Below are 139,104 nucleotides of genomic sequence, written 5' to 3' on the forward strand. Positions count from 1 at the left end.
AAAAGAAATTTTAAGAAATTTTTAAAGAAATTTTAAGAAATTTTTAAAGAAATTTTAAGAATTTTTTTAAAGATTTTTTTTTTTCCTTGAGGGACAAAAAATAATAAAATTAGCAGCTGCTTTTAGGCTAAAAAATAAAAATCTGTCAGGCCCTTCTGGAATCCATCCCCACGCCCCTGTCACTCCCTTGCAGAGCTCGGGGATGCCCCAAAGCTGCTCCAAGGCCTCGGACATGGCCCAGCTGGTCACTGGCCAGGCCTGGATGGACCAAACCCCCGTGGCCAAGGCCGAGCTGAAGGACAGTGACCCCAGGACTGTCCCCTTGGGGCTGGCCCTGCCCCACCACAGCGTGGAGGACGAGGAGGAGGAGGAGGAGGAGGAGGAGGAAGAGGAAGGAGAGAAGCCCAAGAGGAGAGGCCCCAAGAAGAAGAAGATGACCAAGGCCAGGCTGGAGCGGTTCAGGGCCAGGAGGGTCAAGGCCAACGCCCGGGAGCGGACGAGGATGCACGGCCTGAACGACGCCCTGGACAACCTGCGCAGGGTCATGCCCTGCTACTCCAAAACACAAAAACTCTCCAAGATCGAGACGCTGCGCCTGGCCAGGAACTACATCTGGGCCCTGTCCGAGGTGCTGGAGACCGGGCAGACCCCCGAGGGGAAGAATTTCGTGGAGATGCTCTGCAAGGGGCTGTCCCAACCCACCAGCAATCTGGTGGCCGGGTGTCTCCAGCTGGGCCCGCAGCCTCTTTTCCTGGAGAAACACGAGGAGAAACCCCCTGGATGTGAGTCAGGCCTGGGTGGGCACTCCTTTGGCTACCAGGGCCTTCCCAGCCCTCCCTACGGCTCCATGGAGTCCCACCTGCTGCACCTGAAGCCTCCAGGCTTCAAGAGTTTGGTGGAGGCTCCTTTTGGGAGCCACCCCTCGGACTGCTCCACGCCGCCCTACGAGGGGCCGCTGACGCCTCCCCTGAGCGTCTCCGGGAATTTCTCCCTGAAGCAGGACGGCTCCCCGGAGATGGAGAAATCTTTTCCTTTCGTGGCTCATCACTACCCAGCGGTCAGCCTGGCCGGAGCCCACGGACACGGCTCGGCCTTCCAGGGCTCCGTGGGGCGTTACGAGATCCCGCTGGACGTGGGCTACGAGTCCTTCGCGCCCCACGCGGCCGCGCCGCAGCTCGGGGCCATCTTCAACGAGTAAATGTGGGGTTTGGGGTTGGGGTGGGGGAAAAATGGGGGTTTGGAGATGTTCACGGGATGGACACGGCTGGAGAGAGGGGAGCGAGCGAGGTTGAGTGTCTCTGAGGGATGTGGTGACACCAGGGTGATGTCCTGGATGTCCCCAAGAGGACACTGGGAGGTTTCTGAGCTGAGTGGTCAGTGCTGTGTCCCCCTGAGATGCTCCAGGGTGTCCATCCTGAGTGGTCAGTGCTGTGTCCCCCAGAGATGCTCCAGGGTGTCCATCCTGAGTGGTCAGTGCTGTGTCCCCCAGAGATGCTCCAGGGTGTCCATCCCGACACCAGGTCCAGCCCTTGGATTGTCCGTGGTCAAGGTGGCTCCTGTCTCTGTCCATGCTTTGTCCCTGTCGGCCCCTCCTTGGGGTCACCAAATGTCCCTTCCCCATGTTCTGGTGGAATTCCCAGTCTGGATGTCCAGGGATGGAGGGACAGTGTCCAGGGGTGGAGGGACAATGTCCAGAGTGAAGGGACAGTGTCCAGGATGGAGGGACAATGTCCAGAGTGAAGGGACAGTGTCCAGAATAGAGGGACAGTGTCCAGGGGTGGAGGGACAATGTCCAGGATGGAGGGACAGTGTCCAGAATAGAGGGACAATGTCCAGGATGGAGGGACAGCATCCAGGGATGGTTTTCCATCATCCAGGAATGGTTTTCCATCATCCAGGGACGGTTTTCCATCATCCAGGGACGGTTTTCCATCATCCAGGGATGGTTTTCCATCACCCAGGGCCAGTGGCCCGTTACCCTGGGATGGTTGCCCACCATCCATGGTCACTCCAGCCCCTCATCCCCGTGGTCACCACTGTCCAGCCAGGCCCTTTGGCCGCCCCTCCCAAACCTCAACCTCCCCCGTGCCCCACAACAAACCCAAAAACCTCGGCTGGGATCCCGCTGATCCTTCCCTCGATCCCAACATGATCCACCCATCCCCTTTCCCCTCCTGGGCCTCGTCTTCATCCCCTTCATTCATTTATTTATTAATTACTGGTTGGTTCCTAATTCCTAATTTATTTCCTCTCATTTCCCACGGAAACTTGGGATGTTCCAAAGGTTTTTCCAGGCTCACAGTGGGAATTCCCTTCCTGGAGCCCTTGTGGGGTTTTTTTTCTGCTGTGCTGGTGCTCCAGGGTTATTTATTAGCTGTTATTTATTTAATTTATTTCTCTCCCCTCGCCCCCATCACCTGATTTATTTTTTTTTTAATTATTATTTTTCCTTGGTGATGATAAAATTATTTTTTCTATCAACGTTTCCATATTTAATGCCAAACTCCTGTATTTAATGGATTTATTTGGGATCCCGCCAGCAGCATTTTCGAGACGAGCAATAACTTTTAAATGCTATGCAATGATTTTGTTTGTTTGTTTGTTCGTTCCTTTTGTATTTTTTTTCCCCAAAGAAAATCCAGGCCACTATTTTTGATGTCCTGCTGGCCTTGCGAGCCCCTGTTGGCCAAATCTCCCTGGTTTTGTAGAAAATTTGGGAATTTGGAGATGGTTGGAGGTCCCTGCCCAGCCCCAGGCCTCGGGGCTTCTTCCCTTTTGTACTGAAAATGTTTTATCCTTTTGTAAACAGAGCAGATTTGGGGTTTTTAGCTCGAATAAAGTCGTGGTCTTGTTTGAAGCAGCTTCGCCCTGGGGGCTGTTGTGTCATTTTTATGGGGAGGGGTCTGGGGTGAGGGTTGGGGGGGTCTGAGCCCCCCGTGCTGGGCTCCAGGTGGGACCCCTGACCTTGGGGTGGGGAAATGTGGGGTGATGGGGGGATTTGGGGGTCTGGGAATAGGGCAGAGCAGAGACCTGGGAGCACTGGGAAGATTTGGGGTCCCAGGAATGGGATCAGAGCAGAGCCCTGGGGGTACTGGGGGGATTTGGGGTACCAGAAATGGGGTCCAGGACAGCACTGGGGGGATTTGGGGTAGCAGGAAATGGGGCTCAGCTCAGTCCTGGGGTCACAGGACAGATTTGGGGTCCCAGGAACTGGGGTGCAGCACAGCCCTGGGGGATTTGGGGTAACTGGGGTGTGTCCCCCCTGTCCCCCGAGTGTTCCCTGGCGTGGGAACCCCACTCCATGTGTCCCCCTTGTCCCTGAGTGTCCCCATCCCTCCCCGAGTGTCCCCTGGCTTGGGGACTCTACTCCATGTGTCCCCAAATGTCCTGCTCCATGTGTCCCCCCTGTCCCCGGGTGTCCCCTGATGTGGGGTCCCCTCTCCACGTGTCCCTGTCCCTGTCACTGTCCCCGGCCCCCCCCGGCTGTGTCCCAGCCCCGGGGGGGCGACCCCGCAAGCTGAGCCCGGCTCGGGCCGGGGGCGGGGGGATCTCCGGGGACCCCGCAGCTGCAGCCGGGCCTGGGGAGGGAGTCCTGGGGGGTTTGAGGGGGTCCTGAGGGGCCTGGGGGGTCCTGAGGGGCCTGGGGGGGAGTCCTGGGGGGTTTGAGGGGGTCCTGAGGGGTTTAGGGACAGGGCGGGGATGGGGATGGATTTACCTAAAATGGATTTACCAGGGATAGATTTACCTGGGACTGATTTTTCTGGGCTGGACCTACCTGGGCCGGATTTACCTGGGCTGGACCGACCTGGGCTGGATTTACCTGGGCTGGGTCTCACCCTGCCCCTCTCCGGGGGCTGCCACAGCCTGGAGAGGCGGGGGGGGACCCCAAACTTGTCACCCACCCACCTACGGCGTATGCACAGAGGGACCCCGACCCCGGGGCTGTGACACCCCTAAACCCCCCCACACTCCCCCAAACCCCCCTGTGGCCCCACGCCCCCTCCCCAGCCGTGCCCAGGACCCCTGGCCGGCCGCCCGCGGGTCCGGGGGTCCAGCTGTGCCTCCCCCGGCTCCCCCCGGGCTGGCCGGGGGCCAAAGCCCCGCTCGGTGCCAGCTCGCCCCGGGCTCCTCCAGCAGCCCCAGCCCGGGCCAGGCGCGCAGGAGCCGCGCCAGGGCCACAGCTGGGCCCCGGCTGGAGCGGGGAGGGGGCCCCGGGCACCCGGGGGTGTCCCCGTGTCCCCAAAGGACACCGGCATGGGGATGGCGCTGAGGGGGAGCTGAGAACGGCAGCGCTCAGTGCACCCGGCACGGGGGGGTTTGGGGAGGGGTCTCCTCTTGGATACCCCCCCACAGCCCCTCGTGTCCTCTCGGGGGTCCCAAAGGTGGGGGGGACACGGGGCAGGAGGGGTAGGGGGGTGGGAAAGGGGCTCCCAGAGCAGATTTTCCTTCAATTAAGAAAAATCTCAGAGAAATTTCACACCTGGGGAATTCCTGGGTGGGATTTTGGGGTGTCCAGCCTCGGCCAAAGCCAATGGAGGGATCCCTGTCCCATATAGGGGATCTCTGTCCTAACGAGGGGATCTCTGTCCCAAAAAGGAGATCCCTGTCCCAAAAAGAGAATCCCTGTCCCATGAGGGGGATCCCTGTCCCACAGAGGGGATCCTTGTCCCCAAAAGGGGATCCCTCTCCCCAAAAGGGCATCCCTGTCTCCAAAAAGGGGATCCCTGTCCCAGAAAGGGGATCCCTATCCCTAAAATAGAGTCCCTGTCCCAAAAAAGGGATCGTTGTCCCATAGAGGAGATCCCCGTCCAAAAAAGGAGATCCCTGTCCCACAGAAGGGATCCTTGTCCCCAAAAGGGCATCCCTGTCTCCAAAAAGGGGATCCCTGTCCTACACAGGGGATCCCTGTCCCACAGAGCTGATCCTTGTCCCATGAGGGGATCCTTGTCCCCAAAAAGGGTCTCCCTGTCCCACCTCCCCCCTTTTGGAGCCCTCCCCATGCCCGGGGGTCTCAGCTGGGGCTCGCCCTGGTTTCCCCGGCGGGGTGGGGGCACCCAGGGCTGGATAATTGCTAAGCCCCCCTAAAGCCCGGCTTTGGGAGCTGTAATTCTGATATTTGTCTGTAATCTGATCACACCCTGAGCTCCTAATGTGCCCGGCTCGGGAAGCCACGAGGATTTTCCCACTAAGCCGGGGGAGATCGGGGCTCCGGGGTCTCGATTTAATCGTCTTTTCCCTCCTGGGGATGGAGGATTTCGGCCGGGAACTTTTCCTGCTGGTGGGAGGGAGGACAGAGCCACGGTGGGGCCGGAGGGATGGAGGGGGTGGCACGGCTGGTGACCCCAGGGGTGGGACAGGAGGGGAATGGGGGGTAAATGGGGTCGTGTAAAGCTGCGACCCCCAGGGGGAAAACCCCTGTCAGTGTCACATTGTCACTGTCAGTGTCAGTGTCACCTCGGTGGCCCTCAGGAGTGGTTTGTTCTCCCCATCAGATCAAGGGGTTTGGTCCTGGATGTGGCTGGGAAGGTGGAGGGTTCATGTGGGGTGTCCTGTTCCTGCAGCGTCGTCCGTTTGTCTGTCCATCCCTCCATTTGTCTGTCCATCTGTCCGTCCATCCATCCATCCATCCCTCCATCCCTCCATCCATCCATTCATCCATCCATTCATCCATCCATCCATCCATCCATCCATCCATCCATCCATTCGTCCCTCCATCCCTCCATCCATCCATCCATCCATCCATCCATCCATCCATCCATCCATCCATCCATCCATCCATCCCTCCATCCATCCATCCATCCATCCATCCATCCATCCATCCCTCCATCCATCCATCCATCCATCCATCCATCCATCCCTCCATCCATCCATCCATCCATCCATCCATCCCTCCCTTGCTCCGTCCATCCCAGAGCCCTCCCCTGCAGTCCCCAGCCAGGTCAGGGCCATGATGGGATCGGGGTTTTCTCCCCATCCCGGCACCAACACCACAAACTCTGGGATATTCCAGGAATCCCTGGGAATTGGGAGACACCGGGAATTCCATCCAGCCCCTTCCCTGCCTGGGATGTGGGAGGTGACAGCTGCCAATTCAAGCCTTCACAAACCCCTGAGGTTATTTTATTTTATTTTATTTTATTTTATTTTATTTTATTTTATTTTATTTTTTATTTTATTTTATTTATTTATTTTATTTTATTTTTTATTTTTTATTTTATTTTATTTTTATTGTATTATTTTATTTTATTTTTATTGTATTATTTTATGTTATTATTTTATTGTATTATTTTATTTTGTTATTTATTTTCTTTTATTTATTTTATTTTTTATTTATTTTATTTTATTTTATTTCATTTCATTATTTTATTTTTTCTTTTTATTTTATAATTTTATTTTATTTTATTTCTTTAATTTAATTTCATTAAATTTCATTTCATTATTTTATTTTTCATTTTATTTTATTATTTTATTTTGTTTTTTCATTTTATTTTATTTATTTATTTATTATTTTAAATTTTTTTTTCCCCATCTCTAACACAAGTCCAGGAAGCTCCCAGGCTTTTAATCCTCCCCAGATAAACCAACAGCACAGAGATTTGGAGTTATTGACGAAGTCTCTGCTCGGGTGAGATTAGAGCTCGGCTTAACCGTGTTTGGGAGGGTTTGGGGACGGTTTAATCAGAATTTGTACAGGAATAATCCCGTCTTTAAACTGCTCCGGGGCCAATCCCCGCCGGGCCGTGACCGCGGGATGGAGTGGGAGATCCGCTATGGGGGTTTAGTGGGAAATTTGGATATTGGGGGAAACTGGGGGAAATTGGGGAAATTGGGGGGGGGGAGTTCGGAATGAGGATTTCAATGGGAAATTGGGGAAATTGGAGGAAATTGGGAGATTGGGGAGGGCGAGTTCAGAGTGGGAATTTTAATGGAAAATTGGGGGAATTGGAGGAAATAGGGAGATCGGGGAGGGCGAGTCCAGAGCGGGGATTTCAATGGGAAATTGGGGGGAATTGGGGAGAATTGGGAGTTTGGGGAGGGAGAGTTCGGAATGGGGATTTAATGGGAAATTTGGATATTGGGGGATATTGGGGGAAATTGGGGGAAATTGGGGGAATTGGGAGTTTGGGGAGGGAGAGTTCGGAATGGGGATTTAACGGGAAATTGGGGGAATTGGGGAAATTGGGGAAATTGGGAGATCGGGGAGGGCAAGTCCAGAATGGGGATTTTAATGGGAAATTGGGGAAATTTTGAGTGTGAAGAGGAGCTGTGGGTGCCCCCGGATCCACGGAAATATCCGAGGCCGGGCTGGATTTTGGGGACAAGGGGAGGTGACCCCACAGCCCGGGATGGGATTGAGGGTCCCTCCTGACCCCTCCAGCATTCCCGGATTGGGACATCCCAATGGGATGGATTGGATTGGATTGGATTGGATTGGGTTGGGTTGGATTGGGTTGGATTGGGTTGGGTTGGATTGGATTGGATTGGGTTGGATTGGATTGGATTGGGTTGGATTGGATTGGATTGGATTGGATTGGATTGGATTGGATTGGGTTGGGTTGGGTTGGATTGGGACATCCCCATCCCTCCACGATTCCCCCTAAAAAAAAACCCCAAAACCAACCCCTGAAGGGATCCCCAACACCCCAACCCCAACTCCACCATTCCCCCCTCTCCCGTGCCTCAGTTTCCCCCTCCAGAAAGGAGAAAAAAAAAAAAAAAAAAAAAAAAAAAAAAAAAAAAAAAAACAACAAAAAACACCACCGGAGCCTTTTTTAAATTTATTTTTTATTTTTTTTTTTATTTTGTGACTCGGCGGCGCTTTCAGCGAGCAACAAAAGCGGCCCCGGCGGGCACAGATGGAGCTTTTCAGAGGGGAACTGGGGGCTCCTCTCGCCGTCTGCCGCCCGCCGGGGCCCCCCCGCCCCGGCCTTTAATTGAATCCACACTTTCATAGCTCATTACCCCGCTGATGGATTGGATTAGCGGGGGAACATTTGGCCGGGGCTGCTGTTGATGCTCCGCGCGTCCCCCGCGGGTGGGGACAACGGGGGGGGGCAGAGAGGGGGGGGAGGGTCACCCCCTTCTCCCCCCCAAAATCCTGTCCTGGGACCCCCTGGACACGCGAGGGGAGAAAGGGGTGAGACCTCCGGGTTTGAGACCCCCCCGACCCCCGGGGCAGTTACAGGATCGGTTACAGGAGGGATTAGGGGGAGCTCCAGCTCCTCCCAAAATTCGGATTAGGGTTTAAAACCCTCGGGGTTTGCCCGGCGGGGGCTCAGATGGAGCGGGGACCATCCTCATCCTCATCCTCATCTTCATCCTCATTTTCATCCTCATCCCATCCCCATCCCATCCTCATCCCCATCCTCATCCTCATCTTCATCCTCATCCTCATCTTCATCCTCATCCTCATCCCATCCTCATCCCATCCTCATCCTCATCCTCATCTTCATCCCATCCTCATCCTCCTCTTCCTCTCACAGATTCCTGTGCTCAGCAGAGTGCAGGAAAAAAAAGGGGGGAAATGGGAAAAAAAAAAAAAAAAAAAAAAAAAAAAAAAAAAAAAAAAACAAGAAAACACGGGGGAAATAAAAAAAAAAACACAACAAAAACAAAACACCAAGAAAACGTGGGCAAAACTAGAAAAACCCCCAAGAAAACACGGGGAAAACTGGAAAAAAACCCAAGAAAACAAGGGGGAAACCAGTAAAACAGGGGGGGGACACCCAAGAATATACACGGAAAATTAGGAAAAAAAACCCCAAAAAAACCCCCAAAACCCCAAGAAAACACGGGAAAAACTGTAAAAAACCCCAATAAACCACAACAAACCCAGGAATAAACCACCTGGGCATCCCCAGAGCCCCCCTTAGGCCTCTCCCCCTCAATCGCAGCCTCAGGTGGGTCTGGGGGTCCCGGGGGGGGAACAGATGGCTGGGGGCAGCTCGGGGACCCCGGGCCCTGCTCTCCTCGCCTTTTGTCTCCTTTTCCCCCACAAGAGTCGCCCCCCGAGGCCCCAAAAGGAGCGAGACCCCCAAAGTGGGGAGGGCTGGGGGGTCCTGGGGGGGTTTGGGGGGTGGAAGGAGGAGTTTGATGGTTCTGGTGACATCAGGGAGGGTTTTTTTGAGTGAGTTTTGTTGTTTCACCTGAGTTTGGATGTTTCACACCTGACCCGGTGCAAACAGAGGGGGGGAAATGCCCCATGTGGGGTCTGGGAAAATGTCCCGGGGCTGGGGACAGTGGGACAGTGCCCAGAACTCTCCTTGAGGGGTTTTGTCTCTGTTCTCCTCAGGAACTGGGGTTGGAAAAGTGATTTTTTTACCCCCCAGGACCCTCCCTGAGAGGTTTTTCTTGGTCCTCCTCAGGAATTGGAGTTGGAAAAATTTTTCACCCCTCAGGTCCCTCCCCCAGAGGTTTTCTTTGGTTCCCCTCAGGAATTGGGGCTGGAAAAGCGATTTTCCCAGCCCTCCTCCCCCGAGGCCGCGGGGCTGGAGCTCCCCGTGTGAACCTGGGGATGTTTTGGCACCACCGACGGTGAAATTTGGCATCGAGGAGCTGCCGGGAGGGAGGAGGATCCTGTTCCTGCGCCAGGGAAGGGGCAGGACCCGCAGCCCTGGAGGGCACGGAGCTGAGGGTGGGGATGGGCTCTGGAACCCCCCAAAACTCCAAAATTATCCTTTAGGGACAATCAGGGCGACACAACCCTCACACCCAAAAAAAAAAAAAAAAAAATTTAAAGCTGCCCCGATTTCCCAACGCATTTCTATAAATCAACCTCTGGCATCCCCCCCCGCCTCCCCGAGGCCGCCCCAGGCCGGGGTGGGGTTTGGGGGGTCACAGTGACCCCCTGGCAGATGGTGAGGGGCGATCCCGGCCCTGCCCAGGAACCGCCGCAGCCGCGGCACCATCTGTTATCAAACCGCCCCCCCCCCCCCGAGCCCCGGGACCCCCAACGGGCCGGGAAGGGACACGGGGGAGGGGAGGGGATGGGGGCACAGGGGGGAGAGGGTGGTTGTCACCCCCCACCCATCACAGGACCCCCCCCCAAAAAAAAAAACTCCTGGGAGTGCCTTGGGGTGGGTTGGGGTCCAGGGTTGGGGGTTTCCAGGCTCTGGTTTGTCCCCTCTGAGGGAGGTGCTGGAGCACCTGGAGCTCCCAGAGGATCCAGAGGGGAAGAGGGAGGAGAGAATGGGATGGGGGGCACAGAGGGGAGATGGTGGTTGTCACCCCTCCTCACCCACCCCAGGACCCCCCCCCCAAAAAAAAAAAAAACTCCTGGGTATGTTTCAGGGTGGGTGGGGGGTTTGTCCCCATGGTGGGGGTCCAGGTTTGGGAGTCTCCAGGCTCTGGTTTGGCCCCCTGACGGAGGTGCTGGAGCACCTGGAGCTCCCAGAGGATCCAGAGGGGGACACGGGGGAGGGGATGGGATGGGGGCAGAGAGGGGAGATGGTGGTTGTCACCCCTCCTCACCCACCCCAGGACCCCCCACCCAAAAAAAAAACACAAAAAAAACTCCTGGGTATGTCTCAGGGTGAGTGGGGGGTTTGTTCTCAAGGTGGGGCTGGAGGTTTGGGGGTCTCCAGGCTCTGGTTTGGCCCCCTGAGGGAGGTGCTGGAGCACCTGGAGCTCCCAGAGGATCCAGGGGGGAGGTTTGGGGGGTCTCTGGGGGGTCTCGGCCCTCGGGGAGAGCTCAGCTGGGCTCTCAGGGGGGGACAGGGAGAAATGGGCTGTCAGGGGGGGACACAGAGAAATTCCTGGGGACAAAAACCCCCCGGAACCAGTGGGGACAAACCCTAGAGGGGGGCTCAGACAGGGGGTGGAAGGCACAAATAGAGGGGAATAAAGGGAGAGAACCCCAAAACCAAACACTCCTGCAGCCAGGGCAGTGTTTATTCCTCTCAGGATCTTCCTCTCTGCACCAAATCCTTCCCTTTCCCACCTGGGGACTCCCATGAGCACATCAGGGTTGGAAAATCCCAAAATTTGGGATCATTTTTCCTTTAATTTGGTGGTTCCTCCCAGCTCAGGGACTCCCTTCCCCTGAGCACATCAGGGTTGGAAAATCCCGATTTTGGGGGTATTTTTCCTTTAATTTGATGGTCTCTCCCAGTTCAGGGAACCCCTCGAGCACATCAGGGTTGGAAAATCCCCAAATTTTGGGGTCTTTCTCCTTTAATTTGGTGGTTCCTCCCAGCTGAGCCCGGGCCTGGGACACTCAGCGGGGTCTGGGGGTGTCCCTTGTCCCCTCCCCGCAGGGCCTGGGCCCCTTTGGGCCCCCCTGGGCCCCCGAGCGGGCTGTGCTCGCCCCCCAGCCGTGTCCCCCCCCTCAGGGCGACATCACGTAGGCGGTGGCGATGAACCTCCTGCCGCTGGCCGAGGTGGATTTGGTCCAGGGGTAGGTCTGGATGCTCAGGGGGTGCCCGCCCAGGCTCAGGTGGCACCTGTGGGGACAGCGGTGTCACCATGGTGTCCCCGAGCTCCCAGGGGTGGCTCTGGGGGGTCTCGGTGTCCCCATGGCTGTGGTGCTGCAGCCCTGAGCCCTCAGCCCATAAAATCATCTCCAGGATGTTCTTGGTGTCTCCAGCTGTTTCCATCCCCATTTCCTTCCCCATCCTCATTCCCATCCCCATTTCCATTTCCCATTTCCCATTTCCCGTTTCCCATTCCCATCTCATCCCCATCCCCATTTCCAGTTCCATCTCCATCCCATCCCCATCCCATCAATCCCATCCCATGGATCCCATCCCCATTTCCATCCCCATTTCCAGTTCCAGTTCCATTTCCATTTCTCATTCCCATCCCCATCTCATCCCATGAATCCCATTCCCACCCCCATCCCTCATCCCATCCCATGGATCCCATTGATCCCATTGATCTCATTGATCCCATGGTTCCCATTGATCCCATGGATCCCATTGATCCCATCCCCACCCCTGACACCCCAAACCCTGGGCAAGCTCTGGGGGGTCTCAGGGAGGCCCCAGGGCCGGACCCAGGATGGACACAAGGCTGGACACAAGGGTGGATGGAAGGATGGACACAAGGACGGACACAAGGATGGACAGAAGGGTGGAGAGAAGGACGGACACAAGGCCAGACACAAGGTTGGACAGAAGGATGGACACAAGGATGGGCACAAGGACAGACACCAGGAAAGACACCAGGACAGACACAAGGATGGACACAAGGATGGACAGAAGGATGGACACAAGGACAGACAGAAGAGTGGACACAAGGATGGACACAAGGATGGACACAAGGACAGACACAAGGATGGACACAAGGATGGACACAAGGCCGGACAGAAGGACAGAGGGCCAGGGTCAGCACTCACGCCCGCCCCGGCCGGGCCAGGAAGCAGAGCGAGTAGAGGCCGAACTCAAACTCGGGGCTGGAGCCGATGAAGGCCGAGCCGACCTCCTTGTAGAAACCGTCCCAGCTGAACTGCAGCCCCAGAACGTCGGGGTACGAGTCCCACTGTGGGGGGGAGAGAGAGAGGGGGTTTGGGGTCAGCAGGGCTGGGACCCACAGCCAGACCAGCCAGAAATCCCCACAGCCCACCCGGAAATCCTCACACCAACCCAGGAATCCTTACAGCCCCTGATGTGAGGTGTGATATGGGGCAGGATGTGGGGTGGGATTTGGGGTGTGTTATGGGGTGGGATATGGGATATGGGGTGGGATTTGGGGTGTGTTATGACGTGTGATATGGGATGTGGTGTGGGGTGTGGTGTGGGGTGTGATATGAGGTGTGTTATGGGATGTGTTATGGGATGTGTTATGGGGTGTGTTATGGGATGTGTTATGGGATATGGGGTGTGTTATGGGGTGTGTTATGGGATATGGGGTGTGCTATGGGGTCTGTTATGGGGTGTGATATAGGGTGTGTTATGGGATATGGAGTGTGATATGGGGTGTGTTATGGGATGTGTTATGGGATATGGGGTGTGCTATGGGGTGGGATATGGGATATGGGGTGTGTTACGGGGTCTGTTATGGGGTCTGGGTTATGGGGTGTGCTATGGGGTGCCCCAGACCCCCAGGCCCCCTCACCGGCCCGTTGAAGTTGTGGCTGAAGTAATTGACCACCCCCTGCTTTTCCAGCAGGTAGAAGCGGATCCAGTTGTGAAATCCTGACACTTTTCCCTTTTTCACCTTCCCTAAAACACAAAACCAGAACTCAGGATGAGCTGATGAGCCCCTGGCCCAGGCAGGGCTGGACCTAAGTGTGTACTCAGTATTTTCTGACCCTGAGAACTGCTGAGCTCTTCCCAAGGGAAACTTTCCAACAATTTTTCTTTTCCCCCAAAACAACATTGTGTAAATAATATTCCTTTCCCATAACAAGTATTTTTTGCTGTTTCTCTTACTCAGCCAACGGCAGAGGTGTCAGTCCTGTGGACCAATAATGTGGTTTTTTAGCCCAGAATGTTATAAAAGGGCTGAATGAATTGTAAATAAGGTTTTCTAGAAATTTCTACTGTCTCCTGACTGGAGTCAAACATCTTTATTTCATGTCCAGACGTGGGTTGTCAGGTTTTGGGAATCCTCTAAAATTCCATTTCCAAATCCCAGTGGAGGGGTCTGGAGGGGTCTGAGAACCCTGAGCTGAGGACGAGTCTGAGCTCGATAGTTATAACAAGTAATTAAATAATAATAAGTTATATTATTATTATATATAAAATGCAACAAATTATATTATCAATATAATATAATATAATATAATAACATATATTAATATAACATAATATTATAATATATAAATTATGTATTATATGATATATTATATTATATTTAAATTAATATTTTATAATATATAATATTATATTATATATGAATGTATTATAATATAATATATAAATTAAATTAATTTAAAAATATAAATTTATATAATAATATAATATAATGTAATATAATATAATATAATATAATATAATATAATATAATATATAAAGTAAATAAATAATATTATATTATATTATATTATAATATATAAATTAAATAAATAAAAATAAATTATTTAATAATAATAATAAATAAATAAAATAATAATAATAACAATAATAATAATAATAAATAATAATAAACCTATGTGGGTTTTTCAGCTCAGAATGTTATAAAAGGGCTGAACGAATTCTAAATAAATCTTTTTGATTTCTCACTCAAGTCAAACATCTTTATTTCGTGTCCTATTGGGACAGACGTGGGTTGTCAGGTTTTGGGAATCCTCTACAAATCCATTCCCCATAAATAAACGGGAAATTTCTTTAGGACCATCAATAAAACATTTTAATTTCCCGACCTGAGAAGACGTGCTCGAAGCCGCTGGAGTCGCGCTCTCCGTCCCCTCGGGAGTAGAGACCAAACCAAATCTCCTTCAGATCCTCCAGAAATTCCTGCTGGGAGCTGTAACGGTCTGCGGTGACAGGGAGAGGCTCAGCTGGGGTTTTCCTCTAGTTTTGGTTTTGTGCTTGAGATATTTTGATTTTTTAAAAATTAATTTTTTTTTTTCAAGGAATTTTCCGTGAACAAGAGAAGTAATTTTGTTTTTCATTCATTTTCCAAATAGGGATTTTATCTTGATTTTTATCTTTTATCCCTCTGCTCTGACCAATGTGAGTGAAGAGGTTTTGCCTTTGTGTCACCAATTAAATTGGTCTGTGTAAAACAGTATATAAGTATATATAAAATATAATATATATATAAATATTATATATATTATATAAATATTATATGTATTATATAAAATTATATCTATAAATAAATTATATATAAAATTATATTTAAAAAATTATATATAAATAAATTATATTTTACATATATATGTATATTATATTATACATACATATATATATATATATGTATGTATATTTAAAAAGTATATATTTTACATATTAGTATATAAAATAACTCCCAAAAATAAAGGGAGTTATTTTCAGCCTTTTGAAGCTCAGAATCTGTGTTATTGTGGTGTAAAACAGCATCACCCACACCCCCAGCAGGTGTGGGGAAAAAATTTAAATTTAATTTACCTTTAGACATTTTAGGGAATTATTTCCAAATAGAGAAAAGAGTTTCGGGATTAATTTGGGATTTCCCTTTGGGCCACCCTGGATTATTTTGGGATTTCCCTTTGGGCCACCCTGGACCATTTTGGGATTTCCCTTTGGGATTTCCCCGCCCCGAGCCCAAACTCACTTTTCCCCTGCAGGAACTGGAAGAGTTTCTCCATGAGCTCAGTTTTCATCACCTCCTGGAGGAAGTGCTGCTGCTCCTGCAGCTCCTGGGCCGTCTCCTCCTCCTCCCTGCCCGTGGCCCGCTGGTAATTGTCCAGCAGCTTAATGAAGGCGGCGTAGGTGGGTTTGGAGAAGAGCTGCTCGTTCACGAATTTGTACAGCCTGGAGGGACAGGGGGGGCTGCAGGTCAGGGTGGGGGTCATCAGTGATCCCTGTCCATCTGTCTGTCCTGGGTGGCTGTGGGTCATCACTGACCCTCCCCTGTGTCCTTCTGTCCATCCTGGGCAGCTCTGGGTCATCAGTGATCCCTGTCCATTTGTCTGTCCTGGGCATCTCTGGGTCATTGCTGTCCTTCCCCTGTGTCCATCTGTCCATCCTGGGCAGCTGTGTGTCACTGCTGTCCCTGCTCTGTGTCCTTCTGTCTGTCCTGGGCATCTCTCTGTCCATCCTGGGCAGATCTGGGTCACTGCTGTCCCTCCCCCGTGTCCTTCTGTCCATCCTGGGCAGCTCTGGGTTGTCATTGACACCGTGTCCTTCTGTCTGTCCTGGGCAGCTCAGTCACTGTCCCTCTCCTGTGTCCATCTGTCCATTCTGGGCAGCTCTGAGTCACTGCTGTGCCTCCCCTGGGTCCATCTGTCTGTCCTGGGCATCTCCCTGTCCATCCGGGGCAGCTCTGGGTCACTGCTGTCCCTCCCCCATGTCCTTCTGTCCATCCCGACCACCTCTGTGTCATTGCTGTCCCTCCCTTGTGTCCATCTGTCCATCCCCCCGGCCGTGTGTCCCTGTCCCAGCCCATCCGTGTGTCCCTGTCCCCCCCTTGTGTCCATCTGTCCATCCAGCCCAGCTCTGTGTCCCTGTCCCTCCCCCGTGTTCCTCTGTCCGTCCTGCCCGGCCGTGTGTCCCTGTCCCTCCCCTGTGTCCCTCTGTCCATCCCCCCACCCGTGTGTCCCCTTCCCCCGGTGTCTCACGGCTGCGGGGACAGGTCCCGTTTGTCCCCGTCTCCGGTGTCCCTCTGTCCATCCCCCCACCCGTGTGTCCCGTCCCCCGGTGTCTCACGGCTGCGGGGACAGGTCCCGTTTGTCCCCGTCTCCGGTGTCCCTCTGTCCATCCCCCCACCCGTGTGTCCCGTCCCCCGGTGTCTCACGGCTGCGGGGACAGGTCCCGTCTGTCGCCGGTCTCCCCGGGCCCCGCGCGGTGCTGCGGGTTGAGGGCGATGTCCCCGGGCCGGGCCCTGTTGTGGTCCAGCCCGTGCAGCTGCTCCGAGAGCTCCCGCAGCTCCTGCTCCGTGATCCAGTCCTGGCGCCGGGAGAACCCGCCTGGGGGGACACAGGGGCTGGGGTGGCTCCGGGGGACAGGGGACGGCGGGGAGGGGTCCGGTAGGATCCATAAAAGTGAGAGGGATCCAGCAGGATCCATAAAAGTGAGGGGGATCCAGGAAAAAGTGAGGAGGATTCAGCAGAACCCATGGGAAAAGGGAGAGGAATCCAGTAGGATCCATGGAAAAGTGAGGGGATCCAGCAGGATCCATGGGAAAAGGGAGAAGATCCAGCAGATCCATGGGAAAAGTGAGGGGGATCCAGCAGGATCCATGGGAAAAGAGAGGAGGAATCCAGTAGGATCCATAAAAGTAAGGAGGATCCAGCAGATCCAGGGAAAAGGGGGGGGATTCAGCAGGATCCATGGAAAAGTGAGGGGACAGCGCTGCTGGCAAGGGGGGGACACCCCGAGGGACAGGGGGGGACACCCCGAGAAATGGGAGGGGACACCCCGAGGGACAGGAAGGGACACCCCGAGGTACCCGGGGGAGGTTCTGCCTCTCCCCACTCACCGCGGGTTCGAGTCTCATCCTCGGCTCCTTCCCCATCTGTGGAGGAGAGGAAAAGGAGCTCAGGGGGTGGGGACACCCTGGGGACAGCCCAGGACCAACCCCTGTCACCCTCAGGGAGTTTGGGGACCACCCAGGACCCTGCAGAGGGGCAGGACCTGTCCCTGTCCCCCTCAGGGGGTTGGTGACACTTTGGGGACATCCCAGGACCAATTCTTGTCCCCCTCAGGGGGTTGGGGACACCTTGGGGACACCCCAGGACCAGTCCCTGTCCCTCTCAGGGGGCTGGGGACACTTTGGGGACACCCCAGCACCAACCCCTGCCACCCTCAGGGGGTTTGGGGACCAGCCAGGACCTGTCCCTGTCCCCCTCAGGGGGTTGGGGACACTTTGGGGACACCCCAGGACCTGTCCCTGCCACCTTCAGGGGGTTTGGGGACCACCCAGGACCCTGCAGAGGGGCAGGACCTGTCCCTGTCCCCCTCAGGGGGTTGAGGACACCCCCAGGGGTCGGGGACCCCCAAAGCCGTGTCCCCGGGCTCACCGGGCCCGCAGAGCCGCTCGTGGTCCTCACAGCAGGTCCCCTCTGTCGCACACTCGCGGTGACAGTGACACTCGTCCCCCTCGCTGAAGGGCTCCCCGCAGCGCCCCGCGCAGGAGTCGGGGGCCGTGTACAGATCTTTGGGGGGGACACAAGAACAAAGGGAATTTTTGTCACCCCCCTCTGGATGTCACCGCCCTGGAGGTGACACCAGGGGACACCTCAGGGGTGATTCACCCCCAGGATGAGCCCCGAGCAACCCCCGGCCCTGCTGCATTCCGGGAACCCTCCTTTGCATCCTTGTCCCTCTTTCGTCCTGCTGGGAAAACTGGGGAAACTGGGAAAACAACTGGGAAAACTGGGAAAACTCCTCCCTGAGCTGTTGGTGACGAACAAGGCGATGAGTGCCCGGCTTGGTGACGCGGGGCAAGGGAACAAAGGTAAAAATAGCAGCGGTGAAGCTTTGGAAGGGACAAGGGACATTTGTCATCGAGCTGGAGGTCACCGAGGGGTTGGGATTGTCCTGGGACAAGCACGAGGAAGGAATTCCTCGTTGGGACAGAAAGAGTCAAAAAGTCACCTGGGCAGGAAGGTGGCCCTGTCCCAGCAGGGTGACATTGTCCCAGCAGGGTGACCCTGTCCCCAGCCCTGTCCCAGCAGGGTGGCGTTGTCCCACAAGGGTGTCCTTGTCCTAAAGCGGTGTCCCTGTCCCAGCAGGGTGGCCTTGTCCCAAACTGGTGACGCTGTCCCAGCAGGGTGACCTTGTCCCAAAACGGTGACCCTGTCCCACAGGATGGCCCTGTCCCTGTCCCACAGGGTGTCCCTGTCCCTGTCCCACAGGGTGTCCTTGTCCTAAAACGGTGTCCCTGTCCCAGCAGGGTGGCCCTGTCCCCAGCCATGCCATCAGCCGTGTCCCAGCAGGGTGACATTGTCCCACAGGGTGTCCTTGTCCTAAAACGGTGTCCCTGTCCCAGCAGGGTGGCCCTGTCCCTGTAGGGTGGCCTTATCCCAGCAGGGTGACATTGTCCCAGCAGGGTAACCCTGTCCCAGTGGAGTGGCCGTGCCACAGGGTGACCCTGTCCTTGTCCCAGCAGGGTGACCTTGTCTCCAGCCGTGTCCCCAGCCCTATCACAGCAGGGTGTCCCTGTCCCACAGGATGGCCCTGTCCTTGTCCCACAGAGTGTCCCTGTCCCAGTGGGTTGGCCCTGTCCCTGTAGGATGACCCTGTCCCTGTCCCACAGGATGACCCTGTCCCACAGAGTGTCCCTGTCCCAGCCGGGTGTTCCTGTCCCGCAGGGTGTCCCTGTCCCAGTCCCTGCCGGCACAGGGAACCCCCGGCGGGGAGGGCGTTGTTCTCCCCAGCCTGGCCGCAATCTCTCTCTCAATCTCTCTCTCTCAATCTCTCTCGGCACCTGGGATTGCCCAACCCCGGCTCCGGCGGCCCAAACGTGGCCCTGGGGCAAATCCTGATGCGGCACATCCTGTCCTGGGACGTGCAGGTGGTGACAGCGACACCCCAGAGGTGACAGTGACATCCCGGCGGCGACAGGGACATCCCAGCCATGGACGTGACATCAAACCCACCACCTCCCCTCGGTGCCCGCGTTGTTTGTTCCCTTTGTGGCTTCACCCCAATTATCGGTGCTGGGTGATGTCACCGGGTGCTGAGGGACCCCTGGGTGTCCTTGACTTGGTTTCCCTGTTGGTTTTCCCTGTTGGTTTTCCCTCTTGGTTTTCCCTCTTGGTTTTCCCTCTTGGTTTTCCCCTTTTGATTTTCCTTTCTTGGTTTCCCCTCTTGGTTTCCCCTCTTGCTTTTCCCTCTTGGTTTTCTATTCCCCCCCAAATCCACTTTAAACAGGACGGGTTTAACCCGGGGGGGTCTCGAGGTTCCCCCAAAATCCTTGAGAAGAGCTGGGAGAATTTCTATGGAAGGGAAATCCCACGGATTGGGGTGGTCAGTGGTGCCCAGACCCTCCCAGTGTGACCAGTGCAGCCCCGGTGTGACCAGTCCAGTGTGACCAGTGCACCCCCGGTGCGACCAGTCCAGCCCCAGTGTGACCAGTCCATCCCCGGTGTGACCAGTCCATCCCCAGTGTGACCAGTGCAGCCCCAGTGTGACCAGTCCACACCGGGCCACTCCCGGTGCCGCTCCCGGTGCCGCTCCCGGTGCTGGTCCCGCGTGTCCCGGGGGTGTCCCGGCATGGCCCCGGCGTGTCCCAGCACGGCCCTGACCCTGCTCTGTGCTGACTCAGCAGGGCCAGGAGCGCTGCAGGGCCTCGGCGTCATCCCAAGTGCTGGATCCTGAGTGCCAAACCCTGAATGACAAATCCTGAATCCCAGATCACAAATCCTGAGTGCCAAACCCTGAGTGACAAATCCTGAATGACAAATGGCAAATCCTGAATCCCAAATCCCGAATGCCAAGTCCTGAATCTTAAATCCTGAATGTCAAATCCCAAACCCTGAATGCCAAACCCTGAATGACAAATCCCGAATCCTGAATGGCAAATCCTGAACCCCAAATCCTGAATGGCAAATCCCAAATCCCGAATACCAAACCCTGAATCCCAAATCCTGAATTCCAAATCCTGTATGCCAAATCCCAAACTCTGAATCCCAAATCCTTAATGCCAAATCCTGAATCCCAAACTCTGAATACCAAATCCCAAATCCTTAATGCCAAACTCTGAATCCCAAATCACAAATCCCGAATCCCACAGCGGGGCCGGCAGGGACAGACAGACAGACAGACAGACAGACAGACAGACAGGGGAACGGCTCCTCCTCCTCACTCAGACACGACCCAAAAATCCCTAAATTGACCCTAAATTGCTGCAGGACCCTCAGTCTCCCTAATGGGATGATCAGAGGAGCCTTTTGGGAACTTTTTGGGGCTGGAAACCCCCCAGGGACAGGAGGACACGGCACATCCACACTCAGCCACCCCTGGGGGTGTTTGCCTGGCTCAGATTTTATGGCAGAGACGATTTTACACCCAAAGATTTTCTCTGGCAGCGCAAAACACACAAAAATATTCCTTTTCCCCTCCCAAACCCGCTTTAATTCCTGCCCAAAAGGGGTTTAGCCCTGGGAATTTGGGGTTGTCCCTGCCCAGCCCCATCCTCCCAGCTCTGGGGAGTGACTGGAGCTCTCCCAGTGCTCCCAGTTTGGTTTCGGGCAGGGGATGACTCAGCTCAGCCCCGGCCACATCCCCGAGCCCCCGGCCTGAGTCAGGACCTGCAGGACAAACACGGACCCAAACCCAGCCCAGGCTCCAGAAAGGACAATTGGGAGGACAAAGGGCTGTGGGTGCAGCCTGAGCCTCCCAAACCCCCAATTTCTGCTCCCCAAACCCCCCCAGGGGCCGTGGGGTGATGGGGAATCTCCCCAGAGGAGGGAAGAGGTTCCAGCCCCAGCAGACCGGCCCAGCGGGTCAGTGACCAGGGCCAGAGGGTTCCCAAACACCTCCAGCCTGGATCTGCCTCCTGGAGCAGCTCAGGGCTCCCAGGGAGCCTGGGGAAACTCCTGCTGGTCACCAAATCCTCAATCCCAAATCCTGAATTCCCAATGAACTCCTGCTCCTGGCTGGTTACCAAATCCTGAATCCTGAATCCTGAATCCTGAATCCCAAATGCTGAATCTTGAATTCCAAGTCCCAAATCCTGAATCCCAAATCACAAACTCCCAAATCCCAAATCCTGAATTCCCAAATCCTGAATTCCAAATGCTGAATCTCGAATGCCGAATCCTGAATTCCAAATCCCAAATCCTGAATCCCAAACCCCAAACCCTAAGCCCCAAATCCCAAATCCTAAATGCCAAATCCTGAATTCCAAATTCCAAATCCTGAATCCCAAATCCCAAATCCTGAATCTCTAACCCCAAATCCCAAATGCTGAATCCCGATTCCCAAATCCCAAACCCTGAATGCTAAACCCCAAATCCCAAATACTGAATCTCTAACCCCAAATCCTGAATCTCGATTCCCAAATCCCAAATCCCAAGCCCTGAATGCCAAACCCCAAACCCCCAGAAATCCCCAATCCCACAGCAGGCCCAGCAGGTGCAGACATGCAGGGGAACTCATCCAAACCCCGGGTTTGCAGCTTCTCCCACGTCCCGGCCTTACAAAACTCCTCATCTGTCATCCCCAGGGGACTCATCCTCTGCTGGGACATCAGATCCGGCTCCTGGCAGCGTCAGGGGGTGACGAAATCCCAAAATCCTGAAATCCCGGCCTCGCTCCAGGCTTTGTGCAACAACCCGGCGCCTCCTGGTCCCCGTGGGATCCCGGGAGGCGAATCCTGGTGGCCCCAAACTCCTCCCCAAAGCCTCGGCTCCTCTTCCTCATCCCCCCGAGCCTCTCCTGGGGTGGAGAAGGGCGGGACAGCCCCCGGTTTGTGCTGCCTCCAATGGCAAATCCCAAATCCTGAATCCCAAATGCCAAATCCCAAATCCTGAATCCCAAATCCCAGATCCTGAATCCCAAATGCCAAATCCCAAATCCTGAATCCCAAATCCCAGATCCTGAATCCCAAATCCCAAATCCTGAATCCCAAATGCCAAAACCCAAATCCTGAATCCCAAATGCCAAATCCTGAATCCTGAATCCCAAATCCTGAATCCTGAATCCCAAATCCTGAATCCTGAATCCTGAATGCCAAATCCCAAATCCTGAATGCCAAATCCTGAATCCCAAACCCTAAATCCCAAATCCCGAATCCCAAACCCTGAATCCCAAATCCCAAACCCTGAATCCCAAATCCTGAATCCCACGGCGGGGCCAGACAGGCAGTGAGGAAAGGTGGATTTGGGGTTGGTGTTGGGATTTACAAACACCCAATGGTGTTTTTTCCACAGAAAATCAGAAAGGAGGAGCCACAGGGAGAGTTCCTGGGGCTCTGCAGGACCAGAGCGGGACAGACACTCCAGGAACTCACTGGAAAATCAGGAACCCACTGGTGGGACAGGCTGAAGGGCAGAAAATTTGGATAAATCCATCCCAGGGTGGGTTTGCAGCAGGGAAAATCCCAATCCCCTTCCCCAGCTGGGTCCATCCCAGCTCTCCCAGTTCTCCCAGTAAGATCCAGCTCCCAGTTCCTCCAGTTCTCCCCAGCTCCCAGTTCATTCCCCAGGACGCCGCAGCCTCACTGCATAAATCCTGGATAAATCCACCCCGGGCTGTTTCCAGCAGGGAAAATCCCAGTCCCCTTCCCCAGCCGGGTCCATCCCAGTTCCCCCAGTTCCCCCAGTTCCCCCAGTCAGACAGACCCGCGGGTCGCTCCCGGCCGGAGGCGCAGCCCAGGGCGATCCCCGCCCCCAGCAGGAGGATGGGGAGCTCCATGGTTCCCTCGGGAGGAGATTTGGGAATGCCGGAGCTCCCCGGCGCCCTCTGCTATTTGTGGGAGGGCCGAACCCAAAACTTCCCCCAAAAGTCATCAGGGCGGCGGGTTAATTACAGAGCGGCCCGAGAGGGAGGAGGGCAGGAAAATCCAGAATTCCGGGGTTGATCCACAGCTCCTGAACCCCCCCGGGGGAGGCCGGGGATGAGGGGGGAGCGGGCCTGGGAGGGTTTGGGGTTATCCCGGTGTGGGGTTTGGGGTTGTCCCAGTGTGGGTCTGGGGGTTATCCCAGTGTGGGGGGTTTGGGGTTATCCCATTGTGGGGTTTGGGGTTATCCCGGTGTGGGGTTTGGGGTTATTCCGGTGTGGGATTTTGGGGTTATCCTGGTGGGAATGTTGGGGTTATCCCACTGTGGGGGTTTGGGGTTATCCCAGTGTGGGTCTGGGGGTTATCCCGTTGTGGGGTTTTGGGGTTATCCTGGTGTGAAGTGTTGGGATTATCCCATGAATGTCCCCAGTGTGGGGGCTTGGGGTTATCCCACTGTGGGGTTTGGGGTTATCCTGGTGTGAGATTTTGGGGTTATCCCACTGTGGGGTTTGGGGTTATCCTGGTGTGAGATTCTGGGGTTATCCTGGTGGGAGGTTTTGGGGTTATCTCAGTGTGGGGTTTGGGGTTATCCCGGTGGGAATGTTGGGGTTATCCCAGTGGGAAGTTTTGGGGTTATCCCAGTGTGGGGTTTGGGGTTATCCCTCCTAAACCAGTAACTCCCAGCTCCCCCAGTAACCCCTAGCTCTCCCAGTCAGACCCATCTCCTGTGAACTGCTGGCCCATCCCTCACCTGGGCAGGTGAGCACCGACCCCAAACCCGTCCCGGGGAATTCCCGGATCCTCCCTGAGCCGGGATCGGCCCGGGCCGTGCCCCGGGGCACCGGGAGCGGCCCCTCGGTGTCACCGGGGCCGGTTCGGCTTCTCCCTCCGCCCAGGTCCCTTCCTGAGCTGTCCCCTGGCGGTGACACCGCGGTGACATCGCTGTGTCACCGGGGCTGGGGCGGCCCGGGCTCACCGGGGGTCCTTCCCCACCCCGGGTGGGTTTGGGGAATAAAGGGGAGAGAGCAGGAATTGTACAAAAATACTCTATTGCCGCTCCAGGGGCAGAGCCGGGGGCTGCCCCGCCGCCGGCAGCCGGGACCCCCACCCTGCTGGGAGCCCCCATCCTCATTCTGGGTCCCCGACCCTGCTGTGAGCCCCCATCCGACCCTGCTGGGAGCCCCCAAATCTGCTCCAGGACCCTCATCCTCACTGTGAGCCCCCGGCCCTGCTGTGAGCCCCCATCCGACCCTGCTGGGAGCCCTCATCCTCACTCCAGGTCCCCATCCCTGCTCCAGGACCCCCAACTCTGCTCTGAGTCCCCATCCTCACTGGGAGCCCCCATCTCTGCTCTGGACCCCCATATCCCCACTCTGAGCCCCCATCCTCACTCTCTCTGGGCCCCTGTCCCTGTTCCAGGCCCCCATCCTCACTGTGAGCCCCCATCCTCACTCTGGGCCCTCACCTTCACTCACTGTGAGACCTCATCCTCACTCTGGGCCCCCATCCCCTGCTCTGAGCCCCCATCCTCACTCCAGGACCCCGTCCTCACTCTGAGCCCCCATCCTCATTCACTCTGAGCCCCTCATCCTCACTGTGAGCCCCCATCCCTGTTCCAGGACCCCCAAATCTGCTCCAGGACCCCCAACTCTGCTCTGGGTCCTCACCCTCACTCTGGGCCCCCATCAACACTCACTCCAGGCCCCCCATCCTCACTCTGGGCCCCCATCCCTGCTCGAGACCCCCATGTCTGTCCCAGGCCCCCCATTCCCAGTCCATCCCGTGTCCCTCAGGGCTCCAGGTCCCGGGACAGCCTCAGCAGCTCCTTCTGGCTGTCGATGGCCCTCAGGTGCTGCAGGTAGGCCCAGGTGGAGACGGGGCTGCGCACGCTGAGGGACTGCTCCGAGCCTGGGGACAGGGACGGGGTCAGGGGTGGGGTCATGGGGTCATGGGGTCATGGGGTCAGGGATGGGGTCAGGGATGGTGTTGGGGATGGGGTCATGGAGTCAGGGATGGGGTCAGGGATGGGGTCAGGGGTCAGGGATGGGGTCAAGGGTGGGGTCATGGGGTCATGGGGTCATGGGGTCAGGGATGGGGTCGTGGGGTCAAGGATGGGGTCATGAGGTCAGGGATGGGGTCATGGGGTCATGGTGTCATGGGGTCATGGATGGGGTCAGGGATGGTGTTGGGGATGGGGTCATGGGGTCAGGGGTGGGGTCAGGGGTGGGGTCAAGGATGGGGTCATGGAGACAGGGATGGGGTCAGGGGTGGGGTCAGGGGTCAGGGATGGGGTCATGGAGTCAGGGATGGGGTCAGGGGTGGGGTCAGGGGTCAGGGATGGGGTCATGGAGTCAGGGATGGGGTCAGGGGTGGGGTCCCCTCCACCCCCCAGCACAGCTGAGCCCCTCCACCCCTGCAGGATCACCCCACAGACCCCCCTGTGTCACCCCCAAACCACCCCCCCACCCGGCACTTCCCCACAGATCCCCCCATGGATCCCTCCAATGGATCCCCCCATGGATCCTCCCAAGGATCCCCCCATGGATCATCTCATGGATCCCCCCCTGGATCCCTCCCTGGATCTTCCCCTGGATCCCCCCAAGGATCCCCCCATGGATCACCCCATGGATCCCTCCCTGGATCCCCCCCATGGATCCCCCCCATGGATCCCCCCATGGATCATCCCATGGATCCCCCCATGGATCCCCCATGGATCATCCCCATCCCCTCTCCCCCAGCTCAGGGACCCCCACAGGAGGTTTGGGGCTCCCCCGGGGTCGGGGTTGGGTTGAAGAATTCCAGACTCACAGGTGGAGATCCTGAGGGCCTTGGGCTCCTCGGGCCGGTGAGGGGAGCGGCTCCGCAGGGGGGACAGGGGGGCTGGGGGGGACACAGGGGGCTCAGCGCTGTCCCTGAGGGCTCAGCTCTGTCCCCAGGGTCTCACCCCTGTCCCCAGGGCCCCTCCAGCCCCCTCCCCAGGGGACACTCACCGTGTGCGTGGCCCCGGCAGCGCTGCAGGACTCTCACGGTCTTGGCCATCATGTGCTGTGGGCGAGGCACAGGGGTCACCTGGAGCCCCGAAATCCCTGTCCCTGCCCTGGCTGTGACCACCCTGGGACCCCCCTGGCCGGGGACAGGGGACAGGGGACAGCAGGGCCCTCGGAGGGGTCACCAGCCCCCTGCACTCACCATCTTCTCAAAGTTGATGAGGTTCTCAGCCAGGGTGCGATTGCCCTCGTGGATGAAGGTCATGTCTGGGAGGGGTTCAGGGGGTCAGAGGGGGGTCCCCAGGAGCGCTGGACGCCCCTAGAGGGTCCCCAAACCTGGACAGGCACCTTTGAGCAGCAGGGGCACGAAGGGGATGATGGGGGGGCTCATCTTGGCCACGGCCAGGCGATAGACACGGTGGTTCCACGACGGGTCCTGGGGCGGGAGAGGGACACGGGGGACATGGAGGGGACAGGGGGGATACGGGGGACAGAGAGGACAGGGGGGACAGGGGGGACAGTGGGGGGGACAGGGGGGACAGGGGCACCCCCTCCCCAGGGCTCCAGGGGCAAAGGGGGACACAGGGACAGGAAAAGGGACACAGGGAAGGAAGGGGGACATGGGGTGGGACAGGGGACACGGGGAAGGAAAAGGGGACAGGGGACAGGAAAGGGGACATGGGGCAGGAGGGGCAGCACTCACCAGCATCCGCTCCAGGGCCGAGTGCAGCTTCCGGATCTTGTGGGGCAACCTCTGGGCAGGGACAGCACCAGGGGGCTGGGACCCGCCTGTCCCACCCCAGAGACCCCCACCCTGATTGTCCCACCCCAGAGACCCCCAAATGTCCCTCCTTGACTGTCCCACCCCAGAGACCCCCAAATGTCCCACCCCAGAGACCCCTAAATGTCCCAAGCCCCAGCCCCCTGGCACCTCTTGCTGTCCCCCCTCTGTCCTCCCACTGTCCCCTCACTGTCCCTCCCACTGTCCCCTCACTGTCACCTCCCAGGTCCTGGCCAGGCGAGTCACGGCTGTGTTGCTCACACCAAACATCACCGCAAAGAAAGAATTCAGGTTCTTCTGCTCCTTGAGGCTGCGGGCGGGGACGGGGACGGCTCAGGGGGACAGGGGACAATGACAGGGACAGGGGACAGCACCAGGGACACGGGGACAGGGACAGGGGGACAGGGGCACAGCGACAGGGAGAGCACCAGGGACAGGGGACAGGGTCAGGGACAGCAACAGGGGGACAGAGACAAGGACAGCGACAGGGCCAGGGGACAGGGACAGGGCCAGGCACTCACTGCGCCGCCAGCTTGATGAACTTGCGCAGCAGCTGCGCCCTCCGGGCCAGCTCGGGGCACAGGCACAGCTCGGTGGCCACCCAGAACTGCAGCTCGTTAAATCGCCGCATCACCCGCGCCAGGTTGGCCGTGGCCACCTCGTGGAACTTCTGGGGCCCCACGATGTAGTGGATCATCTCCACCTGGAGGGGTGGGACACACCTGGCAGGTGAGGGGTGTCCTGAACCCACCACCACCATCATTGTCATCATTGTCATCATCATTGTCATCATCATTGTCATGGTCATTGTCACCCCCCGGGTGCTCTCAGGAGGGAACAGACCTGGTGGATGCTCTTGAAGAGGTTCCAGTCGTGGTCGGTGAGGTGGCTGGCCAGGTCCTTGGAGCTGATCAGGTCCAGGGTGTCCGAGGAGCCGACGTGGGGGCCCAGCTGCTCGGGGTGGGGGGTCTGGGAAGGGGAGAAGACCCCTGACCACTCCTGCCCTCAGCGCTTCACCTCAACCAGGATGTGCAGAACCCCGGGAGAAGCACCAAAACCCCAAACTGAGACCCCACAAACCCCTCTGAGGGTGTTCTGCCCACCCCAAACCTCCACCCCTGTTGGGAAAAGATAAAACAGGAAAAGCTCACAAATATCATTGTCTGGTAAGAAATACTAAAGACACAAAACCTGTGAGTGAAATAGAAATGAATTCCAGCTCTGAGATGTGATCATGGCAGGGAGGAAGATGGGGATGAGCTGGAGATGGGGTGAGGGATAGAAAATAAAAGGACTCAAGGTATCAGGGAAAAGGTTGATAAGAAAAGTAGTTTTTAGAGTTTAGGATATAGGATGATATGGTGATAGAGCAGTTCTCGTGGGCTGTGTGCAAAGTTTTAGGTTTTGTATCTCTTTGGGGTTGGTCACTGTCAATTAGAATATTCAACACAGAAGGAGATGGAATGGATTGGAACAAGGTCCTTGGCCTCTTACCTCCCTCACCTCACACCCTCCCTCTCTCTTTGGGGTTCCCTCCAGCCCAGGCTGGTGGCTGAAGGCAAAACCCTTTTTACCCACCACCCTTGCAATAAACCCACATATCCTAAACTATCTCAGCTCAGCAGAGTCCCCTCTCCCTGCCCTCCACAGATGGCACTGAGGGCTGGCAGGGATTGAAGATGTTCCTACAATCCGGCTCCCAACTCACCAGGGTGCCCAGCTGGTCCCGGCTGACCACGAAGAGCCTCTCGTTGAGGCCCAGGGCCGTGAACACCCCCACGGCGTCCTGGGGCAGCACCGCCCTGTCTGCGGGAGGGAACGGGGCCACACATGGAAATTCTCACCCCTAAAGGAGCTGATGGCTTTTCCCCCCGGAAAAAAATTCCTCAAGAGAGTTTCTTCTCAAAACTATCTTGGCAAAACATGATTCTTTCTCAAAATGATCTTTCTCCAAGTGGTGTTTTGTTGTTTCTTTAGTTAATTAATCGGATTAAAATGTCATTCCTATTCACCGATCATGTTAAGTCTCTATAGGAATACCTTATACAAAGTAGAATTAAAGTAAAGAAAGTAAAAATTAAAAAACTAAAGCCTTCTTTTTCTATGCTCTTTGCCTTCTGAAATATTTGGGAGCCTTTCTCTCGTGTCCCATTAGTTAATTAATGGGATTAAAGAGGTGACGTTTCTATTTCCCAATCACATTAAATCTCTATAGGAACACCTTATAAAAAGTAGGATTAAAGTAAAGAGGTAAAATTAAAGTAGAATTATAAAAATTAGAAAAATAAAACTTTCTTTTTCTATGCTCTTTGCCTTCTGAAATATTTGGGAGCCTTCCTTTTGGATGTTTGTATCCCTAATTGTCTGTTCTGTTTGTGCTGGATATTAAATCCACCTTTCATTTGTGCTGGATATTAAGTTTTACACCTTCCATTTGTGCTGGATATTAACTTTTTACACCTTTCAGACCAATTCTGACAGAGAGAAGGGAGGGAAAGAAGAATTGTGGGGTTCATTTGCAGGACCTGCTCTGACTCCTCCTCATTCTGTTCCTGGGCTGTTGTTTCATATCATTCATTTTAAAAATGCTTTTTATTGCTAATTAATGCTAGTTAGTTTTTTTAGCTGGCTGAGGCAGAGAATTTCCCTGAAATTGTTTTTTTTTTTTTTCCTTTTTCTTGGGACTGTTTAAACCTGTCCTGGATTGAAAAACTCAAAGAGACACTGGGATCTCACACTGGGGCCCAGGATGGCATTTTCCAGCACTGATAAGAGATTGAGTGATCTACACCCACAAGGACTTTCTGAATTTCAGAGCGATGAGAGGTTTTATTATTTCATAATTACATTATAAAATTTCAATATTATTTCATTAACTTCAAAATAATCTCAATATTATTTCATTAATTTTTTTTTTTTAATGTTTGTGAGCACTTTATTAAATAAATATTTTTTTCTACTTTTCTCTACGGAGATTTTTTTTTTCCCGATTTGGGAGGGAAGGGGGTGTTAAGGTTTGCTTCCCAAAGGGACCCATCCCCAAAAATCATCCCAAATTTTTCCAGGAGACCCCTCCTCACCTCCGGCCGAGTTGACCCTGACCAGGACGTGCTCCCTGTCCCGGGGCAGGCGCGGGCCCAGCGCCCTCAGCACATCCCGCACCGCGGCGTTCACCGGCAGCACCGACACCAGGCACGAGTGGTCGGCCAGGAAGATCTCGTAGGGCACTTGGGGAGGGGACAGAGCTGGCCTTGAGGGGTGGGGACAGCGGGGGACAGCGGGGGACAGTGGGGGACAGCAGGGGACAACAGGGGACAACAGGGGACAGTGGGGGAATGGGACAGCAGGGGACAGCAGGGGACAACAGGGGAATGGGGATAACAGGGGACAACAGGGGACAGTGGAGGACAACAGGGGAATGGAACAACAAGGGACAGTGGGGGACAGCAGGGGACAACAGGGGACAGGAGGGGACAGTGGGGGATAGCAGGGGAATGGGGAAATGGGACAGCAGGGGACAACAGGAGACAGCAGGGGACAACAGGGAAATGGGACAACAGGGGAATGGGGAAAGGGGACAACAGGGGACAACAGGGGACAGCGCTGTCACCCCTGGCCAGGCCACCAAGGGACAACAGGGGACAACAGGGGAATCAGGACATGGGCGGGGAAGGCACAGAGAGATCCGGGACAGGATGGTTGGATGGGATGGAAAGGGGGGCAGGAGGATTTGGGGACCAGAGCAGGATGCCTGGATGGGAATTGATGGGATCCAGGAGGATTTGGGGATCCAGGATGGTTTGGGGACCAGAGTAGGATGCCTGGATGGGAACTGATGGGATCCAGGAGGATTTGGGGACCCAAGAAGCTTTGACAGGAGCCTCAGCTGTCCCCAGGCCGCAGGGACAGTCCCAGGCGGGGCAGTACCTTTGTCCTGGGCTCGCAGGGCGCAGGTGCTGTCCAGGATCGGCTCCTCGGGGCTCCCCAGCCACATCCCCGAGCTCCGGGCCTGGGGAGGTGGGACAGAGGGGAGGGGGAGGCCCCAGCCAGGGTCACCTCCCGTGGAGTGTCCCCAAAGGGGGCCCAGATCCTGCCCTGTCACCCCTCAGGGGGTCCCTACCTTGGGCTGGGGGGACACGCTGCCGTCACCATTCTCCAGCCTGAGGGAGGGGAAGGGACAGGGTGGGACAGGGCTGGGGCTGTCACCGCGGGATTTCTGACACCCCCAGGAGTCCAGTGACCCCCAGGAGTCTGGTCACCCGCAGGATTCCGGCCACCCCCGGGGTACTGGTCATCCCCGGGATTCCAGCCACCCCCAGAACCGGCCAACCCCAAGATTTTGGTCACCCCCAAAAATTCTGGCCACCCTCAGGACTCTGGCCACCCTCAAAAATTCTGGCCACCCCCAGGACTTTGGCCACCCCCAGGGATTTCGGCCACCCCCAGGAGTCTGGTCACCCCCAAGAATTCTGGCCACCCCCTGGACTGGTCACCCCCGAGATTTCGGCCACCCCCAGGATTTCGGCCACCCCCAGGACTGGCCACTCCCAAGATTTCGGCCACACCCGGGACTCTGGTCACCCCCAGGATTCCAGCCCTCCCCGAGCCCCCCTGTCCCACCCCCCTGCCTGTGACCCCCTCCCCACAGGGGGGACAAACCACCACCAGAACCACCTCAAAAACCCCTCCCCACGGAACCGCAGCCCCTCGGGGTGACATCAGGCGACACTTGGGGACACTTGGGGACACCGGGGGGGACTCACGCTCGGGGTCGCCGCCTGTCCTGGCCCTGCTCCTGCCCCAGCCCGCCCAGCTGGGGGTCCCGGCTGGCCAGGTCCGCCAGGTTCTGTGTGGTCAGAGCGGGCGGGGGTGAGCGGGGGGCTGTCCCCGCCTGTCCCCCGGTGTCCCCGGTGTCCCCGGTGTCCCCAGCCCGCACCTGCAGCAGGGCCGTGGTGCTGCGGTCGCCCTGCAGGAGCCGCCCGTAGAGCAGCACCCACTGACTGACCAGGCGCAGGATTTTCCGCCGTTTCCGCAGGGAATAGGCGGCCTTGTCCTGCTCCGAGCCCTCCAGCGGCTCCGCGCGGAAACTGGGACCGGTCAAGGGGCCAGTGAACGGGGACAGGGGCGGGGACACCCCGGGGTGTCACCCATGGGAGATGGGACACAGTGAAACGGGGAGAGGGGTGGGGACCACCCAGGGTGTCACCCATGGGAGATGGGACACAGTGAAACGGGGAAAGGGACCCCCAGATTGTCACCCTGGGAGAATGTGGAGAGGGACAGGGACCCCCAGATTGTCACCCTTGGGAGATGGGACCCAGTAAAATGGGGACAGGGGCGGGGACCACCCAGGGTGTCACCCATGGGAGATGGGACCCAATAAAATGGGGAGAGGGACCCCCATATTGTCACCCCTGGGAGATGTGGATGCACCCACAAACCCCAAAGAGCATTTCAGGGCACTCTGAGGTGACAGGGACAGGGCTGGCCGTGTCCCCAGCCGCCGGTGGCACAGCCCAGTCCCCCCAGTCCCCCCAGTCCCGGCAGCAGGAGGATACTGGTGCAGCAGGGCCCGGCAGAGCTGCGAGGTCGGCATGAACACGGTGTAGGTGAGCAGGAAATCCCCCAGCAGCGTGTCTGAGAGGGGACAGGTCTGTCACCCCTGTCCCCAGAGGGGTGGGGACACCAGGCGAGCTGCCCCTGCCCCGGCTGGGCCAGGAGGGGACAAGGGGACATGGGGACACGGGGACAGGGGGACACGGGGACACGGGGACACGGGGACACGGGGACAGGGGGACAGGGGGACATGGGGACAGGGGGACACGGGGACATGGGGACACGGGGACACGGGGACATGGGGACATGGGGACAGGGGGACACGGGGACATGGGGACATGGGGACAGGGGGACAGGGGGACATGGGGACAGGGGGACACGGGGACACGGGGACATGGGGACACGGGGACACGGGGACAGGGGGACAGGGGGACACGGGGACAGGGGGACACGGGGACACGGGGACAGGGGGACAGGGGGACACGGGGACATGGGTTAGGGTTAGGACGTGGGGACATGGGGATATGGGGACACGGGGAGAGGGGGACACGGGGACACAGGGACATGGGGACACGGGGACATGGGGACACGGGGACACGGGGACACGGGGACACAGGGACATGGGTGGGGACAGGGCCCAGGGAGGGACAGAGAGATCGGGAGAGGGTGTATGGGTGGGATGGAAAGGGGTGCAGGAGGATTTGGGGACCAGGAGAAGTTGCCTGGACAGGAATTGATGGGATACAGGAGGATTTGGGGATCCAGGAGGATTTGGGGAGCAGGGGAGGATTTGGGGACCAGGGCAGGATGCCTGGACAGGAATTGATGGGTTCCAGGAGGATTTGGGGAGCAGGAGAAGGTGCCTGGACAGGAATCCAAGGGATCCAGGAGGATTTGGGTATCCAGGAGGATTTGGGGCCCAGCCTGCCCGGGGCTGCCCTGGGGGTGTCCCCACCACGGCCACCTCGTGTGGGACAGATTTTGTCCCCACACCCCGCACGAGAATCCCGGGGATTGGCAGGAGCTGCCTGCAGGGCAGGGCTGGTGACACCAGCGGGGATTGGTGACCCGCTGGGGATATCTCCTGGTGCCCTGGGGACATCTCTGGCTTCGGGTTTCTCCGGCCCCAAATTTTGGGATTTTTTTTTAGGAATTCCAGTATTTGGGGTTGGACACTGCCAACGAGGAGCCCCTGGCCTGTCCCCAGGGTGGCTCTGGGACAGTCCCCAGGGTGGCACAGGGGACACCCACACCTACCCACGGAGTCGTAGAGGGTGGCATCGAGCCTCATGAACTCCAGCAGGTGCTCCAGGATCTTCTCGGGGGTCCCGGCCATCACCAGGTACCTGCTGGGACACGAGGGGACAGAGGTGACACCGCGGGCAGGGCCACCAGGCCAGGGGAGGTGACAGCACGGGCTGGTGTCCCCGGTGTCCCTGGTGTCCCTGGTGTCCCCGGTGTCCCCTGGTGTCCCTGATGTCCCCAGTGTCCCTGGTGTCCCCGGTGTCCCTGTGCCTCAGGGGACACGGCTGAGCCCAAAAACTGCCCCGAGGGAGGTGGGAAAGGGAAGAGGAGCAGCAGGGGTGGCTCAGGGGACAGCGGTGTCACCTCCATAAGGGGACAGGAACAGGAGTGTCACCTACATAAGGGGGACAGGGCTGTCACCTGCTGCAAGGGGGACATGGACAGAGGTGTCACCTCCATAAGGGGGAAAGGGACAGGAGTGTCACCTACTCTGAGTGGAACAGGGACAGGGGTGTCCCCTGCCATAACGGGGACAGGGGTGTCACCTGCTGCTCACGGGGAGAGGGACACAGGTGTCACCTCCTACAAGGAGGACAGGGTGTCCCCTGCTGTGAGTGGGACAGGGACAGAGGTGTCACCTGCCACAAGGGGGACAGGGACAGAGGTGTCACTTGCCACTAGAGGACAGGAGTGTCCCCTGCTGCTCAGGGGACAGTGACAGGAGTATCACCTGCCACAAGGGTGACAGAATGTCACCTGCTGTGAGTGGGACATGGACAGAGGTATCACCTCCATAAAGGGGGACAGGGGTGTCACCCGCCACCAGAGGACAGGAGTGTCACCTGCCACAAGGGGATATGGGTGTCACCTGCTATAATGGGGACAGGGACAGGAGTATCACCCACCACCATGAGACAGAAGTGTCACCTGCCACCAGGGGACAGGACAGGACTGTCACCCTCCCCCAGGGTCTCAGGGGACAAGGGGACCCGTCTCAGGGGACAAGGACAGGATTGTAACCCACCCCCAGGGGACAGGACAGGAGTGTCACCCCCACCCCAGGGACAGGACAGGAGTGTCACCCTCCACCAGGGGACAGGGACAGGAGTGTCACCCCCCCCCCCAGGGGACAGGACAGGATTGTCACCTGCTGCCCCGCGCCGAGGCCGCCTGGCCACTGCCAGGACCCTGCAGGTCCTTCTGGAGCACCAGCACCACCTTCCCGTGCTCCTTCAGCCGCACCGTGTTGGCCTCCACGTCCTGCAGGAATCCCAGGAATTTTTGGGGGGAAATTTCAGCCAAAAATCCCAAAAATTCCCCCCAAAATTGAGCCCCACCCTCTGCCCAGCCCCACCTTGAGGATGCGGTTGAAGTCCTGCTTGTCCACGCGCAGGAAGTGACAATTGTCCTCCCGCAGGAGGATGGTGGCCGCCCGCGGGGCGTCGTTCACCAGCGCCAGCTGCCCGAAGTCGTCACCCTCGTGCAGGGTGGCCACCAGGCCCTGGGGACAGCACAGGGAGTGAGGGACATTGGGGTGTCCCCAGAGTTCAGGGTGGTCACCAGGCCCTGGGGACAGCAGGGAGGTGGTGACATTTGGGGTGTCCCCTGGAGTTCAGAGTGGCCACCAGACCCTGGGGACAGCACGGGGAGTGAGGGGTGGTGACATTGGTGTGTCCCCAAGGTGTCCCCAGGGTGTCCCCAGGGTTCAGGGTTGTCACCAGGCCTTTGGGACAGCACAGGAGTGAGGGGTGGTGACATCTGGGGGGTTCCCAGAGTTCAGGGTGGCCACCAGGCCCTGGGGACAGCACAGGGAGTGAGGAACATTTGGGGTGTCCCCAGAGTTCAGGGTGGCCACCAAGCCTTGGGGACATCACAGAGAGTGAGGGGTGGTGGCATTTGGGGTGTCCCTGAGGTGTCCCCACAGTTCAGGGTAGTCACCAAGCCCTGGGGACATCACAGGGGTGAGGGATGGTGACACTGGGGTGTCCCTGAGGTGTCCCCGGGGTGCCCCTCCTTGTGCAGGGTGGCCACCAAGCCTTGGGGACACCACAGGGGGTGAGGGACAGTGACACCCGGCTGTCCCCACACTGTCCCACCCACGCGGGCACAAACCCACCTTGCCGTGGGTGACCACGTTGACCGAGCCCTTCCAGATGATGTACCAGGAGGTGGCTTTGTCACCTTGGCTGAACACTGGGGCAGAGGCCGGGAAAAAAAAGGAGGGAAAATCCACAATTTTGGGAAAGGCTCCGATGTCCCCAAGCCCCGGGGGTGGGGGGGGACCCCGAGTGGCCCCCGGTGACTCACGGACGGTCCCCGCGCGTTGGTGGCCCTCGAACATCAGCACAGCCGCCAGTTCCTTCTTCACCTGAGCCGGGGACAGCAGGGACAGCAGGGGACAGCAGGGGACAGCGGTGTCACCTCCAGCAGGGACAACAGGGGACAGCAGGGACAGCAGGGACAGCGGTGTCACCTCCAGCAGGGACACCAGGGACAGCAGGGACAGCAGGGGACAGCGTTGTCATCCCCGGCCCGGCCACCAGGTGGCAACAGGGGACAAGAGGGGACAGCAGGGGACAACAGGGGACAACAGGGAATGGGGAAATGGGCAGGGAAGGCACAGAGAGATCCGGGACAGGATGGTTGGATTAGGATGGAAAGGAGGGCAGGAGGATTTGGGGAGCAGGGAAGGATGTCAGGATGGGAATTGATGGGATCCAGGAGGATTTGGGGATCCGGGAGGATTTGGGGAGCAGGGGAAGGTGCCTGGACAGGAATTTATGGCATCCAGGAGGGTTTGGGGCCCAGGAGGGTTTGGGGTCCAGCAGCAGCCCAGGGGACACCCCACCCTGCAGGATTTTGGGGCACGGCCTGACTCACCGAGTTGGAGAGATGAGCCACGGCTTTGATGTGCAGCAGCTCCTCAAAGATCAGCTCCAGCTCGTCCTGGGTGCGCTGGGCAGGCCTGGGGGGAGCCGGGGGGTCTGCACCTCCCTGTGCCCCTCCCTGTGCCCCCCACCCAGGACACAGGACCCTCTCTGCATCCCCCTGCCCTCCTCGGGTGACACTGGGAGGGAACAGCAGCTCCAGACCCCCCAAGGAGGGTCCAAAATGAACCCAGAAGGTCCCAAGGAGCCCCTGGGGGCACAAGGAGAGTCCAATATGGTCCAAAGGAGCCCCTGGGGGCACAGGGAGGGTCTAAAATGAACCCAGAAGATCCAAAGGAGCCCCTGGGGGCATGAGGAGGGTCTAGAATGAATCCAGAAAGCCCAAAGGAGCCCCCCGGGGCACTCACGGCTTCCTGAGGGCCATGGAGAGCAGAGCATCGGGGCCCAGCTGCGCCAGGAACCCCAAAGCCTCCAGCAGCTCCTCGGGGTCCCTGGGCCCCGCTGCGGCCTCGGGGCCGGGCTCCAGCTCGGCAAAGCGATAAAACTGCGTCTCCTTGTCCTGGAAATGCCACTCCTGCCTCACTGCGGGGGGACAGGGGCCGTCAGCTGGGCTCTGAGCCCCCCAGAGTCCCCCAGAGCCCCCCAGAGCCCCCCCGAGCCCTCACCGTGGGTGAGCACCCCTGAATCCACCAGCACCTGCCCGATGCCCACGGCTTGGCCGCGCGTCTGGACGGCGGCGCCGGCGCTCAGCAGCCAGTCCACCAAATCCCTCCCCGAGCAGCACTGCCTGGGGACAGGGGGGGACACGGCGTGTGAGGAGACCCCCAGGGACAGGGACAGACCCCCCAGAGCCCCCCCAGAGCCCCCGACCCACCGGTGGTGCCGCAGGTGGTGTTTGTGGTCGCGGATGAGGCCGGGCCGGGAGTAGCTCAGGTGGGCGAAGAGGAGTTTCCCGGCTCTCCAGATCTTCTCTGAGGAGGCCTGAGGGGTGGGAGGGGGACAGGAGGAGGTCACCTGTCCCCTCAGTGTCCTGGGATTGTCATCACCCACCCCAGGAATGGCTGAACCCAAGGAGGGGCCACCCCAAGGTGCTCCGACCACCCCAAGGTGCTCTGACCACCCCAAGGTGCTCCAACCACTCACCACCCTGGATTCCCCAAATTTTTGCCCCCTCACCTGGGTGATGCTGTGCCCGTAGTCCAGGCTGGACTCCGAGTCCAGGAGAGGGGTCTGGAAAACCAGAGGGAAGGGGGTCGGTGGCTGTGGGGGCTCTGCTGTGCCCCCCTCACCCCACGGAGCCCACAGGGGTCCCAAACCCCCAGGGCAGCCCCAGATCCTCACCAGGTGAGGGGGGGCGGCTCCTCAACACCAAAATCCTGAACTCAGAACCCAAATCCTGGGTCCAGAACCCACATCCTGAACCCAGCACCCAGATCTTGAATTCAGAACCCAAATCCTGAATCCAGAACCCAGATCCTTAATCTAGAACCTAAATCCTGAACCCAACACTCAGATCCAGAACCCAGATCCTGAACCCAGCACCAAATTCTGAATCCAAAACCTAAATCTTGCATCCACCACCCAAATCCTGAATCCAGAATCCAAATTATGAACCCATCACCCAGATCCTGAATCCAGCACCCAAATCCTGAACTCAGCACCCAGATCCTGAATCCAGAACCCAGATCCCGAACTCAGAATCCAGATCCTGAACCCAGCACCCAAACCCTGAATTGAGCACCTGGATCCTGAACCCAGAACCCAAATCCTGAACCCAGATCCTGAACCAAACACTCAGATCTTGAATCCAGCACCCAGATCCTTACTCCAGATCCCAAATCCTGAACCCAGCCCCCAATTCTTGAACCCAGTCCCCATTTCCTGCACCCCAATCCCCTCCCGAGCTCATTTTTCTCCCCCCCGGGGATGCTCCAGGTAAACAACAAACACAGGGAGGGCCCAGGCCGTGTCCCCGCGGCCCCGCCCGGCTCTGGGGGCAAAGGTGACGGAGCTGCGGCCCCGGCAGGACCGAGGAGCCCCGGGAGCTCCGTGCTGGCCACGGCCCTGGACAAACAACCCGGGCCGCACTGGTCAGACCAGTTCCCGGCCCCGGGAGCGCTCACCCGGCACGGGGCACGGCCAATCCCCCCCCAGGACACCCACCCCAAATCCAGGGGGTTTGGGGGGTCCCCTGTGGGTATTCCCGGCTCTGGGGGCTCTGCAGACCCCGGGAGGGCTCCCAAAATTGGTGAATCCTCCTGGGATTTGTGGTTGGAGCGATCCCAGAGCAGAGAGGGGATGGTCTGGAGGGAAAGGCCAATTAACAGAGCTGAGAGCAGGAGTTAATTAGTGCAGGATCAGTTTGTGACATCCCAGGAGGGATTTGAGGAGCGGGTGGGGAAATGAGGCGGGTCTGGGAGTGTGGCAGGTCCCGGGGGACAGCAGCCACCCCACCAGCGTCCCCAAGGCAGGGACACTCTCCTGACCCTGCACAGTGTCCCCAAGGCAGGGACACTCTCCTGACCCCGCACAGTGTCCCCAAGGCAGGGACACTCTCCTGACCCTGCAGGGCTGTCCCCAAGGCAGGGACACTCTCCTGACCCTGCAGGGCTGTCCCCAAGGCAGGGACACTCTCCTGACCCAGCACAGTGTCCCCAAGGCAGGGACACTCTCCTGGCCCCCCCACAGTGTCCCCAAGGCAGGGACACTCTCCTGACCCTGCAGGGCTGTCCCCAAGGCAGAGACACTCTCCTGGCCCCCCCACAGTGTCCCCAAGGCAGGGACACTCTCCTGGCCCAGCACAGTGTCCCCAAGGCAGGGACACTCTCCTGGCCCAGCACAGTGTCCCCAAGGCAGGGACACTCTCCTGACCCCCCCACAGTGTCCCCAAGGCAGGGACACGGTGACTCAGGCACTCGGCAAACTCAGCCGAGCCCCGTGACGGCCGCGGGCGGCAGGAACAGCCGCCAGCAAATGTTTGTCCAGGGGAGATGGAGGCGGCCGGGACGGCACCGGGGACACGGAGGGGGCACCCAGGGGGAGGTCCCTGTCACCCGTGGGAGAAGGAGATCTGTGTCACCAAACAGGTACAGGAGGTCCCTGTCACCCGTGGGAACAGGAGAGCTGTGTCACCTCATGGGTACACAAAGTCCCTGTCACTTCTGTGGGTTCAGCAGGTCCCTGTCACCCCATGGGTGCAGCAGGTCCTTGTCACCCATGGGAGAAGGAGATTTGTGTCACCCCACAGGTACAGGATGTCCCTGTCACCTCTGTGGGTGCAGCAGGTCCCTGTCACCCCATGGGACAAGGAGATCTGTGTCACCCCATGAGTTCAGGAGGTCCCTGTCACCCACAGGAGAAGGAGAGCTATGTCACCCCATGGGTGCAGCAGGTCCTTGTCACCACTGTGGGTGCAGCAAGTCCCTGTCACCCGTGGGAGAATGAGATCTGTGTCACCTCTCTGGGTCCAGCAGGACCCTGTCACCTCTGTGGGTTCAGGAGGTCCCTGTCACCCCATGGGTCCAGCTGAGCCCTGTCCCTGTCCCCTCTCTGTCCCTGTCCGCCCTGCTGTCCCTGTCCCCCCTGCTGTCCCTGTCCCCTCTCTGTCCCTGTCCCTGTCCCCTCTGCTGTCCCTGTCCATGTCCCCTCTCTGTCCCTGTCCCTCCTGCTGTCCCTGTCCCCCCTGCTCTCCCTGTCCCTGTCCCCCCTGCTGTCCCTGTCCCCTCTGCTGTCCCTGTCCCCCCTGCTGTCCCTGTCCCCTCTCTGTCCCTGTTCCCTCTCTGTCCCTGTCCCCCCTGCTGTCCCTGTCCCCTCTCTGTCCCTGTCCCCTCTGCTGTCCCTGTCCCCCCTGCTGTCCCTGTCCCCTCTCTGTCCCTGTCCCCTCTGCTGTCCCTGTCCCCCCTGCTGTCCCTGTCCCCTCTCTGTCCCTGTTCCCTCTCTGTCCCTGTCCCCCCTGCTGTCCCTGTCCGTGTCCCCTCTGCTGTCCCTGTCCCCTCTCTGTCCCTGTCCCCTCTCTGTCCCTGTCCCCCCTGCTGTCCCTGTCCCCTCTCTGTCCCCCATCAGCCAGTTCTGTCCTTGGGGCCCAGGGCCAGGCTGTGCCCCGGGCCGGCCTCCAAGGACACCACAACAGACACAAAAAATCCCTCTCAAGGATCAGATTCCTCCTCTCTGGCGGTTCCTCACTGCCGGGGATCACCCAAACCCTCGGACTGTCCCCAAAACTCCCCCCTGGATCGCCCAGCCCCGGGCTGGGACCCGCAGGACGCCCCTCGACATCCCCCTCCCTGTCAGGGCTTCCTGAGGAGTTGCCTTTTCCATCTTCCTGCGCGGGGGACACGCCGGGATCCTGCTTTTCTCCAGGATTCCGGCAGCTCCGGGCGCGGGGCCAGGCCGGGCAGCAGCGGCCGTTCCGCGCTCTCGCCGCCGCTTTTGTTTGGGACCCGCCGGGAAAACAAGCGCGGCTATTTCGGGGCTCGGCGGCTCCTCGCCCATCCGCAGCCTCCGCAGGCGGAGCCGCCGGGATTGGGATGGGGATCCCCCGGGATGGGGCTGGAGATGGGGCTCAGCATCCCCTGGGAATCGAATCTCCCAGAATTGGGACTGGAATCCCCCGGGATGGGGCTCAGGAACCCGCCCCAGCTCCCCTGTCCTCCCCAGGGACACGGCGGGGCTGGCACGGTGGCCCCTGTCACTGCACGGTGGCCCCTGTCACTGCACGGTGGCCCCTGTCACTGTCACTGCACGGACAAGTCCCCTTTTTTCCTGGAAAAGTGTCCCAGGTCAAGCGCTGTGGGAAGGGGGAAGGACACAAAGCTCCGGAAGCTCTTCCAGGAATGTCCCACTGGGAATGTCCCACCAGGAATGTCCCATTGGGAATGTCCCCCCTGGGAATGTCCTTCCTGCCCGGGATGCACCTCGGGGCTGGTTTCACACCTGGCTGCTCTGCTCCGCCCAAAAACAGGCCTGGGGCAGGGGGCTGGGGGAGTGTGCAGCTCACCTGCAACCTCACCTGGCTCCCTGTGCCCTCATCTGGCTCCTTTGGCTCCTTGTACCTTCACCTGGCCCCCTGTTCCCTCACCTGGCCCCCTGTGCCCTCACCTGGCCCCCTGTGGCCTCACCTGGCCCCCTGTGCCCTCACCTGGCTCCCTGTGCCCTCACCTGGCCCCCTGTGCCCTCACCTGGCTCCTTGTTCCCTCACCTGGCCCCCTGTGCCCTCACCTGGCCCCCTGTGCCCTCACCTGGCTCCTTGTTCCCTCACCTGGCCCCCTGTGCCCTCACCTGGCTCCCTGTTCCCTCACCTGGCCCCCTGTGCCCTCACCTGGCTCTCTGCACGCCTGGATTCACTCCCTGGTTCCTTCCTCCCCTCACCTGGCTCCCTGTGCCCTCACCTGGCTCCAGCACTCCTGGACTCGCTCCCCTCTCTCATCCCGGAGCTGGGGCCCCGCTCACCCAGAGGATCCCCGGGATTCGGGACACGTTCTCCCCATTCCCCAGTTCTCCAGAGGATTTTCTGGATTCGGGACAGGTTCCCCTCACTCCTCACCGAGCCAGAGGATTCCGGACACGCTCAACTCCGGCCCCAGTCCTTCAGAGCATTCCCTGGATCCCGGACGCGCTCCCCGCACTCCTCATTCACCCAGAGAATTCGGGACACGCTCCCCCCAGTTCCCAATTTTCCAGAGGATCCCTGGATTTGGGACCCGCTCCCCGGCCCCACTCACCCATCGGATCCCTTGGATCCCAGACACGCTCCCCGGCCCCACTCACCCATCGGACCCCCTGGATCCGGGACATTCTCCCCCACTCCCCACTCACCCATCGGATGCCCTGGATGCGGGGCAGGCTCCCCCCGGCCCCCTCCAGCCGCACGTCGTAGCTGGAGCTGCGGAACAAATGCATCTTCCTGAGCAGCGCCGGGAGCCGCGCTCCGTCCGCTGCGGGGCCCGCGGGGGGCGGCGGGGAGGGGGCGGCGGCTCCTCCGGTTCTCGGTTCTGCTCCTGTTCCCGGTTCTGCTCCGGTTCTGTGTTCCAGCCGCGCTCCGGTTCTGTGTTCCAGCCCCGCTCCGGTTCTGTGTTCCAGCCGCGCTCCGGTCCCCGGTTCCAGCCCCGCTCCGGTCCCCGGTTCTGCTCCGGTTCTCGGTTCTGCTCCCGTTCTCGGTTCCAGCCCCGCTCCGGTTCTCGGTTCCAGCCCCGCTCCGGTTCTGTGTTCCAGCCCCGCTCCGGTTCCCGGTTCTGCTCCGGTTCTCGGTTCTGCTCCCGTTCTCGGTTCCAGCCCCGCTCCGGTCCCCGGTTGCAGCCCCCCCGGCCCCGCTCCCCCCGGCCCGGCCCCGCGCCGTTTCATGCGGGGGGAGCGAGGCCGCGGCGGCTCCTCGGGACGGGACGGGCCGGGCCGGGCTCGGGCTCGGGAGCGGCTCCGGCTCCGCCGCCGTGTCGGGCCCGCCCCGGGACCGGCGGCTCCGCCCGCGGCTCCTCCCCGGGGCTCACGGCCCGGCGGGGGCAGCCCGAGGATGGAGGGGAGCCCCCAGCCCATCTGGGAACCCCTGAGAACTCCCTGAGACCCCTGGGACCCCCAGGACCCCTTGGGATCCCCCGCAACCCCGACCCCGCCCGAAAGAGCCCTGGGACCCCCTGGGACCCCCTGGGATCCCCCACAGCCCTGACCCCTCCCGAGGGAGCCTCCAGCCCCCCTAGGACCCCTCAGGAACCCCCAGGACCCCCAGGACCCCCTGGGACCCCCCGGGACCCCCGGATCTGGGTTTTGGGGGGGTCTCCAGGGGTCCCTGAGCACCTCAAGGAGAGCCTGGGGTTGGGGGGGTCACAGGGAACTCCCCTGCTCAGTTTGGTGGGGGGAAAACAGGGCCCGGAGGGGCTGGAAGGAGGGAGGGGTTTGTACTGGCACTGGTTTGTACTGGGAATGGTTTATACTGGAACTGGTTTATGCTGGGAATGGTTTGTACTGGGAATGGTTTGTACTGGGAATGGTTTATACTGGGATTGGTTTATACTGGCCCTGGTTTATACTGGGATTGGTGTATTCTGGCCCTGGTTTACACTGGGAATGGCTTACACTGGCACTGGTTTATACTGGGAATGGTTTATTCTGGCACTGGTTTATACTGGGCATGGTTTATACTGGGAATGGTGTATTCAGGCACTGGTTCACACTGGGAATGGCTTACACTGACCCTGGTTTATACTGGGGAAGTGGCCCCAGCTGCAGCGAGGCCCAGCCGTGCTGGGAGAGCCTTTCCCGGGGCTTTTGGCAAAGAAAGGAAAGGAATTTCTGCCAGAAGGGGCCTTTTCCTTTTGAAACAAATCCCGATTTTTTAAAAATTCAAATCCGCCTTTAAATCGGCCCCCGACCCCAGCTGGGGCAGGGATGGGAAACATCAGCTGGATCCAAGGAATTTGGGGGAAGAGCCCTCAGCCTCCCTCGCTCCTCCTCCTCGGGCTCTGGGGGGTCACACCGGGCTCCCCAAATCTGTCCCTCCCCAGGAGCTGCCCCGCGGCCCCGGAGCTGCTCCCGGGGATTCTCCCGGCCCTGCACAGACACGTCCCGGCCCCCCCATGCAAATGAGGGTTAATTAAGAGAAGGAGGAAGAGGCCCGAGGAAGGCAGCGGAGTTTGGGGCCCGCCCCGGCAGCTGGAGGAGAGAGGAGAGACACCTGCCCGGCCCCGGGCGGTGCCTGGATTGGCTGAGGGTTCCAGCACTGTGTTCTGATCCCATCCTATCCCACCCCATTCCAATCCCATCCTTATCCCACCCTATCCCATCCCATCCCGTTCAAATCCCATCCTATCCCACCCTATCCCATCCCATCCAAATCCCATCCTTATCCCGTCGCATTCCACCCAAATCCCATTCCACCCTATCCCACCCTATTCCCATCCCACGGATTCCATCTCATCCCATCCAAATCCCACCCCAATCCCATTGATCCCATCCATATCCCATCCCAATCCCATTCCATCCCACGGATCCCATCCCATCCCAGCATTACTGCACCAGTGAAGGGATTTGGGGCCAGGGTGAGGCCATCACACAGCAGTGATGGTGTCCCTGGGGTGTCCCTAAACCCAGGGACATCCCTGATCCCATCCCTGTCCGTGTGATCCCACTCCAGGCACGGACAATCCCAGTTCCCCCACGCTCCCCCAGCTCAGGGATTTTTGGGAATCCCGGCCGTGCCCCGGCAGCCGCGGGGTCCCCGATCCCGGCCCCTTTTCCAGAGGCTGCTCCGGCTGCGGCTCATTGGGAACAGCAGCTCTGCCTTATCAACCTCTTATCTCTCCTTTAACTCCGTGCTCCAACAATCATTAATCCCACAGCCCCACTCCGGGTGGTTTGGAGGAGTTCTGGCCTCGCCATCCTCCTGGGGAGGAATCTCTTCCCAAATATCCCAATTCCCAATATCCCAAATCCTAAACAGGACCTGAGGATCCCTAATGCTGACCCTGCCCCTCATCCTTTGCCCCCCAAAAGGAGTAAAATCAGAGTTAAATCCTAATATTTCCCTAAAAAATCCTCTATTTTTGCTCTGTTTTGCTGGAAATGAAGGGCCAAGTCTCATCCCTTGGCACAAATTCCAGGAGAAACCTGGGAATTCTCAGCGTCCCCCCCAGAGGGTTTGGCTGGCAGGTGGGAGTGGAGGAAATTTCCCATATTTTATCCTCTCCCCGGCTCGTCGGGACACGGCCACAAATCAGGCCCGAAAATCCAATCCTGGGGAAAACGGGTTGGGGATTTACTGCGCTCCCAACGCCGCGGGGTCCGTCCTTTAGTGCCGCTGCTTTATGCGTTTCCCTCCCCTCCAACCCTATTTATTTCCTGTTTATTGGCCCAGCCTCCCCTAATTTATGTTTTCATTACTTTGATTAACGCTCCCGCTCCCCCTCACGTCGTTATTCCCTCTCAGTTTCCTCCCCTCAGCGTCTTTCCCCCCAAACCCCTCGGTGTTAAATAATCCTCGGATTTACTGGGGATGATTTGTAATTTAATAAGCGGCTCCCAGGGCCGTGTTTTATCTCCTAATTGGGGCCCGGAATTAGCAGCGATTCCGGAATTAACACAAATTATGTGATGGCCCCTTTTGTGTTATTGCACGAGGAGGGTTTTATTGGGTGGAAACAACAGCTTTAGGAATTATCTGAGCCTAATTCCGGGTGTGATTCATTCCTGGATCCATCCATGGGGAGAGTTTGGGCAGGAATTGATGCTGGGGAGGGGATGCTGCTCTTGAGGGAGGAAGGGAAGGAAGGAAGGAGGGTTTTGGTCTCTCCCAGGTGGTTTAATTTCGTTCCCTCATTATCATTTGGGGAACGTGATGTGTCTTGTTCTCCCGGTCTTTCCGTGCCCACTCGGCTTCTTCCTGAAACAATTCCCAGGTTGGAGTCTCCGAGGAGCTGCCAGCACCTCAGAGCTGAGAATCAGGGAGAAGTGGAATTGTTCAGGCTGGAAAGGCCCTCTAAGGTCAAAGAGTCCCCCCAGTGACCCCGAGAGAGGAGAAAAACCTCAATATTTTTCCCAAATTTGGGGAAATTTGGGGAAATTTATACCCATTCCTCACATCAAGACAGGCTGGGACCTTCCCTATTCCCTCAACTTTTCCTTCTTCCTTCCTCCTTTGGGTCTTTGACATTCCTGGGTTATTCCTGTGGGTGAAATGTTCCTTTAAAAGGGGGAAAACAACAAAAAAAAAAAAAAATAAAAAGGACAAACCCTCAGGAGAAAAGTCTCCGGGCTGTTCCCAGCTCTCGGGAAACAAACAGGGCTGTCCCCATCCCGGATGATTTTCCTCCTTTTGTTCCCAGATCCAGCCCGGCGGGAGGAGGAGGAGGGAGGAGGAGGAAGGATCCCTCATCCGGTAAATCCGGCTGTTCCCCAGCTGTTCCCCAGGCAGGAGCAATAACCAGGAAAACCATCCTGCTCCAGGGCAACCTGTCACCAGGTGCTGAGGAACAGGGCCAAGGTCCACAGCTCGGCAAAATCCAGGTGGTGTCACCTGGAGCTGCTGCCTGGGGTGGGCAGAGCTGAGGGAATTTTAACCAATTTTGGGTCAAAAAGGTGAAAAAAAAACCTCAGCAGGGTGGGAGTTATGAGAGGAGTGGGGTGGAGGAGCAGGAAGGTTGTTCCTCCTCATCCTCATTTCCATCCCACCCACCTTCCCCTGACCCTGGGAGAGGATCAGGATGAGGATTTGGGATTGGAATTCCATCCCTGTGAGGGGCCTGGAATGGGATTCCACAGGGAAACTGGGGCTGTCCTGGCCCTGGAAATATCCCAGGAAATATCCCAGACCAGGCTGGAACAACCTGAGAGGACAGAAATTGTCCTTTGGGGTGACTCTGGGTGGGCTTTGAGGCCCCCCCAGCCCAAACCAGTCTGGGATTGTGAATATGGGAATCCACATTTGCAGCACAATCTGATCAAAAAGCCAATTCTTGCCCCAAAAAACCAGCTCCAGGTTCCTCCCCTGCTGGAGGAATTCCAGCTGCAGTCGCTTCCTGGGTGAGATTTTTGTTTTCTTATCTGTTTTTTCTGTCAGAGGCGGCAGGAAATGCTGCGGAGAGGGATTTTGGTGTCGGGACTGAGATGTTGGTTAATTGTTATCTGTGTTGGAGCTGGAGGTTTCCCTGAGCTGGGCGAGTTCTCTCCCCTGGGCAGGGGTGACTCAGGGCGGTGTCACCTCCCTCAGGTCACCGTGACATCCCACAGTGGATTTGGGGTCGGGGTGAGGAGCAGGGCCTGGGAGGGGTTTGTCACCAGAGACACTTCTCCAAATCCCTTTCACTTATTTTATCTCTCCCCCCCAAAAATAAAATCCTCCTGGATGAATTTCCAGCTGAGCTGACCTGAATTTGAAATTTGAGCTACAAAAAACCCCAAAAAAACCTACAAAAAACTCCAAAACTCAAAAGTCAGACAAATAAAAAAACTCACCCCAAAAGAAAAAAAAAGAAAAATCCCCCAAAACCTCCTAAAATACCCTAAAAACAAAACAATCCCCCCAAAACCCCCCAAAACAACGCAAAAAAAACCCCAAATACCCCCCCAAAACCCCCCAAACAAAACCAAAAACCAAAACCCAAAACAATTCCCCCAAAATACTGCAAAACAAAATAAAAAAAAAACACCAAAACCCCCAAAACAAAATAAAAAAAACCCCAAACCCACAATAAAAGCCTCCAAAAAAAACCAACAAAAGAGACCCCCAAAATAAAATAAAATAAAATAAAATAAAATAAAATAAAATAAACAAACAAAAAACCAACCCCCCCAAAAAATAATAAAAAAAACAAAAAACACAAAAACCCCCAAAAATCAACCCAGACTTGGCTCCTCCTCAGCTCTTTTTCCACCTGTTAAAAAAAAATAAAATAATAATAATAATAAAAAAAAATATATATATTTATTTATTTCACCTGGCGGAGCCGCGGGGCTGCTGCTGACGCCGCTCGTTCCGCTCCAGAGGAGCCCAATTCCTGCAGGAAAAACAGGAAATGAGATTTATTTTTTAATTTTTTTTTTGCTGCTCTCGAGGTTTTTACGCTTTAAAAACTCCACCGCGGGGACAAGGACAAGGACACTCGAGATTTTGGGGATTTCAAAGGATTTTTAGGGATTTTGGGGATGTTATTGGGGTTTTGGGGATGTCACTGAGGTTTTGGGGGTTTTAATGGGGTTTTGGGGGTTTCAATGGGGTTTTGGGGATGTCACTGAGGTTTTGGGGAAACTCCCCCGGGGAAATTTTTTGGGGGAGGGTTTTGTGATAGTTTGATAAGGGGAAAGTGATTATTTTATTTTTTATTTTTATTTGCTTTTTTATTTGCTTTTTTATTTGCTTTTTAAATTTTTTTTTATTTTAATCTTTGCCTTAAAACGTTTAAAAGAAGAGAGGGATGAAGAGGGGGGAAGGGAGATGGACGGAAGGGAGGAGGAGGAGGAGGAGGAGGGATGAAGAGCCGGGAACGGGGATGAGGAAAGGAAAGGAAAGGAGGCTGCTGCCATCTAGAGCAGCTCTCCGAGCTTCAGCACTGCCGGGAAAATCCTCCGGGAAGAGGCTGAGCCCGGGAAATTCAGAAATTTATCAGAAAATACCTGGGATAGAGCAGGGAGCGCATTCACAGGCTCGGTCCCCGTGTGGCTCGCAGGACAATTAATTAATTATTGATGAGGAATAGGTGGGGAAATCCCATTCTCACCCCAATCCTCAGTGGAAATTTTTGTCCCCGCGGATGAAGCAGAGCCGGACCCAGCCAAGGGCTCAGAAAGGGGAAAAGCGAGTTTTTTAAATAAGATATATATATAAATAAAAAAGAGGAAGGGAGAAAAGGGAACGGAAAAGCCAAAAAAGCCTTTGAGGATTTTGATGAGGTGTCCCCAGACCGCAATCCCGCAGGATGGGCCGGGGGGGGGGGAAAAAAGGAAAAGGAAAAGGAAAAGGAAAAGGAAAAGCCCCCAAGGAGGAAGCGAGAGCCACTCGGAGATGTCCCCAACGCCACACATCCCCCTCCTGAGCCCTGTGTCCCGCGGGATCACGGTGTCCCCACGCCCTCCGTGCTCTCCGTGTCCCCCCGGTGTCCCCTCGGTGTCCCCTCGGTGTCCCCCCGGTGTCCCCTCGGTGTCCCCAACCCTCCGTGTCCCCTCCTCGGTCCGCCCGGCCGCCAGGGGGCGCGCTGGGGCGGGGCGTGGCCTGGGCAGGGGGCGTGGCTCATTGTCTATGGCCGTGTCCTGTGTTTGTGGGCGTGTCCTGTGTTTGTGGGCGTGGCCCGGTGGATGTCCCGGTTCTGTGTCCCATTCCCCGGGGCTTCTCCCGGTTCGTGTCCCGTTCCCGAGGCGTGTCCCTGTCCCGGGGAGTTCCCGTTCCCATTCCCGAGGCGTGTCCCCGTCCCGGGGCGTTCCCGTTCCCGAGGCGTGTCCCCGTCCCGGGGCGTTCCCGTGGCCGTTCCCGGGGCGTTCCCGGGGCCTGTCGCCGTTCCCGGGGCGGTCCCGTTCCCATTCCCGGGGCCTGTCCCCATCCCGGGGCGTGTCCCGGTACCGGGGGCGGGCCGCCCGGAGCCGCCATGGCGCTGAGCGGGGCCCTGGCGCTCCGGATCGCCTACTCGTCCTTCGGCGCCCTGAGCGGCCTCTCGGCCTTCTGCGCCTGGAGCGTCGTGCCCGCGCTGCGCCAGCCCGGCACGGCCGCGGCCGGGGGGCTCTCGGGTACGGCCGGGGGTTTGGGGTACGGGCCAGGGGCTTGGGGAGCGCCAGGCGGTTCTCGGGTACGGGCCGGGGGTTTGGGGTACGGCCCGGGGGGTTTGGGGAGCGCCGGGGTGTGAGGGATGAGGGGCGAAGGAAGGGATCGGCGCCGGGGGTTGAGTCTGAGGGAGCGGGGCAGGGCCGAGGAGCCCCTTCCTCATCCCTGAGGGGAGTGAGGGGGATGAGGAGCCTTTTCCTCAGCTCTGATGGAGCTGTCATGGGGAGTGGGGCTTGTGAGAGGATGAGGAGCCCCTTCCTCAGCCCTGAGGGGGCTGTGAGGGGGAAGAGGGGCATGGGGAGCCCCTTCCTCATCTGTGAGGGGTGAGAAGGGAGTGAGGAGTCCCTTCCTCAGCCCTGAGGGGTGTGAGGGGTGTGAGGAGCCCCTTCCCCAACCCTGAGAGGGGAATGAGGAGCCGCTTCCTCATCTGTGAGGGATCTGTGAGGGGATGAGGGGGATGAGGAGCCCCTTCCTGAACCCTGAGGGATCTGTGAGGGGAGTGACGAGCCCCTTTCTCAGCCGTGAGGGGAATGAGGGGTGAGAAGGGAGCAAGAAGCCCTTCCTCATCCCTGAGGGATCTGTGAGGGATGTGAGGAGCCCCTTTCTCAGCCGTGAGGGGAATGAGGGGTGAGAGCGGGATGAGGAGCCCCTTCCTCAACCGTGAGGGGTGAGAAGGGAGTGAGGAGCCCCTTCCTCAGCCCTAAGAGGGCTGTGATGGGGGAGTGAGGGGCATGGGGAGCCCCTTCCTGATCCCTGTGGGGTGTGAGGGGAGTGAGGGGCCCTTTCCTCAGCCCTGAACGAGTTAAGATCTCCTTCCTCAGCCCTGTGGGATCTATGAGGGGAGTGAGGAGCCAGTTTCTCAACCGTAAGGGCAGTGAGGGGTGAGAGGGGCATGGGGAGCCCCTTCCCCAGCCCTGAGTGGGTTAAGATCTCCTTCCCCAGCCCTGAGGGGAGTGAGGACCCCTTTCCTCAGCTCTGAGGGGGCTGTGAGGGCTGAGAGGGAGTAAGAAACCCCTTCCTCATCTGTGAGGGGCGAGAGGGGCATGGGGAGCCCCTTCCTCAGCCCTGAGGGGAGTGAGGAGCCCTTTCCTCAGTCCTGAGGGGCGAGAGGGGCATGGGGAGACCCTTCCCCAGCCCTGAGGGGAGTGAGGAGCCCTTTCCTCAGTCCTGAGGGGCGAGAGGGGCATGGGGAGACCCTTCCCCAGCCCTGAGGGGAGTGAGTGGCCTCTTCCTCAGCCCTGAGCGAATTAAGATCTCCTTCTTCAGCCCTGAGGGCAGTGAAGAGCCCCTTCCTCATCTGTGAGGGGAGAGAGGAGCATGGAGAGCCCCTTCCCCAGCCCTGAGGGGGTTGTTGAATCTCCTTCGTCAGCCCTGAGGGGAGTGAGCAGCCCTTTCTCAGCCCTGAGGGGCGAGAGGGGCATGGGGAGACCCTTCCCCAGCCCTGAGGGGAGTGAGGAGCCTCAGGGGGCTGTTAAGATTTCCTTCCTCAGCCCTGAGGGAGCTGTGAGGGGCCGAGGGGGATGAGGAGCCCCTTCCTCAGCTCTGAGGGGAGCGAGGGGTTTGATTTTTTGGTTAATATTATTATTTACGTCGTGGTTTTATGTTTGTTGAATTTTATTTTGTTAATCGGGGGACAGGGTTTTGGGAGAGAAAAAGGCGAAACAGGTTTAATTTAAAAGCAAAGTGATAGTTTATTAATATATAATAAGGAAAAGAAAAAATATATTTCAAAATGTATCTCTCTACATGCAGTTACCTATTTTAATGATTAATTTGAAACAGATCACCAATTACACTTCACCATCTAAACTGAACTAACACAGGATCTCCCCTGGCTGAACTCCTGGAGGAACAGTAGAAAATGAAGTTAAAATTAATTTATAAAGGCTCCAAGGTTGAGGTGGCAGGGGCTGGACTTTTCTCTGCTTCCTCTCCCTCAAAAAGAAATTTTAAAAAATAATTAATTTTTAATTGGCAAATTTAATTAATTATTTTAAAATAATTAATTTTTAATTAACAAATTTAATTTATTTTTAAAAAATTAATTAAAAACCAAGCTTTTAATTCCAGCTGGAGCTGAGATTCATTAGAGAATTCCCACACTTTTATTTGCTGGAGGAGGATCTTGAACCAGAAATGCAGGAGAAAGAGCAAATGAAAAGGATTTTCTGCTGTGTTTGTGTTCAGGGAGGAATTCTGACAGTAGAATTTTTTTCCAGTGGAATTTTGACTGCAGAATTTGCAGATCCTCATCAGAGTGCCCTGATTCAGCCAAGCTCTGCCTGTTAGTCCGTGTTTATCTCATTTTTTATGCCTTTGGATCTGTGTTGGGGGATGTTTATTATCCATCTGGAGGAATTCCTCCTGATCCTGAGGAATCTCCAGCTTTATCTCTGCAAATCTGTTGATATTTCTCCCCTTCTCTCCTTTGCTTGGGGGATCAGCCCTAAATTTCCTTCATTATTTAAAGCCAAAACTTGGTTTGATCCGAAGTTCTGTGGAGGGAAAAGGAGTCTGGAGCCCTCAGGTCCCTGTAATTATGGAATTCCAGGTGCTGAGCAGCAATTCCAGCCCTTCCAGTTGGTTTTGGGGGTGAGAAATCCTCATTGCTGCCTGGGAAAAAGCAGCTCCCCAATCCCCAGGATCTTTGAGGTGCAGATTTGGGATTTTTGGGGTCATCCCAAATTTGGATTTGGCCTCGTTGGAGGCAGAAACTCCCATCAGCTCCACCCCAAACCCCAGAAAATCCTTCCCCAGCGGGTTAATTCCATTTCCACCCCGTCTTTGGACACTTTTGGAATTTTAAAAACACCTGAGGGGTGGAAGCTGAACACAGGATCTGGTAAAACACCAGAATATTCCAAAGGTTCCTCTCCTTCCTGAGCTGTTTTCCTAAAATATCTCAGGTTTTGGCAGGAAAATCTCCCCATTTTTGACTTATTCCAAACCCAGCTGAGGTTCCTGGGATTGCCCAGGAGAGGAAAAGTTTGGCAGAGATGGAAATGGCAAAATTTAGGTTTGGATCAGGTTTGGACCAGGGTTTGGATTGGAATTTGATCAGGGTTTGGATCAGGTTTGGATCAGGCTTTGGATCAGGGTCAGGGTTTGGATCATGAATTGGATCAGGTTTGGGTCAGGGCTTGGATCAAGGTTTGGATCAGGTTTGGATCGATGCTTGGATCAGAATTTGGATCAGAATTTGGATCAGGATTTGGATCAAGGTTTGGATCGGGTTTGGATCAGAATTAGATCAGGGCTTGGATTGGTTTGAATCAGGGCTTGGATCAGGCTTGGATCAGGCTTTGGATCAGGGTCAGGATCATGGTTTGGATCATGTTTTGGATCAGGGCTTGGATCAGAATTGGATCAGGGTTTGAATCAGGTTTAGATCAGAATTGGATCGGGGTTTGGGTCAGAATTGGATCAGAACTGGATCAAGGTTTGGATCAGGGTTTCAATCAGAATTGGATCAGGTTTGGATTAGGGCTTGGATCAGAATTGGATCAGTGCTGGGATCAGAACTGGATCAGGGTTTTGATCAGGTTTGGATCAGGGTTTTGGTCAGGTTTGGATCAGGGTTTGGATCAGAATCAGATCAGAGCTATGATCAGGTTTGGATCAGGGCTTTGATCAGGTTTGGATCAGGTTTGGATCCGGGTTTGGAGTCAGGGAGCTCGGGGGCCCAGGCTCTGCTCTCCCCACCCCACTCAGAGCAGCAGCAGCAGCGATTTCGGGCCCAGCACCCCAAACCTTGACTCAGCACTCCTCATTCTGCTGAGTCACCCGGCTCAGCAGGGGCAGCTTTTTGCTGACCCCAATCCCCGAGTTCCCCATTTCTGTGGGAAATGTGGCAGGAACCCGGGGCAGCAGGAAATGGGGAGGTGGATTTTGGGGAAGTCGAGGGCTCAGCCCTGTCACCAGACCCTGGGATGACTCTGCACTTGTGGCCACGGGATCTGCCCTGTCCCAAATCCCTCCTGCCCCCCTGGGGACCCCCCAGCACGGGGGGATTGGGCGTGGAGGGTCCTTTGGGGCCATGGAGGGTCCTTTGGGGTCCTGGAGGGGGAAATCCAGCCTGTCCTGAGCAGGGAATGTGGGCAGGGGGAACAGGAAGGGGTTGTTCTGATGTCCCTACTGTCACCTGCACAGGTGTCCTGCTGTCCCCAGGTGTTCCCAGGTGTTCTAGAGGGGTTAAGCTGTGTTTTACCTGTCCCTGGGTGTCACTCTGACGTCCTGCTGTCCCCTGCACAGGTGTGCTGGCGCTCTGGGCCCTGATGACACACGTGATGTACCTGCAGGATTACTGGAGGACCTGGTTGAAGGGCCTGAGGTTCTTCCTGTGGGTTGGGATCGTGTTCTCAGCCCTGTCCGGGCTGGGCTTCTGCGCCTTCCTGGCCCTGGCCATCACCCAGCACCAGTGTGAGTACTGGGGGGACTGGGAGGGACTGGGGAGGGGCTGGGGAGGGGCTGAGGAGGGGCTGGGGGGTCCTCCTGTCACCTCCTCTGTTGGGGACAGACTGCAGGGGTGTCACTGTGTGTCCCTGCCCTGCTGGGACATCCAAAAAAAAAGTGGAATTGCCTCAATTCCATAATAAAACCTGCCAAAAACATGGGAATTTCCTCATTTCCATGGCAAAACTTCTCAAAACCTCGAAAATTCCCTCATTTCCATGACAAAGCCACCCAAAAAAAACTGGGATTGCCTCAATTCAATGACAAACCCCCCCAAAAAAACCTGGAAATCTCCTCCTCATCCCCAACCTCAACCCCCCCGAACTTTCCCACACTGGAATTTCCACCAAATCCCTATTTTATATATTTTTTTCCTTTTTTTTTTTTTCCCTCTGCCAGCCCTGACAGACCCCAAGAGTTACTACCTGTCATCCGTGTGGAGTTTCATGTCTCTCAAGTGGGCGCTGCTGCTGAGCCTCTACTCGCGCCGCTACCGCGCCGAGTTCGCCGACATCAGCATCCTCAGCGACTTCTGATTCCCCTGGACAGGTGTGGGGCAGGGCAGGACAGGTGTGGGCGGGGCAGGACAGGTGTGGGCGGGGCAGGACAGGTGTGGGCGGGGCAGGACAGGTGTGGACACACAGCTGGAGTCTGTCTGTCCTTCTGTCTGTCCCTCTGTCTGTCCACAGGGAGGGTTTTCCTGATGGTTTTCCCTCGTTCGTTCCTCCTCGGGAAGGGAGAGAAGGGAAAGGATTTGGAGTTTTTTTTTTCTCTCCCTTCCTGTGCTGCTCTGAGGAGAAATTAATCCACAAATGGCAGAGGTTTGATGTTCAAAAAGAAGGCAGAGGAGTCCTGTTATTTTTGTTATTTTATTCTAATAAAGGGAGAGGTCATTGGGGTATTTCACCTGCAGAAATTAATCCACAAATGGCAGAGGTTTATGTTCAAAAAGGAAACAGAGGAGTCCTGTTACTTTATTCTAAAAAAGGGTGAAGCCATGGGGTATTTCACCTGCAGAAATTAATCCACAAAGCCAGAGGTTTATGTTCAAAAAAGAGACAGAGGAGTGCTGTTATTTTATTTGAATAAAGGGAGAGGTTGTGGGGTATTTCCCCTCAAATTTTGGGGGATGCAGCCTCCTGTTTATCCCAAATTTTCTCTCTCTTTCCCCACTGGCTGAGGTACTTGAGAGATCCACACTTCCCAGAGTGCCCAATACCTAAAATTCCCCTCTAATGTATTAAATTATATTAATTTTTTAATGTAATTAATTTTAAAATTTTTAATTCTGTATGGAATTTATGGATTTTTTTTCCCCATTTGTTTCTTTCAATTTTCAACATTTAATTTAATTCATCAGCCAACCTGCAATTGGTTTGTAAAGGCAAATTTCTTCTTTTCCATCCATAAATCAGTGGAATCCTTCTCATTATTAATCTTTTTATCTCTCAAGTGCTGGTTTTATCTCCCCAGAGTTTGTTTGTAAAGACAAATCTGTCCTTCCTCTCCCTGCTGAGGGGGGTGGCCTTTGTCACTGCCTTTGTCACTTTGTCCTGTGTCACCTCCCTGGAGTTCCCAGCCAGGTCCTGCCTCTCCAGGGCTTTTGGGGCTTTGGGTTTTTTTGGGGTTTGGGGTTTTTTTTGAGGAGTGTTTGATCATCAGCACAGCTCATCCCAAAGCTCCCAGGGCTGGGAATGCAGCTTCCTTCAAAAGGAATCGTGTTTAACCATAAATGCAATATTTAAAAATGTAAAAAATATAAAAATATTTTGAACTTTGCAGCAGCAGCAGCTCTATGAGGGGGAAAAGGTGTTTTTTGGGGGGTGAAAGAGGTGCAGAGCCAAGGCCTGACCTGCCTGAGGATTCCTGAGGGGGAAATAAAAGGTGAAAAAATGTTTTTGTGGAAGGAGGAGAAGAGGGGACAGGGAAAAAATGGTGAAAAAATGTTTTTGTGGAAGCAGGAGGAGAGGAGAGGGGACAGGAAAAAAAAATGGTGTAAAAATGTTTTTCTGGAAGCAGGAGGAGAGGGGACACAGAAAAAAATGGTGAAAAAATATTTTTTTGGAAGGAGGAGAAGAGGAAAAGGGACAGGAACTGCCCAGGTGACCCCACAGATTGAGGATCACTTTTGGGGTCAAGCTGTGACCTGCTGGAATCCCTAAACCCACCCCCCTGGACTCCCCCAGCTTTTTAAAGGAAAACGTGTAAATATTCCCTCTATTTTTACATGGATTCCACCCTTAGGGGTGCCAGGATTGGTGTCACCTTTGTCACCTCGTGCCACCACAAATAACAGCCCTCCATCACCAGCCTGGCTGCTCTGGGATTCCCGGGGGAGGATGGTGGGAATGGCCCCTTTTGGGGTGATGGGGAGGGTTTAATTCCTCATTTCCTCATCCACTGGAGGCTCTGAGGTGGATTTTCCCCTTTACAAATCCTTTGGGGTTTGGGGATTTTGGCCCAGAGGGATTTTTGGGGAGGTGGGTGGTGGATTTCTGTCCTTTTTTTGCCTGGAAATGGGTGAGGGGCTTCAGGGGGGCTTTGGGGTCCTATTGCCAACCCTGTCCCAAAACCATCCCTGGCCATGGGAGGGGACACTTTGGGGACACCCCAGGGACACTTTGGGGACACACTGGGGACACATTGGGGGAGACATTGGGGACACCCCAAGGACACCCCAGGGACACATTAAGGACACATTGGGGACACAAGTGGAGACGCATGGGGCTCCGGGGAGACGTTTGGGACACATTGGGGACACATTGGGGTCACTCCGGGGACACATTGGGGACACCCTGGGGACACCCCCGGGTGCAGAGCCCGCAGGAGCCGCCAGAGGGCGCCAGTGGCACAGCCCGGGCTGGGGGGGCAGCACAAACGGGACCCCAAAACCAGCCCGGGACACCCCCAAAGTCACCTGGAACACCCTAAAAATCATCTAGGACACACCAAAAAACAGCCAGGACACCCCAAAAATCATCTGGGACACACCAAAAACACCCGGGACACCCCCAAAATCACCTGCAACACCCCAAAAACCACCAGGGACTTCCCTAAAAACACCTGTGACACCCCAAAACCACCTGGAAGACCCCAAAAATCACCCAGGACACCCCAAAAATCACCCAGGACACCCCAAAAACCACAGGGGCGACCTGAATCCCCGCAAAGACCCAGCCCTGGGTAAGGTCTCACTCCCAGGGAAATACCCCAGCTGGAATTCTCATTCCTGGTGCTGGGATGGGAGAGGACAGAGATCCTGGTGGCTCCAAAAACTTCCCAAAAACGTCCCCTCCAATGTCTGGAGGGGACATGACCTGTTTCCTCACCCTGACCCTTTTCTTTCCCCTCATCCCCCACAAAATCCCAACCACCCCATCCCATTCTCCAGCCTTTCCCAGCCCCATTTTTCACGGAATTTCCCCTTTTTTTCCCCCTTTTCCCCCTTCTTTACTCCTTGGGATATCCTCAGGCTGCCCAGCCTGAGGAACCTGCAGGAATTGAGGAGCCTCTGCTGGATTTTGGGGGGGGATATTTCCACTCCTGGAGGGTCCCCCTGGCTCCCAACACCTCACTGGGAGGATTCTCAGCCCCTCCTGAGTGTCCAATCCCACTTTTCCTGCCCCATGGAAGGATTTGAAGGCCCACGGAAAGGAAAACCACAGATTTTTTACATTTTCCCCCCAATCTGCTCTCAAGATGTGGCCGGGGAGGAAACGGTGCTTTAAAAGCTCCAGATGAGCCTCGTGGGGTTTGGGGACCCTCCAGGTGGTTTTTGGGGGGACAGGGAGGTGTTGGGGACACTGTCCTGGGTGTGAAGGGACACAAATCCCAGCTGGGTGTCCCCAAATGTGGCTCTGGGGTGTCCCTGGGCTGCAGAGGGTGCTGGTGGCCTTGGGGACAGACCCAGAGGGACCTGCAGGAGGGTCACAGGTCCCTCTTCCCAAAGGAATCCTTCTGGAACATTCCCTGGGAAGGGGAAAGTGTGTCCCAAACCTTCCAGAACACGGGGATGTCACCACATGGGGTGGCCCTGCTCCATGGATTTGCCTTTTGTTCCCTGGATGGGGAAAAAAACCCCAGAAAATTCCCAAAATTCCAACTCACTCACCCCATCCTGAGGGTCTGGAAGGGAGGGAGAGGGGTGAGGATGAGCTTGGGTGGAAAAATCAGAAAATCCTCCAAATTCCACCTCACTCATGGTGTCCTGAAGGTCTGGAAAGGAGGGAGAAGGGTGATGAAGACTGTGAAGAAGAGTTTGGGTGGAAAAAATCAGAAAATTCCCCAAATTCCACCTCACTCACCCCATCCTGAGGGTCTGGAAGGGAGGGAGAGGGGTGAGAAATAATCACTGAAGAAGAGTTTGGGTGGAAAAATCAGAAAATCCTCCAAATTCCACCTCACTCATGGTGTCCTGAGGGTCTGGAAGGGAGGGAGAGGAGTGAGGAAGAGCTTGGGTGGAAAAATCAGAAAATTCCCCAAATTCTACCTCATTTACAGCATCCTGAGGATCTGGAAAGGAAAAAGAGGGGTGAGGAAGAGTCCCTAAAGAAGAATTTGGGTGGAAAAATCAGAAAATTCCCCAAATTCCACCTCACTTACAGCATCTGGAGGGTCTGGAAGGGAGGGAGAGGGGTGAGGAAGACTCCCTTAAGAAGACTTTGGGTGGAAAAATCAGAAAATTCCCCAAATTCCACCTCGCTCAGGGGCATCCTGAGGGTCTGGAAAGGAGGAAGAGGAAGAGTTCCCTGAGGAAAATTTTGGGGCTGGATCCAGGAATCCCAAAGGACTGTCCTGGCCCCCAGGGCTCGTGTCCAACTGGGAGGACACCGGACACTCGGACACACGGACACGAGCCCAGCCCTGCCTCAATTCCTGAAGGAACCTCAAGCTCTGGCCACATTTTTTTGGGTGAGAAGCAGCTCTGGGATTAAAAAACCCCAAAAAGAGCAGTTTTGGGATGAACTCACCAGAGCTGGGGGAGCTGGGGCAGGGCCAGGGGCTGGGAGAGGAGGGGGAGAACATCACACACACACACACAGAACTGGGAATGGTTATTTTTAGGACAATTCTCAGCTTGGAGAGAAACCAAGGGAATAAAACGGTTCAATATGGGCTCGGTGCTTAACGAGGAGGCTGAAAATCCCCAGAAGAGCCTTTGGGATGGGGTTTGTGGAGAGCCTGGAGGGGCCAAGGCACAGCTCGGGGTCACTGGGGGGTCCTGACCCTCCTGGGGGTCCCTTTTAGGGATTTTACCCCTTTTTTAGGCCGATAAACCTTGGCCAAACCCATTTTCTCCAGCCCAAATTCCACCAGACCCCCTGAGAACCCCCAGCCCACCACAGCACTGGGACATTTCCCTTCTCCAGCCTGGAAAAAAATCCTTTTTATCCTCCTGAAGAGGCCAAGGCACAGCTCGGGGTCACTGGGGGGTCCTGACCCTCCTGGGGGTCCCTTTGCTCCTTCCCAGCCTGGAGCTGGGCTGGGACCTCTTCCCATGGGAGGGTCGTTGATTTTCTTCCTGGAATGGGAGAGAAGGATGTGAGGAAAGGGGCTGGAAAATCAGGAAAGAGCTGGAATAACAAAAGGGAGAAGCAGCAGCTGCCCCTGTCCTCCTTTCTGTCCCTTGTGGTGGCTCTGAATCACTTTTAAATGACTTTTAACTCTTTTTTAGGCCGATAAAAATGGCCAAACCCATTTTCTCCAGCCCAAATTCCACCAGACCCCCTGAGAACCCCCAGCCCACCACAGCACTGGGACATTTCCCTTCTCCAGCCTGGAAAAAAAAAAAAAATCCCTTTTTATTCCTGGTGAGGAGCTGGAGGATTCCCCTTCCCTGATGGAGAAGAAGAACCTTGGGCTGCTCGTGTCTCCATCCCTTCCTCCTCCAACCTTTTCTCCAACCCCAAAATTCAACCTCCACCACCCCGAAATCTCCAGAGCCTTGAGCTGATTCATCAGCCCCATAAAACCCAAAAAATCAGAGACAAACCCAACCCCAGCCCGGCCTCCCCCCCCTCTGCCCCTCCCGCTCCGGGGAGATCAAACGCCTTTTAATCGGAATAGAATTTCCTGGGACAAAATGAGGAAAATCTGCCGCTCGCATCCGCTCCCTCACCCCGGGCTCATCCTAAAGGAGCTTTTCCTCCCCATCCCTCTGTCCCTCATCATCCTGAGCCCACCGAGCATCCTTGAGCCCCCTGGGACCGCGGCCATCCCCTGAATGTGCCGTGAAATCCCCCTGGAAAAGCGGCGCAGGAAACGGTCCCCCCCCGCCCGGCCCCGCTCCCGAGCACCGGGAAACTCGTTCCAGCCGCCGAGGGAGAGTTTTCCTTTCATCTCCGGCCAGGAGTTGAGCCGAGCCTTTCGTCTCTTCCCCAGACACGGCTTTGAAGGCTCCGGGGGTGTCCCAGATGTGCTGCGGGGCTGGGAGGGGGTGGGGGCGGCTCTGGAAAGTTCTGGGAGAGTCTTTGGGGTCTTTCCCCTGTGGGGGAGTTGGGGGGGTCCTGCCAGGCCTCCCCAGGGTGGCTCTGAGGGGTTGGGGACACCCAGGGCTTGGGGATGTCTGTGGGTGGTGGGGCTGGGGGTGGTTTGCAGGGCCAGGGGGTTTTCTGAGTCTGGTTTGGGCTCCAGTTTGGGCTCCAGTGTGGGCCAGGAGAGAGGCAGGAAACTGAGTCAGCTCTGGGGGACCCCAAAGCTGCTCCCACAAAAATAATTCAGCGTTCCCTGGGGTGTGGTTCCATCTGTCCATCCATGAATCCATGAATCAATGAATCCATCCCTCCATCCATCCATCCATCCATCCATCCATCCGTTCTTCCATCCATCCATCCATCCATCCATCCATCCATCCATCCATCCATCCCTCCATCCATCCATCCATCCATCCATCCATCCATCCATCCATCCATCCATCCCTCCATCCATCCATCCATCCATCCCTCCATCCATCCATCCATCCATCCATCCATCCATCCATCCATCCATCCATCCCTCCATCCATCCATCCATCCATCCATCTCTCCATCCCTCCATCCATCCATCCATCCATCCATCCATCCATCCATCCATCCATCCATCCATCCATCCCTCTTCTCCTCATCCCCATCCTCACAGGACATCCCAAAGAAAACTGGAATTTTTCTACTCAGTGTCTCCCTCTCCCCCTGGATGGGACCCAGCTCTGGATTTGCAAAACAACCCCAAATTTTATTCCCATTTTTACTCTCTCTCATCTCCCAACCCCAAATTCCCAGCTGATTTTGAGGCATGAGGTTGTGTGGGAGCAACATCCAGGATCTGCTCCATGAGGAAAATCTGGGAAGGGGCAAATCCACCCCCTGCCCTCCCAACTCCTCCATTCCCGGATTTTTTCCAGAGGGTTTTTTCCCTCCTGGATGGAACAGAACCCTCCCCAAATGTTTGTCTGGTTGCTCAGGGCACTCCTGGACTCCTCTTTCCCACAAATTCTCCGGCGGGTGCTGATTCCCACAAATTCCTGAGGATCCCGTGGCTCAGCGTGGGGCGGGAGGAGGTCGGGATGGATTTTTTTGGGATGGATTTGTCCTGCTGGATCTTCTCCAGCTCCGTGCAACATAAACCCCAGGGGTTTTCCCAAATCCAATTCCTTTTTAAAGGAAACAACCAGGTTCGGTGCACTGGGGGAGAAAAACAACAAAAAAAAAAACAACCCAAAAAAACCACCAAACCAAACCAAAACAAAAATAATAATAATAATAAAAATCCAAATTTCTTGCTTTGTTGGGATTTTTTTTGATTTTTGGGGGATTTTTTTTTTTATTTTTTGGGGGATTTTTTTTTTTATTTTGGGGGGGATTTTTTTTTTTGATTTTTTGGGGGATTTTTATTGGGATTTTTAGTGGGATTTTTGTTGGGATTTCAGAATCCTGTGCAGGGGAGAATGGGGACACAAAGGACACAGATCCTCTCAGAGGGAAAAGCAAAGGATGGATGAGGAGGCAGCTCCTGATGCCTGGAATTCTTGGAGTCGGAGCTGCCGGAGGTGTCGAGGAGTTGCTGCTGGAAGATCCGAGCCTGGCCTTGGACACTCCCAGGGGTTTTGATTCGCTCCCGAGGTGCAGGACAGCAACTCCTGTTCCCTCCTCCCGGGGTCTTTCCTGGCCTAAAAAATCCCCTTGTTCCCATTTCTGGATAATCCTCATTTGTCACCTCCTGTCCCCATCCCTGGGGACCCTCCCGGGGTGGCTTCAAAGCCCTTTGGAGGAAAAAACCTGAAGGAAAAACGGAAAAACTCATGAGGAATCCTTTAATTCCGAGCAGGATCCTGAGGGATCCACAGGATTGATGCAGATCTGGGGTCAGGAAGGGCTTGGGAGGGGCTGATCCCAACAGTCCCAACATTCCCAACACTCCCAACATTCCCAACACTCCCAACATTCCCGACATTCCCGACATTTCTAACATTCCTGACATTTCCAACATTCCCAATATTCCCAACACTCCCAACAGTCCCAACAGTCCCAACAGTCCCAACAGTCCCAACACTCCCAACATTCCCGACATTCCCAACATTCCCAATATTCCCAACATTCCCAACATTCCCAACATTTCCAACATTCCCAACACTCCCAACACTCCCAACACTCCCAACATCCCCAACATTCCCAACAGCCTCAACATTCCCAATATTCCCAACACTCCCAACATTCCCAGCTCCGTGCTGGGACAACCCAGGACCCCAATCCCGGCACTTCAATGGGACCAGATGGGGAAGAAAGAAACTTTTTCACGAATTTAGTCAGAATTAAGTGGAGCAGGACGGGGTGGGGACGGCAGCACCCACGGGGGTCCCTCCCTCTCCTCATCCCTTGGGAAAAACCTCTCCAAATCCCCCTGAACCCCGCGGGGACCCCCCTGACCCCAAATTCTGCCAGATCCCGGCGCATTCCCGGAGCGTGAAGTCACCGAGCCGGGAGAGGAGAGGAAAAAAAATAACTGATCCCTGGTCCATCTATCAGGCCGGGATCAAAGCTCCCCGTGGGTTCCTCGCTGCCATCCCCATCCCCGAATTCCCCACGGTTGCCGCGGGAACCACACGCGGATGCTCCGCGGGGTTTTTTTTTTTGGTTTTATTTTTATTTTATTTTTTTGGCCGCCCCGCAGCTGTTTCCACTCCGGGCCCGCCGTAACTGGAAAAAGCTGCAGGTCCCAAGGCGCTTCCCAACCTCCGGGAGCTGCGGCAATTCCCGGTTCCCTTTTCATGTTTCCCATTTATCGGCGTTATCCTGTTTTTTTGGGGGGGTTTTTTTTTTTTCTTCTTCACGCAAGATGAAACGCGGATTATTTTTGTCCTCCGGAACAAAGAAAAGGAGGTTGGAGGGGGGGGAAAATTGCAAAATGAAGGAAAACGAAACCGTCTGAGGGCACCAAATGGTTCCTGAGCATTGCCAGGGCCACCTCTGACCGTGTCCCCAAGTGCCACCTCTGACCGTGTCCCCAAGTGCCACCTCCAGATTTAAATCCCCCCAGGGGACTCCACCCCTGCCCTGGGCCCGTCCCAAGAGGAATTTTCCAGATATCTTTAAATTTTGGTGGCACCGCTCGAGGCTGTGCTGTCCCTCATCCCCTGGGAGGAGATTCCCCCAAAAAAACCCCAAAATCCTCCCTGGGGGGTGATGAGGGGGAAAAACCAGGAGGGGACATGTCCAGAGGGGCCAGGAATTGGTGGGAATCAGGAATTTAATATCCCACCCGATGACTTTTCCCTGAGTCAATTGAGTTGGGCTTGGCTGAGTTGTTTTTTTGGGTTTTTTTTTTTTTGTCTTTAAGGCCTGAAATTTTCCCTGAAGTGTCAAAAGCAGCACCAGAAAAAAAGAAAAAAAACAGCCCAGCGAGTTGGAGGAATTATTGAAACCACTTTGGTGCCTCATGACCTTTCCCTGAGAATTTTGGATGAACATCCTCCCAAAAAAAAAAAAAAAAAAAAAAAAAAAAAAAAAAAAAAAAGGACAAATTGAAATGTTTGAGGGAAAAGCCACAAACCCTCCGAATGTGGGGGACAAAAAGCCCCTGGGGGTGGTGGGGCTGCTCCTTCCTGCACTTCAAAGCTCATTGTGTTCCTCCCTTTGCTCCGGGATCCCAAACCTCCCCTCCCCCTGCCAGAGCCCTTCTCCCAGTGAAATTCAATTCAGTTTTATTTTCTTTTAAAAGGGAAACAATAATAATAGAAAAAAGAAAAAAAAAAGGAATAATTAAGGAATAAAGGCCAGGCACAACCCGAGCCTCGGCTGGAGATGGTGGCAGCTCCCCAGCCCTTGAAGGCTCAAAATCCAGCCTCAATCCTGTTCTCCTGAAGGATTCTCAGTCTCAGAGAGGTCCTTCCCCTTCTTCTTCCTGTTCCCCTTCTTCTTTCTCTTCCTCTTCCATTTCCTCTTCCACCCGGGAGCTGCTGGATTTAATTGGCAGGAGTTTGGTGATGGATGAGGGTGGTGAGGGATGGATGGATGGATGGATGGATGGATGGATGGATGGATGGATGGATGGATGGACAAATGGATGAAGGGATGGCCTGGTGGATGGACAAACGGACTGGACACAACTCAAGCTCATTTAGACCAAAGCCTTTCCTCAAGAGCCCCACAGACTCCGACCTCCCTTTGGTCGCTTCTTCCTTTGGGTTTTGGGAGTTCCCGACTCGCCCATTGCAGCTCCGCATCCCCACCTGGATCCCTCACAGGTGAAAATCTCCTCCTCCACCCCACACAACATTTATTTTTGGGGTCAACTGGGTCAAAAAAAGGATCTTTAAACAATCCAGCTCTGGGGCTCCCTTGGCACGGGGAACGCGTCCCGACATCCGGGCGGCAGCCGGAGCATCTGTGCCGGAGGGCTCGGGGTGGTGGTGGGGAGGGAGAAGAGAGGAAATCTGGAACCCATAATCTCCATCAGAGCCTCTGGCGTTCCCCTGCATTGGTCTGAGCCTGGTCCGCCCCCGCCCCGCTCGCCCTATCAGCAGGAGCCCTTCCCAAAGTCATCCCCGCGCCCTCCTCTCCTGGCCCAAAGGAAAAACCAAGGAGCTCCTCGGAGGGCTCAGCGGGGCTCGGGGGACGCCCGTGGGGAGCCCCGAGGGGCTCTGGATCCACCTCCATCCCCTCCTCGCCCCGGCCAACCCAAGGAAATGAAGGAGGAAAACCTTTCCCCGGACTCCCCCGAGGGCAGCGCGGCCACCAGCGAGGACGAGGCCGAGCGGCCGCCCAGGAAAAGCTGCCGAAAGCGAGGTGGGAGCCTCATTCCCACCGCCCTCCCCGGAGGATCCCCGTCACCCCAAGGCAAACGCAGCCGGCGCAGCCCGGCCCCGCAGCCCCCCGAGGACGCCCACGCCCAGCGCGTCATCGCCAACGTGCGGGAGCGCCAGCGCACCCAGTCCCTCAACGACGCCTTCGCCGAGCTGCGCAAGATCATCCCCACGCTGCCCTCGGACAAGCTCAGCAAGATCCAGACGCTCAAGTTGGCCGCCAGGTACATCGATTTCCTGTGCCAGGTGCTGCAGAGCGACCAGCTGGATCACAAGGTGGCCGCCAGCTGCAATTTCCTGGCCCACGAGAGGCTGAGCTACGCCTTCTCCGTGTGGAGGATGGAGGGAGCCTGGTCCATGTCGGCGTCGCACTGAGTCGGGTACGTGTAGATGTGTCATCGTGAGCTGGGTGTGTGTGGTTGGGTCACCGTGAGTTGGGTATGTGTGGTCGTGCCACCGTGAGTTGGGTATTGGTGGCCGTGTCACCAAGACGGGTACGTGTGGCCTTGTCGCCATGAGCTGGGTACGTGTGGACGTGTCACCTCCCTGTCCCTCAGAGCCAGGAATGTGTGGCCCTGTCACCAAGCTGAGTATGTGTGGCTTGTCACCTCCGTGTCCCTCTAAGCTGGATACATGTGGCCTTGTCACCTCCCTGTCCCTCTGAGCTGGGTATTGGTGGCTACGTCACCTCCTTGTCCCTCTGAGCCAGGAATGTGTGGCCGTGTCATGGCCATGTCACTGCCCTGTCCCTCTAAACTGGGATCGTGTGGCATTTCACTGAGCTGAGTATGTGTGGCCATGTCACCTCCCTGTCCCTCTGAGCTGGATATGTGTGACCTTGTCACCAATGAGGGCTGGGTACGTGTGGCCTTGTCACCAAGCCGGGTACGTGTGGCCTTGTCACCGAGTTGGGTACGTGTGGCCGTGTCACCTCCCTGTCCCTCTGAGCTGGGTGTGTGTGGCTGTGTCACCGTCCTGTCCCCGTGGTCTCCGGGCGTGTCCCAGCTCGATCCCACCAGGAATCACGGCCACCCCTCCTGGAGCTCCAGGGATGAGGATTTGTCCCAGGTGTTCCCAGGACCAGGATTTGTCCCATGTGGCGGCTCCTGACCTGCCCTGGAGCCATAAATCTCCCTCAACAGGGGTAGGAAAGGTTTAAAAGAGAGTTTAAAAATCTGATTTATTCCCAAAGCCCGTCCTGGGGCTGCCGAGGTGTCGAACCCGCCCCACCCTGGGGTGGCCTCGAGTCCTCCAGCCCGTTTGGTTCCCCCTGTTCCCTCCCAGGGCTCTGCAGGTGGGGTGGGATCCCTGATCCTGCTGGATCCGCAGGAATCCTGCCCTGCCTGGGGAAATCCGACAGGCTGAGCTCCATCCAGCCACCCCCTGAGCGTCCCTGAGAGGGGAATCATCCCATTTTCAGAGTCTCAGGGCTGGGAGGATTTGGGAACGGGAGGAGCGGGGTCAGTGAGGTGCTGACACGTCCCACAGAGCAGGAGCAGAAAGTTCCATAAATGTTCCCAAGGCAGGAATTCTGGGGACACCTCGCGGGATCCCGGCTGTCCCCAGGGCTCCTCTGGCTCTCCTCGGGCACTGAACAGCCCAAAATTCGAGTTTGTGGAGCTGCCAGAGCTGGCTCAGGGTGCTGCGCATCTCCCAGGGGGTTTCATTTAAGGATGAGCCCCCTCAGAATTCCCTTTCCCAGCCAGATCTCTCTGGAAATCTGACACTCTGCTAAATTCATATAAATAAATATAAATATATATATATATATAATATATATATATATTAATATCAATTTCATAAAATAAATATCAATTTTTGGGGGACAAACCCTGCTTTTTCTGCCATTAAACCTTTTTTTTGCCCGGAGCTGCCTTTCCTTGGGTGACACCGATGTCACCTCCCCTGGGGCCGGCCAGAGGAGGAGCGGGTGGCCTTTTGTCCCTCTTGTCCTCACTTTGGGATGCCCAAAACCCGCCAGGACCAGTCGGGATGTGGAGCCCTCTGTGCCCCCCTGGACCCCTCATCCTGTTCTGGGCACTCCCTTTTGGGGTTTGGCACTTTGGGGTTGGATTCTGCAGTTTTGGGGCAGAAAAGCTGCTCCATCCTGAATTTCACAACCCCAGACTAAAATCCCTTTGTGCTGGTGCGGTGGGGGGAGGCTGAGCCCCCTCCCCAACACCCCCAGACCCATTTTTACTCCCCCTGTGTGCAGAAACCCGAGCGGAGCTGTTGATTTAATCGGAATTCTTGGCAGGAGCTTCTCTCCGGTGATAAACAGAGGCGTTAAAGAGCCTTCGGTCACTTTGGAGAGCTCCCCTGAGCCCATTAAAATCCATCCCGAGTTCATCCTCCTCCAGCCGGGCAGGGAATCACCTCCCCAGCCCATCCTGAGGCGTTTTGGGCTCCAATAAACCATCCCGGCCGGGCAGGGAGGGACAGGGAGGCGGATTTTCCCCCAAAAAAACCCCAAAAATCAGGGAAAAGCGGTGCCGGGCTGGGAAAAAGCTCCATCTCCCTCCCGGGGAGGGAACAAACCCGGAGCTCGCAGCGGGGCTGAGATTTCCTAATGGGAAGCAGCCCCTGAATAGCGAAATATTAAATATCAAACGGGGCTGGGAGGGCTGGAGGTGCCCTGGTTAACCGGGAAGGGCGGGATGGAGCCCTGAGGCAACAAAAATCACCTTTGAAGTCCCCCCCAGCTCGGCTTTTCCTCGGCTGAGCCTCGAGCACAATAAAATGGTTTTTTTTCCCTGCTGGAGGAGGAGAATGAGGCTGGAACTGCCCGGGGGGGGGGAGAGGCTGGGGCTGATGTTCCTCGCCCTTCATTTGTCTCTGGGATTTATCGCCTCTCCCGCGCTGCCCCCGCTCAATTGTCTCTCCTGAAAGACCTTGGATAAATCTCCCCTTTGGGGGCCCTCGGCTCTCGCCTGGAACGGGCTTTGTCTGGCGGCTGCTCCGTTTGGTTTTATTTATAAACAGCTCCGGCTGCTGCGGGGCGCCGGGGGGGCTCCCAACGGCTCATCCCTGCGCCTGGTCCGTGTTCGCTGTTCCCCATTCCCTATTTCCTATTCCGTGTGCCCTGTTCCCTATCCCCTATTCCCCATCCGCTATTTTCTATTCTATTCCTTGTTCCCCATTCCCTGTTCTCTATTCCTCATTCCTTATTCCCCATTCCCCATTCCCCATTCCCATTCCCTATCCCCTATTCCCCATTCCCTATTTTTTATTCCTATTCCTTATTCCCCATTCCCCATTCCTTATTCTTTATTCCTTTTTCCACATTCCCCATTTCCTCTTCCCCATTCCCCATTCCCATTCCCTATTTCTTATTCTCCATTCCCATTCTCATTCCCCATTCCCCATTCCCTATTCCCCATTCCCCATTCCCCATTCCCTATTCCTTATTCCCCATTCCCCACTCCCTATTTTTATTCCCTATTCTTTATTCCGTATCCACTATTTTCTATTCCTATTCCTTATTCCCCATTCCCCATTCCTTATTCTTTATTCCTTATTCCTTATACCTTATTCCCCATTCCCCATTTCCTCTTCCCTATTCCCCATTCCCTGTTATTTCCCTATTTATTCCCCATTCCTCATTTCCCATTCCACGGGGAATTGTCACAGGCACGACCAGAACCTGCTGAATTCATTTTTCCAGCAAAAAAACCCCCTCCACATTTTCATTAAAAGAGGGGAAAAACCCCAACAAAACCCCACCCAGGGGGAGCGAGCTGCTCTCCGTGCTCAGGATGAATTAAAATTAATCCAGACATAAAATCCTGCAGGGTCCTGCAGCCCTGAAATTCCCACTGTGAGGATTTTTCTGGTGTTAAATTTTGTCCAACTCTTCGGGGCGTTGGACAAATTCGGGGAAAATCTGGGTAAATCTGGGGAAAATGTGGGAAAATCCAAAGAAAATCTGGGAAAATCTGAGGACATGTGGGGGAAATCTGGGGAAATGTAGGGAAATCCAGTGAAAATCCAGGGGAAATGTGGGGAAATCCAGGGAAATCTGGGGAAATGTGAAGAAATCCAGGGAAATCTGGAGAAAATCTGGGAAAATCCTGGAAAACCCAGGGACAATCTGCGAAAATCCGGGGAAATTTGGGGAAAACCTGGGGAAATCCAGGGAAATTCGGGGAAAATCTGGGGGAATCCGGGGAAAATCTGGGAAAATGTGGAGAAATCCAGGGGAAATCCAGGGACAATCTGCGAAAATCCGGGGAAATTTGGGGAAAACCTGGGGAAAATCTGGGGAAAATCCAGGGAAATGTGGGAAAATCCGAGGAAAATCTGGGAAAATCTGTGAATCTCTCCCCCTGCTCTCCCCAGGAACGAATTTACAGAATTTTTTGGAATCCCAAACCCAACCTGACCCCTTTGTCTGCCCCTCCAGGTCTCCACTTTGATGGAAGCAACTCCAACACCCCAAAAAAAAAACCCCAAAAAACCCCACAGGAGACAGAAGGGAACCCCAAAACCCCCCAAGACCCCCAAAAAACTTTAGGATTGAGCCCAGAGGAACTCGGGGCTGTGATTTATGGCAGGTAAGGAATGACCCTGATCTCCTGGGATCCTTCCTGGAATTTTTCTGGATAAAAATCCCTCCAGGATTTGGGGAAGGGGCTGGAGCTGGGGAGACTCTGCTGTGCTTTTATCCCCATCCCGAGGTTCTGCACCGGGATATTCCCCATGGATTTTATCCTCATGGATTTTATTTTTATGGATTTTATCCTCGTGGATTTTATTTTTATGGATTTTATTCCTCGTGGATTTTATTCCCATGGATTTTGTGAGAATTTTGGGGTTGCTCAACCCACCCCAGCTCTGCAGTTGGGCCTCAAAAAACTTCCTTGTGGATCCACCCAAATCCTTGGAATTCATCAGGAATCGAGGCTGGACAAGGACCCGGCAGGAATTTGGGGCTGTTTGGGAATTCTGAGGGGGTTTGGGGGTTTTTTTTTGGGTTGGGGAAGGGATGATGGAGGTTTTGGGGTGCCCAAAATGACCCCAAATAAAACCCAGAGGGGGAATTTTCCAGAGTTCAATCCTTGTGTTTCCCATGGGAATTTTGCTGTTGGATCCCTCCCTGCACCTCCTTAATTTTTATTGGAATTAAGCAAAAAAAAATCAGATTTTTTTGCCTGTTATAGCAAAAAAAAAGGGAAAAAATCCCTTTTGGGGAAGCTGCAACAGCCCCCAAATATTCCACGGGAGAGGAGTTGGGATCAGAATTGAGAAGACCCACGGAGGAGCCACAGGAAGGCCCAAAAAAGTGACTTTTTTCTATCCAATTTCTGATTTTTATGTGCAGAGAGGGAGTGGATTCCCTGCTCCGAGTGCAGCCTTCAAAAAAAAAAAAAAAAAAAAAAAATTAAAAAAAAATCTGGAGGTGTTTTAAAAATAATAAAAATAAAGCAAAACTCAAATTAAAACCTGAGTGGCTTCTTCGTTCACGGGAAGGATTTTCCAGCTGAGGAACCAAAATGGGCTTCAAGAAATTCAAATCTTCTTTTGAAAATGAAATAAATTGTGCTTGAAAAAATAAAGGGTAAAAACCAGATCTGTGGAGTGAGAAATTTTGGCTTGCAACCAGATTTTTTTTTTTTTTGTTTAAATAAAAGCTGAAATATATTTTTGAAAAAAAAAAAAATCGAGTGTTTTGCTGTGACTTGTTTTTTAGGGAAAAAAATTTAAATAAATGTATTTTAAATTAGTAAAATCTCCTCAAAATGAGAAAAAAAAAAACCCTTTAAAATTAGGAAAAAAAACCCTTAAAAGGAGAGAAAAAAAAAAAAAAAACAACTTAAAATGAGGAGAAAAAAAAACCTTAAAATGAGAAAAAAAAAACTTAAAATGAGAAAAAAAAACTTAAAATGAGAAAAAAAAACTTTAAATGAGGAAAAAAAACAAACTACAAATGAGGAAAAAAAAAACCTTAAAATGAGAAAAAAAAACACCTTAAAATGAGGAAAAAGCCTCTTAAAATGAGCAAAATCTCATCCTAATGAGCCTTTTTTTGGGGAGAAAAGCCTCCAGCAGGATGAAATTTGGGAGGTCCCTCCATCCCCCCCTGGACCCCCCACCCCGAGTGCGACACAAAAAAATTTAATTCCTCCAGACACTTTTTTTTTTCTTTCTTTCTTTTTAAAATTCTCCTTTTTTTTTTTTTTTTTTTTTTTTGTATTTTTTTTCTGTTGTTTTGTTTTTGTTTTTTACAAAATCTCCTCCCACTGCCGCCGTCCCCAAAAACCCCAAAAACCCCTCCAGGCTCAGCCAGGGCCGTGTCTGTCCCCTTTGTGTCCCCAAAACCTTCCTGGGGTCAACACCCGGGAAAAAATCCCTTGGGAAATGGGAAAATCTCTCAGGATATCAAAAATCCCTTGGGAAATGGGGAAAATCCTTTGGGAAATGGGAAAATCCCTTGGGAAATCCCTAAAAATCCCTTGGGAAATGGGGAAAATCCTTTGGGAAATGGGGGAAATCCCTTGGGAAATGGGGAAATCCCTCGGGAAATAGGGGAAATCCTTTGGGAAATGGGGAAATCCCTTGGGAAATCCCTAAAAATCCCTTGGGAAATCAAAAATCCCTTGGGAAATGGGGAAAATCCCTCAGAAAATCCCTAAAAATCCCTTGGGAAATGGGAAAAAAATCCCTCGGGAAATGGGGAAACCCCTCGGGAAATGGGAAAATCCCTTGGGAAATGGGAAAATCCCTTGGGAAATCCAGGAAATCCCTGGGGATGCAGGAAAAGCTCTGGGGAAACGGGAAAAGGAAAAATCAGGATGGAACCGAGTCCCCCCAGGACAGGAACAGGGAGGGGTTTGGGGGCTTTGGGGGGTTTTGGGGACCCCTGGATGAGGCAGCAGATCCCAGGAATTGTGGAATCTCAGCTGGGAAAAGGCTCAGGGCATTTCAGGGACCCAAACACCCACCCAGGGCTCAAAGAACTGGGGAATTATTCCCGGGAATTTCCCCCGGAAGAGGAGTCGGGTTCACATTGGCTCTCTCAGGGTCCCCATAGTGCAAAACCAGAGCCCGGGGGTGCCCCAAAAATTCCTCGGGACGGTCCAAAAAATTCCTTGGGGTGCTCCAAAAATTCCTCGGGATGCTTCAAAAATTCCTCGGGGTGCTCCAGAAATTCCTCAGGACGTTCTGAGCCTTCCTCAGGACCCCCCAAAAGTTCCTTGGGATGCTCCAAAATTTCCTCAGGGGTGCTCCAAAACTTCCTGGGGATGCTCCGAGTCTTCCTCAGGATCCCCCAAAAATTTCTCAGGATGCTCCAAAATTTCCTCGGGATGGTCCAAAATTTCTTGGGGTGCTCTGAAACTTCCTGGGGATGCTCTGAACCTTCCTCAGGATGCTCCAAGCCTTCCTTGGGGTGCTCCAAATATTTCTTGGGATGCTCCAGACCCTCCCATGCCCTGTGAGCTCCTGGCCCTGTCCCTGTCACCCCCAGCAGGGCGAGGGGAACCTTTGGAGATTCCTTTGGGAACCCATCCCGTCCCCACCGAGCAAATCCTGGGATTCTCCTCCCAGGCCCAAGTGGTCCCAGTGTCCATCCCAATGTCCAGCCCTTCCCAGGGAGAGGATCCCGGGGGTCTGGGGGGGTTCACACTCCCCAAAAGTCCCGAAATTGGGGAGGGGGCTGCGGGCTCGGGGCTCTCCGTGGTCCCACGTCCCTTCCAGGAGTCCATTGGGAGCCCAGGGTGGGGACAAACCGGGGACTGTCCCCTCGTCCTGTCACTGGTTCATGGGCTCCTCCTGCTCCATCGGCTCCTCCTGCGCCCTGTGACGGGAATGGGACATGTCAGGGGCCGGCAGGGACACGGTGACAGTGACAAAAGGGAGGGGACAAGGAGGGGACACTGCTGGCAGGAGGATCTGGTCTGGTTTTCACTCAGCGCTGGATTTATCCAGACCCTGAGCTCCAGAACCTCCTCCAGGGTTGAGGGGACACATCCCTGCCCTGCTGCCACCACCCCCCCCAGGGCACAGGGGGGTCCTGGGGATGTCACCTCTTGTCCACCATGACGGCCACCGAGAGGGACGCCAGGGCTGTCACCGTCTCCACCTCGTCGGCCTCGTGGTGCTGGGCCTCGAGGAAGGAACAGCTCAGCTTGGAGGCAAAACGCTGCACGGCCACCCAGTATTTACCTGTGGGACAACAGGGGACAGCTGGGGATGGCCTGGGGACACCGGGACATGGGGGACCGGGACAGGGATAGCTCAGGACAGGGCTGGCCCAGGACAGGGGTGTCCCAGGTTAGGGGTGGCCAAGATTAGGGATATCTCAGGTTAGGGATGACCCAGGACAGGGATATCCAAGGACAAGAATAGCCCAGATTAAGGGTGTCCAGGGACAGGGGTGGCCCAGGACAGAGGTGTGCCAGATTAGAGGTGTCAAAGGTTAGGGGTGTCCAAGATTAGGGATATTCCACGTTAGGGATGTCCCAGGACAGAGATATCCAAGGACAGAGGTGTCTCAGGACAGGGATAGCCCAGGACAGGGATGTCCCATGTCCCATCTTAGGGCTGTCCCGGGACAGGGGTGTCCTGGGACAGGGGTATCCAGGGACAGGGCTGTCCCGGGACAGAGGTGTCCCAGGACAGGGGTGTCCCAGGTTAGGGCTGTCCCAGGTTAGGGACAGCCTGGAGAGGGATATCCCAGGTTTCTGGGCTCCCCTTACACTGAACACACACTTGAGGCACCCCCTCCCACGATGATGACAATGACAATGACAATGATGGGGTCCCCCTCCCAGGATCTCTGAGGCCCAGTGAGGACCTTCAGGGTCCCCCCCATGTCCCCAACCCGTCCCTCACTCACTCTGGACCTGGATCACGGCCTCCAGCGAGCGCACGGCGTTGGCATTGGGCTTCTGCCTCACGCTCTCCTCGGGGAGCGGCTCCGGCTGCGGGACACGGGGACATGGGGACATCAGGGGACATCAGGGGACATGGGGGACACCAGGGGACATCAGGGGACATCAGGAGTCACAGGGGTCACAGGGGACACCAGGGGACATCAGGGGGGTCACAGGGGACATCAGGGGACACAGGGGTTCACAGAGGGGTCACAGAGGGGTAACAGGAGGTGGTGGCACCAGGGGACACAGGGGGATCACTGGGGGTGGTGGTACCAGGGGACACGGGAACACCAGGGGACACAGGGGGGACACAGGGGGTCACAGGGGGTGGTGGCACCAGGGGACATGGGGGACATAGTGGGGACAGAGGGGGTGGTGGCACCAGGGGACACTGGGGGGTCACGGGGTGGTGGCACTGGGGGTTCACAGGGGTGACAGGGGTGGTGATACCAGGGGACACTGGGGGGTCACAGAGGTGGTGGCACCAGGGGGACACTGGAGGGTCACAGGGGTGACAGGGACAGTGACACAGGCCCGGGGCCAGCCCTGCCCTCACCTCGTGGCCCAGCAGGACGGACACACAGGCCTCGGAGGCGTCACAAATGGCCGTGAGGTCGTGCCCCCCCTCCAGGGCCAGCACCACGGCCCCCCCGGCCAGCCCCATCAGCTGCTTGGTCATGTAGCCAAAACCTGGGGGACAGAGCCCGGAACGTCACCTCCCCCTGCCCAAATCCCACCCCAAAACCTCCTGGGCTTCCCCCAGGAGTGCTCACCTCTTAGAGGACAAATATTTGTATTATCAAACTGTGCCATCTGACAATTTTTATACAACAACCATCAATTTTTTCTGTTACTGGCAAATAAAAATAGTTGTAAAAAATTTTAAAATATTAGAATATTTATCTGACCATTCAAAACCCATCCACAAACAACTTCAGAGAGATTTAACGAATCAAATTAAAACAAGCAATAAATCTTAGCTAGATAAGTTGTTTAAAAAATAAACCTTAGCTAAAAAAAGCTTTTGCACCTTAGCTAAAAAAAGCTTTACAAAAATAGGTTTATGAGTATTAATTGTTATATTAATTTCATTATATTATTATTATATAATATATCATTATATAATAATATGTAAATAATATATGATAATATATATTATTTATATAATATATAATACATATAATATATGTGATATATAATCTATAATATATTATATATAATAATATATATAATATATAGTAATAAATATGTTATTCTATAATAATATATAATAATATATTTCATATAACTAATAAATATATATTATATATTTTATGATGTATTTTATATTTTATAATATTTATTTAATAATATTATAATATCATAATTTTGCCCCCAGAAGGGGACACCCCATCCAAAAAGGGGACATCCCAAGAGGGGACACCCCACCCCAGGAGGGGACATTCCACCCCAAAAGGGGACACACCCCCCGGTGCCCCCCCCTTACACTTGGCGGACACTTTGTACCCCCCCAGGGGGGGCGGGTGGCCCTCGGCAGCATCGAACCCCGCCGAGACCAGAACCACGTCCGGGCTGAACTCCTGAGCGATGGGCATCACCACCGTCCTGGGGAGGGGGAGAGGGTCAGAAAAATGGGGATGGGGAGAGGGGTCGGGGGGGAAAAGGGGATGAGGAGAGGGGTCACAAAAATGGGGATGGGCAATGGGGTCAGGGGGAAAAGGGGTGGGGAGTGGGGTCAGAAAAATGGGGATGGGCAATGGGGTCAGGGGGAAAAGGGGTGGGGAGTGGGGTCAGCCCCATATGGGGGAAAAGGGGATGGAGAGAGGGGTCAGACCCACATGAAGAAAGGGGGATGGGGAGTGGGATCAGCTCCATATGGGGGAAAAGGGGATGGGGAGAGGAGCTGGGGGAAAAGGGGATGAGGAACAGGGTCAGGGGGAAATGGGGATGGGGAGAAGGGTCAGGGGGAAAAAGGAGTGAGGAGTGGGGTCAGCCCCATATGGGGGAAAGAGGCGGGGAATGGGGTCAGACCTATATGGGGGAAAAGTGGATGGGGAAAAGGGTCAGTCCCACACAGGGAGGGGGAAAAGGGGATGAGGAATGGGGTCAGACCCATGTGGGGGGAAAGGGGATGGGGAGTGGGGAGTGGGGTCAGCTCCATATGGGGAAAAGGGGATGGGATATGGGGTTGGGAGGGAAAGGGGATGAGGAGTGGGGTCAGCCCCGTGTGGGGGGAAAGGGGGTGAGGAGTGGGGTCAGTGAGAAAAAGGGGATGGGGAGTGGGGTCAGACCCATGTGGGGGAAAAGGGGATGGGGAGCACGGTTGGGGGGGAAAAAGGGGATGGGGAATGGGGTCAGCCCCATGTGGGGGAAAAGGGGATGGGATATGGGGTTGGGAGGGAAAAGGGGATGGGATGCGGGGTCAGCCCCAGAAAGGAGGAGGGAAAAGGAGATGAGGGACAGGCCCAGCCCCACCCAGACCCCCGGGCAGGGACAGGGGGACAGGCAGTACCTGAAGGCCGCCAGGTACTCGGGGTCCCCCATGGGGGGGTCGAGCCCCCCAGCCCAGGCCACGTTGACGTTGAAGCCCTCGCCGGGCCCGGCGCCCACCTGGGGGGGAACAGGGACAGGGTGAGGCCGGGAGGGGTCCCCAGGGATGTCCCCAGGCTGGGGGAGGCGAGGGGGGTCCCAAACCCCTGTCCTGTGCCATGGGAAGGTTTTCAGGGGTCCCAACCCTGTCCTGTGCCATTGGAAGGTGTTCAGGGGTCCCAAATCCCTGTCCTCTGCCATGGGAAGGTGTTCAGGAGTCCCAACTGTGTCCTCTGCCACGGGAGTGTGTTTGGGGGTCCCAAATCCCTGTCCTCTGCCATGGGAGGGTGTTCAGGGGTCCCAAACCCCTGTCCTGTGCCACAGCAGCACCAGCAGAATTTTCCTGCCATTCCCACCCCTGTTCTGGGATCTTGGGGTGCCCCAGGCCGGCTCAGGGGGGAAAATGATCCCCCAGGGATGGGAAATGGCCCCCAGGGGCTCCTGCTCAGCCCTGCCCTGTGTCCTGCTGTTTGTCCCCTTTGTTTTGTCACCTCCTGTCCCCTCTCTCACCTCATCGGCGGCTCCGCTGCCCGGGAAGAAATTCCCGTCATCGTGTCTGTGCAGGGAGATGTAGAGAACCTCGGGGTCCCTGTAGAAAATCTGCTGAGTCCCGTTGCCGTGGTGAACATCCTGCAGGGAGGGGTTGTTTTCATGCTTTTTTCTTTAATTTAATTTTTTTTTTTTTTTTAATTTAAGGCAGTTTTCTTTCTCACTGTTGATTTCCGAATAAATCTTTTAGAACATTCATTTTCGGGGTTTTTTGGGGTTTGTTTTGTTTTGTTTTGCTTTGTTTTGGGTTTTTTTTGGTTTTTTTTTTCTTTTGGGTTTTTTTCTGTTGTTGTTGTTGTTGTTGTTGTTTTTTGGGGGGGGGGTTGGTTTTTTGTTTTGTTTTTTTTTTGGTTTGGGTTTTTTTTGTTTGGTTTGTTTTGGGATTTTTTTGGTTTTGCTTTTCATTTGGAGAGGATTTTGGCAGCTCTGGGGCAGCTCCAGAACCTCAAGAAGCCCAAAGCAGCCAGGTCTGGGTGGCCCCAACCCAGGATCTGCTCCTGCTCCCCCATCCTGAAAACCCCCAAAATCCGGGGCAGGGATGGAGCAGCGACCCCAAAACCTGAAACAGGGATGGAGCAGTGACCCCAAACCCCCCAAAACCCAGAGCAGGGAGGGAACAGTGACCCCAAAACCCCAAAACTTGGAGCAAGGATGGAGCAGTGACCCCAAACCCGGGGCAGGGACAACCCCAGGTGGTTCCAGCCACATTCCCACAACGATCCAGAGCAGGAATTTCCCCTGGGGACACTCTGGGGACACTCTGGGGACACAGGGGGGACTCACCCAGTCCACGATGAGGATCTTGCTGAGTTTCCCCTTCTGCTGCAGCTGCCGGGCAGCGATGGCCACCGAGTTAAAGAAGCAGAATCCCCTGGGGAGAGGGTGGGGGTCACCCCTGGGGCCCCTCCTGAGCTGCCCCAGGACAGGGATGGCTCCCAGGGGAGGATTTTGGGGTCTTTTTGAGGCCTGGAGATGCTTTTGGGGGTCCCCAAAAGGGAAGGGAAGGGAGAAGGGGAAGGGGAAGGGGAAGGGGAAGGGTCTTACATGGCCGTGGAAGGATCCGCGTGGTGTCCGGGTGGTCGCACCACGGCAAAGCCGTTCTGGGGACAGAGCAGAGGTCAGGGGTCACACTGTCACCCCCTGGGTCACACTTGCCATCTCCAGGGTCACACACAGCCTGTGGCCCCACTGTCACACGGCCACACAGCCCTGGGAGCCCAGGATGTGGGGTGACACCACCCTGAGACCCTTGGCCATGGGGGTGACACCATCCTGGGACCCCCAACCACGGGGTGACACCCTCCTGGGACCCCTGCCCATGGGGTGACACCACCTTGGGACCCTTGGCCATGGGGTGACACCACCTTGGGACCCCCAACCATGGGGGTGACACCATCCTGGGACCCTTGGCCATGGGGTGACACCACCTTGGGACCCCCAATCATGAGGTGACACCACCCTGGGACCCCCAACCATGGGGCAACACCACCTTGGGACCCCCAACCATGGGGTGACACACCCCTGGGATTCCCAGCTTTGGGGTGACACCACCTTGGGACCTCCAACCATGGGGTGACACCACCCTGGGTCCCCCCAAGCCCCCCGTACCTTCAGCTCCCTGGTGGCCACCTTGAAGGCCAGCTCGGTGACGCTGCCCGCGGCCCAGCGCGCCGCGTTGGACGAGTGCAGCTCGTTCCAGATGGTGTCACTGTCCACCTGCCCAGGGGGACATCGGTCACAGGGGACACCAAGGGACATCCACAGCCTCACCCATCAGCAGTCCTGTGCCACCCAAAGGTGACATTGTGCCACCCCAACATTCTCCTCCTGCCCAGCCCTTTCCTCTTTACCTTCTTTTATTTTAACGTTTAACCAAAAACATCTCGGTTTGACCACGTCAGAGCCGGGGAAAATTCAAAAATTCTCTTCTGATGGGAGGGGCTGAGTGTGAGCTCCCCGTGCCCAGAGGGGGCAGCTGCAGCCCCCCAGAACAGAGCAGGGAGAGGAGGCAGAGCAGGGAAAGCAGAGCTGGGCCCGGCACGGCGGGCAAGGACAGGAGCAGAGCCAGAAGAGGCAGCAGGAAGGCGCCGAGGGAAAGAGCCCCTTCCTGAAAGAGACAGACAGGACAGGGACAGGGACAGGGACAGGGACAGGGACAGGGACAGGGACAGAGGAGAAGGCAGAGTGAGTGCAGAGGAACCGGCAGGGAAAGCTGGGAATGGAGAGGAGAGGAGGGACGAGCTGCTGTCCCCATGTCACTGCTGTCCCTGTCCCCATGTCACTGCTGTCCCTGTGTCACTGCTGTCCCTGTGTCACTGTTGTCCCCAGGTCACTGTTGTCCCCATCCCCAGGTCACTGCTGTCCCTGGGTCACTGCTGTCCCTATCTCCGTGTCACTGCTGTCCCCATGTCACTGCTGTCCCCATGTCACTGCTGCCCTCTCTCAGTGGGGACTGCTGTGCCCTCGGGGGGCTCTGGATGGAGGATCCCCTTCCAGACCTTCCCAAGGACTGGGAGCAGCTCAGATCCAACAGCTCCATCAAAGCTGGGCAGCCCAGAGGCTTCGGGAGCTGCCCCGAGACCCCTGAGGGGCCAAAAGGGAACAGCCCTGCCCAAAACCCCGAGTAGGGATGGAGCAGTGACCCCAAACCCAGAGCAGGGATAGAGCAGTGACCCCAATCCCCCAAAACCCAGAGCAGAGATGGAGCAGTGACCCCAATCCCCCAAAATCCACAGTAGGGATGGAGCAGTGGCCCCAAAACTCAGAGCAGGGATGGAGCAGTGACCCCAAAACTTGGTAGAGATGGAGAACTCACCTCCACCCCTCAAACACCCCTCCCAAAACCCAAAATCCAGACCAAGGATGGAGCAGTGACCCCAAAACCCAGATCAGGAATGTAAAACTCACCCCCACCCCTCCACAGGGCAGCATCACAAACGTCCTCTGGGACAGAATCCCTGCGGAGAGAGCGGTGACACGGTGACACCTCAGGGCTGGGACAAGGGGACCAGGCTGTGCCCAGCAGCCACGGGAGCCACCCCCAGGGCTGGGGGACAGGTGACAGGGCTGGGGACACCCACCTGCCAGCTTCCCGTTGTCCAGTTTGAGGCGGTTGAGGGGGTTGGTGCCGTAGAGCAGCACGTGGCGCTCGCTGTGGACACACTGCAGCTCCTCCAGGGTGGCCTTGCGGCCCCGCAGGCACTGTGGGGACACGGCTGTCACCGGGGCAGGGGACACGCAGGGGGCTGTGCTGCTGTCCCCTCGTCCTGCTGTGCCCCCCATCCTGCTGTCCCCCTGTCCTGCTGTTTTCCCCCCTGTCCCCCCTGTCCTGCTGTCCCTCTGTCCTGCTGTCCCCCTGTCCCTCTGTCCTGCTGTCCCCTTGTCCTGCTGTCCCTCTGTCCTGCTGTCCCCCTGTCCCTCTGTCTCCCTCTGTCCTGCTGTCCCCCCTGTCCTGCTGTCCCTCTGTCCTGCTGTCCCCTTGTCCTGCTGTCCCTCTGTCCTGCTGTCCCCCTGTCCTTCTGTCTCCCTCTGTCCTGCTGTCCTCCTGTCCTGCTGTCCCCCTGTCTTGCTGTCCCCCCCATCCTGCTGTCCCCCTGTCCCCCTGTCCTGCTGTCCCCCCCTGTCCTGCTGTCCCCCTGTCCCCCCTGTCCTGCTGTCCCCCCCTGTCCCCCTGTCCTGCTGTCCCCCCCTGTCCTGCTGTCCCCCTGTCCCCCCTGTCCTGCTGTCCCCCCCTGTCCCCCTGTCCTGCTGTCCCCCCCTGTCCTGCTGTCCCCCCTGTCCTGCTGTCCCCCCTGTCCTCCTGCCCCCCCTGTCCCCCCTGTCCTGGGATCAGGAGGGATGGAATGGGCTCAGGAGGGACAGGAATGGGATCAGGAGGGATGGGATGTGATCAGGAGGGATGGAATGGGATTGGGAAGGATGGGAATGGGATCGGGAGGGACGGGAATGGGATTGGAGGGATGGAGGTGGGATCAGGAGGGGTGGAAATGGGATCAGGATGGATGGGAATGGGATCAGCATGGACGGGAAGAGGATCTGGAGGGGTGGAAATGGGATGGGGAGGAATGGAATGGGATCAGAAGGGGTGAAGGTGGGATCGGGAGGGATGGGATGTGATCAGGAGGGACGGAATGGGATTGGAGGGATGGAATGGGCTCAGGAGGGATGGGATGTGATCAGGAGGGATAGGATGTGATCAGGAGAGATGGAATGGGATCAGAGGGACAGGAATGGGATCAGAGGGACAGAGGCAGGCCCGGCCTCCCAGCTCACCTCGCAGCGGCCGCGCAGGCCGCGCTCCTGCAGGCGGGACCAGATGCTCTGGATCCTCCCGGCGTGCTCGGGGTGGTTGCTGTTGTCCCCGCAGGAGCACTGGTGCTTCAGCATCACCGAGTCGTACACCAGCCCTGCCGGGCACGGCCACAGCTCAGAGCTGCTCCCTCAGCTCTCAGGGACCCCAAATACTGACCCAAGTCCCCCCAAACCTGGGAGCCCCAAACCTGTGAGATCCTGCCCCAAACCTGGGAGATCCTGCCCCAAACCATGGGACATTCTCCCCCACATCTGTGAAGATCCTGCCCCAAATAATGGGAGATTCTGCCCCAAACCTGCAAGATTATGCCCCAAATCATGGGAAATTCTGCCCCAAATCATGGGAGATCCTTCCCCAAATCACGGAATATTCTGCCCCAAATCATGGGAGATCCTCCTCCAAACCTGTGAGATCCTCCCCAAACCCCCAGGTGCTTTGTCCCACCCGCCCTGCACTCCCAGGAGAGCTGTCCCAGGAATGCAGTCAGGGGCCAGGTGGGCAAACCCTGCCTGGAAATCCACCCCAGATAAGGAGAAAGGATCCCCCCACCACCTCCAGCCCTCTCCTGGCACTCCCAAAACTCCAGGAATGACCAGGAGCTGCCCCGGGGACATCCCCAGGTCCCCTCCTGTCCCCAACCCAGCCGTGACAACCCCTCAGGTGTGGCCTTACCTGTGGTGAAGTGTGGCTTGGGCGGCTGCTCCTGCACGGGCAGGGACAGGGCCTTGGTGTCCTGGGCAGGGAGGGACACGGTGGTGGCCGTGGCTGGGGACGACTGAGCCCTGGACAGGGGCCGGTGGCCGGGGGGCACCACGGGGGGGTCGGCCAGGGGCTGGCGCTTGAGGAGCTGCTGCTGCACCCGCTGGAAGGAGTCCCACAGGAAGGCCTGGGGGGACAGGGCACCGTGAGGGGTCTGGGCATGGGCACAAATCCCTGGGTGTGGTCACAACCCCCCGGACATGGTCACAACCCCCTGGACATGTCATATCTCTCTGGACGTGGTCACAACTCCTTGGACATGGTCACAGTTCTCTGGACACAGTCACAATCCCCTGGGCTTGGTCACATCTCCCTGGACATGGTCACAGCTCTCTGGACATAGTCACAACCCTATGAACATGGTGACATCTCTCTGGACATGGTCACACCTCTCTGCATGTGGTCACAACCCTCTGGACACGGTCACAACCCCCTGGACACGGTGACACCTCCCCAGGTGCCCTGCTTGGTGTGTCCAGAGCTGGATCCAGGAGCTGCTCCGGGCTCGGGGCAGGGACAGGACAGGACAGGACGGGACAGGATGGGATGGGACGGGACAGGACAGGATGGGACAGGACAGGACAGGACAGGACAGGACAGGACAGGACAGGACAGGACAGGATGGGATAGACAGGACAGGCAGGGCTGTCCCAGCATCTGCTGCTCCCTGCCGGTTCAGCCCTGCAGTGACAGCAGCGATGGCACAGAGCCGGCAATTTGGGGACAAACCCCGGCAATTTGGGGACAAAATCCATTCATTTGGGGACAATGCCCAGCGATCTGGGGACAATCCCCAGTCGTGCTGACACCAGGGGTGTCCCTGTGAGCTGTCCCGGGGCTCCAGGACGCTGTCCCCATGTCCCCATGTCCCCGTGTCCCGTGTCCCGTGTCCCCATGTCCCCGTGTCCCGTGTCCCCATGTCCCCGTGTCCCCATGTCCCTGTGTCCCCCTGTCCCCATGTCCCCCTGTCCCCATGTCCCCACCCCTCCCGTACCTGCTGCAGCACCAGCTCCTCCTGGGGCTGCCCCACCTTGGGGGTCCTTTCGGGCTCCTTCCCGCTGCTGCCGGGCCTGGGGGGCTCCCCCCGGCTCCTGGCGGGGTCCCCACCCTCGGCTGGGACCTCCGGGAGTGTCCCCTCGGCTTCCATGTCCTCGGAGGACGGGATCTGCCTCAGCCGGGGCTTCTCGCTGGGCTTGGCCATGCGCTGGGGACAGCGACCGTTGTCATTTAATTGCGTTTAAGGTTTAATTACATCCAAGGTTTAATTACCTCTAAGGTTTATAATATCTAAGTGAACAACGCAGATGTCACTGCGATGAAAAGTCAATTAAACCAAACCCAGTTTGGTTTAAGCACAGGCAGAGTGTTTTTATCTGACCCTTTGACCTCTATTTGCTTATCACAAAATGTTCTGCTCCCCCTTTGACACAAGGGGAGGGAAGGCGGTAATGATGATTTTAGTTGTGGTGGGGAATCATAATTGTGTTGTTTCTTGGTAGCAATAAGGAGGAAGCATGAAAATAAAATATTGTGATTAAAAAAAGGGGGTTTTTTTAAAAAAGGAATTTTTATTGTGATTTAAAAAAGGAATATTTTAAGTGAGGGATGAAAAAATAATTTGTCCATTTAGCAAATCAGCATTTGTGAAAGTTTTGACCTGAAACACCGTGAACTTTCCTCCTCTTTATCCTGCACAAAACCTTTCCCTGAAAAACCTGAGTGCACCTCACCAAAGGTGGGCAGAGCAGGGCCAGGTGCTCAAGGGATGAAAAAACATTGATCTGCAAAGGGAAAGGTTTTACTTCAGGCCAGGCCTGAAGGGTGGAGGGGACAGGACACCTCAGGAGAGACTGTGAGGAGGGAGCTGTGCCCTCTGTGAGTGAGTCTGGACACGGTGTCACCTCACCTGGGTCACCACAGCCCAGGGACAGCTGAGCTGTGTCCTCCACGACTCTGTACACGGTGTCACCACACCTTGGTCACTGTTGTCACCCCCCCCACCCAGCGCCACCCCCGTGCCCAGAGCGCTGTCCTCACCTTGCCCAGGTGCGTCTGCTGCTTGAGCCTGTCGAGGAAGTGGGCGTGGTGCTGCTGGAAGAGCAGGTGCTGCTGGATGGCCTTGGGGCTCTGGGGCAGCGGCTCCGAGCGGGTCCTGCCCAGGGGTTTGTGGTGGCCGGGCAGGGACAGGCGCTCGGCCGGGATCAGTGATGGGGCGAACGAGAACGGGACGGTCCCCAGGCCCGGCACTGCAGGGGACAGCGGGGACAGGAGCGGTGACACAGGTGACACCGGTGACAACGGGGACAGGGAGGGGTGACACAGGTGACACAGGTGACACCGGTGACAGCAGGGACAGGAGCGGTGACACCGGTGACACCGGTGACAGTGGGGACAGGGAGCGGTGACACAGGTGACACCAGTGACAGTGGGGACAGGGAGCGGTAACACAGGTGACACCAGTGACAGCAGGGACAGCGAGGACAGGAGGGGTAACACAGGTGACACCGGTGACAGCAGGGACAGGGAGAGGGGCACAGGTGACAGAGGTGACAGCGGGGACAGGGAGGGGGGCACAGGTGATACTGGGGACAGCAGGGACAGGGAGGGGTGACACAGGTGATGCTGATGTTTAGGATTAGTTGGGGTTAAGTGTTTTTGAGGTGGTGTTTTGTGTTTGGACTTAGGTGTTTATTAATTCTTATTTATATTAGATTATAAATAAGTATATATATAAAATATATAAAAATATATAAAATATACAACATTATAATATAACATAACATAACATAACATAACATAACATAACATATAATGTTTGTCATGTTATGTTAGGTTATGTTATGTCATGTCATGTTATATCATGTTATGTTGCATTAATTTTATATATTACTATATATGATATAGAACATATATATTATACACATATATCATATATTATATATTATATATTATATATCATATATTATATATTATATATTATATTAATAACATAATATGATACAATACAATATAATATGATCCAATACAATATAATATTTATATAAAATACAATTATTACATTATACTTTTACAAACCTTGAGCTTTATATACCGAGAGTCCAAACACAAAACCTGCGACTCCCATGCATTAATCCCACCTCTAACACGAAGAAAAAGAAAATAAAAACCCCAGGACTCACCGGCCACCAGCGGGGCGTGGGTGACCGAGGGCTCGAGGATGATGACGGGCTGCAGGCGAGGGGACAGGGGCCCGCCGGGCTCGTGCTGCTCCAGGCTGGCCGGGATGAAAACGGGCGAGTGCGTCCCCGGCAGAACCGGCCCGTTCAGCACCGGCACACGGTGAGACAGGCCCGGCACGGCGCGGCGCTCAGAGTCACCCTGGGGGACAGGGACGGGTCAGGGATGGGATGGGGACAGGGATGGGGATGGGGTTAGGGATAGGGACAGGGATGGGTCAGGGATGGGATGGAGATGGGGACAGGGATGGGGACAGCGATAGGACAGGGATGGGGACAGGGATGGGTCAGGGATGGGATGGGACAGGGATGGGGACAGGGATGGGGACAGGGATGGGGACAGGGATGGGGGACAGGGATGGGGACAGGGATGGGATGGGGATGGAGATGGGGACAGGGATGGGACAGGGATAGGGACAGGGATGGGACAGGATTGGGACAGGGATGGGACAGGATTGGGACAGGGATGGGGATGGGGATGGGGACAGGGATAGGGCCAGGGCCAGGGATAGGGTCAGGGTCAAGGACAGGGACAAGGACACAGCACTAGGATTGTCCTCACCGTGTTTTGGTGCTTTATTTTTATTATTACATTAAATTATTAAAATAATAGAATTAAAATATTTATTATTATTATATTATAATAAATCAATAAATAAAATATAAAACTATATATAAATAATGTATATACTATATATTATATAATATATAGTATATATCATACTATACATAATTATATATTTTATATATTATACATAGTATTTTATAAATTATATATATAATATATATTATATATTATATTTATTATCTAATAAAAACATTATATAATTACTGTTAATTATATTAAAATAATACAACCTAATTATTTTCATATTCTTAAAATTCCTTTTCGGAATTATTATTATTAGAAGAAGATCAAGGTTATCTTCTCCATTAAGTGACCATCAGGACAGAGCCTTGAAGAAACTCAAAAGATCTTGGCCAAACCCCAGAAGTTTCAGCCCCATGAACCCCAAACCCCCAATAAAACCCCACGGGGCGAGTGTCCAGCCCATGGTCACCTACCCTGGCGCTGGTGGTGGCCGGCAGCCCCAGGGTGATGGCCGGCAGGGACGCCGCGCTCTGCAGGGCAAACTGCGCCAGGGAACTCTCCTGCATCATCAGCCTCTGTGCCAGGGGAGCCTGAGCCCCAGAGCAGCCCTGAGTGCCCTGCCCTGCCCGGGACAGGGACAGGGACAGGGACAGGGACAGGGGACAGGGACAGGGGACAGGGACAGGGGACAGAGGCAGCGGGGACAGGGACAGGGACAGGGGACAGGGACAGGGACAGGGGACAGGGGACAGGGACATCCCAGAACATCCCAGAGCATCCCAGAACACCCCAGAGCATCTCAGAAGATCCCAGAACATCCCACCATGCAGGGAGAGCAGGAAAGGGCAGCTCCGGGCAGGGGGTTCAGGGTTGGGGTCGTGTCCTCCCCCTGGTCCCCCCAAAGCGAGGGGACACCCCGAGGGCAGCAGAGCTCACCTCGTGGGGCAGCCCCGGGGCGGGCAGCGCCGTGTGCTCGGCGGGCAGGCTGTCGTTGGGAGAGCTGCAGCCTGAGACCGGCGTGCTGCTGCTGCTGGGGGACGAGTCTGGGACAGGGGACACAAGGACACGGCGTGAGGGGACAGACACCAAACACAGGGTCAGGGGATGGACATGGTTGAGGGGATGGACACGGAGTAAGAGGATGGACACAGGGTGAGGGACACAGGGTGAGGAGATGGACATGGGGTGAGGACATGGACATGGGGTGAGGGGATGGACACAGGGTGAGGGGACAGACATGGGGTGAAGGACATGGGATGAGGGGACAGACATGGGGTGAGAGAACAGACAGTGGGGTGAGGGCATGGACACAGGGATGGACATGGCGTGAGGGGACAGACATGGGGTGAGGGGACAGACATGGGGTGAGGGGACAGACAATGGGGCAAGGGGATGGACACGAGATCAGGGGATGGACATGGGAATGGACACGGGGTCAGAGGTGAGACACCGGACACGGGATCAGGGGATGGACATTGGTGAGGGGACAGACATGGGATGAGGGGACAGACATGGGGTGAGGGGACAGACACGGGGTGAGTGGACAGACACGGGGTGAGGGGACAGACACGGGGTGAGGGGACAGACACGGAATGAGGGGATAAAATGATAACAATTATAACAATTCTCCACTCCAAGGGAAGCCCCAGCTTTCCCCTGTCCCCCCACACCCAGACACCCGTCCAGGCAGAGCCCTCACCGATGGCCTCGGGCGGGCGCCTCTTGAGCGAGGGGGGAGCGCTCTCCTTGCGGGTCAGGGGGTTCTTGCGCCGGTCCAGGCACTTCCTGGGCTTGCACCGAACCTTCAGGTTGGGCTCGGATGCTGCAGGGTCAGGGAAGAGTCCTGAGCCCACCTGAACGGGCTCTGTGGGGACAGCCCCCAGCTCCAGGCAGGGACCAGGGACATTCCTGAGGTTTTGAGGGACACGGGGACATTCCCAGAGTTTGAGGGACATGGGGACATCTCCGAAGCTTTGAGGGGCATGGGGCCATCCCTGAGACTTTGAGGGACATGGGGACATTCCTGAAGCTTTGAGGGACAGGGGGACATTCTCAAAGTTTGAGGAGCACGGGGACATTCTGAGGCTTTGAGGGACACGAGAACACTCTCAAGGCTTTGAGGGACACAGGGACATTCCTGAAGTTTGAGGGACACGGGGACATCCCTGAGACTTTGAGGGACATGGGGACATTCCCGAGGCTTTGAGGGACACGAGAACATTCCCAAGGCTTTGAGGGACACGGGGAAATTCCCAAATCTTTAAGGGACACAGGGACATTCAGGCCTTACCTGTTTTCCGCAGCGGAAAATGCTCGGGCGGGTCGAGAGAAGTGCTGGGCACGGGGGACAGGAAGGTGCTGAGCATGGCAGGGGAGGGGCCCTCGGGCTCCAGGGGCTCCAGAGACCTGCAGGGACAAGCCAGAGACCCTTCCCAGCTGCTCCTGTGCAGCTGCAGGGCAGGGGCAGGTCCTGACAGGGAGCAGAGGGTGGCAGGCAGGTCCTGCCAGGGGACAAAGGATATAGGGCACGAGAAGGCACAGGTCCTGTCAGGGAGCAGGGGGTGCCAGGCAGGTCCTGTCAGGGAGCAGGGGGTGCCAGGCAGGTCCTGTCAGGGAGCAGAGGGTGCCAGGCAGGTCCTGCCAGGGGCAGAAGGGGTTGATGCTCCACCTGTAGGGCAGGGCTGCTGCGGGGGCGTTGCTGGTCCTCTCCAGAGCCGCCTGTTGCTTCTTCAGGATGACCTCGGCCAACTTCTGCTTCACCACCGTGCTGGCCACGGCACCTGCAGGGTGACCACGGTGACCACGGTGACCACGGTGACCACAGTGACCACGGTGACCCCACGGGGCTCAGGGCGGCTCTGAGGGGTCCCTGAGGGCACAATCCCGACCCCAGGGCTCCAGGAGGGACATCAGGATGGCTGGAGACCCCCCAAGGGTCAGAGGGGTCTGTCCCCATCCCATTCCCGATCTGCCTGGCCCAGCAGGAATAATCCCTGGGGTCGCTCCACGGATCTGGGCCAGCCTTCCAGCACGAGTTGATTAATTAATTAATTAACAATTCATCAGGTGCCATGTGGAGCCTCGAGCATCCCAAAATTGAGTGCGAGGCTCCGGCAGCTCCTGCAGCGCCGGCACCAGAGGGCGCCGGGACACTGCGGCTGGGCGGGGGCTGCACCCCGGCCCGGGGGTCCCGGGGGGCTGGTGGATGGGTGGGGGCTGCAAACCCAGCCCGGGGGTCCCAGGGGGGCTGGTGGATGGGTGGGGGCTGCAAACCCAGCCCGGGGGTCCCAGGGGGGCTGGTGGATGAGAGGGGGCTGCAAACCCAGCCCGGGGGTCCCAGGGGGGCTGGTGGATGGGTGGGGGCTGCAAACCCAGCCCGGGGGTCCCAGGGGGGGCTGGTGGATGGGTGGGGGCTGCAAACCCAGCCTGGGGGTCCCAGGGGGGCTGGTGGATGGGTGGGGGCTGCAAACCCAGCCCGGGGGTCCCAGGGGGGGCTGGTGGATGGGTGGGGGCTGCAAACCCAGCCTGGGGGTCTGAAAACCCAATCTGGGGGTCCCAGTGGGGTCTGTCACCTGAATGGGGTCCATAACCCAGCCCAGGGGTCTCAGTGGGATCTGACGGATGGGTGGGGGCTGCAAACCCAGCCCAGCGGTCTTAAAACCCAGCCCAGGGGTCCCAGTGGGGTCTATCACCTGAATGGGGTCCATAACCCAGCCTGGGGGTCCCAGCAGGGTCTGTATCCTCGCTCTGCAGATGTTCTCCCACCCCTTTCCCCCAGGGGAAGGCAGAGCTTGGTCCAGGGAAGGGCAGAACCCCCCGAGCCCCCTCCCCAAAGCCCCTCTGGTCCCCCCCCGGGGCACAGGGAGCTCTTACTCCTCTTGCTCTTGTCCTTGTTGAGGATCTGCCGCAGCTCCTGCTCCTGCTGCCCCGGCTCGGCCTCGCGGTGTGGGGACTCCATGGCCACCTGTGGGACAGGGACACGGGCATGGGACCCCCCGGAGCCCTCTGGCCCCTCCCTGGCAGGGGGACACGGTGACAGAGCACATTTGGGACGGTCCCTTGCGTCACTCTGGCTGATGGGAACGTGTGAAGTTGTTCCATCACAACAAACCCGGCACATTTTGGTCTCCAGGGACGCTTTGCTCTCCCCGGGGACATCGTAAAACTCAAAACCTGTCTGCTCCCACTCGCTGCCTCCTCTCGGGGTGTTGGGACACGTCCTGGCCGTGTTGCAAAATGAAAAATCTTTGTTGAGCAGTAAAGAAGGGCGGAATAAAGTGAGAAAAAATCTGTGATAGGAGGGAAATCCCAGCTGACCCAAGGGACTGAGCCTGGAGCAGATCTGGGGACAGGCAGGGGGATCTTGGTGCCTGAAGATGGTCACAGCTCCCTGGGCATGGTCACAACTCCCTGGGCATGGTCACAACTCCCTGGGCATGGTCACATCTCCCTGAGGGTGGTCACAACTCCCTGAAGACGGTCACACCCCTCTGGGCATGGTCACATCACTGTGAACACAGTCACAGCTCCCTGGACATGGTCACAACTCTCTGAAGATGGTCACACCTCTCTGAGCATGGTCACAGCTCTCTGGACACGGTCACAACCCCGTGGACATGGTCACAACCCCCTGGGCATGGTCACATCTCTCTGGACATGGTCACAGCTCCCTGGACACGGTCACAACCCCGTGGACATGGTCACAACCCCGTGGACATGGTCACAACTCCCTGGACATAGTCACAACTACCTGGACTTGGTGACAACACCCTGGGCATGGTCACATCTCTCTGGACATGGTCACAACCCCCTGGACACGGTGACACCTCCCCAGGTGTGCCCTCCCACCTCCCTCCCCCCGCACTCTCCCTGAGGACCCTCCCCGCTCAGCCCCGCTGCTTTTCCTGTGACAATGACACCGGGGACAGTCCCCAGGACAGTCTCTGTGCCCCTGGGGCACAGCAGCAGCTGGGGAGGGGCAGCTCCCAGCCCGTGGGGATTCCCTGCAGCCGCTCTGGCTCCTGCTCCACACACACACAGAACACCCCGGGAGGCTCCAGCCCTCCCTGGCCTTGGCAGGGCCGGGATTTGGCCTGGAATTCAGACACAAACCCCCCCAGCCTGCCTCCCTCCTGACGTCAGAGAGGTCCCTGGCCTGCCTGGAAACCCCTCCAGATGTTCCAGCTCAGGGAAAAGCAGGAATTCACCTGGGAATGTTATTTTGGCATTGGGATTTCCAGCCTTTCCCTCTGAATCCCTGCCCAGAGAGAGGAACTCAAATCCAGCCCTGATTCTGGCATTGCTGTGCACTCCGGGGGGCAAAATTCACCTTCCAAAGTGCCCAAACTGTGCCAAAAGTGGCGTGTGGGGCTGTCCCTGCCCTATCCCATACCCTGACGTGCTGGTGGGCGAGCTGCTCCACTTGCTGCTGGTGCAGGCTGGCCAGGAAGAGCTGGTGCTGCAGCTGCTGCTGCTTCAGGGCCAGCAGCGCCGTGTCCTGGGGCTTGACCACGCGCTGCCCGATCCTCAGGTCCATGGGGACGGCCTGGGGCACCCGTGGGGAGGTGCACGGGGTCACGGCAGCTGTGGGGACACAGAGGGGACAACGGGTCAGTCATGGGGACAGCGCCAGGGATGGGTTTGGTACAGGGGTAGGGGGCTGCTCTGCCATCCAGGGGGGTTTCTCAATATCCTCTGCCTGCAGAGCCTCCCCCGTCAGCTGGGAAAGGAGATTTGTGTGAATCTGACTCCTCTGGAGCAGCTCCAGGGTGCTGCAGGTGCCTCTCCCTGACACTGTGGTGGAGAAAGGCTCTGGAGGGAAGATGTTCCCTGCAAAACCTCCCTGAGGTGTGAAACCCCAGCCCTGTGGGGACACCAAGACAGTGCCAGTTCCACCACCTGGAATCGTCCATGACAGCCCAAAACCAGTGTCAGTTACATACCCAAAACAGTGCCAGTTCCGCACCTGGAATTGTCCATTACAGCCCCAAAATATTGCCAGTTACACACTCAAAATAGCCCCAGTTACACACTTGAATTCATCCATTACACCCCCAAAACAGCGCCAGTTACACACCCAAAATAATCCCAGTTATACACCTGGAATGATCCATGACAGCCCCAAAACAGTGCCAGTTACATGCCCAAAATAGCTCAGTTTGGGACTGGGATGCACAGTTTGGGATTGGGATCATAGTTTGGTACTGGGATCACAGTTTAGGACTGGGATCCAGTTTGGGACCAGGATCAGTTTGGGACTGCGGTGCACAGTTTGGGACAAACAGTTTGGGAGTGGGCTCACAGTTTGGGATTGGGATCAGTTTGGGACCAGGGTCACAGTTTAGGACTGGAATCACAGTTTGGGATCAGGATCACAGTTTGGCACTGGGATCAGATTAGGACTGGGATCACATTTTGGGACCAGGATCAGTTTTGGACTGGGGTCACAGTCTGGGACTGGGATGCACAGTTTAGGACTGGGATCAGTTAGTGACTGGGATCACATTTTGGCACTGGAATCAGTTTGGGAGTGGGATCAGTTTGGGACTGGGATGCACAGATTGGTACTGGGGTCACAATTTGGGACCAGGATCACAGTTTGGGATTGGGATCAGTTAGGGACCGGGATCAGTTTGGGACTGGGGTCACAGTTTGGCACTGGGATCACAGTTTAGTTCCAGGATCACAGTTTGGGACTGGGATCACATTTTGGGACTGGGATCACAGTTTAGGACCGGAATCAGTTTGGGACTGGGATCAGTTTGGGACTGGGATGCACAGATTGGTACTGGGGTCACAGTTTGGGACTGGGATGCACAGTTTAGGACCAGGATCAGTTTGGGACTGGGGTCACAGTTTGGGACCAGGATCAGTTTGGGACCAGGATGCACAGTTTGGCATTGGAATCAGATTAGGACTGGGATCAGTTTGGGACTGGGATGCACATTTTAGGACCAGGAACACAGTTTGGAACAGGAATCAGTTTGGGACCAGGATCAGTTTGTGACCAGGATCACAGTTTGGGACCAGGAGAGCTGCCGGGCCAGGAGCCCAGCACACAAACCCCCCCTGCAGCCCCAGCCCGGGATCCTCCATGGGAAGGGGAGTTTGTGACACGGAGCCTCTCCCGGGAGCGCCCTGGGAAAGCCGGGCTGGGGATGAATGAGGGCTCTGTGCTGCTGAGCTGCATTTTCCAGCCTTTCCAACCGGCACAGAACGGAGCAGGGAACAGAGCCCAGGGGCCACGGGCTCAGCCACGAGCTGGGACAGACACGGAGGGAGGGCTGGGACAGCCCAGGGCAGGCTGGGGAGCTCCAATTTATCCTCCAGCCCCTCCCAGACTCCTGAAGAGCTTTGGGACAGGGTGAAAACCTGGTGGCAGCGAGTTCCCCGGGCTGGGGGTGGCAGTGCTGGGTCGGTGTCACTTGGGACACACCACTGGTCACGCTGCTCTCAGCCAGCCAGCCCGGAAAAGACAAAAAAAAAAGAAAAAAAATCCAGCACAGAAATCTTTGCTTTGGCATTTCCTGATTGTTTTTAAAGAGGCAAATCAGTCGTCAGCAGAGCTGGGCTTATGTAAGAGGGGAACAAAGCGAGAGGCAAACAAAGCAGGGCAGGAGGAGCAGAGCAGTGACATCCCAGCTCTGCTGTTCTGTGCGTCCCTGCCTGAATTCCTGCCTGAATTCCTGCCTGTATCCCTGCCCTCATCACTGCATGGATCCCTGTTTATCCCTGACTGCATCCCTATTCCTGCCTGCACCTCTGCCTGCATTCCTGCCTGAATTCCTGCCTGAATTCCTGTTTATCCCTGCCTGCATCCCTGTTTATCCCTGCATGGATCCCTGTTTATCCCTGCCTCCATCCCTATTCCTGTCTGCACACCTGCCTGCACCTCTGCCTGCATCCCTGCCTGTATTCCTGCCTGAATTCCTGCCTCTATCCCTGCCTGCATCCCTATCCCTGCATGGATCCCTGTTTATCCCTTCCTGCATCCCTGCCCTTATCCCTGTTCTCATCCCTGCCTGAATCCCTGCCTGAATTCCTGCCTCTATCCCTGCCCTCATCACTGCCTGCATCCCTGTTTATCCCTGACTGCATCCCTGCCTCATCCCTGTCTGCACCTCTGCCTGCATCCCTGTTTATCCCTGTTTGTATCCCTGCCTGTATCCCTATCCCTGCCTGCATTCCTGTCCTCATCCCTGGCTCTATCCCTGCTTGCTTCCCCATCCTCAGCTTTGCCTGCAGCTCTGCCTGCATTCCTGTCCTCATCCTTGTCCTCATCCCCATCCCTGCCCTCATCCGTTTATCCTTGTCTGCATCCCTGTCCTCATCCCTGCCCTCATCCTTGTCCTCATCCCTGTCCCCAACCCTTCCCTCAGCTGTTTATCCTTGTCTGCATCCCTGCCCTCATCCCCATCCCTGACTCGATCCCTGTCCTCATACCTGCCCTCATTCCTATTTATCCTTACCTGCATCCCTGTCCCCATCCCTGTTTATCCTTGCCCCTATCCCTCTCCTCATCCCTGCCCTCATCCCCATCCCTGTCCTCATCCCCATCCTCATCCCCATTCCCATCCCTGTCCCCATCCCTGCCTTTATCCCTGTCCCCATCCCCATTCCCACTCTCATCCCTATTTATTCTTCCCTGTATCCCCATCCCCATCCCTGTCCACATCCCTGTCCCTATCCCTGACCCAATCCCTACCCTCATCCCCATCCCTGCCTGCCCCCAGCTCACTCTGAGGTGCAGCAGCAGTTAAATCCAGCCTGGTTTGTTTTGTTGTTTGCTTTTTTCCAATAAACCATCCCTTTTCTAAAAGCGTTTCCCATCTCATGCTGAAGGTTCAGAGTTCAGGCGGGTTGAAGAATGCGGCTGATTAAAAACATTCCTCCCTAATAAAAGGGAAAAAAAGGTTTTTCTCCAGAGCGGGAATGAGCTGGAGGGGAGTTGGCCCAAATTAAAAACACTTAAATGAGAAACCACACCAAAAGGATGATGTTGAAAGAACGCAAAGATCACAAAGGGAGAACTCGAGAAATAGGAAATCCCGGAGCTGGGGGTACCTCGTTTAACCCCAACACAAACCTGCTCCCCAGAATGAGAGAAAAATCACCAAAATCACCCCAAAACCTGCCCAGCCCCAGCTCTTTGTGGGGCCAGTGGGGACCTCCCACAGGCGCCCACACATCCCTTTGTCCCCTACCTCCATCTGCTCGTGTGTCCCCGAGGGGTTTCCTCGCAGGATCCCACAAAATCTGCCCAGAATTTGGGGCATTTTCCTCCTTCCTCTGCTTAGCATGGAGCTCTGAGGGTGGGAGCTCTGGGGATTGCAGATCCAGGGAAAACAACTCCGGGGATTGCAGATCCAGGGAAAACAGCTCCAGGGATGGGACCTCCGGGGATGGGAGATCCAGGGATGGGAGATCCAGGGATGGGAGCTCAGGGATGGCAGATCCAGGGAAAGCAGCTCCAGGGAAAACAGGTCCAGGGATGGGAGCTTTGGGGAAAACAGCTCCAGGGACTGCAGCTCCCAGGAAAACAGCTCCAGGGATGGCAGCTCCCAGGAAAACAGCTCCAGGGAAAGCCCTGCCCTGCCTCAGCCCTCCCCGCAAGGACAGAGCTCCGGCCTGGTCCCGCAGGAGCCATAAGAGAGCAGCTGATGCTCAGGGAAGATGTAATGTTTGTAATGTTTGGAGCAGGCGGGTGCCAAGTTCTGATAACTCTTTCTGGAGCTTTCAGGGGCTTTACGCCTCAGCCAGATGTGGGTGGATCCCTCCCCTCTCCTCCTCACCAGACACCAAATTCCTGCTCCCAAACGAGACCAGGCTGATGCTGCTTTCAAAAGAAAAAGCCCCCCGAGAGTTTTTCCACCAGGGTAAACCCGAATTTTTCTGCTCTGATTCTTGTAAACTTCCTTCTGCAGAGAGTTTCCAGATTTTTTATTAAAAAAAAAAAAAAAATTGAGACAGACGATGATTAAAGTTTGGCAAAGTCACCAGAGCAGCACAAAACCATTCCCATGACCAAAGGATTCAGCCACACACCCCAACCATGCCATGCACCTGTGAGCAGAGCAGTTCTTTAGGCAAAAATGGGAATATTCCCTGCTGGAGCCCAGAAACGAGCTGCACATCAGGCCTGGGGAGGCAGATGAGGGTGAGATGCTCCCTGTGATCCCTCTCCCTGGTTATTTGCAGCTCCTGACCTTTGAGTCAGACATTTCACGGCCCTCCCTGGAATTTTCTCCCCACAAAATGTGCACATTTCGTTTTGAAACTCACAACTCCGGGACCCTTCAGGGCCAGCCCAGAGTCCAGGGACAGGGAGGAAACACTTTTGGGGCCTGGATGTGCTGATGGTTTGAAGATTCCCTGTTCCAGCCCAAATCCTGGTTCTGCTGTTCCCATCCAGCCCCATCCGAGGGTTGCTGCTCCCACAGGATCCATGGACAGGACAGGGCAGGATTCCTGCCCCAGGGAGAGCCCAGGGAACTCCTCAGAGCTAAATCAGACACTCTTGGTCTGTGTTTCCAGGCAGCTTTTCCTCGCGCTCTCAAATCCACGTTTAGATTGGCCCTGGAATTGTTTTGCCTCCAGGGCCAGGGTGGTTTAGAGGATCCACTGAGTTATCCCAAAGCTCCAAACCTTAACAGTGGACACGAAATCCACCCCAGGCACTGCCCAAACCACCAAACAACCTCATTCCTGTCCCACAGGAGCTCCCTGGGTGCTGCCCCTGGCCCAGGATGAGCTTTGAAAACCTTCAGAGCACCCAACCCCTCAAAGGCAAAAGCTTTTGGGCCTCAATTGGAGACCTGAGGTGCTAAACCACAGGAAATCCTGGGCACAGGCAGGACAGAGATGCCTCAGGAGTCCCACAAACTGTTTTTTTTTTTTGAGCGTGGGCAGCAGCAGGGATAAAGGGAGAGCTCATCTCCTGCAGCCACAGCCGGGCCATGGGAGCCCAGGGACAGCGAGTGGCTCCATCCCCACCGCAGCCCTGGCACAGCTGGAAACCTCTGGCAGTCATTTCCTGCAGCCTCCCACCCCCACGGGTCACCCAGCCCATCCCAAAAGATCCCCCCCGTGGGAGAGGCCGAGCAGAGGAGGAGGAGGAGGAGGAGGAGGAGGGAGAGGTATCCCCAGGAAACCTCGCACCGACCGCGGCTTCCTGAGGAACACCGGGAACGCCGCGACCACAGCGCTCTGCTGAAGGGCAGCCAAGGCTCTGCAGGCAGCCTCAGATCACAGAAACCTGTGAGGTTTGGGGAAAATCTTTTCCTTTCCCACATGGGAAATATCCCCCCAAGCGCATCCCCGCCGGATCCTGCCCCTCACTTGCTCACCCAGCCCGGCCGGGATGTGCCAGCGGCTCTGGGGAGTCCCAGACACCGTCCTGATCCTAAATCTGCCCGTCCTGATCCTTCCATGGGGCATTTCCCTGCAGTAAACACCCCATATGGGAGCTGCTGCTCCTCTCACATCATCCTGACCCCAAATCTGCCAGTCCTGATCCTTCCATGGGGCATTTCCCTGCAGCAAACACCCCATATGGGAGCTGCTGCTCCTCTCACATCATCCTGACCCCAAATCTGCCAGTCCTGATCCTTCCATGGGGCATTTCCCTGCAGCAAACACCCCATAGGGGAGCTGCTGCTCCTCTCCTTGAGGGTTCCACGGATGAAAAAAGCTCCAGCACCTCCCACAGCCTCAGGCAGGGATGGACTGGGACACAGGGATGGACTGGGACACAGACAGGGATGGACTGGGACACAACAGGGATGGACTGGGACACGGACAGGGATGGACTGGGACACAACAGGGATGGACTGGGACACAGGGATGGACTGGGACATGGGCAGGGAATGAATTGGGACACAACAGGGAATGAATTGGGACACAGACAACACCAGCACAGGGGAGGACGAGGCCAAGGGAAGCCAGAGGAGAGAGACAGAGATCAAAGGATTGCAGAAAACCTCTCCTGGGTTACCCAAGGCTGGAGAAAACCCTCCCAAACCGGTTTGGATGGAGGTTCTGCGGCTCCTCCCGCCCTTTGTCCTGAGCCCTTCCTGGGGATGCACCGGGAGCTGCCCCGGTACCGGCACCGGGCTGGTCCCAGCCCTGATTTATCCTTTTTAGAGCCCGGCTGGAGTCAGAACCCTCCAGGGAAGGCTCAGCGCTGCCTGAAGCACTTCGGGCTTGATCTGGAATTGCTGAGATTAAAAATCCCCAAAGCTGGAAGCGCTCAATGCCCACTCCCGGCAAGTGGCGGCTCAAGAGGAGCTGCCCGTTAATTAAAGACTCAGGGGAAGGAAATCCCTTTGGCAAACGCTGCTCCAGGTTCAGGGTTGGGTTGGAGGGCAGAAAATAAAATTAAAAAAAAAAAAAACAAAACTCGAGGCCCAGGACAAGCAGAAGGAGCTGGGAGGAGCATGGGTGGCTCTACCAAGGGAGAAAAGGACACAAAATCAATTCCTGTGCAGCCCCAGGAGTGTTCAGCCACCACCAGCCAGGGTACAAATGCTGGGAGGAGCACAGGCAGCTCCATGAAGGGAGAAAAAGGCACAAAATCAATTCCCTGTGCAGCCCTAGGAGTGCTCCACCACCCCCAGGCATGCCCCAGGTGGGGTTCACCCCAAACCTGCCCCGTGCTGCCCCTCGGGTGGCTGGGAAGGAGCTCCCTGGGGCAGACCTGGGGCCCAGGGTGAGAGTTATTTCTGTCACAGGGGAGGAAGCCGCAACTTTTTCAGTTTCCTGCACAAACACACTCGGGGTGCTCTTCCCCCAGAGCTCTGTCTCCTCTCTCTGGGTGCTCAGGGAGAAGCTGGGACAGCTCAGGGCTGGCACCAGCAGAGCTGGGGAAGGTGCAGGTGTGAAATCCTCGAGGCAGAGGAGGATAAAACCTGCCTGGATCCCAGCAGGGACCCCTGGGGACAGCAGGGACAAACCTGGCTCGGTGCTGGCACTTGCACGAGGCTGTGGGGAGGCTCTGGAGTGCTGGGGAGTTCCATCCAGGATGGAGAAGCTACAAGGAAGGTAACAAGCAGGATTTCTGCTGGGAAGAAATGCCAGGAGCACCCAAGAGAAGCTCTGGAGGAGGCTCCTGCAGGGACTGAGGGTGCAGCTGGGTGTGTGAGGGCTCCACGCTCATGGAGCAACCCTGCCCTGGGGGTTTAACCCGCAAAGAGGAGCTGATGGTGCTGCTGAGCCGCTGGGAAATGGGGGAAAGGAAAAAAAGAATCGGCAGAGAAATTCATGGTGAGCCCAATAACTCTGGTGGGGAATCAGTGATTGAGCCCTCGGGAACTCTCAGATCACAGCTCCCAAAATCCCAGACATGTCCAGGCCCTCAAAACTCAACTTGGCAGCCAAAAACCCGACACAGACCTGGCCCCAGCCCTGGACCCCACTCAGGATGGGAGATGCTCACACAAACCCCTCTGTTCCCTGTCCCAGCCCTGCAGGGACACTCCCCACCCACCCAGGACACTCACCCACGGATGGCATCGCGTCCCTGGGGGTCCCTGGGGGTCCCTGGGGGTCCCTGTGCCCACCAGGGCTGTGGGAAGAGCAGCCCCAGGAGCTCCTGGACCCCAATCCACCGCCACCACACCCTTTGCAAAGTTCTCACGGGCAAATCTGAGCCTTGGCAAAGCCCTGGTTGGCATCCGGCCCCATCAGGCTCATTAAGTGCAATTAAAGCACAGCGGGCATCCCTCCTCCTCCTCCTCCTCCTCCTCCTCCTCGCCCTCAGCTCCTCTGGGGGATATTTTGCTTTTAGACAAAATAAACAGGGAGGTTTTTGTTGCGTGGGCTGGGGCAGGTGCTGGCACGGGGCAGCAGCAGGTGGAAAACCTGAGGTCTCTCGGGGAAAAGCCACAATTCCAGCCCTGCTCCTGCTGCCAGGGGTGCCCATTCCAACCCCTGGGCCTGCACAGGAGCACCAGACCCTTTCCCCTTTAAAAACAGGAACATGGAATAGGATAAATTGTAAGGAAGCTGCTCCCCAACTCTCTCACAGGGATTTAAAAAACATGGAATTTTAAAAATTCCAACCCCCTTGGCCTGCAGAGGAGCACCAGACCCTCTCCCCTTTAAGAACAGGAACATGGAATAGGATAAATTGTAAGGAAGCTGCTCCCAAACTGTCTCATGGATTTTATAAATATGGGGTTTTAAAAATTCCAACCCTCCTGGGCCTGCAGAAGAGCACCAGACCCTCTCCCCGCTTTGCAAATAAGAAAAACAGAATAAATTATAAGGAAGCTGCCCCTCGATTCTCTCATGGATTTTATAAATATGGAGTTTTTAAAATTCCAACCTCCTGGGCCTGCAAAAGAGCACTAGACCCTCTCCCCTTTAAAAACAGGAATATGGAATAGGATAAACTGTAAGGAATAGGATAAATTATAAGGAAGCTGCTCCCCAACTCTCTCAGAGGGATTTTAAAAATATGGGGTTTTAAAAATTCCAACCCCCTCAGCCTGGAAGGATTAAAAATTAAAAGGGGAGGGGTTATACATTAAAGGGGAATTTTGGGTATTGGGCACTCTGGGAAATCTGGAACTCTCAGCCAATGGGGAAAGAGAGAGAGAAATTGGGATAAACAGGAGGCTGCATCCCCCAAAATCTGAGAGATGCAGGTGAAATGCCCCACGGCCTCTCCCTTTATTCAAATAAAATAAAAGGACTCCTCTGTCTCCTTTTTGGACAGAAACCTCTGGTGTTTGTGGATTAATTTGTCCTGACAGGGAGGTTTAAACCAGGGCAGGACGTGACCCCAAACCCCATGGGGCTGCAGCTCATCCCTGAATTTCCTTCACACATAAAACCGGCCCCAAAGTCGTTTCTCCATCACCCTGACACTCCTGTGAGCAGCAAAATCCGGGAGCTCCTGGTGCTCCTGGCAGGTTCCAAACCCCTGGGATTTGTCAGAAAATTCTGGAGAGGGGTAGGGAGTGAGTTCTGGGAGTGTGATGGGGACCATGCACAGCTGATGCTGCTTCAGGAGGATAAAACAGCCCCACTCCATCCCCATCCCCTCTGGGACAAAAGAAAAAAAAAAAAAAAAAAGAAAAAAAAAAAAAAAAAAAAAAGGATCTTTAAAGCTTTCTGCTCCCCCATGGAAAAATCATCCTGGGGCTGACCCGATGCCAGAGCCAGGTTTGGGCTCTGGTGGATGATCCTGGCTCAGCAGGGCTCCAGCTCAGGGAGAAATGGGCATTTCCCAGTCTGGCTCCCAGCAGTTAAACTGGGAAAGGCTCCGGCACTGGGACAAACCCCCAGAGATGTGTCAGGGCCACCCCTGAGGGACAGGAGAGGTGTGGCCCTGCCCCGACCCAGAGCTCTGCCTCAGCTATTTGGGGTTTGCTGTTGCTAAAGGGATTGAGCCAGAACGAATTAAGATCATTTCCCGTCTTAATTAACTCTACTTTCACTTCCTGGCACGTGGGGAGCTCGGCCTCCTCAGAGCTTCAACCCTGCCCGGCCAGGGCAGCAGGGGCTGTGCAGGAGCACAGGGGGACTTTGAGCGTTCCCTTGTCACCACCCGAGCCCTGAATGGGCTAAAACCATCCCCAAGAGCCTGAACACCCTTTTTATGGGTGTATTTTACAAAGCAAGAGGAGAATTTTCCTCTCCTGTCCACATTAAAACCATCCCCAAAAGCCAAACCCCCTTTTTGTGACTGTATTTCACAAATAGAGAGACTTTTCCTCTCCTGTCCACACTAAAACCATCCCCAAAAGCCAAAACCCCTTTTCATGGCTGTATTTCACAAAACAGAGACTTTTCCTCTCCTGTCCACACTAAAACCATCCCCAAAATCCAGAACCCCCTTTCTGTGGCTGTTTTTCACCCATCAAGAGGAGAATTTCCTCTCCCCCACACACATCCCTCATTGGATCCTGGAGGAGAGGCCATTCCTGCCTCTTGCACAACAAACCCCCTCCTGTCCCCTGGCCGCCCCACATCCCTTTGAGGCAGAAAGGAAGAAGGCTGGAGACATCCTTCCTGCGCCCGGGACAATGGGCTGGAAATAGCCCGGGAGGAGCCGGAGCGGCCGCGGAGCCGCGTGTGTTCCCGGCTTCCTCCCATTGTCCGGCCGGGACCGGCCTGGGCACAGCCAGAACAGCCTTTGTGCCCCAAAGGAGAGGCCTCAAACACAAATCTGGTGCCCCAGCCAGGGCCCAGGCTCCATCGTCAGTCAGGAGCACAGCAAAACCTCTCCACAGTAAAATCTCCCCACAGGAAAATCTCCCCACAGGAAAACCTCTCTACAGCAAAACCTTCCACAGCAAAACCCTCCACAGCAAAACCCCTCCACAGCAAAACCCTCCACAGCAAAACCTCTCCCCTTGCAGGGGTTTCATTCCACAATTCTCCCCTTTGCTGCCAGAACTGCAAAGCCCTTTAGTGGCCGACAGCAGCACCAGGTTCAACCCAAAATCCACCCAACACACCATGATCAAAACCTCTCCACAGCAAACCCTCTCCACAGCAAAACCTCCACAGCAAGACCCTCCACAGCAAAACCTCTCCCCCTGCAGGGGTTTCATTCCACGATTCTTCCCTTTGCTCCCAGAACTGCAAAGCTCTTTGGTGGCTGAGGGCAGTGCCAGGTTCAACCCAAAATCTGCCCAACACACCATGATCAAAACTCTCCACAGCAAAACCTCTCCCCTTGCAGGGGTTTCATTCCACAATTCTCCCCTTTGCTGTCAGAACTGCAAAGCCCTTTGGTGGCCGACAGCAGCACCAGGTTTAATCCAAAATCCACCCAACACACCATGATCAAAACCCCTCCCCTTACAAGAGTTTCAGCACCATCCTGCACTTTCTCTGCTCATCCCTGTTTGCTGCCAACCTCTGTAGCCATTGCAGCCCTTCAGAGGCTGAACCTGATGATATTGGAGGTCTTTAACAATTCCACAATTCTCCCCTTTGCTGCCAGAACTGCAAAGCCCTTTGGTGGCCGAGAGCAGCACCAGGTTCAACCCAAAATCCACCCAACACACCACGGTCACTGCTCAGCCTCAGCAGCCAGAGACTTCACAACACCCCAAAATCCACCCCAAAAGCCTGGCAGGATTTTCCACTGCAGAGAAAAACCCAGGAGGACACCGTGATGGCAGAAGACTCTTTTCTCCAGACTCACCCCCTGAGGGTGAAATGAATCCCTCGGGTTCCACCCTAAATCCTGATTTTCTCCTCCAAATGGGAGGTGCACACGGGGAGGGAGTTCAGCTGCTCCAGCTCACGTCAGCAGCTGGAAAACCCTGCAAAGGACCCACGTAATCCTGGCCTGCTGAGGATGCTGCTGACGACAGCTGAGCAGGGCAGGGTGGCAGGAGTCCCCAAATTTGGGGTTGCCACTCAAGTCGGTGCTGGTTTTGGTATTCACCTCCCGTTTCCCAGGGCTTTGGCAGGGCAAGTTATCACTTGCAGCCCTTCTGCAGGATGGAGGTGGTGACAGGAGCTGTTTTTCTTTTAAAACCATCCAAAAAACCAGGTAGATTTTATAGGTCTGAGGTGTTTTTTTAGGGCTGGGGATTTCAGGAGTGGCAGCACCTGGATGAGCTGGGAAGACACTTCCAGAGGGAGGGAAATGGGATGAAAAGGGAGATGGATGATGCCACTTGTCCCTGCTCCTGCCACCGCCCCTCAAAGAGCCCCCTGGAGCAGAGGGATCATCCCAGCACAGCCTGGCCCCTCTTTACCCCCCCAAAAATGGGGCCAGGCCCTTTTTGAGCTCCCAGGCCGGGGCTGCTCCACTCCCCGAACATTCCCAAGTGCATTTTCTGCTTAAAAATAGCAACCATCAGTATTATTGTCCTGCGAGCAAATATAGAAAGATCACATCCTCCCTGGCTGGAAAACGACACAGCAGGGACCTCCTGGAGCACAGGCACAGGGGACAGCTCTATTTCGGGGAACTTGGGAAGTCAGAACAGAATCCCGAAATTTGGGGTGTTGACGCACTGCAGCATTAAACACTCATGGAAAACTCGCCTTCCCCTTCCTCTCCCGCCTTCCCTGGGGTTTTTGTTTGGGCTTTTGGGCTCGAGGAGGGTGATCAGGCTTCCACAGAACTCCCAGCACTGCCCTGGCAGATGGGAACGGCCCCAGGCCAGTCTGGGAGTGGTTTTGTCACCACTGTCCCCAGTAAATGGTTCCCAGCTCCCAAAGAAGCTCTGCAGCAGGAAAACCCCATCCCTGCCCTGCTTCCCAAAGCTCTGGGCAGTTGGCACATTCCCGTTCCCAAAGCAGCTCACAGGGTTCCCCCAAAAGGGGAGAAAGAGCTGCTGCTGAGCCCAGAGCAGGAGATGCCCTGAGCCTCCCCGAGCCCTCCCCTGCTCCTGTTCGTTTTCCCTTCTCCTGTCCTTTTCCCTGCTCCCATCCCTTTTTCCCTGCTCCCATCCCCTTCCCTTCTCCTGACCCCTTTTCCCTGCTCCCATCCCTTTTTCCCTGCTCCCATCCCCTTCCCTTCTCCTATTCCCTTTCCCTTCTCCCCTTCTCTGCTCCTATCCCTTTTCCCTGCTCCCATCTCCTTTCCTTGCTCCCATCCCTTTTTCCTGCTCCCTTTTCCTGCTCCATCCCTTTTCCCTGCTCTCATTCCCTTTCCCTTCTCCTGACCCCTTTCCTTGCTCCCTTCCCCTTCTCCCACCCCTTTCCCTGTTCCCATCCCTCCCCTGCTGGCTCCAGAGGGAGTGGGGGGGCCTCATCCTGAACCTCTTTTTTTGGAAAGGGAAGTTTTCCTACTCCCGCCCGGCCCTTCCGTGAGTGTTTGTGCTCCCACCCAGCCGGGACCCGGCTCCAGATCCAGCCTTATTCCTCCGAAAATCCCCCGGGATGGGAGAGGAATGCGGCAGGGTCACATCCAGCTGCGGGTGGGGATCCTGCCCTGCTGCAGGGAGGGGAGAATCCAGGGGTGAGGGGATGTCTGTGCCTGCAGCAGCGCCCTGGGGACGGGTCTGGTGCGAGGGTGCAGCACCAGCAATCCCAGATCCCAAACCGAGCCGGTTCTGAACCCAAACACTGACCCCAGCCGGGTCTGATGTCAGGGTGCAGCACCAGCAATTCTGGATCCCCAATCGAGCCGGTTCTGAACCCAAACACTGACCCCACAGCACCTCAGGGGTTGTTCCCAAACCAAACCAAACCAAACCAAACCAAACCAAACCAAACCAAACCAAACCTGGGAATTCCAGCCCCGGCAGGGCTGGGAGGAGCTGGGCTGGAGAGGTCACTCCATCATCCCCGACATCTCCTCCTGTCCCCACTGAGGCCACAAATCCCCCAGGACAGAGAGCAGGGAATGCACAGAGCATCACTCACTGCACCCCCCCGGCCTCCTCCCAAACACACAACACACACACCCAGAAACAGAAGGGAACCGGTCAGGAAAAAGCCGATGGGTAACTCCACAACAATTCCAGGCATCCCCATTCCCCTGTCCCGCATCCCCTCCCTCCAGCAGAGCCCCTCGGTGATCCCGGGCCATTCCCTCATCTCATTCCGTGCACATCCCAGCTGGCATTTCAGCCCCCAGCCGCTGCCAGATTTCTCTCTGCTGAGCCAATGCACTTGGAAATACATGACGACTTCAGCAGATTAATTGGAAACACAGCCCGGGTGTTGCAATCCCAGGAATGACTCCAATTTCAGGAACAAATGTTTTCATAGAATCACAGAATCAGAGGATATTCGGGGTGGGAAGGGACCCACAAGGATCAGCCAGTCCAACCCCTGGCCCTGCACAGACAGACCAAAAATCCCACCCCGTCCCTCCCTGGGAGCTTTGTCCAAATGCCCTTTGAGAATTTGGCATAACTTCACCAGTTTGCTGAACATTTCCAGCTAAACTGGGACAGACTCCGCTCACACCTGGGATTACTCTTTTAATGTGGCCTGTTCCAATTAAAAACCTCCCCGAGAAGATTTAAGACACGCCACGGAATGAGACGCAAGAAGAACAATTTTAGTTTGTTCTGTAAATCTCTTAAATCCTCACTGGTTTTGTGCATCCCAGGGCTCCTCCAGCCCCTCCACAAAACCAAACCCAAACTCTTCCCCCAAGAAAACCCACCAGGGCTGGGAGAGGGATGATGATGAAGGAGGGGTAGAGGAGCATTTCCTGCATGGAAACCATGCCTGTGCTTCCATATTTTCCACCCCTCCACAGCAAAACCTCTCCCCTTGCAGAGGTTTCAGCATCATCCTGAGCTTTCTATGCTCATCCCTGTTTGCTGCCAACCTCTGCAGGCATTGCAACCCCTCAGAGGCTGAACCTGATGATATTGGAGGTCTTTAACAACCTCAACAATTCCATGATTTTTCCTCTTTGGTGGCTGTGCAGCAGTTTCCCCACTGCCAAAGCTCAGGGGTGATAAAGGGAAGGAGAAAATCTGGTCTATCCACCCTCAGAGCCTGGCAGGGATCTCTGCTTTGCCATCCCACTGCCAGGGCTCCCACAAAAAAAAAAACCCAGACAAAAGCTGTGCGGGATGTGGAAGGAGCCTGTGGAGGGGAAAAATGGGGATCAGGGAGTTTGCTCAGCTCTGGGAGCACCCGAGGGTGGGTGACACCAAAGAAGGGAGGTCTGGAGGGAGGGGTGGGCTCTGGAGGGGCTGTGGCTGCTCCTCCAGACCCCTGTGGGTGAATTCCTGCTCTTTGGTGCGGAGTGAGGAGCAGGAGAGAGCAGCCCCTGCCTGGCAGGGCCCCGTGGAGGCCACGATTGCAGCGAGATAAAATGACATTTGAATCTTCCCAGAGAAATCAGCTCCCACAGGCCTGGCTCCCGGAGCTGCACCTCCTCTCCCAGCTGTTTGGCCTCCCCTCTCAGCCCAGCCCTGCTAGAGCTGGAGCCCGAGCCAGGAGCAGCACAGGCTGCACAAACCCTCCCCGGAGCCCCCCCTGCCCCACTCCAGGCTTAAATCCACCGACCCAGCCCCAAATCCAATTCCCTCCTTAGCCTTTGCCTCATGGAGCTCCTTTTATTCCTGCCCAAAAGCCACAATTCCCAGCCAGAGCTTTGGGGTGTGAGTCCTCCTCCCTGCCATGAAGTCAACGCAAGTCAGAGCGTTCCCTGCCATTAATTTGGATAATCTGACAAAAATTAAAACCACCAGGTTTTTGCGATGAGATGTCGCTTTTTGCTCATCCCAGAGATCTTTCTTTGGGGTGTCTCCATCCCCACGGCTGGGAGATCCATCCCAAAAGTGCCCAGCATGGGAATGGGAATGTCTCCTGTGAGCTGAGCTGTCGGGGTCAGGCTGCCTGGTCAGCGGGAGAGCTGCGGCCAAGCCTCATCCCCCATTCCCAGGGTCAGGAATGTGCAAGGGGATGACCACAGCAGCCACGTGGACAGAGGGAATGTGGCGGGGTTTTGCAAGGATCTGCTCCAGCCTCCCCCTGCAAGGCAGGAGATGCAGGAGGAGCAGGGAGGACATGAGGATTCGTGCGGATCCAGCACACGCCCTGGCTCCAACCCGAGCTGAGCCCGCAAATCCTCCTGCGAGTTTCCCTGTCCCACCTCCAGATGTGCCAGCACCCCGTCCTACACCCTGCACCCCTCCCAGGCACGCCCTGCACCCTTCTCAGCTCTGCTGGCACCGTGTCCCAGACACCTCCACGTGGGGCTGGGCTCTGCTGACATCCCCCCCAAACTGTGCCAGCATCCAGCTCCCCCAAACCAGCCCCATCCCTCATCCCCAGCTGGGACAGAACCTCCACCCAGGCACAGTTGTTGTGACTAAGGCAGACAGACACCCTGAGAATCCACCAAGGTCCCACCGAGGCAAAAAACCACAATCCAAACCCTCCCAGCTCCCTGCTCCTGTTGGAGCTTTCAAGGGCTCGTCATCGGCGCTGATACAGATCCACACCTCGGAGCACAAACAAGGAGGCGGCCAAGGAACCCTCAGGAACCACAGAGGAGACTCGTGGAGCCCTGGCCAGGGCTTGGAGCCAACTGCAGATGCTTCTCCAGGGACTCCCCCGTGCTGGGATTTGACACTGATCAGATGTGGCCTCACCGGGACCGTTCACACAGGAGGGACAAACCACAGCTCAATCCCTCCAACAACTCCTGCTCCTCTCCAGCTGCCAAAGGAGCCGAGGCCTCGAGTGTCCTCTGCCCAACCAACCAGCCTGGGCCTCACCATCACCTCTCCCTGCAAGGCAGAGCCTCTTTTCTGCAGCTTTGAGCCTTTTCCACTCGCTGCCCTTTCCCAAGTGGGGAGTGACACCTCACTGAGAGCATCAAAGAGTCCTCACTCCCACCTCATGTCCCATTTCCTTACTCCCACCTGATGCTTTTCTGGCACCACCCAAAAAAGCACAGACTCAGCAGAGCTGCAGCTCCTGTGGTGATTTTGGAGGGCTCCAGCACAGCCACCGATAAAAATCCGAATAAAAATACACAGCCAAATAAAAACACACAGCAGTGCCTGGGAGGGAGCAGCATCCCTCTCTCCTGAACAGAACTGCTCATGGAATGTTCCCCCCGGAGCAGGAGGATGCTCCAAGCACCTCGGAGAGCTGCAGGCTCTGAGAGCTCCCTCTGCACTCCCTCCCTGAGCATCTCCAAATTTGGGGACCTTTCAGATGATTTTCTGACACGGACCCAGGTCCAGTGAGTGTCAAAGTCTCTCCTGGCCCAGCTGTGCCCTGCAGGGGGATGAGGACATGGGGAAACTCCTCTGACAGAGCTCCCAGGAGAGCAGAGCTCGGGTCCAGCCCTCGACACCCTCTGTGGGAAACTCAGCTTTGGAAAGGCTGCGCTCCCGGTGATGCAACTCGGGAGATTTTTGTCATCCCTGCCCATCTCCAAGGGGATGAGGTGGAGGACCCAGCCCGGGTTAGGAGCTGACCCCTGGATGCTGTAACCCCCATCTCCTTTCCTCTCCCTCCCCTCACAGCCCTGGGGCTTTTTGCTCACACGGTTCCTGCAATTCCTGGCCCTGGGCTCCGAGGCTTCCACCACCATCTGGGCTCCATTTAGGGGAGCTGATGTTTTTCACAGGGCTGTAATCTAAACTTTGGGATTGAGTTTACATCTCGCATACCAGCGTCTCACCGCCGGGCCCTGTGGCTGCCAGCCCTGGGCAGCTCCGGGTACCTGGGAACGGTGATCCAAAAATCCACAAACCACCCCTGGATCCGCTGCCCCTGCCTGTGAGTGAGAGCCCGACGAGCTGGGAATCGGCTCAGCTTCCCTCCACAGCCCTGGGGAGGTTGAGATGGGAGACAAAGCCTGACATCAGCATTATCCATCTCCAGCAGCAGGAAATTCCCCAGCCCAGGCGGCTGGAGATGCGAGTGCAGGAAGGAGAAGCAATTTGGGAGCCGAGGGATGAGGAGTGGCAGATCCAGCCACTCAAAGCCCAGGGTGACAAAGCCACCTCAGGGTTCAGTGAGGCTCCTGACCGTGCCAGATGACACCTGGGACCCCCAAACCCCTGCCAGCCCCCCAAACCCTCATCATCAGCCTTCCTCCACTCTCCTCTCCAGCTGCAAGGTGGGCAGAGCCTCAGGCAGCATCCAGAGGCAGCCGAGGTGGCTGGATCCCAGCAATCCATGAGGCTCAGCCAAACCCAAAGAATAATGTTTTCATACTTTGACTTTTGAGGCAGGATTTAGTCATTTGTGGACACGAGGCCTTGGCAGGGCCGCTCACCTGCCCCAGCCCGCGGCTGTTTACGGCGGCGGAGCCTTGGAAGGAGAGGGGAGGTTTGTGGTTTAATCCAGGTGAATTATTCCCTGCTCATTTTATAGAGCCTGAAGCTGGTGCAGAAGGGGGGATTGAGCATCCCTGCACAGCCAGAGATGGATTCATCACAGGAGATGAGGCATCACAACACAACTCACCTCCACAGCTCCACAAACGCTGCCTGGACAAACCCAGCAGGACTTTTGTCCCATCCAGCTAATGGCTAAAACATGAGTTTAAGGGCAGAGAAGCCAAGCCCGGGCTGGGCACACTCGTGGTAAAGAGGCAGAGTGGCTGAGAGCTGCTCTGCCATACGAGAAAAGCAGGTTCCACCCCGGCCTCGTGGGGCTGTGCAGGCTCTGTTTGCTCAGCCCAGCACTGGGAGCTGCCAGGGAGGAGGGAAGGGGAGATGGATCCAGCCCCTGGATCTGCCAGGGGGTCCCTCAGGAACCCTCCATGCCCAGGATCCAGCATGAGCTCCAGTAAACTCCTCACCTTGGTGTCAGGTCCAACCTGCCCCAGCACGAACCCAAGGCTTTATCTGCCAGTCCCTCCTTCCTCCCACGTTTGTTGTTAAACCAACTCTGGCCACTTATCAGCAAATCCTGCCTCTTAAACCAGCAAAGCCACACCACAGCTCCTGAGTGCCACGCCATGTCCCAGAGCCTGGGGGGGGGCAGGAGATCATCCCCACACACTCTGTCTGCCTTCAAAGCTCATCCACCACGAGAATCTCACCATGATGTGGATCCCACCATGACCAGGATCCCACCACCATGAGGATCCCACCACAACTGGGATCCCAAAATGACCAGGGTCCCACCACCATGAGGATCTCAGCATAACCAAGATCCCACCACAACCAAGATCTCAGCAGGATGAGGATCCCACCACCATGGTGACCCCACAACCATGAGGATCCCACCACGACTGTGATCCCACCATGACCAGGATCACACCACCACAAGGATCTCAGCATAACCAAGATCCCACCACCATGAGGATCCCACTACCATGAAGATCCCACCACAACCAGGATCCCACCACAATGAGGATACCACCACCACCAGGATCTCAGTATAACCAAGATCCCACCATAACCAAGATCCCAGCAGGATGAGGATCCCACCACCACCAGGATCCCACCATGAGGATCCCCCCCACCATGAGGATCCCACCACCATGAAGATCCCCCCACCATGAAGATCCCACCACAACCAGGATCCCACCACGACACTTCTGCATTTTCACCCAGCGGCCAAACCACCTGAAGCAGCCAAGTGGAGCAAATCTTCATGGAAAGGGACCCGCTCCAGAGTGGAACTTCCTACCCAAGCCTGGGACAGAGCTCGGAGACACAGGAAGGATTCTCTGAGACAAGCCTGGGATCAGCAGCACAAACCCATTAAGGCCAGCCACTGGCAGGAGGAACGTTCTGAGGAGCCTCCGTGCCCTCCAGGCACTCCAGCAGAAGTTGCACAGCTGTCCCGAGCTGGGAAGGACAGATAAGGCTCAAATGATTCATTCAGTGTAAACCTTTATTTGTTCTTGCCCAGCCAGAGGAGCCAGCAGCTGCTAATGCCGAACTGGGCCGGCTCCCAAGCGCAGACAAAGCCCTGCAAAAATGGGTTTTTAAGGAGGAACTGACTGCTCAAAAAAAAGCAATCCTAGAAGAGGGAGTTAGAAAGAGGGAGTGCAGCGCGGCGCAGGAGGAAGAGGAAGCCAGAGAGCACCTAAAAATAAATTTTAAAAAAAGCAGCGAGGCGCAGGACAAAGGCCTGGGCACACACGTGACGTTCCCCGCAGCGCAGGCAGGATGCGAGCTCGGAACACAACACTCCCCTCCCCAGCAACCCCACGTACAGAGCCCCAGACACCTCCCAGCTCAGCCAGAACCTTTCCCACCCCAGATTGGGCTTTTTTTTTCCCTCCCTGTGCCATAAATCCCCCAGGTGCAGGATGCTGTCTGTGCCCTAAGCTGAGCATGATCCACTCCAGGGTGGAAATGCACCTAACCCAGCAAGACTGGAGTCGGAATATGTTAAAGGAATTGAAAGGAAGGCTGGAAAATGAGGTTCTTCCCAAGAAGGACCCTTGAAAACAACCAAAGTCCTGTGGAAGCAGCACCCAGGGGTTCTTTGCATCCTCCCAGGCAGTGCTGGTGGGCAAGCTGGAAATTTACCCTGAAACAGCCAGAAAATGCAGCTGACAAAGGAGCCTGTCCCGTGTCTGCTGGCTCAGCTGGCACTGATGCTGCTGCTCCCCTCCTGTGGCTCCAAGGCTGCAGAACGACCCGAGCTGGGCCCTCCTGCAGGACATCAACCCTCAGTGCCCTGAGCCTGTCCTGCTGTGTCTGATCAACCCTCAGTGCCCTGAGCTTGTCCTGTTGGTGTCTGATCAACCCTCAGTGCCCTGAGCCTGCCCCAGTGGTGTCTGATCAATCCTGAGTGCCCTGGGCTTGTCCTGCTGGTGGCTGACCAACCCTCAGTGCCCTGAGCTTGTCCCAGTGGTGGCTGATCAACCCTCAGTGCCCTGAGCTTGTCCCAGTGGTGGCTGATCAACCCTCAGTGCCCTGAGCTTGTCCCAGTGGTGGCTGATCAACCCTCAGTGCCCTGAGCTTGTCCTGCTGGAGGCTGATCGACCCTCAGTGCTCTGAGCCTTCCTCACTGGTGTCTGATCAATCCTGAGTGCCCTGAGCTTGTCCCAGTGGTGTCTGACCAACCCCCAGTGCCCTGAGCTTGTCCCACTGGTGGCCCATCAACCCTCAATGCCCTGAGCCTTCCTCACTGGAGGCTGATCAACCCTCAGAGCCCTGATCCTGCCCCATTGGTGGCCATGCCATCAATTCCCAGTGCCCTGATCCTGCCCCACTGGAGGATGACCAACCCTCAGTCCCCACCGGACACCGTCGGCAGCTCCCCCCAAACCCCGGAGCGACCCCGGCTCTCCCTCTCCGTGTCCATCCCCAGTGATGTTCCCCGCCCACCTTCCCGCAGCCCCGCGGGGGGAAAGAACAAACCCCCAGGGACGGGAGAGGCACTTACAGGACGGGCTGAACATCCCCAGCCTGGCGGGGGAGATCTCCAAGCCCTGAGAACATCCAGCGAGTTCCTCTCCCGGGAAGCTCCGCATCCCACATTCACTTCTGCTTCATCCCCGCCGCCCGCCCGGCCCCGGGCTCGGCGGGGAGAACATCAGAGCCGAGCCGGGCTGGGTCAGACACCGAGAGAGGCCACGGGAGAATCTTCTCAGCAGTGACTCATCCCGTCCCGGAGCGCTCCGGGCCCCGCCGGGATAAACGCGGCGGCTCCGGCGGAGTTTATTCCATCCCCACGCCCAGCCGGGGTCTCTCAGAGCGGCCGCCGCCCCCTCGGAGCCTCTCCCGGGCAGATTCAGGGGGTCTGCACGGCACTCACTGCCGCTGGTCCTCACACCGCGGTCCCTGAGCTCAGCACTGAGTAACGCCGGCTGAGCCGAGAATAGAGAGCTCGAAGTGAAACCTGCCGGGATTGGCGGCTATTTCGGGCGCGCTCAGCCGCCGGGGCTGCGTGACATAAGAGGATATAAAAGAGGAAACTGTGCACAACAACTCTCACCTCGCCGAGAGAGGCTGGGGCAGCAGCAGGTAGGGCGGCTGGGAGTGTCCTTGAGGTGAAGCCAACGCTGGTGACAAACCCCCGTGTCCTCCCAGCCCCAAATCTCAGCGTGTCTGCAGCACTGGGACCCTCAGTGGGGTGTCCCCAGCCCCAAAAGCTCCCTGAGCATCCTCAGGGCTGCAGCCCCAGTGTGGGCACGGTTTCTGTGTGCTGGGACGAGGCCAAACCCAGCACAAACCCCAGCACAGCCCAGGGCGAGCACAGCCCTGCTGCCACAGGTTCAGCCTGCCCAGGCACCTCCCCGGAGCAGGAATTGCCGTGGCCAAAGGAGCCTCAAAAGGAGCCGACAGGACCGAGGGAAGCAGAGCACCCCAAACCCCAAAACAAGCTCAGCTCAGCCTCTCACAGCTCTCAGGCTCAGCTTATCCCAGGAAGGAAAATCTGGGATTGCACCCAGCCACCAGATGTGGGGAGGAAAGATCTGGCCCTGGTTAACAACAACAACCAGCGTCAAGATTAATGTGGGGGAAATTCGAGTGGCAATTCTGGGAGAGAGTTTGATTTCGAACCCTTAGATACCAAACAAACACAGGAGCTGCAGTTCCTGCAGATCAAACTCGGCACCTGGAACCAGCCCCTGCCAGGTCACAGCGTGTCCATCCCGGTCTGCAGCTGCATCTGAACGCTCGTGGTGCCAGCCAGCTCTGCCAGCTCACTCACATCCCAGAAATGAGATTTCTCCTGGGTTTTCGGTCAGGACTAAGTCACCAGCAGGGATTGACAGTGCTAATTAGGGAGGAATTCCTTCCTGTGAGGGTGGGCAGGCCCTGGCACAGGTGCCCAGAGAAGCTGTGGCTGCCTCTGGATCCCTGGAAGTGTCCAAGGCCAGGCTGGACGGGGCTTGGAGCAGCCTGGGACAGGAGAAGATGTTCCTGCCCGTGAGTTTTAAGGCATCTCCCAACCTAAACCATCCCACAATTCCACGAAATAACTGAATTCCCCAACTGTTCTAAAAACACCCTCCAAAACTTACAGAGGGCACGAGGGGGACCAGGGCACCTCTGATCCCACCCCTCACCCAGACAGCCACAGCCAGTTAAGGCCTCTCAGTTAAACCCAGCTTTGCAAAGGCTGAATTGCCACCACGAGCCACGTTTAGATCTGCTAAACGTGCAGTTCAATTATCCCAGAGCATGGCCCAGCAGTGCTGCCCCTGTGCCAGCAGGTGACAGGGCCCAGACAGAGCCCTGGCAGGGACTGTCCCTGGGTGTGGGGACATTGCCACCTCCACTCTGCCTCCACCACTGCAGCCTGGGAAGGAGGAAAAGGCTGAGGTGGGGATGATGCTGAGCTCAGCAGAGCCTCCTGCATTCTGGGACAGCAAGGAGACAATGCCAGGCCCTGCCTTGGTCCCCACAGCAGGACAGAGGGCCCAGAGCTCCGTGGGTGACACACAGGTGACAGGAAGGACACCAGGAGTGAGCAAGGTGAGGGATGTGGGAGAAGGAGGGAGCAGGGACACAGCCCAGCCCTGCTGGGAATATTCCCAGCCTGCAGCCACTGAGGATAACCCCGACAGCAGCTGCTGCCAGCAGCCTCCCCAGAACTGCTGAAGGCAGCTGGGATGGAGCAAAAGAGGCCCAGGCAGGAGCAGAAGAGACAATTTTCATGTGGAAGGTGCACCCCCAGGGTAGGTATGAAAGTTTATCATCAGTGCATCGAGCCCTGGGCAAACCTGGGCCATTTACATAAGCCTTGAAGTTTAGGAAAGCATAAAGGAAGAAAGAAATTGAGAGAGCGATCCTGGCTTTGTCTCCAGCACTGCCAGGAAGTTCTCCACATTTTCTGGGCTGCCCAAGGCTCCCCTTACGCAACAGCGGCTGATGAAAAAGCAGCCTCAGCATCAACTGCTTTCCCCTCCCTTTTGTGAGAGATCCTCATTCCATGGGAGATCCTCATTCCAGGAGAGAACTTCCTTCCCTGGGAGATCATCCTTCCAGGAGAGATCCTCCTCACATGAGAGATCCTCCTTCCCTGGGACATCCTCCTTCCATGAGAGATCCTCCTTCCACAACAGATCCTCCTTCCCTGGGAGATCCTCCTTCCCTGGGAAATACTCCTTCCATGGGAGATCCTCCTTCCCTGAGAGATCCTCCTTCCATGGGAGATCCTCCTTCCCTGGGAGATCCTCCTTCCCTGGGAGATCCTCCTTCCCTGGGAGATCCTCCTTCCACGACAGATCCTCCTTCCATGAGAGATCCTCCTTCCCTGGGAGATCCTCCTCCCATGGGATGTCCTCCCTCCCTGAAGGCTCCAGACCATCCCCAGAGACCCAACCCCAGCCCCACATCCCAAATCCTTCCTGCAGCATCAGGGAGTGGCTCCTCCCAGGAGAACTGCCCATCACCCTGAAGCTGAACCCTGAGACACTTCCAGGCCTGCAGGATGCTCCAGAGGCTCCCTGGACATGTTGCTTTCTTTCAGAGCAGCAGATGACCCAAGAGAAACAGGGAAACAATGGGTGGACACTCCAGGCGTAACAGGGACACCCCAGTTAGGGGGAAAAAACTCTCTCAATGAATAAAGAATGTAAATAAGAGAGATTAGGGGTAAAATTAGAGGTAAAAACTCTCTATGAAGAGAAACAAGGCTCTCCTGGAGACCACAGTGAGCCACCCCCAGTTCCCAGCTCTTCCCCCAGCTCCTGCCCCTCTGTCCTCCCGTTCCCCACCTCTGGTCCCACCTCTCCAGCCCGGAGCCGTGAGCGTGCCCAGCTCAGCAGGGTTTGTTTTGCACTGCTGGGAGCCGTGTTTTGATCCAGCAGCTCTGCAATGCAGCCCTGTGGAAGAGCCAATTCTCCCTCTGGCACCGTTCCTGCTCCTGGACACCAACAGCTCACGGGACAAATCCCAATGGATCTGTGTGCTGGGGATGGTTTGTCACTGCACTGAGGGGCAGGGCAGCCAAACCCCGAGGAAAACCCCACAAACACCATCATTAATTCCTCTTCCAGCAGATCCACACATCACACGTGGCCTTCAGACTGAAGTTTTATGTTGAGGAGAGACAAACCCAAAGATGGGGGGGATGTGTGAAGGGATCAGATGTGACAAACAGCCTCACTCCAGCCCCTCTGTGGAGCCAGGACCTCCATGCAGACCCACCCTGAGGATTTCCCCTCCCTGCTGGAGGCCTCTCGGGGTGTCGGCATGGCACTGACTCAAAGCTCTTTCCTCAGCATCCTGGGATATTGCCCAAGAGGTGACAGGGACGTGTGGCAGCCACAGCTCTGCCACCTCATCGAGGCCGAGCCGCCTCCAGCCCCGCTCCGAGGTGAGTCTGGGAAATCTCCAACCTCCCTCCAACGGGCACTGAGGCTCTGTTTGCTATTTATAGTGTGACAACTGACTGGGACAGTGCCACCCCGGCCCGCTGGCTCTGCCCAAACTCCCAATCCTGCTCGGAGCTGCCGGAATTTGGCACATTCATTCAGAGTTAGCCACTGCTGCTATATCGGGAAGACAGCTCCAAGGGAAGACAGAGCTCTCTCTCCAAGACAGAGAAAGAAAACAAACCCCTCTCCTGCAGTCTGCAGGCCAGCGCTGCTCTCCTGAATTCCCTTGGCTCGGCTTAACAAGACCCGGGTTTTTCTGCTGAAAAAAAAGTGAACATTTACCAGCCCTGGACTCCCCTGAACTCTGGACACCCCCTCGGAAGCTTCATGACTGCATCACATCAAACAGCAAACGTGCCAACTCAGACCTTCCCTGAGTGACAGAATCGTCCCTGACAAACCCTGGCCTGGCCCTGCCCTTGGGGAAAGGCACCTGGAGCAGAGCAGCCTGTCCAAGGAGGTGGGCGTGGGGTGACCAGAGACAAACCCTGTGTGTGCAAAGGCACCAACAAAGGCAGGAAAAACATCCCGGCCTGGGGGCAGCTCCCAGCAGGGCTTTCCGAGGTATTTTTAGGGCACTCAGAGCCGCAGACAAGCGGTGGCTGTGCCAGGCAGGAGCTGGAGCTGCGGTCACAGAGGGGCTGAGCCCACTCAGGACACGGTGCTGTGCCCTTGTGTCCCCTCCCTGTGGCCCTGTGTCCCCTCCCCGCCTCGCAGGGACACCAGAGTCAGCAGGGAAGCTGTTAATGGGGAGCCTGAACGGGACACGGATGCATTCCTGCCCTGGGGGAGCATAGCAAGGCAATGAGACACAGACACGGCCAGCAGCTCCAGCTCCAGGACTGACTCACCTCCCTCCTGTGCTGTCCCAGAGACGGGGCTGGATGGAGATCAAACGGCAATAAATCAGATCAGAACAACCCAGGTTTGATGTCTGAACCAGAGATGGAAGAGGAGATTCGCCACCTCCCCTGCCGCAGTCGGGCAGCGGGGCACAAGGAGCTGCCTCCTCTCGGAGCTTTGCCAACACACTTGTTTGTTTTTTCCCCTCCTCAAGGTCCCAGCTGTTAAACCCATGATTGCAGGATTTCCCAGACTCGCTGAAAAAGCACGTATGCCATTGTGTCCCACTGCTGGAACAGGAAAAAGCCTGAAAATCCGAGCCACGGGCTGCAAACACACAAGGTCTCCTTACGACTGACGTTTTCAAACCTCGTCTTTCTTTCAACAGTTTCTAAACGGTTCAGAGTTTTGCAGCGCTGCCTTTCAGCTTCCCCAGAATTGTTCCTGTCCCAGTGTCCCACGGTGGGGGAAATTTTTTGGCATCGAGTGTCTCAAAGCTGTTGATGTGGCCACTCACATCCCCAGAGCCCCAGAGGACTTTGAGCCACCCTGATGGAAGCTGGGCCTTGATTTTAACCCCCAGCCAGTCAAATGTGAACACAGAACAACCAGGGCCAGTCATTTGTGCTCCAGCCACACAAATCCCCCATCTCCCAACACAAATCCAGGCCCAGAGTCACGGGAGGACACGGAGTTTCTCTCTCTGCTGCTCCACAGAGAGAACACGGTGTCACACTGAAACTCCCCTGCCAGCTCAGAGCCACCCAGGACAGGAGGCAGCAGCCAGCCAGAGCCTCTCCCTGCCCCGGGGAGGTTCCCAATGAAGCCATTTAATAACTGCAGGAAAAGACACGTTCCCATGTGTGCCTGTCCGCGCTCACCTCCATCCCTGCTGCAGGATGAGACTCACTCTTGGACCACAACGGGACCTGCCCCTTCCCAAAGGGTTCAGGACCCTGCTGAGGGCAGGTGTGACCCCACAGCCACCCCACACATTCCCTGCTGAGCCTCCAGCCCCACTGCCAGAGCCTCCGCTGCCATTTTCGTGCTCCCACTTCCTGCTCATACCAGGCAGAGAGTAGGAAGTGCTGAAATCCTCCGAGCCCCTCTCTGCAGAGCAGGAAGAGCCTGAGATCTCTCCTGAGAAAAAAAAGGCCGAGATTTCAGGCTGGAACCCTCTGCAAACATCTGCTCAGAGGCGTCGCATCCGGGCCCTCGGAGTGGGGCCCACACTCCCCGTCCTCCAAAACCGGGGCAGGACCACTCAGAGCTCATCCTGCAGGGAAAACACTGAGGCAGAATCCAGGGCAGGACCACTCAGAGCTCATCCTGCAGGGAAAACACTGAGGCAGAATCCAGGGCAGGACCACTCAGAGCTCATCCTGCAGGGAAAACACTGAGGCAGAATCCAGGGCAGGACCACTCAGAGCTCATCCTGCAGGGAAAACACTGAGGCAGAATCCAAACCCTGCGGCCACTGCCTTCCCTCCCTTCTCCCCTGAGTGACACCTCGTCTCTCCTGCCCCGAGCCGGGTCCAGCACATCCCACACCTCCTCCAAAGGAGTCTCCCAACATCCCATTAGTCAGCAAAGACTCCACACCACAGGTAACACCTTTACTATGGAAATAAAAGGTGTGGGCAGCTGCTTTCTGGGAGGCCAGGGGTTGCCAGGGCAAACCCGCAGATCTGTGGGCTGCACTCGTGGCTCTGGCAGATGGATCTGGGGTATTTGAGGCACTTTTCCCACTTAAAGCACATCCTTTTAATCCAAGTATTTGGAGAGAGGGAGAGAGAGGTGTCCTCACAGCAAATGCACCAGGGGCAGACCCAGCAGTGCTGCTGCCCCTCTGCCCTCACAGCCCTGCAGGCCCTTCTGAAGGGAAAAGCAACTGGATCAGCACAAAAATATTCCAGCAAACCCTTTGCCACATGGGAACTCTCGCTGTCAAAGGGCAGCCGCAGGTCTGGCTGGACGCGGTGACCGGGCACAGAGAGGGGATGGGGACCCCAAAACCACTGGCGGTGACCGGGATGTGGAGAGGGGATGGGGACCCCAAAACCACTGGGGGTAACCAGGATATGGAGAGGAAACGAGGACCCCAAAACCACCGGGAGTGACCGGGATGTGGAGACAGAATGGGGACACCAAACCACGGGGATGACCTGGGCACAGAGAGAGGATGGGGACCCCAAAATCTCCGGGGGTGATCGGGATGTGGAGAGGGGATGGGGACCCTACAACCCCCGGGGGTAACCAGGATATGGAGAGAGGATGGGGACCCCAAAACTCCCAGGAGTGACTGGGACGCAGAGAGGGGACGGAGACCCCAAAACCACAGGGGATGACCGGGCACAGAGAGGGGATGGGGACCCCAAAACTCCCGGCGGTGACCGGGATGTGGAGAGGGGATGGGGACCCCAAAATCCCCGGGGGTAACCAGGATATGGAGAGGAAATGGGGGCCCCAAAACCACCAGGGGTGACCGGGATATGGAGAGGAAACAAGGACCCCAAAACCACCAGCGGTGACCGGGATGTGGAGACGGAATGGGGACCCCACAACCCCCGGGGATGACCTGGGCACAGAGAGGGGATGGAGACGCCAAAATCCCCGGCGACGACCGGGCACAGAGAGGGGACGGGGACCCCAAACCCCCCGGGGGTGATCGGGATGTGGAGAGGAAATGGGACTCCAAAAACCACCAGCAGTGATCGGGATGTGGAGAGGGGATGGGGACCCCCAAACCCCCGGGGATGACAGACTCACGGCTGTCCCTAGCCCGATGTCCCCGTGTCCCCATGTCCCGGTTCCTACCTCGGGCTGGCGCCCCCCCGAGGCGCTGCGGGCGGGGGCGGGGGCGGCCCGGGCCGGGGTCTCCGCGGGGTCTCCGCGGGCTCGGGCTCCACCTGCGCGGCCGCTGCGGCTCCGGGCGGGTCCCGGGCGGTGCAGAGCGGGGCGGCCCCGGCGGGGGCTGCGGGCGGTGCCGCTCCGCCTCCGGGACGGGACCGGACGGGCCGGGGGCGGGCGGCGCGTTGGGGTCAGAGCTCTGCCACACCGGGGACCGGGAGCGGCGATTCCAGAGCCCGGAGAGACCCCACAGCGGCGGTGGGGACGAGGGGTGGTCGCTGGATGCCAAATTTGACCCCCAGCCCGTTCATCCCGAGCGGAGCCGCCCCGGGGCTGGGAAAGGGGCGGCGGGACCTGGGGAGGGCCCCGGGCACCGCGCTGGGGCCCAGCGCTTCCCCCTGCTCCTTCCCGGGGTGTCTGTCCCTGCCCGGGATCCCCCAGGGCCCCAGGGATCGGGACGGGGCCGTTCCCACAGCGCCGGGGCCAGAGGGATGGGCCGGGGGCGGGAGAGAGGGAGCGTCCCCAGGGGTGAGGGGAGGACAGGACAGAGAGAACATCCCGAGGGATGAGCTGAGAACAGGCAGGAGGAACATCTCACTGGATGAGGGGAGCACAGGGCAGAGGGAGCGTCCCCAGGGGTGAGCTGAGAACAGGAGAGAGGGAACATCCCAAGGGATGAGCTGAGAACAGGACAGAGGGAACATCCCCAGGGATGGGCTGAGAACAGCAGGAACATCCCGAGGGGTGAGGTGAGAACAGGAGAGAGGGAACATCCCCAGGGATGAGCTGAGAACAGGACAGCGGGAACATCCCGAGGGATGAGGTGAGAACAGGGCAGAGGAAACATCCCGAGGGATGAGCAGAGCAGGGCACAGGGCAGAGGGAACATTTGGCAGGATGAGCAGAGGAACATCCCTCAGGATGAGCTGAGCACAGGACAGCAGGAACATCCCCAGGGATGACCTGAGCACAGCAGGAACATCCCTCGGGATGAGGTGAGCACAGGACAGCAGGAACATCCCTCGGGATGAGGTGAGCACAGGACAGCAGGAACATCCCTCGGGACAAGCTGAGGACAGAGGGAACATCCCAAGGGATGAGCAGAGAACAGGACAGCAGGAACATCCCTCAGGATGACCTGAGGACAGCAGGAACATCCCTCGGGATGGCCTGAGCACAGCAGGAACATCCCCACACAGTGATCAGAGGAACCGAGCACCATAAAGAAAAAAACCAGAACGAAGGAGGGCTGTGCCTGAGCTCAGGGGCTTCAAATCCTGCCCCAAATCCCACCGAGACCCCGAGGTCCCCTCACTGCCAGCAGGGGAGCAGCGCCTGTGCTTGGCCTCATCCCCTCAGCGAGCCAACAGCTGCTTTTCCAGGAACTCCAAAGCACCGGGGGGATTTCTCCAACCACGGAATCACACTTCTCTTTTCCAAGGAACAAATCACTTGAGAGCCAGAGCAAAGCCCTGCCAGGCCTGGAGTGTCCGGGGTCAGCGGGTGCAGTGAGGCAGCCCCGAAACACGGGTGGGCAGGGATGTGCCTTCTGCTGAGTTATTTTTGCTCGCTTTTGATGACACCAAAACAGCTCTGGGAAGTTACACGGCGAGCCCACGGGCCGGCACGTTTGTGACCTCGCTCACAGGGAGGTTATTTTTGGCGCCCAGTGAAGCTGGGAGGTTTCACGGTGCGTCTCACCCACCTCCGGGGCTTTCTCTTTCCCTTTAATTTGTGCTCGTTCTCTTCAAGATATTTCTTTCCTTTTAATTTCCAAAGCCTTGTTGATCCACAGTGAAACCAGACAAAACCTCACAGCCCTAAAACAGTTCAATCCAGAGCAGTGACAGTGGAATTATTAATAATTCAGAATTATTCAGGGTTACACTTAATGCCTCCCTGATTTGGAAAATAGAAGTCTCAGCCCTGGTGCCTTCAGAGCCCCAGCAACACCCGAATTGCCCTGACAGGGGTTTTGTGACTGACAGCTCATTCTGAGAACAGTCAATAACTTCACAACTCAGTCCCAGCGGGGCCCTGCTCTGCATAAATTTGCATATTATTGAGTGGAGCCAACCAGAGGTGAGAGTGGTGGGGACCATTCTATGGTTTACACCGAACAGCGGCTGGAAAAGGGGATTTATCCTCCCCATCGAGGCCTTTCCGCTGTCCAGTGCCCTGAACTCCCTTAAATTCATCATTCCAAAGGCTCAAATTCATCAGGAAGGACAAACTGGGCTCAGCCAGCCCCAGAATTCCTGCAGATTGTCCCATTCTGGTGCAGAATCGTGGAATGGGAGCATGGAACAGCCTGAGTGGGAAAGGAGCCACAGGGATCATCAATTCCAATCCCTGTCTCTGTACAGGGCACCCCCAAAAACCCACAAAAACAGCACAACCCATGGGAATCTATTCTGGAGGAAGCTGGTGCTTTTCTCCTACAAAATAACAGCTCAGATTTGGAGTGGGCTGGAAAAAAACAGAGTTTTCCTGGTCTCTGTATTCAACTTTGAAATTTGTGAATTGTTCCCAATCCCATTTTGGGACAGAAGGAGCGGCAGCCTGGCTTCTCCCATCACAATCTCATTCAAAAATTAACGTGAACATGAAGAGCCAAACCTGCCTCCACCAGCAAACAGACCCCACTGAGACCTTCCTCCACCAGGGTGAGGAGCTCAGACTGAACTCCTGGGGAATTTCAGCAGCCCTGGAGGGCAACGGAGATCGTTGAACCGAGATTATTTTGGAAGCACAGCTGGTATTTTTAGCCTGGAGAACGAGGCGCTGCTTCCCTTTCTGGAGTCCCTCCTCCTGTGGCTGGCCAGGCCGGGCTCTGCTGTGCCAGGCAAAGCAAGGGAGGGGGAGACATTGCAGAACCTGCTGCCGGGTTGGGAAAGAAAGGGGTTTATTTTGATCCGTGGAGATGGATGTGCTTCACCCCCACACACACGTTGTGCAACCCTCAGACCGTGGGGTGGAGGAGACAAAGGAGCTCCAGGAGGAGCTCCAGGCTGCCCGGGCTCGTCAGGGCTCCCAGAGCCAGCCCAGGACAAGGGGGAGGCTCCCACAGCACCCCCAGAGCTCAGCCCTGGTGGAAGAGGGGGATGAGAGTCAGGAGAAGGTCTCAGGCCACTCCTGGGAGGGGGGAAATAGGTGGGAAGGGGTGGTGGCTCCCCACCAAAGATTTTCTCTGCTTTGCTGGTTCTCACTCCTAATCCTGAGCCATGCAGTGAGGCAGAGAGATGGAAAAGCCCAGGATAAAGCTGGGGATGTCTCCAGAGCTGGCAGAGAGATGGAAAAGACACCTGGTGATGTCTCCAGGGCTGGCAGAGAGATGGAAAAGACCAGGATAAGGCTGGGGATGTCTCCAGGGCTGGCAGAGAGCTGGAAAAGACCAGGACAAGGCTGGGGATGTCTCCAGAGCTGGCAGAGAGCTGGAAAAGCCCACTGGTGAAGTCTCCAGGGCTGGCCTGGCCTCCCAAAGAGCAGAAAACACAAGGATATTCCAGGGGAAGACCCAGGCATGGGGAGGCACCATGCTCAGCAGCTCTCCCCACATTCATCCCCCATCCAGGAGCCTCTCAGAGACCCCTGGGCACCTCCCTGAGCTCCAAACTCCCCTTTTCAGGCTTCCCAGAGTGGGAACACCTGGAGCAGGGGAGGCCACGCAGGTGGTGGCTGTGGCAGGTGAGGAGTTTGGAGTTTTCGGTTTCGCTGTTCCCGGAGCGCGGCGTCCCTGGCCCGCCCAGGTTTATGGAGCTGGGAAATTGGGCTGCAGCCAGAGAGAGCTCCTGGCACGGCTCACCTGGAGCTCTGGGAGCTGCCCTGGGTCTCCACAGTGACCAGGAGAACACCTGGATGTTGAACTAGAAGCAGCAGAGAGTCCTGCATGGCACTGTCTGACATCCCCCTGCCAAAAATCTTCACCAAATCTGCACCAAAGGTGCCCAGGCAGGGATTAACACGCCCTTCTCAACCTCTACTTTCCCAGCACAGACTTTCTCCTTCTCCTCTCCATTTTTTCCTGGCTGGGGATGGAATTTGGAATGTTTGGGAGGTTCAGAGACCAAGCTGCTGATCCTGCTGGGCACAGCATGGGATGGGCTGACAGGTGGGCGAGTTGCTGATTGGGGCACAAAAGAACTTGGTGACTTTTATTATTATTATTATTATTATTATTATTATTATTTGCTGATGTAGGAAAGGAGAGGAACAGCTCATACCCTGCGTTGGGCAACACCCGGGCTTGGGAAATGAGTGCTGGGCCCTGGGATGTGCCTCCCAAAGGGTTTGTGTCACATCCCAGGGGCTCTGAGTGAAGGAAAAGGGGCCAGAGAAACACTGAGCAGGTCCTGGCCACGCTGGACAAGCATTAGCCCACTCCTGGTGGGTTTTAATCCCAGCTGAAACTTGCCTGGAAACACCGAGCAGGGCTGCACAGCCACCAACCACTCTGCATTAAAACTTCCTGAATTTCATTCAGTAAAAGTCAAATTATTCCAATTCCGATGCAAATCCGGGAGCGTGCAGACACTCTGTATAGACAGGAACTTGAATAATAAATGGGTTTTCTCTTTGTCCTGCCCCACCTCTGCCCACACCAGAGGGGATCCACCCTCTGTGGGGTCTTGGAGACCTTCAGCACCCTCAGACAGCCCCAGGTGGCTCCACCAGCCACCCCATTTCCCCACCAGCCACCCCATTTCCCCACCAGCCCCATCCTCTTGCTTTGAACTGAGGGGTAACGTGTGCTCAGGCAGCCCAAAAAGTTTGTTTTAAATAGACACTCCTTGAATAAGACCTACAAAAATACCCCCGTGTCCTGTTGCCGGGCGTGAAACCGCAGAACAGCAAAGAGGAACCGTCCACTTCAAAAAAAAAAAAAATAAAAAAAAAAAAAAAAAAAAAAAAAAAAAAAAAAAAAGTAAAAAATAAAAATAAACACACTTCTGCCTCCTTCACCCTCCTGCTGCCACCGTTGCGCAAAGAGAACAGGGATGGGAGGGAAGGGGTGATGCCAGGGGTGGGGGGCTTGTTCTGGGTCTGGAGGCCCCTGGGGTCTCTCAAGGTCCAAAGCCCCCTGGGGGTTTCTCCAGGTCCAGAGCCTCCTGAGGTTTCTCAAGGTCCAGACCACCCTGGGGTCTCTCAAGATCCAGAGCCCTCCGGGGTCTCTCAAGGTCTGAAGCCCCCCAGGGTTTCTCAAGATCCAGAGCCCACCAGGATCTCTCCAGGTCCAAAGCCCCCCAGGGTTTCTCAAGGTCTGGAGCTCCCCAGAGTCTCTCAAGGTCTGGAGCCCCCAGGGGTCTCTCAAGATCCAGAGCCCCCCAGGATTTCTCAAGGTCTGGAGCCCCCCAGGGTCTTTCCAGGTCTGGAGTCCCACTGGGGGTCTTTGGGTCCAAAGCTCACAGGGGTCTCTCAGGGTCTGAAGCCCCCCAGAGTCTGTCCATGTCCAAAGACCCCAGGGTCTCTCAAGATCCAAAGCCCCCCAGGGTCTTTCCAGGTCTGGAGTCCCCATAGGGGTCTTAGGATCCAAAGCCCACAGGGGTCTCTCAGGGTCTGAATCCCCCCCCGGGGTCTCTCCATGTCCGGAGCCCCCCGGGCCCTTTCCCCCGCTGCCCTCGGGCCCTTCTGTTACGTCCCCAGGGGAGAGAAAAAAACATTTGCTTTAAAAACAGGAAAATGTGATTGTCAAACCACAACAATGGGCCGGGAAGGGGCCGCGGCGGCTCCGAATTTCGCTCCAAAACACCCCGAGAGTGACTCAAAGTTTCTGCACCGAGCCCCGCGCCCCCTCCCGGCCCCAGCCAGGACTCGGTGCCCTCTAATGAGCCTTTAATTAAAGCTTTCCCTGATAACGGGGCACCAAATCCAACCCAAAATATCCCAAATGGGGTTTGCGGGCAGAGAAAAACCTGGTGTGGCTCCTCTCTGCGCCCCCAGCAAGGCACAGCCCGACTTGGAAAAGCTTTTCCCAAAGTGACGGGGCTGGGGGAATGAGTTCACACTGACAGGGAGGAGATTTGGGTGGGTTTTAGGGAGAAATTCCTCCCTGTGAGGGTGATGAGGGCCTGGCACAGGGTGCTCAGAGAAGCTGGGGCTGCCCCTGGATCCCTGGAGGTGTCCAAGGTCAGGCTGGATGGAGCTTTTATAGATTTTTACAGATTTCTGCCTTTTTAATAAAACCCAAAAGCAGCAAAGCCAGGGCAGTCCATCACATCTCCACACTGACCACTCCCTCCTCCTCCTCACCTTTTATCTTTAGAGAAGCTCAGACCGAACAGTTTCACCGAAAAGGGTTGTCAAGAAGCTTTACAAACGTCACTGGGAATTATTTATTTCCCTTTATTTCCAGCCCGGAGGGTTTGCAGCCAGAGAAGGGAAGAACAACCCCCAAAACTCTGATTTTTTTCTAAACACCAGGAGAACAAACAAAAGCGTCTGGCAGGTTCTGGGCACTGCTGGGCACCCCCTCAGGTGTGTGATGCCACCTCCAGAGTCCCCCCCGGGTCCTGCTGCCTCTGCTGCACTTTGGGACAGGAGGAAGGAGGGGATGAAAGAGCAGAAATTCAGCTTTGTCTCCTCCCAAAGGGGCCGTGATTGACCCTAATTAGTGCTAATTGCTGGCCACCATCATGTCCCCATCTGCTACTGTTCCAGCTGTTGAGAACAGCCCTGGAGGTGTTTTCTCGGCCCTGAAGCAGCTGTAGGAACACTGGGATTGAAAGTTTTCCTGTCACAGTCTGTCTGTGAAGTGCCTTCCCCTTGAGCATCCCAGGACGGCTCAATTCTTGTGCCGTGTCCTTCCCTCTCCTCCCTTTTCCCTCTCTGCCCCCCAAACCAGGGGATGAGGTGCTCAAATCAGAGCTGAGCTGCCAAGTCAACCCTCCAAAACTCGCAGGGATTCAGAGTCAGAGCTCTGCAGCTCTAAGGGTCCTGACACTTCAAATCCTCCAGTTCACAACTTGGTTTTAAAGCCAGGCCCCCCTGAGCCTGAGCTCAGCCTTCTCGATAGTCCAGAGAACCAAAACCAGCTGGGTTGAGTTGGAAATTCCCAGGAGGGGGGTGTTGGGAGCGTTTCAGCAGTTTCAGCACTTTTGAGATAAGAACAAAACTCAACAATAAATCCTTCCATCACAGCAAACAGGACAAAACTCCACAATAAATCCTTCCATCACAACAAATAGGACAAAACTCACAATAAAATCCTTCCATCACAGCAAACAGGACAAAACTCAAATCCTTCCTCCCCGAGCCGTGGCGTCGTGAGCTGCATTTCTCTGTCTCGCTGCAATTTCCCAACCCATCCACAGAAAAAGAGACAAGAAATGTCAAGAGAAGGGACAAAAGCTGGAACATCCTCCTTGGGATGAAGGGAGCAGAGATTTCCCCCATTCCCAGCTCCAGTGGGGAGGAGAGGTGGGTGAGGAGCCTGTCACGGGCTGTGTGGTGACACCTGCTGTGTCACCCATACCCTTCCTGGCTGGTGTCCATACCCAGTCCTTCACTGCCCATCAGAGCATCCCACAGCTGCCTGAAAACACCAGAATCTGTGACCTGAGGGGACAGGGACATTGGGCTGTGAAGGTGAGGAATGACACGGTACAAACCAGCCAAAAACGGGTCCATGGTGGGGTGGAACTGGGTGATCTTTGAGGTCCCTTCCAACCCAAACCCTCTGACAGTGAAGGTCCCTAAATCCCTGCAGGGACAGTCTGGGTCCATTCCCCTGGCAAACACCACCCAGGCCTGGGGCAGGCAGCAAAGGGAGCAAACACCACCCCAAAACCCCACCAGAGCCTCCTGTTCTCCAAACCATTCACTCCTCTTCACCTCCACATCTCCTCAGCCTCCAGAGCAGCTCAGGCCTGGAGATGCCCAAACCCCCTGGCAGTGATGGAGAGCAGGAGGACGGAGATGCTCAGGGGAGAGCAGGGGATAAAGAGACACCTGAACACAAAAGATGGGATGGACAAAGGGAGCCTGGAGAGAACTCTGCAGAGACACCTGAACACCAAAGATGGGACGGACAAGGGGAGCTTGGGGAGGACTCCCAGAGACACCTGAACACAAAAATGGGATGGATGAAGGGAGCTTAGAGAGAACTCCCAGAGACACCAGAACATAAAAGACGGGATGGAAGAAAGGAGCTTGGAAAGGACTCTGCAGAGACATCTGAACAGAAGAGATGGAATGGACAAGGGGAGCCTGGAGAAGACTTCCAAGAGATAACAGAATACAAAAAATGGGATGGACAAAAGGAGCCTGGAAAAGACTCTGCAGAGACATCAGAACATAAAAGACGGGTTGGATGAAGGGAGCCTGGAGAGAACTATCCAGAGACACCTGAACGCAAAGGATGGGATGGACAAGGGGAGCTTGGAGAGGACTTCCAAGAGACACCTGAACACAAGAGATGGAATGAAAGAAGAGAGCCTGGAAAGGACTCTGCAGAGACATCAGAACATAAAAGACGGGTTGGATGAAGGGAGCTTGGAGAGAACTCCCAGAGACATCAGAACACAAAATACGGGATGGACAAGGGGAGCCTAGAGAGAACTCCCAGAGACAACAGAACACAAGAGATGGGATGGACAAAGAGAGCTTGGAGAGGACTCCCAGAGACACCTGAACACAAGAGATGGGATGGACACGGGGAGCTGGCCAGGACAGGTCACTGTCGGTACCTTTGTTGTCGCCGCTCATGGGCCTGGTCAGAGGCACCGTCTCTGTCCCACAGCACGTGACAGTCCCCAGGCAGAGCCACTCTCTGGCGTGGCCTGTGCCGTGTGTGACGAGGAGCCCGAGCCCAGCTCTCGAGTTTTTCTCCCCAGCACAGTTTCCATGCCTGGTTTCAGAATGACGGGCCCTGGCGCAGGCTGCCCTCGCTCGCTGCACCGGCGCCTTTATCTCGCATCCTTTCGTTTTACTCTCACGCCCAGCTGGGGGACAGAATGGTTTCAAAATAAAATGAAGCTGCCAGAGAAGCTCCTGGGTGTCTATCAGCTTTTTGCAAACACTTGGAGCTGCCACAGAAAAAAAAAAAATAAAATTAAAAAATGGGCTGTTTCCATGGCACAATTGGCCACCCGCGGATTCCCGGACAATGAATATCCTGGGAGAAGATGCAGAAGATGCCCAGTTTAACATCTGGGTGGTGCAGGGAGGCTAAAATTGGAGCAGCCTTGGAGCCACCCACACTCACCCAGGAAGGGAAAAATCCCTCAATTTGAAAAGTTCAGCTCAGATTTTTTTCCCACAGGCACCACCTCGACCGGGAATGGTTCTGATTTCTAAGACACGGAAGGAGAAAAGGGGTCACTGTCCCCCCAGTCCTGCAAGGATGAGTGTAAAGGATTCCCTCAGGGGCACCAGGGGAGGCTGGAAAAGAGCAGAAATTGTCCCAACTCTCCTTGCTGGAGGAGGAGAACCTGGGCTGCTCCTTCTGCTGGTTCAGACAACGGGGTCACGTCTGTCCCCCACCACGCCGGCGGAAATTGGTTTTCTCCCTGTAATTGCCCTTCTGTTCACAAACACTAATGCATGCTTTTAGTCTAAACAACTTTTCCTTTAGGTTAAAGGCAAATGGCGAATCAGGAGACAGCCCAAGACGAAGCTGCCATGAGGCACAAAACTCATCTGCCTCCCCTGCCATGAAATGAATTGACTCCCACTCAGGGACAGCTCTTCCCTAGGCAGGACCTGCACTGGGAGTGGTCCCAGGGCCATTAAGGCCAGGGCTGATCTCTACACGAGCTGAGATGGTGCCAAATTGTCCCCAGCAGTCCCTCCCTGCATCCCATTCCTGGAGCATTCCCCACTGTTGTGTTTATTGCTCCGGAGCAAAAGCCGCCGGCTGTGACCTGGAGTGTGAGGGGAGAGCAGGAGAAATTAAAGGCACAAACAGAGATGGGGCTGATCTTATTCTGGGGAGAAAACTCACAGAGAAAAGTGTCCAGTCCTTGCATGGAGGAGGATTCAAATCCAGCCCTGCCTCTGAGAAAATTCAGGGGTTCACTCTCATGGCAAGAAAACCTGAGCCACACAATTGTCCCTCATTTTACATCTCCAGGTACACGAGAGGCAGATGAACAAGACAGTCCCCAACAGAAAAAAAAAAAAAAAAAAAGGTTTTAAGAAATTGAGGGTCAAATTATCTTCTTATGCAACACCGCTGCAACCCAGAAAATCTAAAGCTGCAGGACATAAATCAACCACCAACTGCCTGGGGTTAAAGAGAAACTTCCTCTGGTAACAACCTATTGCATAAGTGCCTTAACGGGAGCTCCTGCCTCCCCAAATCTCTGTTAGGAAGGGGTCACCGGGCTGCAGGGCTGGCTCTGGAGGATCTTTTCTGTGCCCTTTTGCTCTGATCCATATTTTTGTCTCTTATCCCAGCCCGTGAGCATCTGGGAGAGGCACAAAGGCAGCAGGGCCCAGCTCCAGGCTCAGGCTGAGCTCAGCCCCTTTCTGAGCCCTGCACCAAGGGCCAAACTGAAACAGGGCAAGTTTGGGTTTGATATTTGAAATAAATTCTTCCATATGAGAGTGGCACAGCCCTGCTGAGGCTGCTCCATCCCTGAAGTGTCCCAGGCCAGGCTGGACAGGGCTTGGAGCACCCTGGGACAGTGTAGGTGACTCTGCCCATGGCTGGGGTGGCACTGGGTGACCTTTAAGGTTCCTCCCAACCCAAACCATTCTGTGGTTCTAGAATTCTCTGACTTTAGCGCCTTCCCCAGCTCTGACTCAGGAAGATTTCAGCCTCTGAACTGTTCAGCCTCACTGGTGAGGGCCATGACCACACATGTCCACCATGACCACACATGTCCACCCATGTCCATCCGGCCACTGGACACCAGAGCTGCACAGCAAAGTCCCCATCCCCGAGCAGCTCCTCCTCCTCCCTCAGCCCTTCAATGAGCTCAACCGATTGATTCCCATCAGCCGCTTCTGGCTGAAATTCCGATTATTCACATTTTAACCCTTGCCTTGCTGGGACACAAACATCATAAAGTCACCCTAGGACACACCCCACTCCCATAAACAACACAGAAACCAAGAGAAATCACAGCTGGGGGCAGCCACCGGCACGAAGAACACCAAATTATGCCAAAAAAAAGACCAGAAATGTGGAATTTGGGTGCCTGGGGGTCCGAGCGGCCGCGGTGTTTGTTTGGTGACTGTTCTGCCACGGTTATTTTTAGCGGGTGACGCCCGGGGTATTTCGCTTCAGGACGTCCGGTCTGAGCCTCTTTCTGGGAATCCCACGTTCTCTAATTGTAAACAGCCCCATTCAGTCGCTCTCGAGCGCGAGAGGCCCCGGCTTGTGTCAGGTGTGAGTCAAACAGGAAACTGCTGCTGCTGCTGCTGCTGAGCAAGAGATGAAAAAAAATAATGCCCAGGATGAAGAGGCAGCACCCAGAAAAAAGCGCCCTGCCCGAGGTGTTGGCCCTGGGGTGCTCAGGGTGCTGCCCAGGGGATGCTGCCCACGCCAGGGTTTGGCCCTGCAGCTCCTCATTCGAAGCCCAGCAGTGCCTGTGCCACCCCCGCTGAAAAGAAGAGGTTTGGCTCATCCTGAGGCCTCAGCTCTGCTTTTGGAAAGTGCTGACACTGTGGGAAAAGGGCTCCAGAGCATCAGAAAGCTCCAGCTCAGGTTGGATGGGGCTTGGAGTAACCTGGGATGGTGGGAGGTGTCCAGGTCAGGCTGAGCTCAGTCTCTTCTGAGCCCTGCACCGAGGACCAAAGTGACACAGGGGAAGTTTGGGGTTGATATTTGAGAGAAATTCCTCCATAGGAGAGTGGCACAGCCCTGCTGAGGCTGCTCCATCCCTGAACTGTCCAAAGCCAGGCTTGGAGCACCCCGGGATGGTGCAAAGTGTCCCTGGTCATGACAGGAGGTGAAATTGGAGCTTTAAGGTCCCTTCCAACCCATCCCATGGTTCTGTGGCTGGGACAGGATGGATGAACAGCAGAGAGCAACGTTCCCAAAAGGGGCTGAGGGTCAGATGCTGCAAAACATCCAAGTCTGGCAGGAACACGAGTTCCATGGAGCATCCACAGGCACTCCCAGGACACCTCAGCACGTGGCAAAACCTCCCGGGAAGGAGCAGCAGCGCAGGGGGGGAACGTGCACGTTGTGCCCATCTCTTATCTGACTCATTTCAGCGTCTCAGGGGAAACCCTGGCACTGATAAACAGCTCCTGCTCCCTGCCTCCGCCTTCACCAACCGAAATCTGGAGTCTATTTTTAACCCCAAAACACCCACTGCAAGGAGGGGAGGCTGCGGCGGGGCCAGGGGTCGGTTGGCACCGTGGGGACAGGAGGTGACACTGCCAGCCCTGCTTTGGAGCCCCAGCTGCCTCCTGGTGCCACTCACCCTCACAGGAGGGTGGCACTGCCAAATTTTCAGCCAAAGTGGCACTTGCCACGAAACCAAAGAGCTCCAACTTTTCATTTCCCAGCTCGTGCCCCAAACCTGACCCAACAAAAGCTGCCTTAAGCAGCACCATCCCCATCCCTGCCATGGGACAACACCTGAGGTTTCCTTTCCAAAGCCCCCACACCATCTGTGAGGCTTTTGGTGCCATCAGTTCTGTGACAGCTTTTTCCAGCTTCAGGGAAATCTCTGTGGCCAGGACTCCCCAATATCTTTGGATTTCTCCCTCCAAAGGCAGGGTGAGCCCCAGCTCGGGTGTGAGCAGAGTTTCATTCTCCCACTGCTCCAGGCACAAACCCCTTGGGGATCATTTCCTCACATTTTCTGCCTCTGCTCTGCTCCTCACACAAATTCTCTGCCTCTCCCCAAAGTGTTTCAGGTCGTAAAGTCACAGGGTGGGTTGGAAAGGACCTTAAAGCTCCCATTTCACCCCCTGCCATGGGCAGGGACACCCCAGGGTGCTCCAAGCCTTGTCTAACCTGGCCTTGGACTCTTCCAGAGATCCAGGGACCTTCCCCATCTTCACAGAGAGGAATTTAAATAGGAATTTACCTCTCTTTGGGATGTTCCACCCCACAGCAGAAATCTCAGAGACCAGAAACAACTCAGGAGACACAAATCAACCTGGTAACCCCAAGAAGGAGGTCCCTGTTTCCCCAGCAGGGACTCTCAGGCCAGGCAGCCGTGACCAGGGGGGCTCTGCTGCTCCTGGGGCTGTTTTTCTGCTCCGTTGCAGAGATGTGCTATAAAACCTTCATTTCCTGACACACACACACACACACGGGATGAGGCCAAGGGGTCGTGTTTTGGACAACCTGCCTTTTCCATGGCAACCGTGGAGGTGATGTCAGCGACGTGCAGCGATCCAGAGGGGCCTGGGGAATGGGGAGCTCTGCAGGAATGGGGCAGGAGAGGGGGCTCAGGTGGTGGGGGACATGCAAAGGGCTGGGGCTGCACAAGAGCAGCCTGGGGAAACTTTTCCTTGGATGGCTGAGAGCACAAATCGTGGCCTGACTGCTCTGGGGGCTGGAGCAGCTGCAGCTGAGAGAGAGAGTCCTGCCCTCTCCCTCCTCCTGCAGCTCCCAGCCCTCCCTCTGTGCATCCCCAGCCTTTTCATCCCTCTGCAGCCAACAGGCCCCAGCCAGCTGCTCTTGCACAACTCTGGCTAAACCCTCTGACTGTCCCCTCTCCCCAAATTTGCAGGATTTGGGGGCTGTGAGCAGCTCTGCTCCCCTTTCCCCACCCTTTCCCCTCCTTGCTTTGTTCCTGCAGCTTCTCCTTCTTCCCATTACAAACCCCCTCCCCACAGGGGAGCCCCTTTACAACAGCCAGATGATGGGAAAAAAAAAAAAAAAAAAAAAAAAAAACCTCAGGCAGGGAAGTTTTTTCTGCTCATGGTCACATCTGCTGCCCCGGGGGCTCCCACAGGCTCAGTGTCTGTCTGTCTGTCCAGGCTTCCTGTGGCTGGAGCCATCTGATACTGCAGCCCTTCACCTCTGGGCACGGCGCTGAGTGAGAGCCTGTCTGGGTTTGCTGCTGGAGGATAAACACGCTGAGTATCCACGTCCCTCGGCGCGCTGGGAGCTGCCAGGGAGCTGCAGCTCCGCCTGCTCTGGGATTCCACGGGAAAACCTCAGTGTTCCACCCCAGAAAAAATCCTACACAGGTGTGAGACCTCGGCTCCAACCCCATCCCTGATGGTTTGTGGGACTGACATTAAAAACCATCCCTTCAAAACACCTCCCTTTATCCCAGATTGCTCCAAGCCCTGTCCAACCTGGCTTTAAACATTCCCAGGGATGGAGCAGCCACATCCTGGGCCAGGGCAATCTGTTATCACCCTCCCAGGGAGGAATTCCTTCCCAAAATCCCCTCTAACCCTGCCCTCTGTCAGTTTAAAGCCCTTTTCTCATGTCCTGGCACTCCAGGTCTCTTCTCCATCCTTCCTGCAGCTCCTTCAGGCACTGGAAGGTCACAATTAAATCACCCCAAAGATTTCTCTTCTCCAGGATGAACAACCCCAATCCTGCCCAAAGCAGGGGCACAAGCAGGTGAATCTGGCAGGAGTGACCGCAGGTGTGGTTTAACTCCTTGTTAAACCTGCCCTGAATTCTCTATATGAAATCAGGCAGAGTGGTTTGAATGACTTGGGACAAACCTGGGCAGTGTTCCCCCTAAAAAAAACCCAAAAAAGGTTCGCTTGAAGGTGAACCAACCAACTTCTCAAAAGAACCAAAAGATCTGGGGCTAAACAGAACTATTTTCATCTAATAGCATCTCCAACCTGCACAGTGCTGACTCCACACCTCCTTCCCACAGGGACCCAACGCCACCAGCGCCGCTCACAGGGGAAAGGGAGAAAAAAAAAAATTTAAAAAAAAAAAAAAAAAAAAACAGAGGAAAAGAGCCAAAACAACACCACGTAAAACCTTCCAAAAATGCTGCAGAGAAAAAAGTGGCCACTCAGCAGAGCGAAGTTTCCTGCGCAGTGAGAGTTGGCCGGGGACAGAACAGGAAATCACTGCTTCCTGCCTGCAGAGGAAGCGCCTATCTCATGCCCGTGATCAAAAACAAACAGCACTTCAATTAAACAAACAAAGGGCCCAAAACTTCAACAGCTCCAGCCTGGGTCGGCTCCAGCCGCAGGGAAAGGCGTCCAAAAATAAGAGGTTTGTAACCTTGAAAAAGCCCTTCATCCCCTTCCCCTTCTGAGGGCAGCAGGAGGGACCAGGAACATCCTGGCTGTGGTGCCATTCCTGGGATGTGGAAGAGGGTCCCACTCTCAGGTTTGGGGTAGGAGCACATCGATCTGTCCATCCATCTGTCCGTCCGTCCATCCCTCCATCCATCCATCCCTCCATCCATCCCTCCATCCATCCATCCCTCCATCCATCCAAACTCCAGCATTGCTCATTCCCCACCTGTCCAATGCTCTGGGCTGTTCCAAAGCCAGGCTGGCTGGCAAAACTGTCCCCTCAGCCTGGAAGTGAGCACAGAAAGGGAGAAATGGAAAAGCCAAGGTTGTCCTGGGAGTGTTTTTGTGTCTCTCTATTTCCCAAGCAGCACCTGATGACCCCTGAGGCTCCATCTCCTCCTGCTCCATCTCCTCCTGCTCCACCCCAAACCCAGGGGTGCAAATGCAACCCCTCAAATCCCACCTGGCTCTGCTGTAGGTTTGTCCCAGGATGGGTTTTACAGGCACAAGGAATTCTCTCTCTCTCCTCCCGTGAGTTTTGTGTTTAAAAGATGCCAAAACAACAGCAAAGCAGATCCAGCTCTGGGCTGAGGGAATAACAATTCCAGAGTCACCGATGTCTTGGACAGCCAATTCCAAGGATGGGGGAATGTCTGTTGGCCACAAAGGTCTCTCTGTGTGGTCACCACACAAAAACCTCATTATTTAGCACTTTGCTGCTGATCTGAGAACCATCAGGTGCAGCCACCACTAAAGGCTGAGCCCAGACACGATTTTTGTTGCCTCACCCCACCTGGTTTTTTCAGACAATAAATAACCTTACCTTGTTCCCTGGCTCTGAGGCTGCTCACCAGTTTTTATTTACTTTGAAAGTAAACTTCCTGATGAATTAGCCAAGCCTAATTAATATTTATTTTAAGTGCATCCTCCTGATGATGCAAACAGAAAGTGTGGCTGGGTCTGTCCAGGAGAGAGAGAGACTGAGGGGTGGATGGAAATAAGGTAATGGAATTTATATTATTATATATATATATAATATATATAATATATAATATGTAATAACTAATATTATATATAATATTGTATATAATATTATATATAATATTATATATTTTATATATATTATAATATATATATCTATAGGTTGGAAAAAGACCCCAAGACCATCAAGTCCAGCTGTTGCCTCCTATCCCTGTGCACCTTGAGGGTGCTCAGGAACCTCCTCTCACCTCAACCCCAAAGTGCCACCAACTCCAGGTGACCATTTGTCCCCATTTCCCGTGTGACAACCCCGAGCTCGGCTCCACCACTGGAATGTGACCAAAAAACAAGGACAACAAATGACCAAAAAAATCCCTGGAGTCCTTCAAGGTGCCAAGGTGAGCTCCTGGAGGTGCCAGGAGGGGACCAGGGCACAGAGCTGGGGGGGCTTTTAGTGCTGGTGAAGTTCTTGTTGCCTCCTGAAAAGTGAGGGAAGGGAATTCTGCCTCTGGAAAGCTCTGTTGAATCTGAAGGTTTAATCCACATTTATATTAACACAAATCAGTGTTAATATATTTATATTAACATAAATAAATTAATATAAATATATTTTATATTAACATAAAAAATAATATAAATATATTTTATATTAACATAAATAAATTAATATAAATATATTTTATATTAACATAAATAAATTAATATAAATATATTTTATATTAACATAAATAAATAAATATATTTATTTATATTAACACAACAGCCTTGGAGGGTTCCTCCAGCCATGGACCTGAGCTCTGTTCAGTGTCAAACCTGGACACCCTCATTTCACCCACCTCATTCTGCTACTTTTAGGCAGATTTTATCCACATCCTTCAGCTCAGTCCATGGGATTTGAGGTCAACCTGTCACACTCACCTTAAATCCCACAACATCTTGTTCTCAGAGAAACCAGATAACTGCCCCAAAATTGCTGGATTTAGCAGAAATCAAGAACAAGTGATACAAACACACCCAGCTGCACTGGGAACAGAAAAAACTGGTCCCAGTTAGACCAGAAATGGGATTTTATAGAAGGAAAAACCTCAAAACTCTTATCAAAGCTACTCTGAGCTGCCCCATGACAGGCTGCTCGGGCTCTCTGAGGACTTTGCACAAACCAAAACTTCCCACTGCCAAAACTCCTGGTGGTTCTTTGAGCAGTTTCGTGGAGAATTTTCCCATTTGTGCCACGAGAACACGCCGTGCTCCGGCACTACCTGAACCAACACAGAGCCCCAGACGGCCCCAGTGAAACCCTAACGAGCAATAAAAATGTTCTTTTATGCCTTGTTTGATCATCGCCTGTTTACGAGGCCCAGGATCCTGTGAATCATGTTCTATCCCAGCCAGCAGACACTGGAGACACGCGGGATGAAGAGGAGAAACTCAAAGGAGAAAGGGGAGGGGGGTAAAAAAAAGCAGATAACAACATCTGAGCTGTGTTTGGCTGCATGAAATTCACTTTTCAGCCTGGGGTTTATCCCACTCGGGGTTTTGTGATCCACAGACACCCATATGAACCAGTTTTCTGGGAGGGATCCCATCCTGGGAGCAGCAGCTTCATCATTTATCCCAAATCTCCTTTATCATTTATCCCAAACCCCCTTAATTAAGACGCGCCAGATTTTCCCAGATTTCACCTCCTGCTTAATTTTTTTTTTTTTTTTTTTTGCCCCTCCAGGACCATCCAAAAGCAAAGCCAGACCCTCAAGGCACACTCTGAACCCCCTTACCCCTCCTTCTGGACCCCCAGGACACCCCCCGAGGTGTCTCTTCCCCAAAATCCCAAACTCCAGCATCCCCCGGCGCTGATGAAGATGCAGATCCTCCTCCCGCAGCCTCACTCCTGATTGCATCATGTTTGTTTTGCTTTTCCTCTGAGGTCAGGATTCCTCCCACCTTGCCCAGAGCCGGGTTTTGCCGGGTCTCACTCGGCGGGGATTGTCCCAAATCCAGGGACACAAATCTGGGGATGGCAAATCCTTCCCTTCCCAGGGAACAGCATCACCCATGGGGACAGGGTATTGGGACAGCGCCTTCCCAGGAGGTGATGGATGGGTTTGGGGTGGGTTTGGGGTGGGTTTGGGGTGGGTTTTACACTCTCAGCCTCTTCTCCTGAGCTGCCTGATCCCTGCAGAGCTGCCACAGGCAGAGCCACCATCAGCCTACTCACCCTGGCTTTGTCCTTGCATCC

The 139,104-nt window shown here is 55.8% G+C and overlaps 6 protein-coding genes across 10 annotated transcripts; 3 read left to right on the plus strand and 3 right to left on the minus strand.

Annotated features, from left to right (window-relative positions):
• Positions 1-202: 202 nt before the first annotated feature.
• NEUROD4 (neuronal differentiation 4) lies at positions 203-1,198 on the plus strand (the record flags this gene model as incomplete). The annotated part of the gene is made up of 1 exon (XM_083881089.1): positions 203-1,198. The coding sequence occupies one exon, from the start codon at positions 203-205 to the stop codon at positions 1,196-1,198; it is 996 nt and encodes a 331-aa protein (XP_083737215.1).
• Positions 1,199-11,326: 10,128 nt separating this feature from the next.
• On the minus strand, positions 11,327-22,946 carry ENDOU (endonuclease, poly(U) specific; the record flags this gene model as incomplete). Its single annotated transcript, XM_083881090.1, has 9 exons — positions 11,327-11,441; positions 12,335-12,477; positions 13,054-13,160; positions 14,303-14,416; positions 15,199-15,398; positions 16,381-16,552; positions 17,065-17,100; positions 17,606-17,740; positions 22,874-22,946. The coding sequence occupies 9 exons, from the start codon at positions 22,944-22,946 to the stop codon at positions 11,327-11,329; spliced, it is 1,095 nt and encodes a 364-aa protein (XP_083737216.1).
• Positions 22,947-24,063: 1,117 nt separating this feature from the next.
• On the minus strand, positions 24,064-42,426 carry RAPGEF3 (Rap guanine nucleotide exchange factor 3). 3 transcript variants are annotated; one of them, XM_083881072.1, is made up of 28 exons: positions 42,303-42,426; positions 37,665-37,718; positions 37,363-37,469; positions 37,154-37,275; positions 36,896-37,070; positions 36,481-36,565; positions 35,908-35,968; positions 35,717-35,793; positions 34,955-35,101; positions 34,748-34,860; positions 33,613-33,701; positions 32,358-32,436; positions 31,736-31,886; positions 31,563-31,645; positions 30,920-30,959; positions 30,727-30,808; positions 29,880-30,026; positions 28,508-28,605; positions 27,643-27,768; positions 27,321-27,502; positions 27,019-27,109; positions 26,722-26,772; positions 26,367-26,454; positions 26,221-26,285; positions 26,022-26,076; positions 25,840-25,911; positions 24,728-24,939; positions 24,064-24,143 (listed from the first exon to the last, which is right to left on the minus strand). In XM_083881072.1, the coding sequence occupies exons 1-27, from the start codon at positions 42,384-42,386 to the stop codon at positions 24,821-24,823; spliced, it is 2,643 nt and encodes an 880-aa protein (XP_083737198.1). In that variant the 5' UTR covers positions 42,387-42,426; the 3' UTR covers positions 24,064-24,143; positions 24,728-24,820. The 3 variants fall into 3 exon arrangements, with proteins under 3 accessions (XP_083737198.1, XP_083737197.1, XP_083737196.1); XM_083881071.1 differs by having other exon boundaries at positions 33,613-33,704; XM_083881070.1 differs by lacking the exon at positions 24,064-24,143 and adding an exon at positions 24,549-24,563 and having other exon boundaries at positions 33,613-33,704; positions 42,303-42,404.
• Positions 42,427-49,483: 7,057 nt separating this feature from the next.
• SLC48A1 (solute carrier family 48 member 1) lies at positions 49,484-55,965 on the plus strand. 3 transcript variants are annotated; one of them, XM_083881094.1, is made up of 6 exons: positions 49,484-49,688; positions 53,974-54,141; positions 54,574-54,744; positions 54,785-54,995; positions 55,111-55,163; positions 55,266-55,965. In XM_083881094.1, the coding sequence occupies exons 1-3, from the start codon at positions 49,550-49,552 to the stop codon at positions 54,708-54,710; spliced, it is 444 nt and encodes a 147-aa protein (XP_083737220.1). In that variant the 5' UTR covers positions 49,484-49,549; the 3' UTR covers positions 54,711-54,744; positions 54,785-54,995; positions 55,111-55,163; positions 55,266-55,965. The 3 variants fall into 3 exon arrangements, with proteins under 3 accessions (XP_083737220.1, XP_083737221.1, XP_083737219.1); XM_083881095.1 differs by lacking the exon at positions 55,111-55,163 and having other exon boundaries at positions 55,214-55,965; XM_083881093.1 differs by lacking the exon at positions 55,266-55,965 and having other exon boundaries at positions 54,574-54,723; positions 55,111-55,200.
• A 9,367-nt stretch (positions 55,966-65,332) lies between these two features.
• Positions 65,333-65,824, plus strand: LOC310921016 (twist-related protein 2-like; the record flags this gene model as incomplete). The annotated part of the gene is made up of 1 exon (XM_083881092.1): positions 65,333-65,824. One exon carries the CDS (start codon positions 65,333-65,335, stop codon positions 65,822-65,824), a length of 492 nt encoding a protein of 163 aa, XP_083737218.1.
• Positions 65,825-73,130: 7,306 nt separating this feature from the next.
• HDAC7 (histone deacetylase 7) lies at positions 73,131-113,516 on the minus strand. The gene is made up of 25 exons (XM_083881096.1): positions 113,120-113,516; positions 91,755-91,945; positions 90,236-90,326; positions 89,031-89,142; positions 88,653-88,768; positions 88,062-88,184; positions 87,299-87,405; positions 86,836-86,952; positions 85,714-85,912; positions 84,572-84,780; positions 83,529-83,738; positions 82,448-82,661; positions 81,736-81,869; positions 80,544-80,664; positions 80,371-80,420; positions 79,072-79,179; positions 78,508-78,563; positions 78,247-78,334; positions 77,425-77,544; positions 76,838-76,935; positions 75,812-75,930; positions 74,882-75,015; positions 74,286-74,370; positions 73,474-73,612; positions 73,131-73,244 (listed from the first exon to the last, which is right to left on the minus strand). Exons 1-25 carry the CDS (start codon positions 113,205-113,207, stop codon positions 73,199-73,201), a joined length of 3,075 nt encoding a protein of 1,024 aa, XP_083737222.1. The 5' UTR covers positions 113,208-113,516; the 3' UTR covers positions 73,131-73,198.
• Between the last annotated feature and the right edge of the window lie 25,588 nt (positions 113,517-139,104).

The sequence above is a fragment of the Zosterops lateralis genome, assembly GCF_965231275.1.
Source record: "Zosterops lateralis genome assembly, chromosome: 32".
Classification (NCBI taxonomy): domain Eukaryota; kingdom Metazoa; phylum Chordata; class Aves; order Passeriformes; family Zosteropidae; genus Zosterops; species Zosterops lateralis.

Bases quoted from the DNA above. Each gene is read 5' to 3' on its own strand.
- RAPGEF3 (XM_083881071.1), bottom strand. From the start codon at position 42,386: ATGCATTTGTTCCGCAGCTCCAGCTACGACGTGCGGCTGGAGGGGGCC. The intron at 35,102-35,716 runs GTGGGTTTGTGC...TGCTGTCCCCAG, and splicing joins ACGTGGTCACCCACGGCAAG to GGCCTGGTGGCCACCCTGCA. The intron at 32,437-33,612 runs GTAGGTGTGGGT...GTCCCCTCTCAG, and splicing joins CACCCTCTACGACTCCGTGG to ACACGCTGCTGGGGGATTTC.
- SLC48A1 (XM_083881094.1), top strand. From the start codon at position 49,550: ATGGCGCTGAGCGGGGCCCTGGCGCTCCGGATCGCCTACTCGTCCTTC. The intron at 49,689-53,973 runs GTACGGCCGGGG...TCCCCTGCACAG, and splicing joins CGCGGCCGGGGGGCTCTCGG to GTGTGCTGGCGCTCTGGGCC. The intron at 54,142-54,573 runs GTGAGTACTGGG...TCCCTCTGCCAG, and splicing joins GGCCATCACCCAGCACCAGT to CCCTGACAGACCCCAAGAGT.
- HDAC7 (XM_083881096.1), bottom strand. From the start codon at position 113,207: ATGCGGAGCTTCCCGGGAGAGGAACTCGCTGGATGTTCTCAGGGCTTG. The intron at 77,545-78,246 runs GTGAGTCCCCCC...CCCTCCCTGCAG, and splicing joins AGATCCTCATCGTGGACTGG to GATGTTCACCACGGCAACGG. The intron at 73,613-74,285 runs GTGAGTGAGGGA...GTTGTCCCACAG, and splicing joins GGCCGTGATCCAGGTCCAGA to GTAAATACTGGGTGGCCGTG.